This window comes from Melopsittacus undulatus, chromosome 4 (assembly GCF_012275295.1).
Source record: "Melopsittacus undulatus isolate bMelUnd1 chromosome 4, bMelUnd1.mat.Z, whole genome shotgun sequence".
Taxonomy (NCBI): domain Eukaryota; kingdom Metazoa; phylum Chordata; class Aves; order Psittaciformes; family Psittaculidae; genus Melopsittacus; species Melopsittacus undulatus.
Window position 1 is genome coordinate 38,674,307 of NC_047530.1, and position 105,864 is coordinate 38,780,170.

The 105,864-nt window shown below is 40.1% G+C and overlaps 4 protein-coding genes across 6 annotated transcripts; 1 reads left to right on the forward strand and 3 right to left on the reverse strand.

The window, feature by feature from the left end:
- Positions 1-8,272: 8,272 nt before the first annotated feature.
- Positions 8,273-20,742, reverse strand: PSMA6 (proteasome 20S subunit alpha 6). Its single transcript, XM_013129088.3, has 7 exons — positions 20,543-20,742; positions 16,491-16,585; positions 15,108-15,189; positions 14,705-14,860; positions 12,703-12,881; positions 10,156-10,250; positions 8,273-8,486 (listed from the first exon to the last, which is right to left on the reverse strand). Exons 1-7 carry the CDS (start codon positions 20,616-20,618, stop codon positions 8,429-8,431), a joined length of 741 nt encoding a protein of 246 aa, XP_012984542.1. The 5' UTR covers positions 20,619-20,742; the 3' UTR covers positions 8,273-8,428.
- Positions 20,743-24,658: 3,916 nt separating this feature from the next.
- PRORP (protein only RNase P catalytic subunit) lies at positions 24,659-70,629 on the reverse strand. Of its 3 annotated transcripts, none has more exons than XM_005149308.2 (8): positions 70,548-70,629; positions 68,635-70,032; positions 67,414-67,461; positions 63,914-64,046; positions 49,354-49,461; positions 28,396-28,544; positions 26,724-26,919; positions 24,659-25,070 (listed from the first exon to the last, which is right to left on the reverse strand). In XM_005149308.2, the coding sequence occupies exons 2-8, from the start codon at positions 69,630-69,632 to the stop codon at positions 24,942-24,944; spliced, it is 1,761 nt and encodes a 586-aa protein (XP_005149365.1). In that variant the 5' UTR covers positions 69,633-70,032; positions 70,548-70,629; the 3' UTR covers positions 24,659-24,941. The 3 variants fall into 3 exon arrangements, with proteins under 3 accessions (XP_005149365.1, XP_030904992.1, XP_030904993.1); XM_031049132.2 differs by lacking the exon at positions 70,548-70,629 and adding an exon at positions 70,122-70,195; XM_031049133.1 differs by lacking the exon at positions 49,354-49,461.
- A 98-nt stretch (positions 70,630-70,727) lies between these two features.
- On the forward strand, positions 70,728-86,687 carry PPP2R3C (protein phosphatase 2 regulatory subunit B''gamma). Its single transcript, XM_005149307.3, has 13 exons — positions 70,728-70,822; positions 71,580-71,707; positions 72,846-72,950; positions 73,522-73,634; positions 74,440-74,537; positions 77,292-77,362; positions 78,074-78,206; positions 79,362-79,417; positions 79,491-79,566; positions 80,190-80,326; positions 82,141-82,278; positions 85,541-85,600; positions 86,257-86,687. Exons 1-13 carry the CDS (start codon positions 70,774-70,776, stop codon positions 86,443-86,445), a joined length of 1,353 nt encoding a protein of 450 aa, XP_005149364.1. The 5' UTR covers positions 70,728-70,773; the 3' UTR covers positions 86,446-86,687.
- A 748-nt stretch (positions 86,688-87,435) lies between these two features.
- On the reverse strand, positions 87,436-103,637 carry FAM177A1 (family with sequence similarity 177 member A1). The gene is made up of 5 exons (XM_034061400.1): positions 103,483-103,637; positions 99,285-99,461; positions 92,146-92,212; positions 90,470-90,567; positions 87,436-89,643 (listed from the first exon to the last, which is right to left on the reverse strand). Exons 1-5 carry the CDS (start codon positions 103,567-103,569, stop codon positions 89,431-89,433), a joined length of 642 nt encoding a protein of 213 aa, XP_033917291.1. The 5' UTR covers positions 103,570-103,637; the 3' UTR covers positions 87,436-89,430.
- Between the last annotated feature and the right edge of the window lie 2,227 nt (positions 103,638-105,864).

Sequence of the window (105,864 nt, forward strand, 5' to 3'; positions counted from 1 at the left end):
CATAGCAAGAGATCTACATGGTGATGGAACATTTCCCTGCACCCATTTTCCCTCCCTTCCTTTTTTAACATGTGTTTTTGTTTGGCTGTTTGTCCTTTTTTCTTATTTTTCATCTGCTTGGTCATATGTGCCAACATCTGCTTTAGGAGGAAAGCATTGCTTTGGCCTCAGCATCCGTGGTTCGGCTTACTCAGCATCTCCTCAGGGGGATTTCTAGAGGAAGGTAATCGGCATTGTGGCTAAACTAGCTTCCCTTCAGCAGCCAGAAAATAATCCCTAACCTCCAGAAGAGGAGCAAATGCACTGGACTGGGGTGAACTATGTCACACAGCCCACGGTAATGCCTGGTCCCCACCCTGCTGATAGGAGGGGGAGGAAAACCAAGGCTTGCAGTGTTCATAGAGCCCCTCATTCTCCAGATCATGTAGCTGACTAATCAGGTTTGAGGGATTTGAAGGGATTTTCCTCTTTGTGAAAAAGCATAGATCTACTGAAGTTTACTGATTGTAAAGCACCTCTTCTCTGTTTGCACACTGGGTCTGGTTTTCCTTGCTTCGTATCTGCTTAAAATCAGGAACATTGGGGGGGGGGAAAAGAAAAAAAGAAAATTAGAATGCTTGTGGTTTTTAGAAGCTGCCTGTGCCTAGAGGCACTGTCTATTCTCCTGTCAAAATGGCTGAGGATGAAAGGAGCATCCCTCCCTCCTCCTCCTCCTCCTACCAGAAGGGTCTTCTGGGGAGACGGGTCTGCAGAGACTGTTATGAATGGAGCTGCACAGTGCTCACTCTGACTGGGATGTAGCATGCTCTCTCCTTTTGTTGCTAAGAGGACACTGTGTGGTTGTGTAATGACAAAGCCACTGCATTTTAGGAAGAAGAAAAGAGGAAGGAAACTGTGCAAGACAGGGGGTTCCCAAACTGCAACACTGTCTTTATACATGGTACTTTTGAATGGAGCACAAGTTTGGGAACCAGGAGGGGGTTTTGGTACCTTTACTTCTCCTTGCTGAGCCAGTACCTCAGATCCTGGCTGAAGCTGTGGCAGTTTCCCCACCCCACGAGAACTACCTTGCAGGCTCTGTAAGGTGCACACAAAGCACATAACTGACCTGCTGACACTACAAAACACTGCTGGCAGGGCTGGGCTTGATCATGAAGGTGGGACTGACCCACGAGCTCCATCCACCCGCAGCAGCCAGCATCACACCCACCAGCTCTCCCCAGCTCCTCCTGTGTCCCGCCATGCTGTAGGGCTGCTGGAAACACTCCCCTCACATCCCATGTCCTACATCCCTGCAGAGTGGTGCAGCGTGTCATGCTCCATGGCACAGAGAGGAGTGCAAGGTGGGATGCGTACGTGCCTGGGCACAGATAACTTGCATCATCTCCACACAGCCTGCAACACCTCCTCGCTCACACCCTCTGACTCTAACTTGTCTTTTAATTTTGTCCTAGCAGACCTTTTCAACAGACTTGCTGAGGAGACCAAACCCCAGGTTTAATCACCCACTTTGGCTGCACAGCTAACTCAGCAGGGATTTTGCTATGAAGCCATTGTCTGCATCACAGTATTTGAAACACATGTTTGACCTACAGCCCCTAAGTGGAAAGATGTCACTGTTTCTGTGACCACAAGAAATAAAAGCACAGACAAGACCACTTTAGTGTTGTCACACAAACCCTGCTATTCACCGTCAAATAAATAAACAAACCCACACTACCCCAGCTGCAAAGGCCTTGCTTTTTCTCTGCACTGACCAGATACAGCTTGCCACAGCTGCAGGATGTTCAAAGGCACTAGCACAGATAATCTTCAGAGGAGGAAGTACTCTGAAAAGGCCAGGCATGCTCACATGGACTTGTGCTTTATTTACAAGCTCTGCAGCCAGGTTGGGCCCTGGGCTTGCTGAGCCTTGGCAGTATTGATGCAGTGCAATTACCTACCAGTGTGGGAATTCCCTCCCGGGTGGAGCTCAGTGCTGTAGGTGTGGTACCAACAAAAACAAGCCCAGGTTCTCGCTGCTCCTTTCAGGGTGGGCCTTGGAGCAGCTGGGGGTGGGGAAACTTGCCTTGGAAAGCTTCTCCTGTTTATAGTTTAGTAGAGGAGTAATTAACTGCTAAGTGTATGGAGATCGGAGGGGTCAGGACTAGGACAAGTACCGATGTGACAAATACCAGACTATCCTTATCCTGCTCTTTTATAAATTACTTGTATCAGAACTTCTCATCTTTTTCGTCTCCAAAAAAGAAGCCTGATCCCTTCTCTCAGATCAGAGTATGCCCGTGAGCTGGGTGTAAGAGTTTTAAAAACACCTGAAAACAAGCGCAGTTATAGGAGTTGGTCAATTTGCATGAGACAACTCTCTGAACATGTTAAAAGAAGGTTGGAATAACTGTAATTTATGATGAAGAACGGGAAAGCAAGAAGGGTGGCAGTATATCTGTTAACAGTGGCAGAGAGCTCCTCAAGAGCCAGCCGCGGCATAGTCCAGGGGCAGCCTGGGGTGAGCTAACCACAGTGCCTGCGGGGTTAGCAGGCAGTGCTAACGACTGGTGGAGGCGTGTCCACCCTGTTGCTACCGTTGGCAAGACGGCAGGACGCGAGGATATTTTTAATGGAAACGTGAAGCACAGATCCAGCAGAAACAAGACAAGCAGGTTCTGCTGCGATTGTATTTAATGGCTGCTCTGAGCCCGCTCCCGCAGCCCAGAGCACAAGGCTCCCAAGAGCACAGCAGCCTACCGACTGGCTTCCTTTCTAGGCCAGTTATCCTCACATGACCCTACATACTGAGGACAACACTGATTTCTTTCCCAGCTCTAAAAGTCAACAGATGTGCAAAACCAAGTGCCCAAATTTTCTTACAGTTACTGCAAATACTCAAGTTGTGTTAAACGTGTCTCTTTCAGCATCGGTGCACTTTAAGATTATTACTTTATTTATTTTCAACTGACCTTCCAAAGGAAAAGCAGAGGCAGAACATTATGGAAGAGCAGGCAACAACATACTAGCCAGCACAACTAACCTGTCTCAGCAGCTCCACAGTATTTGGCAAGACCAGAGGGATGGAGCAGGAGCCTTTCACCAGCAAGAACTATTCCAGGTAGCAACCACAGCTCTTAAATCCGGCCCTTTCAAGCACCCGTTTTACACAGAGCTGAAAGGTGCATACACACGAAGAGCTTCACACACGTTGCATGGCTATGAATGAGTATGTACCTGCAGTGTGGGCTGAAGTACCATCTGGAGGATTGTACTTTCATTGCAGGAGAGTGCTGCGAGCTAGCCAGGTGAGTGAAGTTGGCCGAGAGCAACTGTTTATTCTCCTAGGTAACAGTTTAAAACACCAACATGACATAACTGTGGCAACCCGCAGTATGTGGCACAGCCAAACTGAGAGGTGTGCTTTTTGCACTCCACAGGATGGTAAAGCATCAGCCTGCACTAAACTGGGTCCTGCCCTCCCTGCTTTCACAAGATCTTACCCTCTCCCTTCTACAAGCACTGGAGCATCCAAACTGAGGAAATGATACTTCTCTGGATGGATTTTTTTTTTTCTTTAAACATAGCTATTTCCAAATCAGGTTCCCCTGTGAACTGCTGAGCTACACAATGGGTATAAAACTGGAGGAGTCAAGAGAGGAAATGCTGGAACAGCACTGTCCCAGAGACACATTCTTCAGACTAGAAGGGGGCAGTCCTGCTGCTGCTCAAGTGTAGGCTTGTGTCACCTGATGACACAGGCAAATGCCACTTTAGTGGACTAGGTGTCATCACATCGATTCAATTCAAAGAGTAGTCTAGGGGATAATGAGCTACAGATACTCAGTTCCTTTGGTGATGCTGGCTGTGGTTCCCACCACAGCCTGTGCCAGAGGCAGTACAATCCCATTTCCCTTTCCCCTCCTTTACACCAGCACTACAGCCACTTTCAGCCTGCAGTGAGCTGATTCAGGTCACTAATCCAACAGAGAACTGAACCAAACAAAACAGTGTTTTCCATCAATTCAGTAAACAGAACAGCTCATTACAAATGTAAATGAGCAGCAGTGCTGGTTGCAGGAAGAGGGCGGACATAGCTGGTATCAAAACAGGGAGAGCAGACGTACCTGCAAACATCACAACAACATCAGATGTCACTAAATGGCATCCTTAGTCCTGATCACGCATGCCATGTTCGGCCCACAACTACAAAGTTTTATTCTCTAACTTGAGAGAGGGTTGCTTTCTAAACTAAGAAATCGCATAAAGGATTAAATAGCTTATGTTCACAAGTCTCTTTGCCAGTGGGTGTCACAAGAGGCAGTTTCTGGGACAGAAACATACAATTTGCTGGTAAAAAAATCACAGCCTGGCTTGCGTCCCCTAATCTGTCCTGCACACCATGCTTAAGCTATAGCTTAGCTAGAAAACTTCATTCCACAGGCTCGTGGGTTCAATGTAGGGATCAGCTAAGCCACAATGAGATGTACAGCAAAGCCATGTAGTGCATCTGCTGCACTGGAAAGCTTAGCTAGGGCTGTCTGGTTCTAAAAAAAAGGACCAGGAGAAAAACATTAACCCAAAAAATGGAAAAGCACACTTCTTTGTGTATAACTCAATTCTATCAGGTGCAGTTAGCTGGATATTGACTCAGTGATCTGCTGGGTCTGTTTATTTAGCAGGTTTACTATGAAGTATATTACAGTTTACATATCTAACACTGTAGCACAGAATTTTCATAGCAAATGGTGACACAGGTAAGACTGCTCCTAGAGAAAAGGTTATTGTGCTCAAAAAAGCCTGGTGAACAGTAGTAAATACTGTTAATAGTTGGGGGTTTTATCAGTCATTTAAGAAATGCAAGTTTATCTGTACAGACATAGTATAAAGGACAGGATAAGGTGGTTTGGTGGTTGTTTTTCTTCTTTTTTTGGAGGGCTTGTTTTTGTTTTATGTGAAAATCATGATAAACAAAAAATATCCAGACACTATTTTCATCAGCTTTGCATAAGTGTAAGATGCTCCTTGGTTTAGTCTGGGCACGAGAGGTTTAAGTTCACCATTCCAACAAATCCTGAACTACAGGATGTCTTGCATTGTTTCCAAATTGTTTGGGTGATGGCAAAACAAGAGAACAGAACAAACTGTTACTAGCAAGAACTGGCTGGAACAAGCTATGACAATTTAAGAACTTCCCATCTGAAAAAACAAAAAAAATAATAATAAAAAAATCACTGTTTACAGAATGAAAAGCAGTGCCCCCATCATTATTACCCCAGAACAAAACATGAATACTGTCATGGAAACACTTCAAAGAACCTGATCTCATGAGCCAACAATGCTGCTAGGAAGAACTCAAAACAGCGGGTTTTGCATCTATGTCAGGGAAAAAATGGTAAAGTTGTTTTGTTTTCACAATCTAGTTCTTTCATCTTACTTCTCACAATGTGCACTGAACAAAAATACCTGGACATTGGCTCAATGAGAAACAAGACAGAGAAGGAAGAGAAAAATGCAGCATATTATTCAATGTGATTAAAATTGCTGTAATATAGCTACACATACTCAACTCCACCTGAACTCCCCATCTACCTCTCTGTGCTGCTCAGACTGTCACCACTGGAGGCTTTACAGTGAAAAAAGACAGGGTCTACCCTTGTGCATTACAAGTCAATTCAAAAGAAGTCGATTCAAAGCACATGTTGCACTTGAGAAGTACTGGAAATCCTGGAGCAGTTCATTACTGCCTACCTTAACATCTTTTGTTCCCAGGATGAATACACAGACAGCTCCTGTTGACCCACAGACAATTTATGTTAAGATTCTCTATTAAGCTGTTTCTGTCTATAATAGACTGCTGTTACTGCTTCTGGGACCCCCTTAGGGAGTGAGCAAGGCTGCTCAGAAGAAATACAGATGCTTTGCACATAATCCATCTGATTTACCTAAGCTAACAGCGTGTATGTGGCATTTGCATCCTTACACTCTACACCTCAAAGAGCACTGAGAACATAATGTGTACACAGTTACAAAGCTGTGCAGAGCCAGTCCAAGTTTAGTACGGATAACACTGAACTGGGTCTATATGCAAAAATGACTTACTCCTATTCCTGATTAATTACTTGTGCATTTACAACATAACTGCACCTACCAGTTTTCAGCACTGGCAAACAAACCATGAATACACGGAGTGAGCCCAAGTCTGGTATCACTCTTGACAAGCTCTACCCAAACCAGATGTGTGAGGATCACATCATGCATACTCTAGTTTCTCTGTCAGTGCCAGGTTTGGAACAGCAGGTGATACCAGGTACAGTTCAATACCAGTCATGGCTGCTACACAGTTGTACTGCAGGTGCTATCTGCTCCAGGGTGTGAGGAATGCGACCATGTGTATGTGTAATACACGGGGTTTTCCCATTAGGTCAGGTATCCGCATCTGTACAGCTGCCTTTATCTTAAATAACAAAAAGCTCTGACTGGAAAAGAAAAATCCCCATCATTAGTATGAAAAGAGAACTGTGAATTTCCACTACAGGACAATATACTAGCAAAAATGGCATTTCAGTTGCTGCAATTTTAACTTTGCTTATTCACACACGATGCAACATACCAAAGTAATATATTGTAGACAGGTTATTTCATCACCTCTGAACACAAGAGATGATGTTCTGTATTGCAAAAACGTAAGGTATGAACAAACACCCACTGCTCTCAGAACCACCACCCAAGTTATACAAATGACATGCAAGCTCCAGAATTTAGTATTAAAGGTATTGTAAGTTGTTTAGCTACTAAAATACCATACGAATGTGCACTAGTCATACAGCTCCCTGACTGTCATCTTCCTTTTCACTTGTGTTGTTCAAGAAGTCATTAGTGACGTTTCATACACTAAATTAAAGCTGATAGAGAACAAAGTATCATTGGATTATATTTTACGGCAGAGTAAGTGATGACTTAGATCTATTAAAATTTCAAGTTGTTATGAGTATTAGGAAGAAAGGTCCTAGGAAGTTTCAGAAACTAAGCTGTCACTGACAGATGGAAAGACAGACTTTTCCAAATGTGCCATTAGTCACACCAACTGTTGCACAAAAGCACACAGAATTCACAGATAACCAACCCAAAACCAGAAGCAAGGGTGGCTTAACCTAGTCACCTATACTACACTATCTGACATGAGGGAAGCTAAAATTTGGAGGCACTAATGGAAATTCAGGAAGCTTTGTAAAGTCAACAGTTCACAGTACATTTGAGTCTCCTCAACTCATTTATCACATGAAGTTAGCATTATCTTTTATTAAAGCCACCAAACACAGAATTACATCTCCTTTACGACAATGAACTTGAAAAATACACATTCAAGGGGCTTTAACTGTAAAGCAAGAATTTTGAAGTAATTAAAGCAAATATAGGACTAGCATGACAGAACTGAAGGTAAGGAGGTAGGTTGCATTAGCTTGGCGTTCTTCCAAGATGACTCCCAGCAGCTAAAAATGCCTAGTAATCTTCCCTTTCTCCTCAGTGTCTCCTTCCTCATAACTTCATATCCCTTTTAGCTGCTGAGACTGAAACCTCTTCAGTTTCAGCAAAACAAAAATGCATTTTTATTCACCTTGACTCTAATTTTGGCAGTGCTCTCTTTCCTCCTAACCCAGAACTTCGAAGGCGCAAGGGGAGTTGCTTCTCAGGCACATTCTTGTTAATGGACTTTGTCTATCGCCCCATCCAGCCCCAACATTGTTTTCAGTGCTGCTCAATGCCTCAAAACCAGGTAGGTGACAGGCAGCCAAAATCCCAAAGGATACTACATACACAATCTATTTCCCTAAATAAATGTTAGCTTCAAAGCTCTTAATAGCAGATGTCTGTTAAATTCACTACCTGCACCCCAAATAAACCAGTTTAAAGGAATGCACTGGGAATTGCAGCTCAAGTTTTTTCCTTTAACATTTGTCCTATATCCTCATACAAACCTGAGCAAATATTAATGATCATCTTAATTTCCCCACAGTTAAACCAGAAATGTTACAAGCCTTTCTGCATCAGGGCAAGTAGAAAATACATGTAAATATAAGAATTATCTCAAGACATACAAACCACATAATCCAGTATAAAACTTTTCATCAGGAGCCAAATAGCTCAGATGAAAAATATCACGCAGAGTATAAAATTTCTCTTAGAATACAACTAAAAAGCAAGAAAAAAACCAAAACATTAAAAGTCATGAAGTATTTTGATAATATCATAGAACTGAAAGTTAAAAAATTTACATTAAAAGGAGACATTAAGTATTTCAAAAACCTCTGTTTTATTTGTACAGAGTAAAATACATCATATAGTGAACACGGCTTTCCACCCATAATCTAAAGCCATTAATAAGTGTTTTTATTTCACCAAATATCCAGGCCAGAAGCACAGACAATGGAAATGGGAATACTAATTAGTCTCTCTCTGCCAGAGCTACAAGGTGCCCATCAATCTCTGCTTCTGTGAGGATCCTGAAAGAACAAAATGAAATCTTAAATAGCTTAAATGATTCTTCACCTTAAACTTCAACATTATAACCTAGTACCTACACAAGTAAGTTATACACAATGCATCTTTCAGCCCTTTAAAGCCCCGCTGTTAGGGCCACAGGCCTACTTTCCAATTCTTTCTGAAAAATAAAGGAAGAATCAAAGGCACTAGAAAGCAAAGAGGTAAGAAATGGTAAAACAACATTCCTCGTTTCTGATGACTAATATATTTGCAAGCTGGGACCTTGTGAGAAGAATGGCTATGGTAATTAGTATGATACTCCAAGGGGGACACAGGTTTTCATAGCCTTCTCCCTCTACTTGTTACCTATCCTTTCTGAAAAGGACACGGAATGGTAAGTGAAGGTTGCCAGAAAGCTAGCACTTGACCCTTGAGCAGCAGCAATAAAAAGGGGTAATGCAGCTCCTTGCATGCTTTTTCCAAAAATATCTATGCTATTCTGTTGTCCTCAACACACACCAAATGCAAAACCACCTGTCATCACCATGTCAGCTTTAAACACATTAGACCCAAAGCTTTGAAGCCTCTCTCCAGTCCCCACCTACCAAGTAGCTAAACTTAAAGCAGCAGAGGACCTTCCTTTCCTACTTAGCTGTCCCTCTCTTCTCAATTTTTTAAAAATAGTATATACTAAAATGTAAATAATAATAATAATAATAATAATAAAAACCCCAAACTGTACTCTTCTGCAGTAAGGCAGACTTACCTAAATTTCTGGTAACACATACCCAGAGGGTCTTTTTGCATTAACAAACAAGCCCCAAAACATATTGCCCCACATTTCATGCATACTTCCACAGATATACATTGTGTTGTGCAAAGACCATCAGGGACACTATATCTGATGTGAGGTATAGCCCTCAGCAGCAAGATTCCCAGGTGCTGTCTTAACAGACTGACCAGTTTGTTACACACAGTGCACTGCAGAATCAGGCAGTAACAGGGGTGGGAGAAAATAGCAGGCGTCTTGCTTTCATGCTAGGTGGGAATGCAGTGTACTCAGAAAGTAGAAGTTCAAGACAGTTTCATATCATTGCAGTTATTTTTAAACCCAGGATCTTTTAATCTTCTCAAATATATATAGCATTTCAAAGAATACAAATTCATATGTTAACTATATACTGGAGATGTTAAAAACTGCTGCAATTACAAGATGAGCAAGAATAATTTAAAGATCCCATTCAGAAAAAGATAAAAAAAACCTAAGTGACTTGCAAAATTTTCCCTAGTATAAAAACACACTTCATTGTGTTAGCTGTCCTGACTATGATCTGGAAGTGGACTTCATATACTAATACAAAGAGAAATCTTTAAAGTATGAAAACCCACCTATACCAGATGTAACTACATTTTAATCATCACATAAAGCAATATCCTTTTAAGAAACAAAAGATAACACTTTTGTTGACATCCTTTAACCAGGTGAAACATTTTAAAGATGTGTTTTGTGTTATGTGTTTTTTAACAATGTTTTATACCCCTATATATTTTGAAGAGTTACGAGAAAAAAACCACAAAACCTTCAACTTCTGACATTTTTTTTTCTTGACTTATCATTACAAAGAAGTTCAAACTAATTGCACATAACTAGAGAAACACACACCAAGTTTTATAACACTGATCACTTACCTGAATTTAGGATTTTCCACTGTAACTACACCAACTTCTATTTCTGAAGGTTTGAAATCAATGGATAGTACAGTAGACAGGCATGTTATTGCTGTCTGAAAGACAACAAAAACCCCTATCATTAAGCAGAAAGCACTAAGGTTTTGTTTTTTTTTTTAACAGACATAGCATTCACAACTACTCTTCCTTCTAGTTTTATTTCCCTCCACCTCAAAACCTTAGCTGAAAAGTTTCAGTTTCCCCTTGTTACAGAATACAGTCCCACCCCAGTCCTCTCCCTAAAAAGTCCAGTGTACAAAAAACAAAGGGATATGTTGTTTTCATAGCACAAAACCCCCACACAACAAAACCCAAACTTTGTCATGAGAAGATTAAAAAGCCCAGGTCCCAAAAAGAGAACATGTTTCATTAGTGGCAAATAATACAGACATCAGTATTACAGTCCAAAATTACTCAAAGCACATGTCACTTGTGTAGCTTCCATCTTGCCTTTTTCTTCTGGTAACTAAAATTATGTTGGCCATTTTTAAAAGCTGTATTTCATCATGGCTTAACTTAATTTTTGTTGCACCCTAGTCATCAACTGGTTTAAAAGGTGTTCTTTGTAACCTTGCTCACACTTACCCGGCAGTAGGGTCATAATAATGCTACAGATGTATCCTTAAAATGATGATTGAGCACAGAAAGAAGTTTCACAGAACAGCTGTACGGCTAGATGCTTATCAAATCAGTTATTTTGACATGCTGCCATTTAATTCTGATCAGCAAAGTGTTAGTAAGTATAGAACACCAGAGAAGATAAAGTTTATTTTCAGTATGATAATATATTGATTCTGACATAATCTTATAAGACTATATAAGATGTATTATCAGAAGACTGTTAAGTTGTAAAAAAACCCCACTAAACTAAGAAACCCCAGAGTTCTTACCCTTGGAGCAGTACCTCTACTGCACCACAAGCGTTAAAAAAAGAAAGGCAGCATGTTAGCATGTGTGCAAAGAGCACAACAAAAACACGATTCTTGTTTCTGCTCGAGACTTGCTCCTCTGTGCCACTGCCAGCTTTTAGAGTAACAGTGTCTGATCTACATTCACAATCTCAGCACTTTTAAAAAGACAACAAAAGGTATAGAAGTGCATCCAGGATTTGACTGCCAGATTAATTACCAAGTACATGTTTGCACCATACCATGGAGGTTTTATGAATTAAAAACAAGAAAATGACTGTTTCATCTACCTCTCAACAAGAGGCATGCACAATATAATCAAGCAGTGATAGAAAAATACATTTAATGTGAAAAATATTTAGCCAGAATAAGAAAAGCTCTCTGAAGTAATTGCAAATACATTCAATTTCAGTATGATATTATTATTTAACCCCCTCAGGATCAAAGAATTCATATACTAAGGAAATCAGTACTTACTAAGATATACACTTAAACCTTACGAATTTATGCTGAAGAACTTTCTGGTTAAATGGTACTTTCACAGCAATGTAGATTTCACAAGTAATTTAGCTGAAGGTCTAAATCTGCAAAGCAGTTACAATCTTACTTGCAATCTTACAGGGGCATCAGTTGTTAGGATGTTACTCGACATTTCAACTGCTCATCTTGTGATGCAGGAAACGTAACACAGAATCATAGATTAGTTAGGGTTGGAAAGGATCTTAAGATCGTTTAGTTCCAACCCCCCTGCCATGGAGAGGGACACCTCACACTAAACCATATCACCCAAGGCTTCATCCAACCTGGCCTTAAACACTGCCAGGGATGGAGCATTCACAACCTCCCTGGGCAACCCATTCCAGCACCTCACCACCCTCACAGTAAAGAATTTCTTCCTTATATCCAGTCTAAACTTCCCCTGTTTAAGTTTTAATTCGTTACCCCTTGTCCTGTCACTAGTCCCCAATGAATAGTCCCTCACCAGCATCCCTATAGGCCCCCTTCAGATACTGGAAAGCTGCTGTGATTATGAGAGAAGAACAAGGCCTAGCAGAGGAAGCAGGCATGCCACAAAAAAAGGCCTGTTTAGACACATCCCTATAGCGTAAGTGAAAAATTAAGGATGACTTATAAACTAAGTTCATTGGCCTATTTTATAAGTGGGATACATCTTTTTAAGGGGCCCTGAACACCAGCTGCTATGCTTACTGTGAGAACTGTTATGTTTACTAAACTGACAGACAAGCACTACCACCTCCTGTTTGAAACGCTTTCTAACACAATGGCTGTTTTAAGTGCCACTAAGTGGAAACTGCACTGGCATCCCCAGAAGCAAGCACTGTAGTAACCAAACACCCGCTACAGTGGAAGTGCTACAATTACAGATTCTGCTTCATCCACAGATTTGATGACCCTTCAAACATTTGCAATATACCTTCAAAGGATTCTCTGGTTAGAGGAGCTGTATTTGCTCTGGCAGCAATACAGAACTGTAAGAAAACAGGAAATGCCTAACTGCATTCCTCTGCATCAAAAGCCTACATACAGCGTGTTCATTAAAAATACTTTAACAGATCTTTAACTCCTTCTGCTGGCCTACCTCTACTGTTTGTTCATATGTCCAATCAAATTTCTTCTTTACTTTCTTTTCAAGGAAACTGGTTGACTCTGTCTGTTTAACTCCTGCAGCTGTGGCCTTGAATCCACAGTAGTAACCTGCTGGATCACACTTGTATACCTGAGGGCCGTGTTCTTCATCAATACCAATCAAAATCATACCTTGAAAAGAAAATTTGTTAATTTATTTCTTACCCCAATTTCATTAAGCTGAAGCACAGGCTAGATACTCCCCTCCTGTGAAAATCATGCATGCACAGCAGTACATTTTTGGGAACCAGTCCCATACCAAGAGCTGTGATTTCCTCTTTATCTCCAATTTGCCATTTGTTACCAACATCTTCTGAACAGTCATGCAACTCCATTTAGTGCAAACTAGACTTCTGTCATTACCAAAGAAGGCTCCTCATTAAACATAGAAACAGTTTTGCCATGTGTGTAGAGAACCACAGTCAGGAAAAAAAAGAATTCAACCCTAATACAAAGTTAACCCAGCCATAGTTCACATCCCGCTTACCACACGGCACTTTTAAAAAGTGTTAACAACAGTTCTATTAACAGGTGCCTTCCATCAGAAAGCAACTCTACAAATATATTGAAGCTAAGGGAAACATTAAAAGATCAACTTTAGATTTCTCTGCTGCAATCCTGAGAAGTGCTGTATTACATCCCTTTTCCTCTCCAAGGGAAAAGATAATAAAAAAAAAATCTGGAAAAATTGTGGAATGTGGAAATAACAGAACATTGAACTGAGTCTTGAAAGATCATCTGATTAAGTGCTTCAAGTTGGATGTGACAAACTGGTCACATCACTGAAATGTATCTACGTTCACCCACACTTCTATATTTGTATAGACTCGACAGGCATATTAAAAATAACTCAAAAGCAAAACAACAAAAAAATCCCAGAACAGGATCAAGGTTTTACATTATTTTTGCTTTACAGTTGTGAAACTTTTAACTAGTAGTTACAGCTGATAAGCTTCTGAGTCGCTATTACTACAACAATTTCCCAGCATCTTTTCAAAAAACCTTAAGGAAAGTTATTTTAATTCATTTATTAAAAAAAAACCCAAACAAACAAAAAACCCCAGCCAAACAAAAAATCCAGCACCAAAAATCACTTTCCAGTAGTATGAAAGCATGGGGAAATGCCAAGGGAAGAAAGAAACAATCTTTCCTGAACATTACAAACATAGGAAAATTGCTCCATCATGGAAACTGTGGGGCAACCATGACTGTTAACTTCTGTAGTGAAAAGTGCTGGTGCCTACTATGATAACGAGAAGTGATTCACCAATTATGAAACTATTCCACTTAGTGGAGAGAAGAGGAAAAAAAAAAAACCAAACAAAAACCCCAAACAAACCAACACCCCCCCCAAAGAAAAAAACCCAAAACAAAACCCACCAAGCAAGCAAAAAGAAACCCAGACAGTCTAACAGTACAGTTATAATTTGCCCACAGCCAAAATGTAAGAGAAAAAACAAGTCCGAACATCAGAATACACAGATGACCAGGAATACCTACAAAACTCTGCACGCATCTGTTTAATTTAAGCTGCATCTGCTGTTATTACACAAGACTGATGCAGAAATGCTTGCATGTGGAATATTTTTAAGCACTTCTCTACATTATATATGCCATGGTTAAGAGCAAAAATTATGCAGATTTTAATCCTTAATCTGCACGATTAAGATGCAGAAAATCTGCAAAAGCACAGCCCCAGAAGCCAAGGTGAAACAGGACTGTACATCTTAAAGATGCTAAATCATTTACTCCAATTCAAATGCTGACTCAACGGCAAAATCATGGCTCCAATTCAAGATTTCCAACACTGCTCCCTCATTTGGCTGTTCATCCCTCTTACTTATTCAGTTACATCTGTATCTTGCACAACTCAAAAATGGGTGAGAATTTCTTACACTTTACGTTGCAAGCTTAGACAAAAACCAGAAAAGATTAATTTCATACACTATACTTACAGCAACCAAGAGGCCTCATTTCAGCATTTTGCGTATAGACTTGAGAAATATCTGCAATCCTTTTACACAGCATATCCACAGGGATGTCATAGCCATACTTGTACTTCCAGTTAGCAGCCTCATAGCGAGCTCTCTGCACCTGAGATCTGCTGTCAGCTAGACAGGAAGAACCAATGTTAATGTCACTGAACACATATCACGTTTATTCTTCCTACCATCGCTTGAGAATGCAAATTCCAAGGTCAACTTTAAGTCACCTTTATATGCATACATCAGAACTAGACAAGTTTTTCAAAACCAGACTGAATGGAACAAATCTCCTAGAGCACTTATTTGTTTTATATGGCGCAGAGTTGGCAAACTACATGCTTCAGATACTTAAAAAAGATAGTGACATAAATACCTGTCATTCCTGTCATCACACAGCCAATGTTTTCAGTAATCCTGAATAAATGAGTCACTGTGTTAGAATCCAGTAACTTGTCCTAAAGATGAAATAGAAATAAACTAATAGAAAACACTGTTGAGTAAAAAAAAAAAACCCTAAACAAACCAACCCCCAAAACCAGACTTGGTATACTCCTGTATCTAAAACAGAAATCCCCAAAAGGATCAAATAACAGCTAAAAATTGGATTTTAGGCTCACCACTACTTACTGCTCTAGGCATGAAAAGAAGAAATGAGAGACTAGGGAAGGTAAAACTGCAGTATCTGGAAAAGGATGACAGCTAGAGCATGACCAACATCAAAGTCATTTTCCCTCTAAAAAACTTTGAAAGCACAGAATACGAAAGCTTGCACCTTCATTTTAGCTGAGATAATTTTCTTCCTAGTAGCTGGTGCAGTGCTGCATTTTGGCTTTAGTCTGAGAACAATGCTGATAACACAACAATGTTTTGGTTGTTGCTCAGCAGTGCTTACGCTGATCAAGGACTTTTCAGTGTCTCGTGCTCTGCCAGTGAGGAGGGACACAAGAAGACAGGAGAGAGCAGAGACAGGACACCTGACCCAAACTAGCCAAAGGGATATTCCTTACTACAGAGTATCATGCTCAGTATACGAAACTGGGGGAGCTGGCCAGGAGAGGCTGACTGCTGCCTGGGAACATGCTGGGCATCTTCCCTGGAGGGGGTGGGGTTTATTCCTTTCTCTATTTTCTATTATTATTGTATTATATTTTACTTTCATTTTTCAATTATTAAACTGTTCTTACCTCAACCCATGAGTTTTTACATTTTTTTACCAATTCTCATCCCCATCCCACCGGGGGCTGGGGAGGGAATGACAGTGAATGAGCAGCTGCATGGTACTTAGTTACTGGCTGGGCTTAAACCACAACACCTATTATTGCATACTGTCCTTCAAACACAAGGTTTTCCCACTTTGTCACCACCACTCTGCTGAAACACTCATGAAATAGTTTTACTTACTATTGGTACAACGTCATCTTGAGTGGGAATTAAAGAAATCATGAAACTGATTATGGACCTTACTGCCCTTACAAGCCAGAGAAATGTATGCATGCTAATGTACAGCAGGACCAACTTCGTGTTTTAGCTTCATCCCTCCCACAACTATAGAGAAAACCAGTACTACAGTACTTAGTGAAGAAATATACAACTGAGCACTAAATGGAGCTAGAACTTGTAATAAGCAGAATGAGAGTAAGATAATCAATCCAAGCAGCAATACAGGTCAGTGCTAATAAATATAATATCAAAGTCTCATCCCCCACACCTTTTTTCTCCTGTCTGTCCCCCCCACTCCCAAAACCAAACTACTTACAGGTACTTTCTTCTGTGTTACAATTACTGCAGAATCTTTCCCACGAACAGCGACAGATGTAAGTCCACCTTGGTTTATGGCCTTAAACGCATATTCTAGAAAAATATGTAAACGTTAATAAAAAACAGTGTTAGAGATATCAGAACAATTAAGTCTGACACCTTCCCCTAACACAGAAATCTCACCAAGTTCTGGCTTTTTTAATACTTCAATACTTCACAACACTTCGTGTCTTTAAGGTCTTTAGTAAAATGCATATAAGTTTCTGATGGGAACTGAAGTAATTCACTCTCTTCACAAAACTGCTACCACTGCTTCCTTCAAATATTTCTAATAACTTGCCTTTTTGTTCAGTTGCAATGCTTAAAAGCAACAGGATTTGTTTTAAAACAAAGAGGTTGCTTTGTGCTTGACCAAAGTAGTCCAACCTTCACCTACACTAAGTCTTCACAATTTTTTTAACATGCAGAAGCTTAGTATTTCAAGCATTGTTATCACTGCAAAGATGCAATTTTCTTTTGTAGATTTTAACTGATACAGATGAAAATAGAAATGATGGACCAGGCATAGAAGATGGGGTTTAACCTTACTATCACATTTTCTGACTTGACATTCAAACCCTGCAATGCTTTTGTTCACTTTTTAAAATGAAACCTATGCACATGCCAACTAAACAGCATTATTCAGATAAATATTACTTTATGGGATCCATGAAATAAATTTTCCTTGATTAATGGTTTCAAAAGCCTCAGGAAAACAACTTTATAAATTGTTTATCCAGCAATATATGATAAACATGCATAATTTCCTACTATCTGGTTAGGAGAGGCAAGTTTCAGGCTGCAGCTAAATACAGATGAATTCTCTCTTAGCTGTGTGAATGAAACTTGAATTTAGAATATGTCTAGCTGCTAAAACTATCTTCTAAAATAAGGGAGGCAAGAAACTTATCTGTTTTAAAAGCTGCATTCAGATCTATGGAAGAGACTGCACAACAGAAGAGGAAAATTATAACCAACTCTCACAATACCAGGGTCTTGATGTTCAATCTGCTGAGTCAGTGTTGTGGAACAGCTGACTGCCATGTATTCATGGCACTGTATTTATTACTTTCAGGCACCAGAGCATTTACTGGTTACCCAAACATGCCATAAGGAATGTTCTCCCTTTCTCTCTGCTAGATGCATAACTCCGCTCACCTGTTCATTTGCCTTTCCCAGGATGATCAGTGCTAGCCTGCAGCAAAGCACAGAACCCAGTGAGACATGAACTAGCACTGCCCACAGACTCATAATGTTTGAAGCCCCATGCCAGGGCTCTGCAACACTTTGTTATCTATGTGTACAAATACCTGAAGGGACAGTGTGAAGAAGGACAGAGCCAGGCTCTTTCCAGTGGTGCCCAGTGACATGACCAGAAACAATGTGCACAAACTGAAACATGGCAGAGTCCATCTGAACGTGAGGAAACGCTTTTTTACGTGAGGGTGACCAAACACTGGCACAGGTTGCTCAGGGAGGTTGTGGATTTTCCCTCCTTGGAGATACTTAAAAGCTGTCTGGAGGTGGTCCTGGGCAACCAGCTCTATGTGCCCCTACTTGAGCAGGGGTTTGGACCAGATGACCCCCAGAGTTCCCTTCCAACCTCAACCATTCTGTGGGAGCAGGAACAGGTGCCTCTCACAAACCGGTTTTGCTCACAAGTAGTGACAATCAGGGCTGTTGAGAGAACAGTACCCTCTTGCACCATTCTTAGTATAATCTGCATTGCTCAGTTTTCAGAGGCAAGCCAAAAAGTGAAGTGGCTCTTAAAGTATAACCAATGCAAATGGCTAGTGGTGTTCTGTTTTCTGCTACTTTAAGTATTTCAGTAGCACTGCACGTTTTCTGAGAAGAGCCATCCCCTTGCTGTTCCCTGAACATAACAACACTCATAAATTTGACCCATAATTATTTTCTTAACCTACCAAAATTCCACTTAGATGAAGCATCACATTTGAAGACAGGAACTAATAGGTGGCAAGATAACACTGATGCTCTGAGGGATTTGAACAACAGAAATGAGAAATATATATGAAATAACTTATACTTTTCTAATACATCTATGTAGCGATAGACATGGTATCAGTGTAGTGATAGGGGTAATGGGTTTAAACTTAAACAGGGGAAGTTTGGGTTAGATATAAAGAAGATGTTCTTTACTGTGAGAGTGGTGAGGCACTGGAACTGGTTGTGCAAAGAAGTGGTAAATGCTCCATTTCTGGAGGTGTTCAAAGCCAGGCTGGACAGAGCCTAGGGTGACATGGTCAGGGTGAGGCACTGCCCATGGCAGGGGGGTTGGAACTAGATGATCTTAAGGTCCTTTACAACCCTAACTACTCTATGATTCTATAATAAGAGATCACTTTAAAGGCACACCAGCTTCATAAGGGAAGGAAGAAAGGCGGGCACCTAGATTCTGATATTTGACCAAATGCAAATGTGAGCTTTCTGCCCATGCTGTGGGTAGATGCTGACCAACAGAGACACTAGTGTGGCACCACACCAGAGTTACCAGCCAGGCAGTGGGAAAAGAGAGCTCAACCTTGCTTGAAGTTAACTATGCACATCTATGTATTTTAATTCCCACAGCATATTAGTACTTAAAATATCTTTAAGACAGCTTCAGGCTGCGTAGGGAGGCTCTCAAATACACGTGCAGAGACTTGGTTCTACGAAGCCAGTAAAAGCTATGGAGATAATGCACGTCTTTCATATATTAACTTAATTGTCGAATATACCCAGGAGGTAGAAAACTAAGGTTCGGTTTCCTCTACTACAGGATGCAGAAACCATTCCCAACACAAAGTATGAAATAGAGAACAGCCAGAAAGGTGATGCAGACCAACCAGCCTGTTCTGATGGCAACAGAAGCTCAGAACCACTGACATCCTCTATGAGGAAGTACTGTCTCTACCATCTATATGTATAAGGCTTACTATGCAAGTCGCACACAAGCATTAGACAAACTTCAGGTATCTAGTACAGGTAACTTTCTACCTGTGTATAGACACCACAGGCACTTGTTGCTCCTTGGAAAAAAAAGTCTGCTCAAGATTGGGCTGCCAGCCCATGAAGCCCATTTCTCATAGCCTTCTTCCTGAGAAGAACTCAAGGGCAGATACAAAAGAAACTACTGACTACCATGGAGAATTCATGCAGCCTGGTTCTAACAACCTCCTTTGCTGGAGAACAGATGGCAGTATGGACATGCTGTGCAGCAAAGCCACTGCAGCGGGGGAAGAACCACTAGGTTCCAGGTGAAAAAAGCATCAGGATAATGCCACAAGAAAATTCATCTGGCCCTGTTACAAGGATCCTCCAGCTCCACCCTCAGTGAACTGTCCTGTGAGACTGCAAGTTGACTATGCTGGTATAAAGTATACTGCAGAAGGAGCACCATGAGGCTCTTCTAGAGAACCTGGTGCACTGTAAAAATAAGAATAAAAGGCTTAAGCCTACAGCAGCCACAAGAAAAAGAAAGATGAAGCTATGCTGCAGCTTAACTGCAGAATGCTCAAAGATGCCTGGAAATAAGGGATCCTTGCTGTTGTCTCACAGGCCATGATGCACAGAACACATGGCACTCAGGTGTAACAGAGCATGGGTTACCTCCAAAACCTGTCTCTGTTACTCAGGCATGCAGGATTTGAGGCAGCTCAAGTCCTGTTTCAAACAGTTATATAAGTTCATAGGTTCCAAAACATAATGCTTTTAAGTTTGGCAAGAGGAACTGTAAAAAAAAGAAATAAAGACACTTTAAGGAGAACAAACAGGCCGTTCCCCAGGCCCCCACGCCGGCAGCTGCTCCAGGCTCCCACCGAGCTTCTCCCCGCACACCGCGGGGCCAGGCAGAGCGGGAACCGAGACACCACGGCAGCGGGCAGCGCCACACTCCCACCTCCCGAAAGGCAGCCAGGCTCGGCAGAGGCAGGCTCTCCGGTCCGGTGCGGCCCCAACCCGTGACGGGGCAATTCAGCAACAGCAGCAGCATCCCCGTGTCCGGACACCCACCGACTTGGTAGAGGCGCCCCTCGGGCGAGAAGATGGTGATATGACGGTCGAACCCGGCGCTGGAGCCTCGGGACATGGCGGGCAGTGTGAGGAGGAGCGGCACGGCCAAGGGGCTTACACCATGCAGGGCCCCACCAACACTGCACACACGACACCCCACGGAGCGCTTCCGGGTCACGCGAGCCGCGCAAGCGCAGAGGCGCGCTCCACTCACGCACCGTCACTGTCCACCGCCGTCACTGCGCACGCACGAGCTCGGTAGCTCCTATTCCCCCTCCCCCACCCGCCGGAGCTTCCGGGCATGCGTGCGGCTGAGGGCTGTCCTATCGCGATATATCATCTGTGTCGTGAGAGTAACGCGGCAGGTGTAAGGAGTTTAACCAGAGAGGCTGTGGAGCTGGAGGTGTTGGGGGCTGATTGAGCTGTTTCTGGTTCATCGGAACCCCCAAACACGCTAGCTGTGCGCTAGAGAACACGCACGGGAACGGCAGAGGACGGAGAAAGCCGTCAGGAGCCAGGCAGGGAAGCACAACCGCACTTCGTTTTCTAAGCACAGTATTTCCACGTCTCCTCCTCAATTAGTGTAGTTCTAAAGCACAGGGCTACAGTAACCTCAAAACCCGTGTTTAAGATACTCGTAATGAGGAATTGTTGCTGCAGCTGCATTATGATGTGGTGTTTAAAAGATTCTTTTTAAGCGGTGTCCAGAACAAAGGGAAATCCCCCAAATTTAAACTAGTGAATATACGCTTTTTGCCTTTCAGCGTCTTGGATTTCCCCTGCTCCTTGTGGGAAGGCTGTTAAAGTCGATTATCAAAAGAGTTCGAAACTGTGTTTTGATATCCACACCTCTGTTTTAAAAGATGATAGTTAGATGAGCTTACTCTTGTTGGAACAGCAGATCACAGGTGCATTTTGTGTGTGCCTTACATCAAGAGTCTGCTTGAATATTTCAGTATATTTTACCTTGCTTTCTAATCTCCTTATGTATTACAGGACACAGAGTTTGTCCCCTTTGTTAGGGAAGCACTCTGTGGGCAGACATGAAGTGTTTAAAGCTGTGATGCTTCTCACTGGAACACAGGGAACATGAAAATGCAAGACGGTCTCTGCTGGGTCAGAGACAAAAGTCTCCATAGCCCCATGCTCCATGTCCAGATGTGAATACCCAAGAAGTATTAAGACTACAGAGAGCCTTTAATGAGACACTCCCTGTGTCTCCAACTGTCTGGAGGGACTTCCCAAGACACAGGTTGTGTGTAGTTATTTAACAAGCTATGCTAGATTGCTCTTTCATGAACTTGCCTGTCTCCCCTTGAACTCACATGAACTGCTTGTATCCATAACATGCTATGGCAAAGACTTGCTCAGCATAATGTTCTGTGTTGTCTGGTTTCATCTGAAGCCTCACCTTTTATCTGAAACTTCTATCTACCAGCACCATTTGGTGCAGTAATTAAACAATCCCCCTGCATCCCTTCCACAATACTCATGATTCTTATGGTCCCTCCATCTCTCGAAGACCTCTGTTTCTCCAAGCTGAGGATTTCTACCCTTACATGCACAAAGCTCTCCCATTCTATAACACTGGAGTTTAATGTCAGATTATTTTTTTTTTCACTTGAAAAAAAGGGGATAGAAAAATGGAAATAATTATCTAACAGCCTGATTCCCATAAAGTAACCAAGCAAGAAAATCCAGAGATTCAGTATTTGACTTGTACCAAGGAAAGACTAATAGCTGCTCAGTACCATGGACACGATGGAGTAGAAATCATGCTGCTCTCAGAATATAGCTTCCAGAAGTCCTCTCCATCTGTATAGCAATTCCATCAACTTACAAAGTACGGGTTTGTTTCAGCAGAGCAATTGTGTATATTTTGTTTAGTGTTGCTCAACTCCGATCCACCACAAGTCAAAGTCTATTTTGCAGGATCCTGAGGCAGACTGTTCTCACTGATGTTTTTTAACAGTAAACAAGTCTGTTCACAAAACAGCTACAGTGCAGGCTGAATCAGTTCAGTCTACCTCAGGGCTATCTTGCCAGTGAGTCTCCATCCTGGTAGCACATGGCAGGCTAAGCTGAGCATTCTTCCTTCTGATTTCTGTTATCCCAACTCAGAATACTTGCAAAGGGCCATCAGTGTCATTTGCCATAGTTTTGGGGATACCAGTTGCTGCCACATTGGAGGACCTGCCTTTCCAGCATTCAGCATGGACCATGAATCTAATAAACTACTAGACAGACATTAAAAATCCTTAGATTTTTACTGTACTACTGCATACAAAGTAACAGATACCAAGCAGATTCTGTTCTGTCTTCTAAATACACTAAGAATGTGTATTGAGGAAGTACTACTGTGTAGAAGGTATTATGGTAACTCTAAGAACAGTTTCTGAGATGAAGCCCAAATGATCAGTATGAGGCATGTTGTTGTCAGTCAAAAGGAAGCAGAGGATGCATTTATTCCAATTAGATGTTGATACTATGCATGTCTGTTAGTGACCAGGGTGAGGTAAAAACCAAACTTCAGTGGATGAACATGTCTGGCAATGAAGTAGACAAAATGCCAGTTTCTGGTCAGCTAAGCAGAGCTGCAGGGACCCATGTTCTGCAGCCTAACATTTCAGCCCCCCTCCTACACAGGTACTTGTGCAATGGTGCTAGTTCAGTGAAATAACACTAGTCTTGACCTACCCAAACCCAATTTTTCAAGGGGTTTGCATTCAGCAGACCCAGCTCTGAATTGCTTGGGACTGCGCAAGCACCAGAGCTGCTACCAAACTGTGACTATAACATCACTGATTCACATCAACTTATGATGTTAGGAGACTTCATACAGAGGGTAGGTAACCCTCTTACAGAACAACAGTTACTAATTAAGCAGTTCTGTAGAGGAGCAGATGCTTACTTTAACAAAGCTGAATTTGCACTTTCAAGGAGATGTGGCAGTTCTCCAACTTACAGAATTGCAAAACCCATCTTCTGACAAATTAGAATTAAATTAGTTTGATGAGTGAGGGACGTAGATCCAATCTCTCTGCTTTCCCTGGTGGACTCCAGAAAGCAGGTGATTTATAGGAGCTGGCATGTTCTGTCAGAAAAGGGGTCTATGACGAATGCTGCCAAGATGATGAATTTAAAACCAAGGTTCCGGACTACCCGAGGAGTTAACCAGCTCCTCTACACTTTCTGCACAGTACCTGAAGGGTATGAAAGTATGCAAATCACACCAGCTGGTTTACAAACTGATACCTGGAGTAGAACAAGTGACATGAAAAAATATCAGGGAACATGTTTGAATGCTAACAGTCCTGAGGAAGCTTGTCATGGGGGTACTGCAAAAGCTCAGAACTGCAAGTACTATACAAAAAGATCTGCATGGTTCAGCTCAAATAGAGGATTTTTCAGTGTACAAGATAAATGCAACAAACCCATGATATTTTATCTGAGATTAATGTGTAATCTATGTTTTTGGGGAAGCACTAAAATGGCAAGTGCAAGAAATGAACACATTTACTATATACTCACTTAGAAATAATGACTTGGAACACTTTTCCTGTAATATATACTTTTTTTCTTGCTTTATAACGGGGTAGGTTTTATAGAAATCTCTGTTAAAAGTTCAGTTTTATCCTGTTGTTGCCTGTAAGAATTTCTAGTTATCATCAATTTTTGTTCAAAAGATTTATGCATTTCTGTAAGCAAACTATTCCAGTGACATGAAATCCATCAGAAGCAGCAAATTTAAGAGTGTGAAAGACCCACACAATATCCCACTGGTCTTATTCTTCCAATCAAAATATTAATGTATGTTGCCATAACAAATCTCTTGCATTCTATGTGATCAAATTAATTATAATTAGCATTAGACCTATTAGGGTTATATGTGTCTGGCAAAGAGTATACATGTCATCCGGCCCCGTTAGTTTCCTCTACTGGTGGCAGACATTGCGTAACACTCGTGCAAGGTCAGCCCGACCGACTCTGAGGTATCTTGCAAGTCCTGCTTAATATCTTTGAAGTACAGAGTTTATGCATTTCAGTGTCGGTGAAAATCTTGAGGGAAAAAAAAAACTCAAAAGCCAACAATAAAACCCAAAACAAAACAAAAACTTACATTGCAAGAGGAAAAATCAAGTTTTAATTCAGATCACTTTGAGAAGCCACAGAAATTACCCATAAAGATGGAAATAATGGATGTAATTCATGCCTGCTGGACCACCATTGATCTTAACAGATTTACTGCAGGCATGATTTTGACAAAATGCAATTACTGATTTTTCTTCAGTCCTAGGCCTCACACGTTAATCCCATAATTGTACTGCTGAGTTCTCCTGGTCAGCAACAGTAATCAAAAAAAGAGAGGCAGCTTCAGCGTGTGCAGTTACATTGTGCGTCATTTCTGTTGGATGCAGAGCCATTTTCTTGGTACTTGATAAGAATATTTTTCCTCAAAAAAGTCTTTATAGGGGATATGCCATGTATCACCTGTAGTCTGTACCACACAGTCATAACGTAAAGCAGGCTGTTGAATAAAGACAGAGAAAAGCATTTTTTTAGACATTACCCAATATATTACTAAAATACCAGTTACAGGTAGTTATCCAGCATTTATCATATAAATCTTCATACATTTATCTCTTTAATAACTCTCATTTATTTCCTTAAAACAAACAAATCCTAAATTTTAGTACTGGAGGAAAAACTAAAATATCTTTTAGTATTCTGTGGTTTAAGAGTCATTATAAATGGTTAAAATTCTGTCTTCAATCTCCACCAGATAGTAACGATTTGAACATAATGCATTTAATTTCTAGAAACAGCAAAATTGTTGTTTTCCTGTTCAGTTAAATGAAATCACCTGGGAACTAATTCAGGATGTGGAGTTTATAGGCTTGAACTGATCGGATTTAATGACATCTTGTGTTCGTTGTTGCAGTGTACCTCTTTAGAGGCTGTCTTGCTCTGTGCTGAGGAGCATGTAACACTTTCAAGAGAGTCTAGCTGAACAAATATAATAACCTATTTTTCTAGTCTGTTATGTTACAGGTGTACTGACTCAACATATATGGCACAAATACAAAAGAAACATTACCGGTTGTCTGCTCTGGTTCTCAGAACATACTATATATGTATAGTTTTGGAAGTTTACTTTCCCATGACAATGTCCAGAATAACCTATGAGACAGCTGTGACTGGGAATGTCAATCATCTAAGTCATTTCCATGGGAATTAAGATGGAAAATTACCAGCCCTTTTCTACAAAAGAAAGGAACAAGGTGCAGCTAAAGCTGTGTTACTCAGGTAACCCTACATTCAGTATTTGGTTCCATAAAAGGAAAGGTATGTATGGCAACACAGAACAAAAGACTGTCATCCTTTAAGATTGTATCTCTATGGTCTGTTTGTAATGATTAATATTATTTTACAGTTTTAACCAGAGCAGCAAGAAAAAATAATCTGCATAGATGCAATATTCCTTTAAGCAGGCAATAACAATGCAGACAGATAACAAAAAAATGCATGATATGAAGTAGCACATGATGAGTTTTTCCCTAAAAAAAATCTTAAAGCAGCCTCACTCCTGTTAATGTACTGCTCATGGCTCACAAGCATACATATCTCCTAGACAATACCAGTGGTATTCTGCTGTAAGATGATACTATGCTTGGAAGACTGTAATTTCTGCCACCAAATACTGTCTATAAACCTGACTGTTCTGTGCTTTACCTCATGAAACTTCTATGTATGTTAGGCTGATATCACAGTGGGTACTGAAATAACTGTATTTTCCCCCTTCTTTAAAATAAAGGTGAAAGAAATTCAATTAGAGTTCTATTAGAATTTCTTTAGCATTAGAAGCACAATATTTAATAATAATACTACAACGGAGATATTTCAAAGTTTAAACTAAACGAAAACATACTGGCGCTTAGGTTTTACAGCAATAGAAATACACAAACTTGTATTTACATTGTAAACATTACGGCAGCATTTCCCGTCTTTTTAAGAGTTTTCATGCTTGTGGCATGCTTTGTGAACACAGTGAATTTTTGAGCCTATTGGTACAAATCCATTTCTTAGATAATTTCAAGAAGCTTTTTGCTTCCGGAGTTTGCAATTGTGTAGCTTTAATGAATGTCCTCTGTGTGCTTTCTGACTGCAGCAGAAAACTTACCAAAAAATGTATATGCTTTCCTTCTGCAGAAGGGGAAAACGCTATTTGGCATCCACGCTGCCACTTACGGAACAGATGACGTGTCGGGCTGTCGGAAAGGCAAGCCTTGTGATCCCGGAGGAAGTCTCTAGTGACAAACTTGCAATGCTTGCCTGATCGAAGAGTGGCATATAACAAGAAGGCATCATCTTCAGAGCTGAACAAGACAAATGGAAAAGAGAGACGTCATTCACAAGGCAGTGAGTGGTTGCAGGAAATTAATCAAATGCTAATCTGATATTTATTCATCAGCAACATTGATGAATATCTCATCACCATTCCAGTTCCTTGGTAAAATAAAGAACTGCTTACCAAAGGGCACCACAAGTTAGAGTGCAATAAATATTGACTACATGGTACACAGAGCATTCTTCCCTCTTACACAATCTGATAATACAACAGTATATTTTGCCACAAAACTTAATGCAGTGCTATGTGGAACAGAACTGCTAAAACTCATAAGCATATCCCCAAAGCTTTGCTGGAATACAATCTCCACAACTGATAATAAAGTGTCACATAGGCAACATCACAGATCTGAGTCTTTGTCTTTACATGGGTAAATATACTTCCAAAAAGTACTAAGGTTATTTCAAAAATATATTCAACACTAGCTGCTATTAAACTGGAACAGTTTTAGAGAAAAATCTCTAAAACTACATTGATAGGGGGCATGAGTTGTCCTATACCTGGAGAAGCTGAGCAGAACTTTGCTTGAAACCATTTTTGATTGCTGTGGGTTACTGTAATAGATGAGATTAGCAAGGGTCTCCATTGTGGGGTAAGTGTCCCCTTTGCTGGTGGGCAGAGAGCAGGAAAAGAAAGCAATGTAATTCAACAGCAAAGAGAATAAGAGCTAGAATTGGAGTCAGAGGGTATGAAGGAGAACAGATCTGGAACAAGGAGGCAGACACAAGAGACTTGGTCTGGATGTTGGGACAAGGAATTTGGTCAGAAGTGCTGGAAACTAGAATGACAAAAGAAATTGGCAAAGATAGGTTAAGGATTAACAGGGCCCAACTCAGATGGAAACTAGGTGAAGCTGAACCTGAAGGAAAACTGAGACTCATATATTATAGGAGGAAAGCAGGGCATGGAGAGGGAACATTGGACTAGATTCAATCACCTAGTTTAGAGACAAGGACAGCTTGACTGGACAAGAGCAAGGGGTCACGCTTCCTAAATTAGTGAGGCAGAGGGTCTATTTCCATCCACAGAAATAGTCTCCTCTAGGAAGAGCAAGGAAGTCAGCGCTTCAGACTCTTCATGCTCCTGGACTACCAAGCAATAGCAGCCAAGCATGAACTTAATCTCTTCTCCTTGCAGGGCTTACACAGCTAACCACAACTGTACACTGATGTTAGCAGGTATTCTCTGAGTTCAGGCCACTGTTTTTTTGGCAGTGGTTGTAATGGCTACACATCCTAATAAACCATACAGTTTACACAATTCCAAGCGATGACATTCTTCATAATGCAACTTTTAATCTGTGTTGATTTTTGAAGATAGTATAGTAAGGGATATTATGTTTCACACACACAGAGCTGGAGATACTGGTAATGGTACTAAAAACTACAGGAAAATCCACATAAATCAGGTGTTTATCTCTGTTACATCATTTTCTTCAACTTACATATTTTCAGCAAAGAAGAAGTGTGCCTTAGTCTGCATCTCCTCCATAATCTTTCTTTTCCAGTTTGAAGAGTTAATCAGCATGTGTTTGCGGCCCAGCACAAGCAACCGAGTATTCTTTTTTGCTAGGTAGTTGACAGCATTAAAGAGCTGCAGAAAACAAAGCAAACCCAAAGATTTTATTAGCCATAAAAACAGACTGACAGGAAACAATTTCACATCTGTGTCTCAGTTAGTGGGACTTTTACCATACCCCCATTTCCCACAGTTCTTAACTGCAATATGAATGGAGTAGATAACTAATTTAAATCCCTAATGACAAAGAAAAAAACCCAACAAACTAATTCATTGTAGGAAGCTGCTCTCAACCACACAGAAAATGCGTTGCTATTATAAACTTTTCCCAGCTCTTACAGCTTAAATGACGTGAATGAACTCAGGAAGAGTGTATGGAGATTTCAGAAATTCACAGTCAGCCAAAGGAACTGAATCACATTGGGATTTAGGTAATATCTACTTTTGGAAATGATTCAGCACTGAAACCTTTGTTGATATAAGAGGAAGACCAAGCTCTAAATCATCCTGCTTTTCGAGCCCCACCTGTTGTCGAAATTGGAGAACTACATGTGATCTGGGCTGCCCTGTGGGGAATAGGCAAGCAGTAGTGAGAGGAAATCTGCGGCCTCAGGATTGAGGGTTTATGAAAGCCACATCCACACCAGCCTCCCAGTTATGAACCAACATCCTGAGGTGGCAAATTCACTGCTGCGCCAGCTTCTCTTCAGAGGGACTTATCACAGACTCAGGGATACGCCTGTTTGGCAATAAATGCTTCTCAGGACCGGCACTTGTGCCTGCAGCATTCCCTCTTTGCTTCACCCAGTTCGGCTGGTATTCAGCTTCCAGGTTATTCCTGTGGACTGTTCACAAAGCAATGGCATCTCAATTCTGCCCAGAGAGAACTGTTTCTTGAGACTGAGGCATCATGCTTGAAGGCCAAGGACAATGCTCAACCGTCAGGGAATTTTCTCTAATCCCTCTTCCTGCTTTTTCTAGCTTGTTCCCTCTCCCCTATTTCCTTTCCCTATAGTACCTCCAATTGTCTTTCTCCTTCTCTTGCTCTTTTCCCTCCTTCCCTCCTATTTGTGATCTTGATCATTATTTGATATCATTATCTTTTGTCTCAGGGACTACAAAGAATTGTTCTTCTAGCTCTTGGGTCTAATTTACAATGCATTTAGTTTGATCTACCTGCGAGTATCAGTGGAGAAGGGTGGTCCCACTCAATCCTCTCTCCAGTTGCACATTCCCACTACTTCCGTTGTGTCACTAACAATGTCACAACTACCCATGAGCTCACTGATCCAATAAAAGAAATATTTTTGCAGTGTTGAGCCTGCAGCCACACAACTGATAGACCTGAGTCAAAGGCAATGACTGATGGGAACATGTTGCTGGAGGTGGTGAGGACAGGAAGCTTAGGTTTACCCCTCTCTGCAAAGGGCCTGAAGGTAGATCATATTAACTGTGAATCTGGATCTGAGAACAGGAGAGATTTTCTACATGACTTTTAAATGTTGACCTATACCCTGCTGTTGCCAGCATTGACTTTGATGGACTGAAGGCTCTGTTTTCATGGAAACACAGGGTCTCAGTGCTAATGCAAAGTGCAAGAACCTAACAGTACCTATCAGAATTGACTTCCTGCTTCCCGGAGATCGCACTGAACATCAGCTACGCATGCATACACTGTACTTTTCCCTGGTTAAAACAAACAGGACATAATGTGAGCAGGAAAAGGTCAAATGCAAAAATTTCTGCCTGTAAAATAGCACGTAAAAATAAAAACTGCATTGTCTCCAGTGCATGACCTGAATCTTTGGAGATACGTTTCAGAATTCTTACTGGAACACAGAATTGAAAGACACAAACAAAAGCCACCATTTTTATGTTACTGAAGAGCTTTCAAGGTATATTGTGTAATAACATATATCCTCATCTATGTCACATAATTTATTTGATTATTAAATGAGGTGTTTATTAAAAATTGAAAAACTGAATTTCAGTTTTTCAATATTGACATATATTTTTGTAACATCTTCCCTGGGCAGGGGATCATGAATTTTACTTGTTCACAGTCAATTTTATTTTCCAGTTCTCATGCACTGGCCCAGTCCTGCAAATAGTTGGGATATCAAAGGAGAATTTAGTCTGTTAAGCCAAATTCACTAAATTTAATAAAAGCTAGGAATGTACCTGCTGCATCCACACACATTTTCATGTAGAGAAGTCAACCACGAATAACTCAAGCAACCCCTTACAAATTCCAAATGAAAATACTTTCTCTTTTTGCCTAGTGTTTTGCTACATTAAGGGAAGGTTAGAATGTGAAAAAGAAAACAAAACACAAACTCGACAGCAAGAGCGTCCTAATGATACAACAGAAGAAACAAGTCCTAAAAGCACACTATGATTCAATTAGAGTCTCAGGAATGTAGCTGCATTAGTGGTATTGCAATGTCAACAACGAATTGCCAGGATTTGAACTCCTGGAGTTTACCCCCAGTAGAAAACATGGAAACACCTTTTAATTACATTATGGTTCAACACAAAGGCAGCTGGATTTCCAGATACAGATTGGTCAATTGGGGCTATTCCCAAGTTTATAAAAAACCTGACTGGCTTGCATCCAGATCCCTTAAGTCTTTCATTCTGAACGGTGTAACCAGTGGTACTTTGTACCTGTTACTTATATGGACTTTCTTCTCCTACGTATCATCATCTTATGAAGTCCTCTAGTATGAAGTGCTTCTGGGAGGCTGGCAGAATTTAGCTACAGTTTTGCAATGGAAAAACTCAAAAGAAGCTTAAATCATAGTAAAATTAATGGGAATCACATTAAAAAAAAATCAGAAACTCCTGCTAGCATACCAGCACACTGCCCTCCTCTGCTTACCACAGAGATGAACCTTTACTTACACAACTAAAACACAGAAGATAGAAATTATTTTTGCTTTCACAGGATAAACATAATTTTGTTCTGAACACTCCCTGGTCTGATGCAACTTTACTAAAGAGCATTTAACTTCATTTTAGGCTTAACAGGGGTGGTCTAAGGGAGTCACAGAAGTTACATGGGGGGTTTCCTAAGTATGTCTACTCCCACACCTTGGCTGCTTCTTAAGAAAGGAAGACATGAGACACACAGTAGCACTTGTTTTAGTCATAGAGGAAACTGAACATAATACTGCTAACAAAAATCCAGCAGTCGTGATCTCTCACTTAAAAAGGCACAAGTATTTTATTAATACGGTATTTCCAAAAGTTTCCTAAAAACTGTTGTCTGCCTCTACACAATGCAAACATGCTATATGCCGTACGCTCTGTGTAGATGCACCCTTTAAATGTCCCACATTATTTAGGCAGCAAACATCATCAGATGCTTAAAACACAAACTGTATAAAGCATTAAAAAATACACAACATATACAATATACACACATTCCCTATGCTATTCATCTTCCTGAGAAAGAGGATTACCAAATCAGTACAAAACTTCCACCTTTCCTCCCATTATGCAGACACAATCCATTTATTGGGCCATGTTGTCAACTAGATCATGGCACAATCACACACCAGGGCAGGAGCCTCTGGATCAGAGCAGCTGGAAATGAAAAGAGGTGGAGAGGCAGAGCAGTAGGGCAGAGAATGCTTATTCCACAGGATCATGCTGATGTTGAACTCATATCATGTAAAAAGCCCAAGTTTTGCAAATATGAAATAAAGCAACTGAAAATGCTGTAACTGGGAGCATTTTAAAAATACCTTAAAGAACCACTCTTCAGGTGAGAATAATATTAACAACTTCCCATCAGAAGGGAACTTCTCTATACAATTTCCTGGAAATTGTTTTGCAGTGACCCACATTCATAATTCTGCAGAATTTAGTGGAGATCAAACACTGGGAGAAGCTGGGAGAGCAGGGAATCCTGTTCACATTGCAAGATTAATCCTCATTCTTTAAATTTCACAACAGCCATATGAAGTAAATGCATTATTACATCTCCATTTTACATAAGTGCATAATGGAGCACATGGAAGACAGATTAATTATTCTACCTCATACAAGGAACTATGAGCAGAACACAATACAAATTTCCTAGGGCTTCACTGATCATCACCTGTTTGGATCACTAGATCATGCTGTGTCAACGTGTCCCAGTTTCAAAGGTTAGTACGTTGTAGGACAGCTTTCTCCTTGAACACTACTAGTGGTTTTCCACTTGTCAGATGGGAAACCCCTAAACGCTGCTGGGAGACACACCATTCAGTGATTCAGCAAAAAGTGGCTCACCTGTATACAGGTATAGCATGATGAAGTAATCACCCCCAGAGTTTAAATCAGATTTGTTATTAACAAATCATGTTTGCCATCCTCTAAGCATCTGGTTTCACTAACTGCCATTTAAAAGCAAAACATGCCTACAATCAGATTATCTGCTAATAACATCAACAAACTCCTCTATCATTGTTATTTTCATCTGTTGTTATTGCTGCCTCCCACCCAACACTGTAGCTGTGAAACTGCAGAGGAAACCCCAGTGCTGACCACACTGTCAGGTGGGGCTGAGCCTGAGCTCCAAAGGTTAGCCAGGAGTCAGTTCCCATCATCGCCACATTAATTTGACTTACAGTGTCATCATTTTTAGTTCCCATGTTACACGTTGCAGCCAAAGAAGCTCAAACCCAAGGGTGCTGCTTGCAAGAAAGGCTGTCCCTTCTCGCTGAGCCTGGTGATTTCACCAAAGTAGATTGAACACCATCATCACAGCACCAAACACAACAGAAACCGCTTCTTACATTCGCTACATTATTACTGATAACAGAGTGTAAATTAGTCTCAGAGTCCTTTTTACTCAACTGCAGGCACTGCATACACATTTCTTGACCTCCCTAAAAAGTATCTGCCCATGACTAGTACAGGCAGATAACTAGTACTAGTTAGAAGGGAAAGAAAAAAAAAGGGAAATGGATTAGTAAGTAATAGTGACTAAGCTTAATCAACCATGTTTACTTTATGCTTTTGAGACAGCCAACAGCTAACTCTTGGCCATTATCCCTTACTGCACTGGGTATCTTTCAATACTGCAGAAACAACATCTTTGAGAATGTTTGTATCCTGCGTCACTATAAAACTATTTAGATTAATGAACACACATTATCATGTAACTTCATACATCAATGACAGTAATCATGCAACGTTTAACATGTTTTAACCTGTCTACATTGACCCCACACCTAAAAATGACGCATTCACTAGAGATATTTCTTAACTCCTTATCACAAAGGCAGATTATTGATTGAGAAGGAAAACTAAACCACAGACGTAAAGACACCTGAGCTGATTTAATATAGATTGAGGATGGTATGGTAGCTTCATTTTGCTCAGATCAGGTGATGCCTAACTATAGCTCTGCTGCTTGCAAGCTAAGTTTGTATTCAGAGGCATCCTGAGGATGCTTTTGCAGACAGGTCCAAACTGACTGTGTACTAAGGCACCTGGTGCTTCTGCACAGCACAGTGTTCCCAATGACTGGAAGACCTGGCTCAGGTGTAGCACTGGGTAAATGTAGACATATTACTTCCAGGTCAAAATGGATTATGAGGATACTCCATGGGCTGAGCTAATGGACAAGCTAAGGAGTCCTCTTGAGTCCTGGATAGTGGGGAGAGTAAAGCAGAGTAACTGTAAACAGATTTAGGTCAGGTACAGGTAGGTTTGGAAAGACTCCTGTTACTTGTCTTCTTTCTTGCAACAAAAATACCATGATCTTGACAATACATATGGGCATCTTACATGGATTTTTTTTTCTTTTTTAATCCAGACCTCTCCTGTATGCTTACTGTTCTGTGACAAAACCTGGAGATCTGCAAAGTATTGAAAAGAGTTACCAGTATCAACACTCCACCCCACAGAGATGAGCTAGGGAAAAGTTTCTTCCTGTGTTTATACAGGAGTAGAAAAATAAACATGTAAAAGCTCAAAGAATGTGAAGTGTTAACTATGCATTTCCACATATCAATACCACCCTTTGTTCTTATCCTCAAATTCTTTCTGCCTGCACTGCTGTTTCTTCAATAGTATTTTCTTACTGATCACCAACATTGCTTCATTGCAACAAGTACTACATATACATTATCTTATTTTCTTGAGGAAGCAAGTTACATAAAAATGAAAAGGTATGAGGTTTTACTTATTTTTGTATAGGCTTCAGAAGTGAATTGTTACCTATCAGAGCCATTGATTAAATGTAAAAACTGTCCCAGCTGAAGTCACAGATTCAGGGATCTGCCTTCTCTAATTGTAAATGCACTCTGCCATTTTATTTGTACTCTTGCATTTCTACTATTATTGTAGCAGCTGCATACAACAAGTTAAGGCCGTAAGATAATTTCTTTTATCATTTCTCATTTCAGAAAGAATCACAGAATGGTTTGTGTTGGAAAAGACCTTAAAATCACCTAGTTCCAACATGCCTGCAATGGGCAGGACACCTTTCACTGGACCAGGTTGCTCAAGGCCCCCTCCAACCTGGCCTTGAACACTACCAGTGATGGGACATCCACAAATTCTCTGGGCAACCTGTTCCAGTGTCTTACCACCCTCACAGTAAAGAACTTCTTCCATATGTAAAAAGTTAGCTTTTAGAAGGGAACATTTGTGAGTTAAATGCAGCAGTGCCAGTCTTAGACTTTCCCTGTGTGGATCAGAAGTTATATTTAAGTACTGAAAATGCAAAATGTGAGCAGGATCGCTGAGTGGTGATGGCAATAATGATGATGGGATGTCATGAAAATGAAAGCACAAGCTTGACTGATCCTTTCCATAGATAGGAAATAACTTGGTGCAGGACTGAAATTGGCTTTGTAAGACTGAAACTGACAGTTTAAAAGATACCAATACTTCAGCTCTCACCACTGTCCTATGCACATGTCTGCACAGTGTCACTGACCTAAGTCTGATGTTAAGTGTTTTCCCCCCTCTCCAATCTGTGGTTGAAAAAGCCCCAAGTTGTACTTTCATTATTTGAGAAAAGTGCTGCAGCAGCTGGGGAGATCACTGTTATAGAAGGCACAGGCATGATGCTGTTCAAGGCACATTAAATCCATGCTTCTGCAGTGACATCGTGTGTTTTAATAAAAACTTGACAGCTCCACAAAAACTTTAAAATAAAGACTATTTCTATGCTCACAGGTCAACAGACATAACATCCAGGTAGAATGACATGATAACGAAGGAATCTCATCAGTAAATCTTTTGCTTGCAGTCGAAAAAATAACCCACATTAGACTACAACCTGCAGCAAACATTTATAACACAGTTTTCACACTGCTTTTCTTCTGTTTCTCAGTAGTACTATTTTTCAGGTGCCTGCTATGGATTACTGTTCAGAGATAAAGAAGCTACCTTCAAAAACAATTGTTCCAGTAAGAACAATTTTACATTTCTTAGCACAAATTAATACATTAATAAACACTACTTGAGTAGTGATTGCTCTTTGAAGGTCAGAAAGATTAAAAATTTGTTTAATATGAAAGATAAATAAGAAATACTAATAAAGATAAATATACATAAGAAATATAAAATGTTCTTCAACAGGACAAAAGTCAGCAGAAGCAAACTAAAGCACAAGGGTCTGCAGTGCAGAAGAAGCTGTGTGGTCAGGCCCACCCACCCCAGGTAGACCATGCACCAAGGCCTTCAGCAAGGAGGGACCAAGGAAGATTAATACTGGTAAGAGCATAACTGGTATTCATCAGGCTGGAGAAAACTTAGGGGACTTTCATATATCAGCAGTACACCTTCCCTGCCAGTCCCATGAGGCAGAGGTTTAACTGTCTTATTTGGACCAAGGCTTTATGCCCCGGTAAGCAACATGCTGTTCCTGCAAAACCAGCAAAAAACTGATGCAGACTGTACTTGTGATGTATCACAAGTGAATGCAAACTATGGGTCAGCATTATTTTTCCTAACACAATCATGATTGTACATTACTGTAGACTCATGGTGTTTTACTACTAATAACACTGCAGGCAGTATCTCAGCCTAGAGATCCTGGGCAGTGAAGGTCTGAAAGCCCCCCACAAGAGCTACAATCCACAAGACCTAATTTACTTCAATGCTTTTGATATAAGTTTATTGATAACATCCCACAATACTCAATAGCTGGATACTGGTCAAAACACTCTTTTATTCAAAGTACTCTTCTTTCACTCAGAAGATACATCAATTTGACAAACAGATAATATTGTCAGCTCCTATAAATTAATTATGGATGATATCTGGCATTTAGCTAAAGGGTGCACCTCCTGGGAACAAGCATTTATATGAAAATCTTTGTCTACTTAGTCATTTTTCGAGCCTGTAGTGAAGATGAATAAGCTTGAGAATATGAAAATATGAACATCAAAATGGCTTAGACAGCCAAAGCCAAATAAGAATGAACCATCCCCTATTTCATAAAAGGATCTATCTTTTTAAGGCAAATACTGGGTTGGGGACTCAGCACTGCGGTTTCCAGATATCTGTGTATGACTATACTGACAAACATATTGGAGGAATTCTTTTGCACGTTTCCCTCCTTTGTCCGTTTCCATGAAAAGGATGCAGATACTCGCCTAACAACTCTTGGGGCACCCGGGATCAAACAGCAGTGCTTAAGTGCAAGAGAGAGCTATAGTTTCAGGAGTATTTTGTTTAATGAATTTATCTGATAGCTAAGGGTTAAAACCCTGTGTTGTGTTACTGGCTATGTTAGCTAGGCTGCCAGAGTGAAAGAGCTTGTAGAAATGAGAGCAAGTGTGATGAGAAAAAAGAAATCCCTAATCTCTAGCATTATTATTTCTGAAAGCCTGTCTGGGGATATCCGTTCAATGGAAAGTCAGAGCTTTTCACTCTGCAAGGCATTAAAGTGTGAAGATATATATAAATAATTGAGAACTGAAAAAGTCAAAAGCCTCCAATTCTCTTTTTTAAGCCACTTCATGTAACTATTGAGGCTTAGAGCCATCATACATAAATGGACTTAAACAGCATAATGCAATGTTGTACAGATATCAGGTAAATGACCTCAGATGCTGAGAGCTGCATAGTGACATTAACATTAGAAAAGCCCAGGATAACTACTCCTAATAAGGAGCATGGTAAATCAACAGGATTAAGACTGGTTCAGCTCTGTAATTACCTCTTGCAACCCCCTTACTACTACTTCGTTTATTCACACATGTGGCAATTTAGGGCTGTGGTGGAATTCCAATCAATCAATCAATCAATCAATCAGGTAGTAGTGTAGGTAGTATTCAAGGAGTACCTATCCTTCACTGTGCTCTCCTCAAACTTGCACTGAATGTAGAAGCTCAAATTCGAATGAAACACAGCTCTAACAAACACCTGCATCATATTTCTACTTCTTTCTTTTTTTCAGCATACAGCATAAGCACTACCTCGTTTACCCAAACATCACAAAATCAGGAAACAAACAAGGAGAGAAGGTATCAGCAAGGTTCATCTTCCCACACTGGTATACCACATAAGTCAAGAACAACTCCACAGAACCAGTGGAGCTGAACAGGCTTTTAACTTCTGTTAGAGAGCTTATGGCACACTATATACACAGCTTGCTCATGGAGCCATGTCAACACAACTCCTTAAAAGCTCAAGACTCAAAATATTAGAGGCAGAAGAAGTACTACTGCCAACTCACTGTCTCCTTTTTGGCAGTCACAGAAGTGAGTGGGTAAATGAATGAATGCTGGATAATGATGAGGACAGACATAAGCATCACTAATATTTTCTGAGTTACATAAAAGGTAAGTTGTCATCATTAGTACGACAGAAATACAGGTCCAGTTTTAACAGTCATTACAGGAAACACCGTGCAAGCATAGGACAATGCAGCAGCTGGAAATGGTAGAAATTATTTGGAAATATTAGTCAGAAGTATCAGTTAATACTTCTCAAAATTGGTTGGAAAATATAGCATATTATGTTTATATAATTTTGACAACCTCTTCAGCTTCTGACTCACCTGACTCATTGTAACTTCAACATGTTTCCCGCTAGAACTGTGAAACGAACTACTTGGATCATAAAAGGACTGGTGAATAAGAAATCAGTAACAAACAGCACCACAAGCTAGTATCTCTGTGTGTAAAGGAAAAACCAGCAGATAGTTGTAAGGATTAGTATGAAACATGTAAATAATCTGAAGTAGAGAATTTCTCAGGAAGAAGGTTCCCTAACAATAAGACAGGCAGCAAGCACAATGCCAGAGATTAACATTCAAACTTATTTTAAATCTATTTTTGGGACCATATTTAGAAAAGAATACTTATAGAGGATATAAATGTTTATTTGATAAATGCATATAAAAAGGAGAACATAAATGATGCTTTTTCAATGACTAATTTTAAAGATCTTTAGGTAGGCATATTTCATGGAGGATGGGGAATGGAAATTTCTACTGTATTACAGTTAGGACCATGGCTACTAAGAAGTAAATACATAGAGTTTTAAGTGTTTAGTTCATTATCATTTAGAAAATACAAGCCAGGAGATCTAAAAAGCTGTAAAACCATGAAGCAACAGGGAAGATCAGGTGGGAAAGCAAATAAGGAAGTGTTCAGAGAGTTTCTGCAACTGAAAGGAAATTATCTTGCCTTACAAATGAAGATAGGGATGACCTTATACACAAGATCAACCTCTGTAGCCACTGACCTGCTACATTAGCATGACATGCATATGAGATGACCCAGCAGATACGAGGCTCATTTTCAGGGAATCCTGCAACTCAGGACTTCCTCTGCAGTTTGTTTCAGCTTGGGTCATGTTATTATGACTTTACTCCTAGAAGCATCCTCCAGATCCCCATATTTCCCAGAGTTCATTCTATATGACAGAAGAAGAACCCATGTAGATTAGCATTGCCTGTGCCAGAAATCAGCCTGTGGGTTGTAGTTTTTTTTTTTCTTCTGAAAATTGGAAGGACTGCAGCAGCAAAGGTAGCCATAGCTTGTTTAGTATGTTCTTGGTACTCACATTCTTACTGCATCACTCCTGTTCCTCATATGGCAACAAGCAACAAAATAATTTACAAGTCCCAGCATGTATGATAATAGCTTAATTACATTTTGCATGGATAGATCAGGTCTGATTGCAACCATTAACAGACATGCTTGCAAGGCTTCTAGGTGTTTCACATCTTGTACTATGCCAGACCACATTTCGATTGCATTGGTGGTGGGGAGTTACAGTAGATGATGCCAAATCACTGTTCCCTGCTCCTGCTCTCTCTGTTACAATATTGTAATTTAACCACGGCAGGGGCCCACCACACATCATCCATGTAAGACTGCAATGGATTACTGCAGTGGCACACATGGCCTTTAGGAGGTGCAGTTAATTTTTTATCTTATTTAAAATCTATTTTTGATTTAAAGTCTATTTATCATTCCATCTCTGACAGTTAAATAAGGAAAAAAGAGTAAATTTATTAGGAATTTTCATTCTATGACAAATAAGTGAAAAATCCACAGGAAACTTTGTCTTGTTATATTAAATACAGGTAACCTGCAAGACAAAGATACCTCAAACTGAGTTGCTCACAGTCAAACAGAAGATGAAGCATAGAATTTTAATTCTGGTGAAACCAGTCTCCTAGATTCAAACAGGAGTTCCTATTTCCTTGTTCCAGACAACACAAACAATCAGTTTATGAGGAAATTTAGATTAAAAGCTGTGGACAATTGTACTTGACCTTCTATAAGTGTAAGATTACAAAAAACAAAATTACTTAACTTTGGTTTTAAACTTCACTGCAGGTTACAATAATCTTATAACCTCAATTTAAATATGTTTAATTACCTATATATAAATGTCTTTTTCACTCTTGCTCTACAAAGCAGAATGCGTCTAGAGGAAAAAAAAACAAATGCAGACTAATAGACTGCTGAATAATTAATCAGCATGTCAATATACTGAAATCCCTGGGAATAACCTAATGTTCAACAAATCTAGGCTTTCATAACTTCATAAATAAATCCAAATGCAGTTTAGGCTCCTTCAGATAACACAACTTCCAAATACGTTTTCTTTCCTACTTTTACTAAAAATCAGCTTATCAAATGTAAAAGCAAAGTGTGAACCAAAAATTAACTGCTTTTCAAAACACATAAATAAATTCAGAGGTACACAAATGAATGCAGACGTTGTTCTGAGGATCTTATCTATATTACCTTCAAGACAGGACTAAACCCCAGCATTTCTCAGGCTCAAATAAAATATCTATTCTTACACAGAATTGGCCTTCACATTTTCTGGCCTGCTTCCCACACCTTGATAGCACTATAGTCTCTCACAGTTACGGAGACCTTTCATACGAGAATCACTCCTAAAGAAGCAGTTCAGTTCCCTAAGATCAGGTTTCCATTTTGGAAGCCCTGTACACCTCTTAGTGCCACACTGATAACAGTTCCATGATTAGGTGAATCAGTTGGGCTGCCCATAGAAAACTCATCTTGTGGTTTCGAAGGGAGAAGTGAAAGAGCAAGACTGAAACTCATCCAGTTCAGAAGCTACCTTAATTTGACTTTATCATCCTGAGTTTAGGAGGTCTTCTGTACAACACACAACAAACAACCTGTTGCTACAGTTACCAAGTTCATTGGGACATGAATCATCAAGGCATGTTGAAACACGGAAAGTTCAGGTTAGATATAAGGAAGAAATTCCTTAGGGTGAGGGTGGTGAGGCACTGGAATGGGTTGCCCAAGGAAGCAGTAAATGTTCCATCGTGGCAGTGTTCAAGGCTGGGTGGGACAGAGCTTTGCGCGACATGGTCTAGGGTGAGGTGTCCCTACCCATGGCAGGGGGGTCGGAACTAGATGATGTTAAGGTCCTTTACTACCCAAACCATTCTGTGATTCTCTGATTCTGCTCTGCTGAGTTTCAAGTTTATATTCCCAGAGATTAGAAGAATTCTTGTTATGAAACATACGATGCAATCCCTCTCAGGAAAAAGGAGCACTTTGGTGCTCCTGTCCTTACCTTTTGATTTGTTGCTATTGCCAAATACAAAGGTAGAAATTAAAAATACCAGACAGAAACTGATAGGGACAGTCAACTGAATCACACTGGGTTTCTTCAGTTTTATAGCCAAATCCAGAGGTTACAAAGAGTAATTAAGGGGAGGCAACCCCAGGAAGTGTCTGACTTTGGAAGAAAACAACAGGGAGTTGTCAAAATGCCTGATAGTCAGATTTTTTTAACCTGCTTAGTTACTGCAGCTCTATTCTCCTTACTAGGAAATGCAAAATCAGACTGGAAACCACTGAAAGGAAAAATAGTAGCTTAGAGTCAACCATTGAGGCATTTAGTCAGGGACTCCTGCCAGCTTTCCCCTCCCCTATATCAAAATGTTGGAGGTTAAAAGTTTTGAGAACGTTTCCCTGCTGTATTCACAGGTAGCCAGCCTGACTTCGTATTTCCTTTCTTAAGAAGTCCTATCTACCTCTGACTCTCTCCTCCCAGTGCTGCAGAAGCAGCAAACAATGCTAGAGCATACCCCTATGGGAAGAGCCAAACTTGGTGGCTCAAGGTATGTAGTCAACAAGTGTGTTTCTTCAATGGAAGCATACATGCCAACCACTTGCAGGAGTACTTCTAGAACACTTCATTTGTATTGGTATACAAATCTGAACATATTACATGACCTTTTATTTTTCTTTTAGCCACAAATGGAAGCTGTCAGTTTTCAGAAGAGAGCAGGCCGGGGCTTTTCCCTAGGTTTCACAGGCAAGTGAGTCTAGTCTCCTTCACCTGCCCTCAGAAGCTTAACAACCTTGCTTTTATGGATCTAGTCACCAAAATTTTGGAGCTTCATCTATTCTGTTTTAGGATGGCCCTATACAGGAAAGGAGGAGGAAGATTTCAGAATATCACTCTCTTAGATGTGGCTTCGCAGAAGAACGTGTTTCAGTCCACCTGCTGAAATATTCAAGGAACCTCAGATATTAACTGATGAGAGATGAATACAATGCTGAATGTTCCAGTAACACATCTCTAAAACACTAAAAATAGGTGAGGTTTCTAGGGTACCCCTTAGTGCTTGAGCATCTTTCTCTCCTAAAATCATATTACACAGAGAGTGAAGGTGATACTCAGTGAAAACAACAAAAATCTTCGTATTTATGGTTTGTGCAATACTTAAAGGAAATGAAAGAATAGATCTAAAGAATTAAACACATGTTGCAAAGATAGAATCTTGAGCAATAGGGCAAATGTTTCATTACTGTGGAAATGCAAACTTGGACTACCATTAGAAAACAGAGGAATAAAAAAAAACAAAGATAAAAAAAGGCTAAGAGCAAATGAACAAACACGCCTGACTGCTTTGTTGAGTGGTAGGACAAGAATTGGTAGGAGGAAGAATTGATGAACTGTCACAGTATGACAAATAAGACCTCTGGTGGATGTATTGATTCTGAACAGAGAATGACTCATGGATCTACTTAATTCTTGCTTCATTTACAGACAGCAAAGTACTTGAACAAATCACAGATGCTGCCAAATGAGTCAAAGAAGAAAAAAATTATTTTCCAAGCATGACTTTTTTTGGGGTCAAATGTATTGATATCTGCTTGTTTTTGCAGAACAACTCATACAGTAGAGCTCATATTTTGTATTGCTGAATGTGCAGTTGGTCTCTCATAGGCATGGGCATGTTGCACAGTTAAGACAGACTTGAAGACTTGAAAAAAATTACCACATGAAAACCTGAGCATGTTATTACATGTATTTGTCAACTATATACATATGAACAGGTGCTAATTTCTTTGTTTCATTACCTCAAAATAATTTTCAATATGCAGGGGAGAAAGTTTTATGTTTAATACTTTTTGTCCCCTTTTTCATCACAGAGGATTTATAGGCACAGAGAAGAAATTTCAAAGAAACAAAATTATGCTTCAAGACTGATTTGGGTTACTAACCCAAGAGAATGATGGGTCCATAGGTGCCTTCTTTGCTTGGAGTCTTTTGTTTGTTTCTCCTCTTTTTTAACTTTAACCTTATCTGAAGAGTTATTATTTCTGTCCTGATATTTGGAAAATCACCCTTGAAAATGTGAATAAAGTACATACCACAGCAATGGTTCTGAGCTGAATTTACAAAGCATAAGTCATATAATCATAGAATGGTTTGGTTTGGAAGGGACCTTAAAGATCATCTAGTTCCAACCCCCCTGCCATGGGCAGGGACACCTCCCACTAGCCCAGGTTGCTCAAAGCTCTGTCCAACCTGGCCTTGGATACTTCCAGGGATATAATTCATCAAGGTTGTTCAATTCTGTGGCCACAGCTGGGCTTTTAAAAAAAAAATTAACAAGACCATCTACCATTTCCTGTAGATTGGTATCCCACATCCTGGTTTTCCCCTCTATTCTGATGAAACCTTTTTCTCACTCCCAGCTTTCCCTTCAAGGCAGCAACCTCTTTCTACCCACTCTTCCATACTGCTAAAGTAGGCAGGGAGTCCAGGAATAATTACTACAGAACCACTAGAATAACTAAAACTGTAACATTAGTTTGAAACTTTAAATCACCTTGACAAATATTTTTAAAATAATTAATATGTGGAAAACCAAAAGGCAATAACGTGTGCACATTATTACTATGCTAGTTGGGACCACATAATTTCTTTAGTCAACTTCCCCAATTCAGAGCAGCCTTCACTCAACAGGTCTGCTGCTGTTTCCCTGGAAAAGAAAAGGAATAGTTGCAAGGCAAGTCCCGTTCCCCCTGCCTGTAATAGAGCATCCCAACTACAACAGGCACAGCCTGGCTTTTTGTGGCAGCCTGTGAGAGGTGTGGGAAGGCAAGCCTGGTGGCTTTGCTGGCAGGGCTGGCTGCTGCTGCATGCAGGAGGTGTGGTAGTGGTGGCATGCCAGATGCTGCCACCAGACTGGGATGGAATGGGAGGGGAACAGCAAGGATCTGGCTCTGTCAGCTGTTGTACAGGCATACTGCAATTTACGTGGGAATTATATGAACTTATGCAGTCCATTTATAAAAATGCTGATTAAGTTTGGGAGCAACCACTTTGAACAATCCGCCAAGAGCAAAAACTACTCCTTTTGTCAGCCTTATGAAACTCAATCTGGAACTATTTCACCAATCTTTCAGATGTCTGAGTTTAATATAGAGATCAGAGAGGGTAAAGTTAGGGCAAAGCTGACCCCAACTGCCAAACTATTTGATGAAAGGAATTGTGAGTTAGCTTTGATCCAACACACATTTGAAATACATATTCAGTTACGTCTAGCACCAGATGGGTGCCAGCTAAAAAAGGAGCTGACTGATACCTCATTTGTAATGTACCAATCTCAGTATAAATTAAAAACAGCTAAATATTTTTAAATGGGACTTGCTGATTGTGCTCTCTTACCCTTCCCTCATCCCCTATCTCAGCCCTTCAAAGTGTAGGGGTAGCTGGGGCACAGCTCCTCGCAGTCCCTTCACTCCTCTCCCGCAACCAAAGGGAAATGCTCAGAGCCTGGATATCCTGCTTACGCTTGGACTCCCCCTCACTTCCAAGGAATACTTCTACAGAAAATTGTGATATACAGGAAAAAATGCACTTAATAATTATGTAACAGTTTGTGTATAGTAAGAGAACTGAACTATTGGTGTGTGGAAATTCCCCCTCTTGACCTTTGCAAGGTGAAAGGTGGGGGCACTACAGGGAGTTATGGCAGCAGAGGACAGGGAATTCCAAATGCCATTGTGCTGGCTAGGGATTTATGTAACTAGATACGTCTGGAGGAAAGGATTAAGTCAGCATCATGATACAGCCTGAATCAACTCTGCTTAGTTAAACTGCAAGAATCCCTCAGTTTATAAACTACCATTTCTGCAGTACAGTGACTAACTCGTCAAGGCAAACATACATCAGGTACAGTTTTGGACAGCACCAGAATGCAAAATACCTCAAAACTGAAGAAAGACAATACTTAATGACTTTAGACTTGATGGGAGTTTGTTTCTATTGTCTGGATTATATAGCAAAACCAATTTCCAGTCTATACTACTTTTAATTGGTAGTCAACTTTCATGTCAAATTTAAAATGCTGAAGTAAGGAGGCAAAGGGCTGCTGATACAAGGTGCTGGCTAATACCCAGTGCTACAGTTTTACAGTGTGCAGTGCTTCAAATCAGATGATCTCACCATTTCCTAGCTCTCAAAAATCTTTGTTCCCACCCTCATGCTACCTCCTCTTTTTGTCAGTAATTGATGCTGCCACATGGTGATTTGTACCAGGAAGCAGACCTAGTATAAAACCAACCTGGAAAAAAAGGGACTGTAATTACAAACGGACAGTTTCATATACCAGAGAAACTACCACAGGATGTTCCTGTAAATCTGCCAAGTCAATAATATTCGTGATGATCTGCTACGTAAGTGCTGGCTGTGAGGACTGAAGTTGCCTGGGGCTACTGGGAGTCACATATCTAGTTTTCCAGAATGTCAGAATACTTTGGGAATTCAATGAGTAAAAATCATTCCTTCAACTTCTGCTTTTTTAACTTCTCCTCATCCCTCAAGGTACTTGTGCCTTGTCCACACAACCCAGCCCATCTCCAAGATGCCTAAGGAATGCCTAAATGGAATTACAAATGCTAGGATGTTTGCGAACAGAAAGGAATATTTTATCATTTTTTCTTGTCTTAATCATATGACTAAGAGTTAGCTAGAATTGGTCTTCAGCAAAACAGTTACAGCTCTTAAAGCTAAATCACAAAGTGGAACAGTACTTTTTGTTAAATTTAAGTGAAGACCAGAATGTATTTAAATTACCATATTATTGTCACATAATCTTAGGCCTACTTCTGTGTTTACAATGCCCCTTATTTTGCTGTTCACTCCAAATCATATAAGGGACACAGTCAATAAAAGCCCTACCAATTTGCAAATAGTAATGCTTACAGTGTGTTATAAATGGAGAACAGTCTCGTTTTTTTTTTTTTACTCTTTCAACCATTGCTCTATATTAATTATACACTGGAGCAGAAAAGTACAAAACAATATCTAACTGGGTCCAACAGCTGCAGTAATGAAGCCTTGGAAAGAGCACAGACTGACTCCCACTTGGAGACTTAATTTAGCTTTTAGACAAGTAAAACATGGCTTGGGCAGCTTTTAACACAGGTTCTGCTCCTTTATTATCTCTCAAGTCGAACAGAAGAGGTCACTAAAGAGTCACAGCGTGCCCCCCCTTCAAAATGGGGCAGTCATGCTGTCCTAGACCACAAGCTTGACTGCAGCAGCCTTCACTCTTGGCTTTTTCCATCCTTCGTGCTCTTTCGCCAGATTCTCTTGCATTTACTTCCCCTCTCCATCCTCTCAGTTCTGCACTATTTCCCTGTGTACCTTGATGAGTTTTATGAAAGGCTGTGAATGTCCCAGACCTCCTACTCCACATTTTCCATTCAGCTGCCTCTGGTGTGAAGGCAGCAGCCTCCAAAAGAGGATGTTTTGTGGCAGTCAGCCCCCAAAGGACATACTACAGCATTCAGCCAGGTCAACAGTGGCATATAGGAGATTACTTGGCAGCAACACCAGTAACCAGGGAAGGCAACACACGCAGAGGTTCCTGTAGCCTTCCTTCCCTCATCTGGAAGGAAAATTTAGAGACAGAAGAAAGGATTGCTCTGCTTTGTGGGTTTAGTTGTTTTTTTTTTTTTCCTTTCTGTTTTTAGCAGTCTTGAAAAAAAGAATGCATGCTTCTTGTCAAATGTATCCAAAATAAGAACAAAGACACAGTCCTTTCCTGACATGTTACAACACAGGAGTTCAGCCATGAAGAAATAAAACCAGATTCCTTAGCATCCGGCAAGAGCTTATGCTTAAACAATGTTTCCAGTTGGAATAAACTGTTAACTCCATAGTTAACACTGTAATTGTGTCTCAAAACTTCCACTATGAAAACAAAAAGTTATTTCAAGTAATAGAAAGGCTCAATACATGAAAAAATCTTTAGTAGTTCATGTGCCTAGAAGAGTATTACTTTTGGGCAGTGAAGGAACTCATTTGTTGCTCACAGTGCAAATACACATCTCCCATGCCAAAAAAGGTACTATCAGCCAGTGAATATCTACAGGCATAAGGCAGGAGTAATGAGCATGTCCGTCCTATCTCAAGTAATGACTTCACACTCTCAAAGAGAAAATCCAGATAACTGGAGCAGCAAAAGATCCAGTGGCAGAAACTTCAATAATTAACATATTTTGTGCATGACAAAATGCAGTAATAATTAACAGCAACACAGCTCATAAAACAAATAAACATTAGCTAAGAGAATCTTATTCTGGAGGTAAGATGAGGTGAGGCCAAGTTCCTGTTCTGTTGTGCAGGAAGGAAAGGCAGATTTTCCTAAAAAAACCCTCTTCATCTGTAAACACCTGGGATTCAAGAGAGATCTGACCTGTATCTGTATGGAACAATCTAAATGGAAAGTTGATGTCTCCATACAGTCCTTCTGGAGCTCCCTGGCACCATGGATGCCAGAGTCCTTCCAATATAGCATAAACTAAGGAGGAACTCAAAGGCAGATTATGCTGCTCAGCATACTAATACCTCCTAGCAAGAGTTCTGATCAGAAATCAGCTGTAATTATCTATCAAAACCAGGCTGTCTCTTTGTCCCACTGCATACAGCTGTTACAGACCATTCAGGATCCTGTTCAGAATCCCACACTGGGAACAGGCATGCACTGAGGAAGGACATTCATTTCTCCTCCCCTTCTTTGGCAGCACAGATCTATCTTTCTAGATCTTAAAACTCTGTGCCACTACGTGCTGCCTGGGATTAGTCTCAGATAATCAACATTTCCTCCCTGATCCCATCCAAACAACTTGTAAACTTCCTTTTCTACTTTCATAGTAAGGAAAGTACCCTTTTCATGAGCCAGTATCTCGTGAAACTCCTCTGCCTCTCTCAAACATCTTTCAGCAAGTTTATCTAACCTCCCTAGCTCAGCTGCTTTTATCTATGTATATAAAAGCACATCCTGCTTAAGATCAGTTTTAAAGTAGTACTTGGAACAAAAACTTATTTCTTGTCATTTACTAAGAGTAAATTACTTCCTTTGTTATCAAGTTCATTTGTAACTTAGTTTGAATTTCAAGAGAATGAAAATTTAAATTCTGGCTTTGGAATGTGAGCAGCTACTTTGTTGCTCCTAATTTAAAGTAAATATTTGATTGACCAAAAAAAAACCCCACCCTTAAGCCACTTCTTAGTGAAATACCAATATGGAGTACCAAGAATTCTCAAAAACAGGTATTGGTAAAAAAGCAGGATTATTCTTCTACAGATCACCAAGCGGAAACAATTGAAGCCAGCCTGAGCTGCCCTTCTAAGCACAGAACTCCAGTGCTTAAGGCAACAGGAAATAAAATAAGTTTAAACTTGTACAGGATGTGGTTTGAACTCAGAAAGGTGTTATTTTAAGAACTCTTACCAGCATAATTATTAAAACTAAATTTTCTATATGGTAGATGAAGTCTATTCCCTAAAATCCTTATTACTTTGAAAACACACATAGAGTGTATGTCTTACTAACGCTGTTACCAGTATCTTAGCTCCAACTGTGAGCACTGGATACATGAGGAAATTTAGGTATGATTTTTTTTATGGCTAACGCAGTCAAATATGTAAGAAAAACCATCTTCCCACAGATCATTTTTAATGTATGAAATCTAGATAACTTTGAATTTTGTTGTAACATGTGCTACAAAATTGCCTGATCAGTTCCTCAAGAGGATAAGTAATAATGAGGCACTCACTGGTTTACAGTACAATCAGCATACATGAAACTCTTGGTGAATATTTAACCAGCACTTACATTTTCACACTGCATCTTTTTGGCATTTATGTGGGAAACATTGAGTCCATCAATAACAATATCAAATGGAAGTCGATTTTCCACAAATTTTTGAAAGGCTTCAAATTCCTGAAACAAACAAACGAACACATACAGGGGAAGACTATGTTAACAGAAGGAGAATTCATTCATTTTGTAGTAAAAGAAAAGAAACGAAGCCTAAATCTCTCACTTTCCTTTTGCTGGTTACACCTCACATCTTTACTTGCATATTTGGTAAACCAACCACATACACAAATCCTTAAAAGCCGTGTTACATTAGATACTTTAAAATATCATTTTAAATTACATTACAACTAAGACTCAAAAGTTTACAGTCATCCAGATTTTCAGAATTACAATCCAAACTGTACACTTTTATAAAGATACATGCTATAGTTATTGTTACACACAGCTGCAAAACAAAACAACTTTACAAACCAGTAGTGTGAGGCTATTAATCTTAACATTTCCAAGTGTAAAATAAGCATCATAGTTAGTTTCTCTGTAGGAATTCTGAGATCTCTGAATGCCATCCAATATTTACATACGCATACATTTAGAAACACAGCATTTCACTTGTGAGAAACACGCAGCTTTAAGGCTAGCAAACCAATGGACTTTCTTACTAGGTCAGAAACATAATGCAGCGATTGAGCAAACCAACAGCATCCATCTACTCCTTTCAATGGCAGGAAAACCACAATTGCTTAGGCTTGAGACCCCCACAGGAAGAGTACAGAATACAAAGTTTTAATAAAATCTTCAGGAATTTCTCCCTTGATTTTTGAGGAAAGATTTAGTGTTTTTAGCAGACCCTTGCGTAAAATTCCTACTTCCTGCTTCTGACTGGTTTTAATAGGCACAGGAACCCTAAGCCATCCTGGTGGGCAGTGACCTGATTTCATAAATGACCTTTTTACTAACAAAAAAGACTTATTTATTGGTAACAGAGGTCTCACAGCCCCAGGCTATAAATGAATTTTTATAGGAACTCAAAACAACTGCAATTTCATGCCTTCTGCTCTAAATTCAAGAAAACTCTTCTAATCCTGTTTTCTCTCATTTAGCCATATGGCAACATGTAAGTCTAAATAAAAAACATCCCCTCAGCATCCAAACAATATATTTCATTCTTCCTCAGAGAAACAAATGAAAGAAAGAATTTATTTGTCCAGAAAATACATTGCTGTTAGGCAGTTACAAATGATCACTGACTTCAAATTTAGTCAGAATGCTTAAGACAAATTATACCAGGAAGAGGGTTACTTGTATTAAAAGCACAAACCATCAAGTAAGATAAGGATGCCTCACTCAGATGTTAAAATTCCAGGCATAATTTCCAAGTGAACAGAGATGTACTGGTCAAAAGCACACCGATGAGAACACAGACAACACAGGGCTCAGTCTAGCACCATCAGAATCAGAATTTTATGTTATCTTTCATTTCTTCATGGCTTAAATGTTATTATTGAGAAAGCATAAAAAGCTGGGCAAGAAAATTATCATCTCAAACAAATTGTTGGCACTTGTGAAGTGTTTCCCCCTACCCCCCAGCCCCAATCTTAATGTATTTTATATAGATGAATATTATTGCCACCTGACAGGGACACCAAGACACAGAAAATCACTAGCAAAGGCAGTGGCAGGGAGGGGGAGTATAAATAAATGCAAACCCAAACAACAAGGATTCCTGACTTCAGACTTGTGCCATGCAGTAGACTTCCCCATGGCTCAAAATCAGAATACTGAGTGGCTATCTGAAACATGGGAAAAATAAAAGGATGGAAAATATGCAGAGACTGAATGAAGTTAAAACAGGAGAGCTTTGAGACAAAGATGAGTGAAGATAGAAAAGACAAAAGGAAGTAGAACCAGGTGAAAACACTCCAATAGAGCATTGTTTTCCTAATGTCAACAAATGCCAGTATTATTTGAAGTAACATAGCTACAGTCAAGTAGCCATTTTTATAAAGTATAGTGTACATGTAATCTTGTTTTTAAGGGCTTGGTTCAATACAAAACAAACACTTTGTGGAGAACTTTTAAAGTGGTATTTTATTTCAAGTGACAATAGTTCTAAAGCAGTTCCTGAAGGGGTGAGTTTTCCCTGATGGGCAGAGTGGAGTGCTTTGTTGAGGGAACACTACAGTATGAGTTGGGGAAGCAGCAGAGGAGCTTGGTGGGTCAGTACTCCCCTCTGCGTACTCTGCTTGGCTCCCTCTCTCCCAGCAAGGCAGATGGAGCAGGAACTGCCAGGAGGGTCCTGCTGAGAGGGACCAGGATAGTCTCTGCACCTCTGAGAAGCCAGCTCTGAGTTCTCTGTGGTTTACTTTTGGAGGTGGGGAGGTGCTGCAGCTTTTTCAGCATTGTAACCTTGGCCACCCCACCTTTCTCTGCCCTCTCCTCCATTCTCAACAGGTGCCTGGCAGTGTGTTTCTGCCAGCTTCCCAGATATGCTCAATTGTTTTGCCTCATTACCAGTAAATTGTGCAATACACAGGGAGAGATGGTTTGCTGGTACAGGAGATGCTTATCCACACAAGGAAATGAGGAGTTAACAGCAGAGTAAGTGCAGAAGACAAATAGCCAAGTTTAATTTATGTCACCATATACAGAAGGCTCCAGTGAAAAGCCTTAGATGGACTAAAAATCCCAAAGGATCGGTTCATTTACTCTTCACTATCCATATTTCCACAGCAACACACAAGAATGCTCCTTTCCAGAAAAAAAAAACTACACCAAAACATGAAGAATGACAGAGAAGATCCAGGCTGCTCCCCTGAGAGACAATTTTCAAGTGGCCATATTTCCCATCCTCTCTAGATACAGTGAAAGAAAAGTGCAAAGCCTGGGAAGAAGCAGCAGGCTACATCATCCAGGTGCAGCAGAAAAGGTTATTCAAACACACACTATAAGAGTGTATTTTATCTGCTGAGACAGAGTTAAATTTATCCCATAGCAGCCCTCACAGTGCTGTGCTTTGTATTGATAGCTAGAAAGGTGGTAGCTGCCTCTCCAACATTCCCGCCTCAGCAGCAGGCTGGGGATGGGCAAGATCTTGGAGGGGACATAGTCAGGACAGCTGACCCAGAGAGACCAAAGGGATATTCTATATCATACGGCATCTGCTGATCTATGAAAGCTAAGAGAAAGTGGGTGGGGGGCATTCATTATGATGCTTGTCTTCCAGAATAACCACTGCACATACTGAACCCCTGCTTCCTGGGAAGTGGCCAGACATCGCCTGTTGATGGGAAGTAGAGAATAAATCTGCATTCTTTTGCTTCCGCACACTAGCCTTTACTTTTGCTTCATTAAACTGCCTTTATCTTGACAAGTTTTTCAACTTCTTTTTTTCTCTCACTCCCTCCCTCCCCCCCCAGACCCCTGTCCTGCTGAAGAGGGGACTGAGGCTTGATGGGCAGCTAGCATCCAGCCAGGGTCAACCCACCACAAAGAGAGAAAGTAAACAATGTGAAGGATGCTTATCATTCAAAGATCACGATTTGTCTGGATTTTATGCAGATCTTACAGCCACAGTAATATAGAGTTGATTCACTCACAATTCTCTAAAGATATTTCCCTCACTAACCAACTGTAAGATGTTTATAAGCAGTAAATGAAGTAGAGCACAGATGCAGCTAGGGTACAGCTGATCAAGAGAAACTAGACACAGTAATTGTAAATGCAGTACAACGGTGACATTAAGGTTGTCATTATTTAGGCAAAAAGAAGTGAGCTATTCATACAGGCTTCCCCTTCCAAATGGACCATTTACATACATACATATCTACAGGGAAATGTTCTGAGAAACACAACAAGGGGCTCTTCTGATGAATCCCTTCAACACGCCAACAAGTAATAAAACGTTTCTGTTGAACACAGCAAACCTTACACTGATTTCTAGCCTGATATGACTGCGTACATGTCATACAAGTTTCAGAGGAAAAGTCCATTCTCCCAGCCTTAGAAATGCTACTCAAAGTTGCTTCAACAGAGTTCACAACTGAAGGGCCAAGCCATAAAAAACACATGCATCATTGCTTATTGACATGATCCTCTTAGTGCTCGGGAGCCACAGGGAACTGTTGCAATGCATCCAGGCTGTTACTTCAGGAACATGCATCCCTGCAGCAGGAATATGTGCAATGCAGCAGGGTGCTCATGGGAGGCTCCAGTGATGTCCAGTTTCACACCATGTACAGAAGAAAAGGGAATTTTAAAAAATCCCACCTGATTTCATTCATTGCCTAGCTGGGAAAATAGGGGAATGCCAACTACGCAACCATTAGAAATGATTCATCACACCTTCTGCTAAGAAAACATCTCTTAGCAAATCAATTTGGAACTAAGAGTGAACCGTAACAAACCCATGATGGAATTTATCTTGATGTGAAGAATCAAGGACATTTGAACCAACTTTTTGTTTAACCGCTGGCATGTGGGTGGCTCAGATCTACTCCCATCTCAGCAAGTGCCCAAAAGAGTCTCACATTTCTTTGGTATTCCACACCAGCTGGATGACTTGTGCTATTTCACCATCATTTTATATTGGTACATACTGGTGCTGCCACAGAAAGAGGTGTTGCTATCTTCTCCTTTCTCTCAGCCATTCATTACTAGCCTTGTCCCCTTCTCTATCTACACATACACATTTGTTGGCACATGGATAAAGACTGAAATGGATGAACTGAGCCAATATAACAGTCTTTAGCCTGTAACAGCTCTTCTATTCAGGTCAAAGCATAGAGGTCTGTCCTGGCAAGAAAATCAAGCCAGGACATGGAATAAGAATGAGCCTTGTGAGACTATGGGGATCACCTTTTAGCATAGCCAGGGCTACCTATGGGAACTGACCGGACTGTGAAACTACAACACCTTATGACATTTATCTCTCAACTGGGGGTATTGCAGCAAAACAACAGATAGAGGTTGGTTTTTTAAAAAAAACAGAAGTTAGGAATTACCGTTTGAGAAGGAAAGGAAGAAGAGGAGAGGGAGAAGGAGAGGGAGAGGGAGAGGGAGAGGGAGAAGGAGAGGGAGAAAGGAAAGAAGATTGGCTTTGCCATTTTAAAAAGTTCACTGAAAAATTCAAAAAAGTGTGACCTCAGACTTCAAAAGTCTGGCTTACAGGGCCTGTAATATTGGCTGTGTGACAGCAGTAGCAATAAATCTGAAGACAGGACTTTTCTGTAAGAGTATTAATAGTATTTCAACTTCTGTAATACCTTTATAAACAGAAATGTGTTTTTCTTGCAATACCAGTGCACACACACAGTACAAGCCTCAAAAGCACAACAAAAATGAGGAGTGGAATTCATTATTAGTATTCACAGATTTACTATGTTAAATATGGTTAACACAGAAATAAACATTACAATGAAGACAAAACAAAGAAAACATAGCCAAACACAAGCATGTACTTTGATAAGAGCAATGACAGTAATTCAAATGAGTATTCTGAAATAATTTTAATGTCTGTAACAGATGTAAGAGTATGACATGTTTCAGATCACAGAAAAGTTAGGTCACTTGAGCACTTTTCTCCTCAAGTCTGAATATGAAATATGTTGGCAACTGGAAATAAAAATCATGGTATTGCTCAAATTCTTCAAGTATCCAAAACATCTCCTGATCTACATGCCAAAACCCAAAGCAAATAACATACAAAGGAGATACATGAGGAAATCATAGAGGACTTTTAAATACAAGAAAGGCTATTATGCTCATGCCAACACATGGTATTTGAAAAAGAAAAAAAAAGGGGGGGGGGTAGAAAAAAAACATAATAAAACTTACTCAAATCACTGCAGAAAAGGCTGCTTGTCACTTTTTCTAAACAATAATGTTTATGCTCACTTATCAGGAATGGTGGAGACATTGAAGTCAAACTAAGTGCAAAACTACAGTATTCAACATATATTGTTGCCAGAAGCATTCACAATAGTTTAAGCTTTGTACAACAGAAAAAGCTGTGTTTCCCCTCTCCATATTAAATAACAATATATTCAAGTGCAGGGAAAGAGCAAATTCTAATTAACAGAATATTATACTGCTCTTAAGTACTGTGTAACTCTACCCTCATTATCAAACAGGGTGTTTTTCAATACCGTAAAAGCAGCTTTTAGAGAAGTGAAAACATTCACTTTTTAACAGTTGTATAAAACACAAAGCGAGGGGGGTTGCTTTGTTTTCAGCACTGTTTCTTGGTATCAGAAGAAAAACAGGAATGAGCATTAGAGTGTGAGAAACAAAATTCAGCTGTCAAACTGAAATCCAGCCAATTTTCTTTTACAGGCGCCTTGTTGGAGTACTTTTAAATCTGTTTGTTGCTATGCCTGAAGGGTTTGAATATTTCCCTCAGTTTCAAAGCCTGGAAATCCCCTTCGAACCCTTATATGCAGGAAGGCTTTTCTCAGTATTGTGTATAGTAACACTATGTACTCTGGATTGCATACTGTTTGTTTGCCCTCTGTTACATGCTCTTAGAGCTAACAAATACTCCAGGAGTCACGAACTCCTGTGGCTGCAGCCTTCAGAGACACTGTCACAAACAGGAAAGTATTCACAGGCACACCGACATGGCTGAGATATGCTCTGTGTTGCCTGCAGACAGTGCTGCCGCAGGACTTGTTCTTGCCTGCCTACATCAGATGGCAGAGGGTCAGTCACAAGGCCAGCACAAAACCTGTCCACCAACAATTCAGGCAATGCACTTCTGAAATGTCCTTCCTAAGCACACTTAACATGGAGGAACAAGCAGTTTCTGCTGCTGTCCTTAGGGGAAAAATGCCCTCATCTTTGCGAGGCTGCCATCGTTAAGTACAAGAGTATAGAAATGCACCATGCCAAGCTTTCTTTTAAAACAAACAAACAGAAAAAACCTTTCAAAGGCAGAAATATTCTGAATTCACAGTGCTTTCAAAATTAAAAACATTATTGTACTTGCAGCCCAGAAAGCCAACCATGTGCTGGGCTGCATTCAAAGGAGTGTGGCCAGCAGATTAAGGGAAGTGATTCTTCCCCTCTACTCTACTAAGACCCCACCTGTAGTACTGAATTCAGCTCTGGGGCCCCCAATACAAGATGAACGTGGACCTGTTAGAGTGGGTCCAGAGGAGAGCCATGAGGATGATCAGAGGGCTGGAGCATCTTTCCTATGAAGACAGGCTGAGAGAGCTGGGGTTGTTCAGCCTGCAGGAAAGAAGGCTCTGCAGAGACCTTATAGCAGACTTCCAGTACCTAAAGGGGCCTACAAGAAATCTGGAGAAAGACTTTTTTCAAGGCCATGTAGTAATAGGACAAGAGAGGATCACTTTAAACTGAAAGAAGGCAGAGTTAGATTAGACATTAGGGAGAATTCTTTACTGTGAGGGTGGTGAGGCACTGGCACAGGCTGTCCACAGAAGCTGTGGATGCCCCATCCTTGGCAGTGTTTAAGGCCAGGTTGGACAGGACTTTGAGCAACCTTATCTAGTGTGAGGCGTCCCTGCCCATGGCAGGGGGGTTGGAACTAGATCATCTTTCAGGTTCCTTCAACCCAAACCATTCTACGATTCTATTCTGAAAACTTTTTGTCTCAGGGCAAGCAACCTAACAGGATGCTAAACCAGGAAAAAATTGACTTGAATGCTTAAACACAATGTAAGAGGCATTATAGAAAGACAGTGGAATAATATAAAAGCAATGCATGATAAACTTCATAGAAATGACACCATTTGAAGTTAAGTTAGTCAGACTAGCATTTAATTACAGACAGTCCATAATATCCATGTGGAAAAATGCTATCAGGCAGTCAGGTATACCTCCATGCTGCTTACTCTGCTATGCTGGTACAAATATTTGAAGCGAACCTGAACAAGGAACTGATCTAGCTGAAAAAACACCCACAAGAACACAAAACAGTATACTGCCACCTAGGTTTGTACCGTTTTCCATGGGGCTGTGCTCACTTGTTTCCTGACGGGGCAAGAGGAGGCAGGAATGAAGAGCTGGCAGGGTGGTAAGGCTAGTTACAGTAGTTTCAAAATCACATTGCTACCAAATGCATATGCTAATATTTTCAATCTCACGCAACTGTTCTGGGGAGCTGAATAGCACCACATGTTGTACCCCTATTTTAATTTCTAGAAACAATCCAGAAAAATAAACCCATGCACCCAGCAGAGTACACTGCAATAGGGTTGAACTGATCACTAAAAATTGCACCAGCCCTCTGGAATAATATGATCTGTCAGAGTTTATTGTGCTCAGCTTTTGCAGAAGACTACCTAAAAATTCTTTCCTTGTGTCAATGAAGAAGCAGGTAAAATAGAACCAGATAGCATTAATTAGATTAAAAAACACACCAACCCTGACACAAGACTCCATTAACAAGCTGCTAAACCACTGAACTAAATATAGCATTAAAAAAGGACAGAAAAAAAAACAAATGGTCATGCTAAAAAACTAGCAACATCTTTCAAAGTTCTATACTACTTCCCATATATATGAAACATTTTACAGATATTTAGGAAAGGGGATGGCACAGAAGCAAAGCCAGTCATGAAGAGCCAATTAAATTTAGCATCAGAAAGATGAAACAATGCATGATACAGGAAAAAAGTGCACTTATTTTTACAGATTTCTGAAGAAACTTTAAAACTTAAATAACACAGTGTAATGAAAACATCTGCTGAAATTGCTTATGTTCTAAAACAAATCCAATCAAATCCTAAGACATAAAGCATTGGCTAGATAACCTAAAACTGTTATAAACTTGTTAAGCTGTTCTAATTATCATATAGTATAGTGAAGCCTTATATTAGACAATTCCACATAGGCCTCTGCAGCATCAGAAGAATCTGTCTTTGACCACAGCTGGAGACCAGCTCCCCAGCTTAGAAGGACCTTTGGTAACAGACCAAATGCTCAAGTTCCACAAGGTAACATATTTCAAAGTGTCTTAAATCAACATTTGCTCACACTGATTTTACTTTAGAAGTATTATCACATAACTTAGCAATCTTTGGAGACATTGAACACTTAACCAGAGGATGGTGGTATATGAAGCCTGCATTATGTAAACATGTCTCAAGAATCTCCTTAGTGGAATGAATGAGCTGCAAGTATGTGACTGGGTGTGCAAGAGGTTCTTGATAAAGTAATCTCAAAAATCAGCTATTCAGATAACTCAGATTAGTTTAATTCTTTATTTAAAAGTTACTGTTCTGACTTCAAGGTTATAGCCCTGTCTGCCCCTGTAATCAGCTAACGAACAGGAAAAAAGAAATACTTTATCAAGGTATGCCACTCTTAAACCTTTGCAAAAGTCTTCAGGTTTTTCTATTTCTCTCAATTTCTTTTTACATTCTAGTTAATGTAAGGAAGATACAGATCTGATAAAAAAACCCTGCATCAGCAACCCATGTTTGTATTTCCCTTAGCAAGATCTTCAGGTGATATACAGTGGGAACATGCTAAGGTTAGCAACTGCATTTTAACCAAGCAACTGGTGTTCAAAAACAAAAAAAGGACTAGAACCAGATTTTTCTTACTTGCTTGCACTAACTGGAATATGAAGAATTCATCACATTAGAAGAATTCCAAATACAGATTTGACAAAGTAGTAGCTTAAAAAGACTGCAGAGAACAATGAAACAGGTTTAGACAGTGGATTGGAAGAAAAGAACATTCTTGTGTTGCATAGTGGCCTAATTTTGATGGCAGAGGAGACCAAGTGACCTGAACAAAATCCCAGCTCGTTCTTTGCTATGTGAATTGAGAAAAGAGGACTGTGGACCACCCCACCAGATTTGACCCATCCCCAAGAAAGATTCTCTAACACTGAGGTAACTGAGGGAAAGAAATATGTGTTGAATTTATAATGTTTTAATCTAGATCTATTTCTTGCTGTTAAGGAAGCAGCTAAGTCTTTTATCCTCCTGCCAAATGACTGTGCTTCTGTATGCTTCCAATATCGGGAGCCTCTGGGTTAAGGGAATACACAAGAGAAACCTTAGAAAAATTACAACTGCCTTTGTCTCTCACCACCCATTTCCCATTTGGTTTCCTCTCTTCCCCTCTCTTTGCTTCCTCAGAGTTCCTTCTCCACTGGTAGATCATATCACAAGAAAAGTGTAATATCCACCCTGAACTAAATGGAGGCAAGAGGACAGAAAGTAAGCAGGATGAAAGTTGCAGCTTGGCCTGCAGTGCTCTCAAACTCTGAGCACTCTGCTACTGCAATTGTCTCAACACTGGCCATAACCCATTGCCTGTCTTTATTCTGTGCTTACTAGACCTACAAGACTGAACAGTGGATCAAGCTCTGAGGCTAGTGTTCTCTCTTGCCCTCAAACTAACTTCAGTTGTAGGCAAACTAAAACTGAAATGAACCCACAGCTCACCCTGATCCCCACTGAGACCAGCTCTCCTCCATCCTTGTGGATATTACAAGATGTAGCAGCAAGCTTTGCTCTAAAGGCAATGCAGGATCCTGCCCTACCAAATACCAAACCTCTCCTGACTAAGTCCAGTGGCCCATACTAACAGAGAACTGGGCAGGGGGGAGGGGGAAAAGCAGCAGCTGTTCAACCCTATCTGCAAATGTCTCATCTTTACAGGTTCCCCTAGACTCCTATGACATCTTCATGATCCAGGACCCTGCAGGCTTGATATCAATACATTAAATTGCAGTTGCAATACTAACCCTACCCATATCTCCGTACCTAGACCATATTCTTCCCGTAACTAAAAAACAGCAACAAGGCAGCAATAGACTTGGTCATCAATCTTCTATTCTGCAAAACCTGAGGAACTAATGTGTTCCTGCCCAAAATGACTCCAATTCCAGTGCAAGAGGCTTTGCAGCATTCAGCAACATGCCAAGTTTCTGCACTCCTACTCTAGAGGAAAAACACTTATCCAAGGAATCTGATCCCTTTACTGCAGTGTGGCACACACGTGGGAGGTAAGGGGGCACATGAACCCACAGGAGAAATTCCATCTCGCCTTCCCCTTCCTTCCATGCTTCCTCCCCACAGAAAGTTGTTTCCTAGCAGTGACCAGGAGCAGCTAACATATGTGGGAATAAAGAAAGAGAAGGTAAAGGGCACACATAGCCTGGGCTGTGGCACACACTGTGCACACAGTATCAGCTGTTTGCTGGGAAAGTGTTTTCAGGCCCTACCTTCTTAGTATACTCCCCAGGCCTAACTAAATTGACTAGCCTTCTTCTCCCTGAGCAAAGCAGCTATGACATCCAGGTGCAAGACTGACAGCCATCATCACTCAGGCATCGCAGGGTAGCTCACTTTGGAAATTTGTTCAAGTGCAGGCAATTTAGCTGACTGACCACCAAGGCAGGCAGAAGAATAAGTTCACACTAGAAGCTGGGAATGAAGACTCTGCCAGGTGAAGTTACGGCAGACTGTGTCAGACATGGTCTTAAGGGTTCATAGTACCTAGGGGTTTTGGAAGTAATAAACTAATCCATTCTGAACAGGACTGATACATACTACACAGGGCTTTGGGGCAAATCATGGAGCTGGGAAATATTCATATGTGGAAGGAGAACCAAAGCATTACAGAAAAGGCATCAATCTAAAAGTAAGAGAGCTTCTTTTAAGGCTCCTTGGAAATAGCACAATCTCATTCAGTTGCAAAGTAACACTGACATGAATGGGTCACTTTCTCTTCTCGCTCCAGTCTCTTATGTTCTAGAAGAACATGTAAAACCCCCTTATACATTTAGTCCAGATCTAATGTGGGGAATTTACATGCCCACAAACCCATCTCTTCCTGCTTTCTTGACAGTACATACACATCCCCCCCATTACCTTCCCCTTGCATAGCAGTCATTTCAGCTTTATCATGGGTATGAGGTAGTCATAACAGGAAAGAAATCACTGTGGGTATTTGAGAGAAACACCTGGGAGCAGCTGCGACATGAAAGTCATCCCAGTAAAAGTTGATTCTGTCTCTCAGTACACCAATTATATCATCTCAGGCTCAGTGGCATAGCTCCCTATTAAATACAGTCAGAGTAAACAGGCACCTAACTGAAAATATCATATTGACACTTGTACAAAAGGCAATAGTCTTATAATTGTTCTCTTTCTACAGCAGCCTGCAAGGTGGCAACTTGCTGTATTAGATCATCGTATGACATCCTAATAGGCCTTTCAGTAGCTGTGTATAAAGATCTGAATTTTTAATGGGTAACCAACATTTCCTTATAATTCAGGCAAGCCATATTTCCAATGTATTTGTAAATCGTGTTCACTACCATTCTGATGTACAAATCTAAGTTGTTTAATTTTCCTTCCTAAAACTAATTAGAAAAAAAGATTAGGTTGTGGGTTTTTTTAAATCACAGCACAACAGACCCAACAAACCTAATCTTTCTTCTTGATTTCCTACTGATTGCACTTACTCTTAAGTGAGAGAAATAAAATCAAATAAACCCAAAATCAAAAAGATTCCAATGCATTACATATTCCATTTTAAACAGTGGAATAAAATTTTTACAGCTCAAACAACTCAAACTGTTTCCCTGAGTAATAATTTAATTGCAAGGAACACAGGCGCACTAAATAGAACTAGTTAGGAGTAAAGGAATAGAAAGCTAAAAGTCTTTTCTATTTGAATTGTGGCTACTACAAAAAGTGACTGGAAAATGGAAACCCCCCTCTCCGATGTACTTGCTTACATGCTATTTTCAGCCTTTTCACCTAGTTTCCCCTCTGGAAAACCCTGGCTAGAGGAGAAGTCACACTGTCTGGCATACCTAAAATGGGCAGCATCATTTTCATCACCACACATCTGCTTTCAGAGCACGAAGACAACTAAAAAGTCCCAGATTTATTTCTGGAAAAATCTGACACATGACAACACTGTTTTGCCTCTACCCACACATCCATGCTCAAAATTCACTGAGGGAGCAGACTTTAAGCTGTACAGAGTTCAACTCCATTCAGCTGCTGGGTGACTGCCTGCTGATACAGAACTAGCAAGTGGGTGGCACCAGAGTGGTAAAAGACAGGATTTCAGCTATCACATGGACTAACAAAATCTACTGACATCAAAACTTAAGAGTGTATTGAGTCTTTGTTTTATTAGATTGCATTCATTTGATCTATCAGGTTCTCAAACAGGGGGAACATAATTTCCCCTACTGCGCAGCAGGATGTGAATATCCTGATAGCCAGAGCTCCCTTTCTAAATCTCCTGCTTTCAACAGGTATTCCTAATCTAACCCTGTGTACCTTACAGATTTGAAACTTTCAAGCCAGCGGTCTCCACAGGAACAGAAATGAAACTTCACAGACTAAGACTGTTAACTGGTTACGGAAGTAAAAGTTTTATTGTTGTTCCTTTTTTTAATAAACCAACTGTAATTTTCACAAAGGCATTTAGAGAACAGATATTGTTGCACACTGTGCAATAAAACACATCCTTTTGTTTAATATTATAGAACAGCAGTACCCATTAAATACTTAAAATTATTGCTGTATTTTGAAGGATAATTTTACGCCCTTGTACAGCTCACAGCTAAATCAGCTAAAAGTCCTGAACTGAGAAGAAAACCTGTGTGGATATTAGATTTCTGAATAATAGGCTACATGTACAAGCACCCCACACTGTTTCAAGTTTTTTTCTGTAACTGTTATACAATGTCTGTGTCTGCAGAAAGCCTGAAGAATTAAACCTGGTGTCTTCCGTATTTCCAGAAGCCATGCAGAACTGAGGTGCCAGCTACAGCAAAATTACATCAATACTTAAGTAAAGCAAAACCACGCTGAGATGTGGCGTGTGCTCCATCTAGCGGAGCTCAGCTTCATTCCATATAGCTAAGGCTGAATCACTAATCCCCATGCAAAAAGAACTGCAGTATATTATAGTGTCTGGGAGCTATGCCCTCTCATATGTTTCAAATGACCCTCGAAAAGCTTCATATTCCTGATGTATACTGTAATTATAAATATGAAATTGTGTATTTAAAATTATGGGGCAGTTGGTTTGTCAGTGGTTGTGAAAGTTGACTAAAATGATGATTTGTTCATAATTGTTTCTGGCAAACAGCTTCCCAATTAAAAAAGTCTAATATTCAGCACATGAACTTAAGCTTCAGGTATGATACTGAACTTCAGAAACACTAGGACTCCTCCTTTTTTGCAAACTCCAAGTACAAAATGTTTAATTTTTGTTCTTGTTACTGGGGTTTATTCTGTATTTAAAATTTAGCTTTTGAAGGGTTAAAAGATTTCTATACCTTTTATTGTTTTTTAATGTAAAAGAAAAAATTACATTTTAATTGTTTCAGTATCCATTAACAGATGACTGAAAATGTAAGAGTGAAGGCAACATGAATGAGGTCAAGATTTAGACCCATTTTATTAAAATAACTAAAAAGATACACAGATACTTCAGTATCTAACAGCTTATTAATGTTTAAAGCAAAAAAAAAAAAAAGATTTGTGGTTTCAAAGTACTTAAACATTAACTGTATGTATATACCCCCTCTAGCCAATGAACCTGACAGTGTGCAAACACCTACCTGTGGGCTTGTCTTTCTGAAAGTGTCAGTTCCATGTATCACATCCCTTATTATTTTTTCTCTGAGATTATTATACTCCTCTTCAGTGAGACTGCTGTCCTCCAGCTGATGGTTGCACACTGGGCACTGTCCACTGTAATAATAGTGAAACAAATAAAAGGATAAAGACTTTTAAAGAAGAGATACCTTAAATTTTACTAACTTACTGAATGTCTGTGTATGAGGATAATTCTTCACAAGAATGCCACAACAATACAATCATCAGAAAATTATTGTACTCTTTCTCGCATGCATCCAAAACCTACTAAAGTCACTAGAAATCTTTTTATGTGATTTAGTTGGATCAGTCTAATGACAAATGGATATATACACAGGCTTCATGGATACACTTCTTGACTTGTAACTCTGACTGTGAGTTAAACCTAGAAATTTTTCCAAGCTTAATTCTTTAATAACTACGTGAAAAGGAAATGGCCAGATAGGACATCGACATACATTAAGGAAACTCATAGTCAGTCATGTCCGTTCTCAAGCACTTCTGCCAAGAATATTACATGTGAGATACAGCCTGCATCTTCATCACCAGACTGGACACTCCAGCCACAGTACCAACAATATAAACAGAATAGCTTCTCCAACAGGCAGTAGGACAACATTTAGTCTGAATGGGTCTTTGGCTCTTACTGGCTGATGAACAATGACTTTTTTACCACTTGCTCCCACTTAAAGCTTATCTTATATGCAGGATATGTTGTTGATGTTTCACGTTTTTCCTTTCTATCGTGCTCTGTTCAGAAGCCTGTATTCACCCAGTGGGGAGTAGTCTGAACTGAAGAAGTAACCATTTATTTTCTAAATCCATCCAAATATCTTATTTTCACAAGCACAATTTTGAAAAAAAAAAAAAGCTTAAATCCTACTATTCAGTTCTAAGCTTTAGAACAAATTATTCTCCCCTGGCTGTCTCCAGAGAGATAGCCCAGAGACGCTGATGCTAAGTCACTGTAATTTTCTAAACCCATGGCAATCAGAAAGGTTAAATTCCCCCAACAACTGATGTCTAGTATACATTAACGCACACACCATAAGACAAGACTGCGTTAATTGCAATGTTGACAGAGCACTTACTGAATCAAAAACTGTTACACATGGAATCCCAACAAGGGACTGTCACTACTACAGCTGGTGAAGCCACTGTGACCACTGCAGCCTTAGCCTACATATTAATATAAGCAGTGAGACTTATATGGCTCATTGCTTATATTATGAGGCCACTCATATAGATGTAAAGTTACCATTAAATACATCTAATTGCACTAAGGAACTCCACAGTTTGGCAGCAGAAAGGCCTAACAAACTGCTATAAGACTATTCCAAAATTAGTAAGCCTAAATTTCAGGTCCAGTCTGATAGTTAATCTGGATTCTTTCGCAACTACCACTTTCAGATTACTTAAAAAACCCTAACCTTCCCATACCCCAACAAATCATCCCCCCCAACCACCCACCAACAACCAAAGCTCCTGAAGAAAGCTTCTTCTTGTGAATTCTCAATGTGGATTCACAAAGGGAGCAGAAGTGAAACAAGCACAGGAAACACTCAGCATCTTGCAAGAGTGGATCCTTTGTCTAACTGCTGCTTTTCCACAACCGTAGCTTTAAAATGACTTGCCATTTTTGTAACTTCTCATTGATTATTTTATGATTGCATGCCAAGAGATTCCTGTAAAGGCAGCTTTCGCCTCTGTAGGATAAACAGCTGTCCTTACATCTAATCGACCATTTAACTACTTTTTTGAGGGTCCACTTTTTTGAGATAAAGTATCAAGACACCTACATATCAAACATAAAGTCTGACATGCTACATTAATTTTAATGCAGATTTAAAAACCTGGAGCTGCAGCTTTCTAAGCTGACCTTGGAAATGTAAAGCTTCTGTAAGTCCTAAAGAAAAAATGGTCAGCAAACGTCAAGGTTTGTCTGCAGGGGGTTAAAGCTTCTAACTGTCACAGGTCAAAGAAACTAGGAGCTCAATGATAGAGGAAGACGATGTCATTAATACAAGCATCTTAGCTACAACTGCCAGCATTTATACAAAATCAGAATAACCTATGAATAAGACTATTAAATTGTCAAACTCAATTTAGGAAAAAAACAGTTCTTCTGGATTTTTTAACTCAAGACTCATGTCTTAAGACATCAGTTATGCTGGCTGCAGAGACGAGTCTATTAACAATCACATGAGTTTCAGAGATACCTTAAGGGCTTCAACCTTTATGATTAGGACCAAAATAAACCCCAACAACCAACAAACTTCTTTTTTTCTTTCTTAAGTCCTAAGGATCTTTTCTGTCAGCAGCCATTTAACTTAAACACAACAAAATTCCGATACTCTTTTTCTTTTCTGGACACTATTTTGATTTTATTCAAATACTTATCCAAGTAGACTACCTAAAACTTGTTTATTTCAAAACAAAAAGTGTTCATACACTTACCAGAAAATAACTTGCACCTTGTCACCACTTTGTTCACATATTCTTAGTCCAGGATAAAATATGAGGTGACCTAACTCAGTTTAACTCTCAAAGTCTAGCAGAGTTCACAGACAGTAAGATTATCTTTTAACCAAGATAATAAGCTTCAGAATTTTAAATGTCTAAAGGCTGAAAAAGGTTGTTTAAAACGTGGTGACTTATCGTAATACAGTATAGTAACACACACTATAAATAATAATCCATTTTACAGTGAACAACCCCTACTCTTAGGACAGTAAGTTATGCTGTTCAAAAGCAGCAGATTGCATTTGCTTTTACTTCAGAGCAAGCAATGCAGCATATTTTTGTAAACAACCATAAAAAATCATAATCCATTGGAGACGCTTATAATTAATACATTTATAGTTGCCCAATTGCTACAAAAACACAGAACTAGGTTTCAAACAATAAACATTTAAAATAGGAATATAGTGTCATTAACAAAACTGCTGTAATAGAAATGAATATCCAAGCTATTCCTGTGAAAACCTAAAATCATTCTGTCTTCTCTGAAAATCAGGTGGAAAGGGAGAGCCGTTCCATTAACTGCAGTGTGTGAACAGTATCAGTTTTCAAGACATCCATTGATATCCATCAACACTGCTCTGGTGAATATTGTGTTAAACAATGGATATTAAAAAGCCAACCAAAAAAATCTTTAATTCCTAAGCAGTAAATCAATAAGCCACCCAGGAAAATGGCAGCTCTTATTTTTATCTGTGTTTTTCTGTCTTATCTCTGCTTAGCATAACTCCTTTCCAAATGTGCATGTTGGGTCTTGTTTAATGCACAAAAATGAGCTGGAAACTGGAGTCTGGGAATCCTATGTACACAAAAAGGTTCGTATTCTCAAGGATTAAAATATTTTTTTTTATATAACAAAAGATATTTTTATACTTATAAAAAAAGAGTTCAAGATAGAATAATCAAGACAATATCTCACTTTGAAATAGAATGTTGCGTTTACCTTTCTTTAATGTTGGTTAGATGTCCTCTCCAGTTCCCTTCTGGTATACTAACACATACAGAGGGAAAGATAAAATAATTAGATTCTTATTTAACAATATCTGAATTACAGATAAAGAGTAATTTTATTTTGGTCAACATTTAGAAATAAAAGACCTATCGATCATCTACTCTGTAAAGAAATCATACAAAGATTCATATAAAATTGAGCAACAGCTGAAAATATTATATAAAGAACCAACATTTAACAGCATGCAGAGAACCAACACCAACCTCCCCAGTTTGTTGCTCCCCAGTTTGCCTAACTTTCTAACTTCAGCTTGCACTACTGGTTTGCCACCATATACAGGTAATATATAGCTTTTCAATGTACTCATTGCCCATGCAGTGTCCTTGTCAAGGTCTTTTTATTATACTGAGTTTCCTGTGCACGTAGCACACAGCTACAGGTAAGTTCTTCTCTACTCATCTTGACTGAGACCTACTGTCTGCTCACTAGCTATGAATGAAAATAGCTAGGAGACAGCAGTATAAACCATTCTAATAATGGCAGTGCATTCCACAGGCGTATTTCCCATCCAGGAAGAGTAACTTTAAAAATGGCTCTTTAGCTCACATAAACCAAAGCCAAAAGTCAAAAAAATGCACAGCGTAACTAGTTGTCATCTGTGGAGTCTGACCATCACTACTTATGAAAAGAAACTCCATGGTCTGCTAAATATTGTGCTAAAACAAAGCGTCTCCTATTAAGATTATTTCTCTTCTATTATTCTATACAAAGTTAATATTTAAACTTCACTTAATCTACATTTGCTGCCTCTTTCCTTTAAAGAAAGAAATTATCTAATTTTCAAATAACTTACTACTTCTACCCTCCAATAGATTATAGGGAAACTCCTCTTAGGTGTCAATATTCCTTATGTACCAGCCCCAGAAAGACACTGTGGACAATCATGACCCATCACAGTGTCCTACTTTCTATACCAAGAAATAACATTTAATGGATAAAATCTTTGAAGAAAAAGTGAAATCAATAAGAAATTTACATTTTTATACTAATTTATGAATAAAAATAAAAAACAAAAATAAAATGCATCTTTTCATGACAATGTATCTGTCATGGAGAAGCAATAACCAAAATGAGATGTTGAGGGATCTATTAGAGTTGATCTGTATAATTTAAAACCCATACTCATGAGCTTGCTGTTGAAACATTATTTACCTTTCAAACCATAGCTTTATACTCTGCATAAATGTTTTGTGAGGGTATAACTGGTTGTCTCTCAAATATAAAAGGACACCAAACAGCTCTTTTTGTAACTCAGCACCTTTCATACCCCTGCTGAAATCAAAAAATGCCTGCAGGACATCCAAGGTTGGGACCAAATTGTTAGCCAGCATTTCATGGTAAAGTTCAAATGCGAGGTTCATTTCTTGGTGACGGCTGGCTGCTTTGATACAGGACTCATAGTGTGTTCGCGAGGGAATCGTAATCTTTTTTACTTCTTCCAAAATAGTCAATGCCATCCTCCATTGATCTGAATTACTCAGCCCCCTGATAATAAGGCTGTAAGCCCCACTTTCAAGTATCTTAAACCTGCCTTTCATTATATCATGCACATCTAGAATTTCTGAAGCCTGCCTCTGCTGGACACACAATACCAGATACTTGACCAATAATTTATATTCAATGTCACCATAACTCTTTGCCACATAGGTCAGCAAGGACTTAGCCACATCAATGGGGCTGTTGTGTTTGACCATACTGTTAAGCATCACTTCTTCAAATACTTCAGGTGATTGAAAGCCTTCCCTCAGTCTGTTCCATTCCTCAGCCTGCAAAGGCTTTTCTGGAGGCTGTACGCTGGTAAACTGATGCTTTAACAAAGCATGAGTCAATAACTCTTTCTTTGGAGCTGTCACAGAGGAAGAAGAGTGGGGTTTCCCTTCAGATACTTCTTTGGCTTTTTTATCCCATGCTTTTTCTTCATAATCAATTTCGGACCTTTTCTTGGAAGGAACGACACCAGCTCCTTTGGGACCCACTGGTAATGCAGCACTGGAAGATGTCATAAAACTGAAACAGTTAAACTTCTCCCTACTGGGGATGCTAAAAGAAACAGCGAACAGTTGTGGACATCCTGAAATAGGTGAGAGCATACGGCACTTCCATAGCAAAGCTTGAAAACCATGCAGGCTGGTTTGAGAAAACAGTGCCATCACAAGAAGAAATTCTCTCACTATTAGCTCACTGCACCTAATGAAGTTATAAAAGAGAAAATGCAGTTTGCATGGGGATGTCCACTATAAAAGCCCAAAGACTGTCCCACTGTATAAGCCTCAGGTTCAAAATGCTTGCTGTTGGAGTCCCTTCTGCCTGTTACGAAAACAAAAAATGGTAAAGTCTTTTTGCATAAAAATCAGTCTCTTACACTGTGAGAACATTAATTCAAAATCAAGGCATCTTTCTTCTAGAGATGTTTTGCAAGTTTGCAGCTTATCATTTCTGCTTGTTGGTTACAGCAAAGCTGAGTACTCAGGCAGGCAACTCTGATGCAGCTAGGCAAAAAGCACAGATCTTTTTCTTCCTGACTTTATCCACGTCGAGTCAGAAGGCTTCCTAAAAATAACATGGCAACATTAGAATTCGTCCTGTGCTTTCCTGTCATGTTTACATTTGCATACTAGCAAACACAAAGGTCAAGGTACCCTGACGACTTCAGGGGAGGAATCCCAATCCTGACCCCTCAGGCAGTCCCAGCACGGGACCCCTTAACTTGGCTCCCTCACGTCTTTCAACCTGAGACAGACATTGGTTGAACTGCCTTCCCCCGTCGCAGATCCTTGGTTACACCGCTGCCGAAGAGGAAAACCGGCACCACCAGCAGTAACTACGGCGAAGCCTCACGTAAGTGTTAGGCTATAGAAACAAATGCCGAAGGTTTACCGGCGATAGGGCACGCCGCCGCGGCTCAGGAGGAGGGCCCCACCTCCCTCCCTCAGTGACCGCGCGCGCGGCCCGTACACTACAACTCCCAGAGAGCACAGCGGCAAGGCCCGCAGAGCCTCCCCACTCTACCCCACCAGAGTGTAAAGTAACGCGAGCTGCGCCCTTGCTCCCCGGGACCGGCTTACCCCGGCCGGTGCGCGGCGGCCATAGCCGCCAGAGAGCCGCTTACTGCAGAGGTAGCCACTTCCCGCCAGCCCGGAAGCGCCACCGAGCCCGCCCCTGCGTTTGGAGCCAATCGCGCCTCACTGGGCTGGCTGCCACGTGATCTCTCGCGCCCTGTCAGGGCGGATGGGGTTTTTCCGCCATATTGGTTGTGGGTACAGCAGTTTGAGCGCCGGGCGCGGGCCGGCCATGGACTGGCAGCGGAGCCTGAGGGGCCGGCTGGCCGCCCGCTGCGGCCGTGAGTGCCCCGGGGCGTCGGGGGGCGGGCAGGGAGAGAGGAAGGGAGGAGGCATGCATGGGTGAGCGAGAGAGCGCGGTCGGCGGTGCCCGCAGTGAGGAGGGGTTAAGGCTGGCGGAGTGGTGGAGCGAGAGCAGAATTATGTTGCTGTGGTGCTTCAGTTCTCCGTGTGTAGGCTGCCGCGGGGGTCGGGCACGACTGGATTCCTTCTGCCGAGAAAGAAACCCCTTTATGTTAGGGGTTAGTGACAGCAGGGGCGGCTGAGGAGCCGTGTGGAGGCCGGCGCTGTGAAGGCCGGCTGGGCTGCAGCGTGTACCCCTGTGACAGTGCGGCTGGTGGCTCTTTGTTCGTAAGTGAGCCATCAGAGAGCCTGTGCAGGAGTGCCGCAGTATCCTTGGTGTTACAGAGCGAAAGGTGGAGTTCATACTGTTGCTTGCAGTGTGCAGTATCGCACAGTGCTACTTCTGCAAGAGTACGTCTGCTTTGTCAGTCATAATTGTGTGCCTGCTACAGTCACGTACCCTACAGAGCATCGGGTAGCACTATGCGGCTGCTGAAAGAGGTGCTCTGTAGATACTCAAACAGAATATATGTGACACATTCAGTGTATCTGCTATATAATTTACATAATAGGCCTGTGCTCCATTCATTATTTACGTTACTTAACAGCATAGCTGTGCCATGAACTCTTATTTTCAAGGTTCTTGTTACATTAAAACTGTGGAGTACAACACAAATTCTTTTCTGTATTTACCAGCCAAAAAAAGTGAACAAGAGCTAAAAGATGAAGAAATGGAATTGTTCACAAAATATTACATGGAATGGAAAGGAGAGAGAAAAAGTGGCAATACGTCATATGTGAACATACCACGATTTTACTACAGGGTAAGTGAGGCATCCGCATAAACTTCCAAAAGAGGCTGTTCTGCGTTATACAGAAAGATATGCTTACTGAAAGAGACACTTCAGCTTCAGAAGCTTAAGTTGATTGAAATCTGAATTATGTGGATTGCTAAGCATAACGTTTTGTACAGGTATGGACTTAAGCAGTTTCAAACAATTACTGAGCATCTCATTAGAAGCTATAAAATAGTTTGCTCATCAGGCAGTAAGTTTGGCTGCTTATGAAAGACGGGAAGTCCTCCTTTTTCAGAGAAACTTCCTGCTTTAACTGAATTTTGACATATCAGCATTATAAATACATATCTTCCCCATTCTGTTTAGGCACAATGGGATACTGTTTCATTAAAATAGTCAGCCATTGGTCTTGCAGACTAAAGTTATGTTTGTTGCCTGCATAATCCAGCAGAAATGCTTAGTTTGGCAATTTATGTGTGAAATGAATCAGATTGGGACAGGAGAATATGGGAGCACAAGTTCAACATCTTTTTATTCCTGGAACTTGTCAGCTTGACCCCTCAGCTGCTGTCTTACCTCAAGTGGTCCTGTATTCCTTAGTATTATGAGTATCTGCCAATTAAGTTCTTAAGGACCTGTGTTTCAGCTGATGAATACATATGCAATCATCAAGTTCTGGTAGTGCTGTGCAGTTTTGCATGTAAACATCATCAGAGCTTTAATACCAAGTGTTGTTCTGTCTGTTTTGTTGGTTAAAACAAGTCTAGTAGATACTCTTGAGAGTCAAGCATACAACAAAATAGAAAGTACTGCACTCTCCTGAGTAAAAACACAGTAATAAATGTCTTTTATGTATGAGCCTTCCTATCTTGCTAATGTGGGAAAGTGCTTATTGGGTGAGTTATCGGGTATGGTCTTTGTCTCTCAAGTTAAAGATGTCCTGCTTTAACTAATATTCCTGAAGTAATGTAAGACAGTATGCAAGTGATGTCCCTCTAGAAGAAGCAGGTGCCGTACAGCATTCTGGTAGATAGGTTGTTATTTTTTGTCAAGTAAAGAGCTTCGTCAAAGTGTGTGAGGCAGGACTACCCAAGAGTACTTGCTAAATGTGTAGGTTTTTAATGGTACCACTGAACAGAACACTAAAACACCACAATGTTTCTAGCTGCCAGCTGAAGATGAAATCTTGCTTCAGAAATTAAGAGAAGAATCTAGAGCAGTCTTTCTGCAAAGAAAAAGCAGAGAGCTGTTGGATAATGAAGAGCTGCAGGTAAGAAAATATTTTCTGTATGTCTCAGAATGGCTTCTGATGAGACTTCTTTCTGCAGAGTTTTATTATCTCCTGTCTGCACAGAATATTACAGTGAGGTGCTTTGCATTTGGGCATGTTGGCTGTCTGTGAAGTACTAGCAAAGCTGAAGCGCTTAATATAGTTTTGGGCTGGTAATGTTAGTGTAAAACTTCCTTGTTATAATGTATATGAGGATTAAGTCAATGGCTTCTGGTTTTCCAGAGCATTCCAGCAATTTCATTAGTGTGCTCAGAAGAAGAAATAAGTTCTGTTTACATATCAAGTGAGAGAGACTTCAAAGGTGATTGCATTTACTGCAGCGTAAAAGCAGAAGGGGTGTGAGTAAGAGAGAGTGTGTGTGTTAAACACCAGTTTAGAGCAGTGGAAGTATCAGTTCTTTGCTTTTCTGGCAGAACTGATGATGTGTACCGATTAAGAGGTAACCTTGCAGCAAAACCACTTTTTTGCTGCTTTTCTTTGATGCTCTGTCTTAAGCACACTGACATCTCTAGAGAAATACCTTCTTAACCAAATATAAATGTCTTTTAAGAATCTGTGGTTTCTACTGGACAAACATCAGACATCACCGATGATTGGGGAAGAAGCAATGATTAACTATGAGAGCTTTTTGAAAGTTGGTGAAAAAGCTGGACCTAAATGCAAGTAAGGCTTTCTTCTCTTGTGTGTGCTTACTTTGGCTCAGCCTAAGTGCTGCTGTAACTTGCAGTTGCTAAAATAAATGGAAACATTTTAATGGCAAGATAAAATCATGCCTGTGTAGTTATTGATGAACTAGTTGCTTTGCATCTTTGTAAAGGTGTATTGCCCTACACCTCTGAGGGAACTTTTGAGTCTGCAAGAGGGATGCTTCATCTTTTTAAAGAAATTCTTGCCAGCACAGGTTTTTTTGATGTTAGTGGCCACTAAACAGCACACTTTGTATCTGAAGAGGAAATCATGTCTCCAGTGATACTGCCCAACCTTCCCTAATATCTACTAATAAAAAAACGTTTTCCTAGATTTTCTGTGTGCAGCATATATTGAATGCTTCTTCTTTATGCTCCTGTTGGAGACTGCTGTTGTGCCCATAACTTTGTAATTGAGTTTTAGGCAGATTAGTTGTCAGTACTGGCGATCCCTTCTATGTGCATATTGTAGAAGAATGTAAGTTACTAAGTCTATTGCAGTAAAGAGAAAATAAATTGAACGAAAATTCTGTCAACCCCCATGTCACTGAAGTCTCATGAGAAGCAAAAGCAGCTGCTTTTTATAGAGTTTACCATTGTTACTTAGTGGGATCCCAGTTGATGGTTGTAGTGTAGCAAATTAATCTTTTTGAATACACCGAACACATTCTGTGTTGTTAAAATAGTGTTTTAAAGTGTCTAAGTTTTTGGATACCGTAAGTTGATCAGTCAGTGAAGTGTAATTGGGTGCATAGAAGCAGCTTTGTGTTTATGTTTTACAGGCAGTTCTTCACAGCTAAGATCTTTGCTAAATTACTCCATAATGATCCTTATGGGAGAATATCTATCATGCAGTTTTTCAATTATGTCATGCGAAAAGGTTAGTTGGTACTTTTTTCTGTCTTATTTTCAAGACTAATTTAAGCTTTATTAATTGCTGTTCTTTTCAACAGCAGTGAGATCTAGCATTTGATTGCTAATGCTGTTTTCCTGGAGGCTTGGGACTTTTCACTGTTTACTAGGAAGTGGGAATTCACCCTGTCTCTAAAATCCACCTTTCAGCCAGAGATATCCTTGATCTGTTTGTTAAATATATTGTTATTATAATTTTCTTTATTCAGGCAGTACTGTGAAGAGCAAAAAACTAAAGTTAAATGATGAATATGGTCCTAACCATTGTGATCAGATTAATCTGCAAATAGCTTTGTTTACTCTTTCCATCTATAGGGTCGTGTTACCTATTTTTTTGAACCATGCTTGTCACTATAGACTCATATTGTGACAAGTATTTTCAGCTATATTTTTATTACAAATAACCACTTGGGCTGAAAAATGCAGTTTTATTTGTTTTTTAAAAAGAAAAAATAAAATAAGTATGTACTAGATTGTATTTAAAAAAATGAGACTGACAAGCAGGAAGGAAGGCTGCCTCATTGCCCTGTCCCCTGGCTACTGTGTTCTTAGGTTTGGTAGGGCCTTCAGTCAGGGAGAATGGCACCTTTCCCCAGAGCAGCTCAGCTTGTCTAACTTAAAATCTTGTGGTGCAAGAGATGAGAGATGTGTTGAGCAGGAAACTTGGTGAGTTGCCATGCAGAGTATGCAAGAAAGGTGTAATAGGACCATTTGCAATAAACAGTAAACCCAAAAGCTGCAGGATAGGAGACTCCTGAATAAGTCTATGAAAATTGTGTGCATTTCAGAAAGGCCTATTCAGATGCAAACAACCAAGATTCTTTCAGAGCTCTTAATTTGTTTCACCCAGAAGTTTTAAGTCTTGTATTTATTGTGATGCCTTTCTTCTAACACCATAACAAACAAAGAAGCAGCACCTGATTTAGAGACAGAAAGCCTTGTGGCATGTACCATCTCAATCAGATTTCATTTGCAGAATCTGGCCAACATAAAGTCCCATCACAGTGTTCGTTTGCAAGTCCCTCTTGGGTCAGTTGTATAAGGATCCTTGTTTTTTCTGTCTTACAGCATTGACATTGCCTAATAAAGTTAGCCTCATGATATGTCTGTGCATTAGTAGAGACAATTTCTATTGTCTGCTGTACAGTGTTCCTTATGAGGATTAAAGACCAGGCCAGGTATTAAAGGAAGAAAAGACTTCAATTCCTGTAGAAACTTCCAGTTAATACTTGGGATTAGTGGGTTGGATTGGGATTGGTTGGTTCAAATTTTTGATTTCCATCTGTATTTACTGCTATGTGTCCTTCAGTGTGGTACTGAAAAGAGAGGGAAGTAACAGATGAAGAAGGGAATTACTCTTCAGCAACTTAAGCTGATCCAAGTTGGATCTGTTTTGATGAAGCTCATGGAGCGGAGAGGTCAGCCTCCAAAACATGCTGCAGCAGGGAAGAGACCCTATCAACCTGAGCTTAAAACATCTTAAACAGCTGTGCCTTGGGTGTGTGGTGGTATTCTCTAACCAGCTTAACTCATTAATGAACTTTGGGGTTGTTTTTTTTGTTTGTTTGGGGGTTTTTTTTAATATGCTTGTTGAAGTTTTAGGAATAGCTAAATAAGAAGAATCATGTACTTGTGCTGAACATGTAGCATTCTGTCTTTCTCCTTCCTACCTCCAGCTGGAGGATTTTGTACAGTCCATGGATTACAGCCTTTCTTCCCCCTTTTTAACAATCTGCACAGTCCTTCTGTGAGGGAATGAGAAAAATGGTAGCTGATAATTGAATAATGGTGAAGGATTTCTTCTGCCTCCAGTAAAGCTTCGCCTTCAGGAGAAAAGGGTCAAGGCTGTTGACGTTTTCCAGATAAGTCAAGTTTAGTAAAAGTGTCTTGAATCGCTTCAGGGTACATCACTTACTTTTAAGCTTCAGCCAGCAAAGAAACAGCCTCACTATATAACCTCTGTCATCTCTAAGTGATACTTAGTCCACCCTGACAAACACCTCGAACAGATGAATGTTGATATGAAGGACAGCTCATATTTTGTAAGAGGAGCTTTTAAACTGTTTCTTCATAAAATGGAAATTAAATTTAACATGGAGTGTATGAATAGTTTTTATGCCTATTCTGTACTCCATCTCTATTACTGTACTTTAACAATGGCATCAAGCACATTGTCCTATAGTTTGTTTGATTAATATGCCTTCTTATTGCAGAAGTAGATACTTGTGCTCTTCTAATTCTCCTGTTGTAACTCGGAAGTGAAGGCAGGACCTTTGTCAGTAGCTGCAGTGCCTCATGGCGCACAAGGGGCTGTAGCAATTTGACAGGCACTCAGTGTATGACATCGTACAGCTGTTTTTAATGCAGTGAAAATACACTGCTTCATATATCTTTAGGTCAGCAAGAACAAATGAATCCATATGATTCCATGTACCAGATAAAATGTGTTTGCTCAGCCATTTCTCACACCTAGTTATTATAAGGCAGCATTGGCTACAGTGTACTATATATCACCAGTTACTCTTACGAAGAGACTGAAATGGCATTTCTAATCAGGACTGGTACATACCATGGCTTCATTTAAATCTCAGAAAAATGGAAACCAGAGAGGTACTTAACATTCAGCAGTGCCCTGTGCCCTTTAGAATAACTTCAAGTTTTGGTGATGACTCAAAAGCCCCCCTAGATTTCTTGCATTATAATTACATTTTTTGTTTTGCAGTGTGGCTTCATCAGACAAGAATAGGTCTCAGTTTATATGATGTGGCAGGACAGGGTTACCTCAGAGAATCAGTAAGTAAATTCTTGAGTAACTTAATGTCTGTCTGTACCAAATGATAGAGCATCAAAAAGGTTTGAATTTTCTTCCAGTCTTATGTCATAAAATCTTATCATCTAGATTTGGGATGAGCACATTGTTTAGATAGATAGCAGTCTCTGTATTCTAGAGATTTGGTGGCTACAGTGCTGCTAGCCTTTTTATCATACAGGTAATTATTTGAAAAAGATTGTAGCTACCAAGATTTTACGTCATTAGCTCTTTACTAGATTTACTAGATTTAGTACGATAGAGTAGAAATCACAAAAAGGGATGGCTAGAGTGGGCCTCAATGAAATGTTCTGTTTTAGCAGGAGTTGATCCTACAAAGTAAATGAGTTTTACTTACCACTAAAAAGATATATTGAAGAATATATAGCAATAGGAGAATCCAATTAGGGATCATGCACTGGTAATTGAAAAAGGTACAGTTGAATGCATTTATATTTACATGTACATATCTACTTTGTTAACATTCTGGGTTTTTTTGTGGACTGTTTCAGTCATGGCATCACATGTGCATGTATGTGACTTAGGCTTTTTTGCCTGCTTTCATGTGCCTTTCTGTATCATTTCAGGATTGTGTTTTTAACAAAACATACTTGAAAGCCAGGGTGTGGAGTATAGCAAACATGCAGTGATAGTAGTGTTTAAAGCTTGTTTCTTTTTCTTTCTTAATTCTGCAGGATTTAGAAAACTACATTCTGGAACTCATCCCTACTTTGCCACAGCTGGATGGTTTAGAAAAATCTTTTTATTCCTTCTATGTCTGCACAGCAGTTAGAAAGTTTTTCTTCTTTCTGGATCCTCTCAGAACAGGTAGGTCCATGTTTTCAGATGCTAGATATGTGAGACTTTTCACTTTTAAAATGTTTCCACTGAAGCTACTTGTGTTTTTGAAGTATAATGTAGTTGTCTTTGTAGTTTGGTTTGGGTTGTTTTGTTTTTTTTCAGCAATCTCGTGTTTGAAGATTAATCCCCATTGAGGACCAGGAGCCTTTATGTGGGTCCAGTAATTTACAGCTAATGAATTTCTATGATATAACCATCAGTTGTGATACTGTAGAATTATGTCATAGAAACTGACAAATAAGATATTGTTTCATCAAAATGCATTATTAGTGGTAGCTAATTTTAAGTGTTTAGTTTCAATAGAAAGCACAGCAACTAACAACAGAGCTGCTTGGCAGAACATCCACAGAAGTGCCAAAATGCTTAAGAATGCTTATTGTGCTGTGCTTCTCCTGTTATTAAATTTGTGTGCACCATGTAAACTTATTACAAAAGGTTTTCAGCTATGGCTGCTAATCCTTGTTACAGCTGTAGCTCCCTTGGACAACAGCTTGCTTTTTCACAGGCCCTTGATTGAAGTCACAAACTGTATGCGTTTTCAAGCTCTAGCTGTGCCACTCAACAACATCAGAGTTGTGTGGGCAGTAGACTCCAGTGGAGGTAATTACAAACATTTAGGGTGTGTGTGAAGTTACAATGCCATTATTTTGCACAGCTCTTTCCACAGTATCTGTGCACCAGTCAAACCTACACCAGCAGAAGTGCATTCTGCCACCTTAGCTTTGTGTCACATCCGCTGTTTCTGAACATGTAAAAATATCACATCACCTAAGAGACTATTATTCCAACCAATGTTTTAAGCATGATTTCTTTGTATTTTACTTTTTGAGTTTATGCTGAATCTAATAATTCTTTTTAGGCTTCAGGAGTAATCTTTCTAGCAATATCAAGTGAGTTTTATTCAGTCATTTTAAAAGCTAGTTTTATTTTGTCTCTTGAATTACAGCTTTACCCTTGATGTTAGAAGTGATTTTGTTTAGCTTTGCCTTTTTTAAAAAGGTAACTACTTTCCTGCTCAGGATACTTCTTTTGTAAAGGGAACCACCTAAATGAGAACAATCAAATGGATATATTGTTTGGGTGACTGTTAAAATATGTTGGTTTTTTTTTTCCTTACTGCAGGGAAGATAAAGATACAGGATATTTTAGCTTGCAGCTTCCTGGATGACTTACTAGAGGTAAAGATCTCTCAGCATACACTATTGTATTTCAGTTTAATCTTTCTAAATTCTAACTTCATGTTTCACTTAGTTAAGGGATGAAGAACTTTCTAAAGAAAGTCAGGAGACAAACTGGTTTTCTGCTCCTTCTGCATTAAGAGTCTATGGTAGGTTTTTTTATTTGTGAACCCTTTTTTTTTCCCCCATCTCCTCTCTGCCCTGTATGATTTGGTCACATTCTTGGTGTTACTTCTGTTTTTGTCTCTAAATCCTGATAACTTTTCTTTTCAACTCCTGTAGCTATGTTTTCAGTATATCTTCCTGACTTTTATGGTTTCAGTTCTCCACTGTTACTCTTTATCATGGTTTTATCCTCTGTCATTTTGTGCTTGTTGAGCAAGGTACAAGGTTCCTCTGTAACCTTCTCTTTTGACTGCTCCGTTCATGCTTTTGCATGCTCTTTTTTTCATGCTTATAGTAGAGCTGTGTGAAATAAACTGGTCTTATCCTTCAGCTCCTCTCACTATACACACAGCCTTTACTTTTGAGCCATTACTTTAGAATTATTAGCAGTTTGTTGTGGGATTCCTCCTTTCTCTAACCCCATGTTCTGTGTTCATTTATGATGCTCTGTGAATATTATTGTGGATCTAGCATATTCCCACTTAACTGCATTAGCTTTATGATGATTAAATAAATGTTAAACAAGTGTTAAATTTTCTTCCTCTGCTGAAACAGTTCTTTGCTGACACAGGTATATTATGTTTTGCCCTCTCTGTTTCCACCCTAGGCCAGTACTTAAACCTCGATAAAGATCACAATGGCATGCTCAGCAAAGAAGAACTGTCCCGGTATGGAACAGGGACTCTGACCAACATTTTTTTGGATCGTGTCTTTCAGGAATGCTTAACTTATGATGGTGAAATGGTAATCACATATTTTCACTTTGTTCATGATATAAAAGCTTTGGCTTGCAGAGATGTGAAATGTCTCATAATCAGTATTTTTAAAATAAAAAGTAGCCAAAAGAGGTGAAGTAACTTCATTTATCAGTTTGCACATAGATGACCATGCAGCAGATGAAGAAATGAATTTTCTTAACAGCAAGGTGGTTGCAGCCTGGCTTAAAGAGAAGTTGCTTGTTCTGGAAAGCAGAGGTGATATGAAATCCAGACAGCCTAGGATAAAGCTTTTTGTAGATTCAATAACATAAAGCACATTTTGAAAAAATGTATAAATGTAGCAATGCTTTTTCGTTGGATGGAATCATTGAATAGTTAGGGTTGGAAAGGACCTTAAGATCATGAAGTTCCAAACCTCCTTCCATGGGCAGGGACAGCTCACACTAAACCATGTCACCCAAGGTTCTGTCCAACCCGGTCTTGAACACTGCCAGGGATGGAGCATTCACAACTTCCTTGGGCAACCCCATTCCAGTGCCTCACCAATTCCTTAAAGAGAACTAAAAACAAGTGGCACAGAGACTACAGCAAGTTAGCTAACCTGTCCACTTCTTCGTGGAGACAGCAGTGGTTTTGTTGTGAGCTTTCCATAGTGAAAAATGGGAAGTCTAAGTTAGAGTTAAAATTATATTTTGAAAGTTTTTCTTAATGATTTGTTAACTCTCATTGTTTGCATTCAGATGACTGAATTCTGAAAGTGATAAATTACAAATTCACTGTGTAGTCCTTCTGCCACCTTAGCAGTTTTTTGTAGAATCACAGAATCTTCAAGGTCATGAAGGATCTTCCTGGTTGCCCTTTGCTGGACTTGATACAGTAGGTCCACCTTTCTCTTTTATTGGGGAGACTAGAACAGGACCCAGCACTCAGATGTGGTCTAAGCACTGCTGAGGAGAGGAGAACGATCACCTTCCTCAGGTTGCCAGCAGAGCTCTTCCTCATGCAGCTCAGAATGCTGTCAGCAGCCTTTGCTACGAGGGCATGTTGCTGGCGTGTGTTCAGTTTTGTTGCCTGTCAGGACTCATAGGTCTGGCTATGCAAAACTGCTTTCTTACCAGTTAGCCCCCAGCATGTACTGGTGCATGGAGTTATTCCTCCCCAAATGCAGGATTTTGCATTTCCTCTATTGATGAGGCTCCTGTCATCCCACTTTTCCAGCCTGTCAAGCTCCCACTGAACAGCAGCACAACTCTCTGTTTAAGATAGACAGGATTATTATATACATAGGACTGAAGGATTTCTATCCTTGTCACTGCTATATCTTGATCAGGAAACCAAGAATCAGTCCTAACGAAAAAGTGTGATACATGTTTTTGATATCTACTAATGCTTCTACCATGTTTTTTGCCAAACTACCCACTCTGATCTATAAGGAATTTGGCTATATAGTACTGTTTGGTAGCGGTAGGCTTTTTGCCACTGGATGTTTAATTTGTGGTAATAAAAACCTTTTATACAACTCTCCTTCACTAGTTGTGTATGTTCAGCAGTTTAAAGATATATTAAACATTGTTTAAAATATATATAGCATGCTTAATTTCGATATATGCTTGGAATCCCAATTTATTTCTAAAATGGCAGGATTTCCTATTATTAGCAGTCATTAAAAACTAACTTTTCTGTTCATGTTGGTAGTAGCAGCCATTTTCTATTTCATGTTGTCTTTTTCAGAAAATAGACTGATCCCCTACAATGAAATAGCTGCCAATTATAGAGTTCCTGCTTGCAAAATCAATTTAGAAAGAAGACTGTAATAAACATAATTGTATCTACTTTTAGGACTACAAAACCTACCTGGACTTTGTGCTTGCATTAGAAAACAGGAAGGAGCCTGCAGCTCTGCAATATATTTTCAAACTGCTTGATATAGAGAACAAAGGATACCTGAATGTCTTTTCCCTTAATTATTTCTTTAGGGTAAGTCTCTTTATACAGGTAGGCCATTTTCTGTGTTTATAGTGTTACAGCCTGTGTGCTTCTGCATGCAGAACTGCAGGAAATCACTTTAAATTACCAGTAGCCACCAGGAGACCGGTAACTACTTCTAAGAAGATTTAAAATATTAAGAAAAGAAAATAAAAATCCCAAACCTGGAAAGAACTCAAAAGGTATTTTCAGCATTTCATCTCCAGTTGAAATGAACTGGTTTGATTTTGTTTAGCAAAAATATTTTCTGTTGAATTTTTTTAAAGAACTTGAAATTGTCCTAAAATTGCCTAATGATTACCTATTGAATCTCTTATGATGGTCCTCACTGGCTCTTGCCCATGGGTTTAATTTCCACTGTAATCCTAAAATTCAGTAGAAATTAAAAGAATGAAATGCAGTGATGGGTATGAACAGCTGTGGGATTCTTCATCCAGTCTATTGATTGCAAAGAGCTTCTTGCATTTCTCACTTTCTGTATTGTTACCTGTTGCTTCCAAATAAGGTAATTGTAATAGCAACTAAAGAAAAAAAAAAGCTTATTTTCCATCTGAGGCTTGGGAAGTCTTCCTCCAAATTGTGGTTTGTGTGAGTGGGTTTTTTTTTTCTTCTGGCTTGTGGTGGTTTTGTGTTTGGGTTTGTTTTCAATTTGTGGGAGGAGGAAAGGGGAGCAATGTTGTTTTGTCTTTTATTGTAATAGAAACCTGAGGTATCTTGGAAAAAGAAATGTTCTGCACTAAAGTATTATTTTTGTTGTAAATGATTTGGGCAAAGTTGTGAGTGTGATGCTTTTTTCATGTACAAGATTCCTTCAATGATTATCTATTCAGACAGAGGGACAGGTACTTCAGTTTTCTTTATGTGGCTCTTTGTATTATAACTGTAAAAATAAACAATAGCGTTGTAGTTAGCCATATGTGCAAAGTGTGACAAGCAAGGTACATGATTCAGCTCATTAAGTAAAGCTTTCAAGCCTGTTTAAGGCATGATCTTGCATCCACGTTGTTTCTGTATTGTAGTAAGTCTCTAGTTGAATGTGAACTTTGATAGTGACCCAGCCATACCATTCTGTAAAAATAAGACAACTTATCTCAAAGATCTGTAGATCTTTTCTAAAAAGGAAAGGCTTTTTTTAAAACAAACACCTCCCCTTAGAAACAACCCAAAAAAAAACCCCTAAAGCACCCCCCCACTCCATGCCCCCCAAAAATACCCCCAAAACACACCACACACCCACCTCTATTTTCTTTTAGTGCCTTTGAGCCATTTTTGGGTGAAATGGACCTTTGGAGGTCACCTGCTCCCACCACCTGCTCAGAGCAGGGCCAGCTTCATGGTTAGGTTGAGTTGATCTGGGCCTTGTGCAGGTGAGTTTTGAGTATTGCCAAGGAGGGAGACTACAACCTCTTTGGGCAATGTGTTCCAATGTCTGCATACCCTGAATGGGAAGACTTTTCTCCCTTCAGCTTTTCTGCCACCTCTAATTGGAATGCCTCTTGCCCTTTCACTGTGTGTCTCCAAGCAGTCTTGTGTTGTCTCTAGCCACATGCTGGTAGTTGAAGATGGTAATAATATTCCCCCCACCACCCCAGCCTTCTATTATTCAGGTGAATTAATCCCCATCTCAACCCTTTCCTCTCAGCTGTGCTGTGCATTAGCTTCCAAAGCATGTTGGTAACCCTCCAGTAGGCTCCAACTGGTTTGTCAAGGTCTTGTAAAAAGGTGAGCCCAAAATTGCGAGGCTGTATCTGAAGTACTGTGCCCAAATGTTGAGTCAGGAGGCATAGTCAGCTGCCTAAACCTGCAGCCCAGGATTTATCTTCCTTCATTGCTACAAGGTCATCCTGCAGGTTCTTAGGCAGTGCCAATACCTCCAGCATCTCTTCTGTCAAACTGCTTCTAGCCAGCTGGCTGCTAGAGCATACTGGGATATTCTGCTGCAGGTGCAGACAGGGTTATTGCATGTGGTTTTTGAACTTCATTATGAGCTTTGTTCAGCTGTTGTAGCTATGTTGGATGCTTGGTGGACAGCTGTCAGGCTGGGATTTGGCAATACTAAGGATCCTGGAGAAATCGGGCGATGCTTGTCTTACCTCCAAGCTTTTGCAGCTCACTGTTCCCATCACTCTCTCCACTTTTGTTCATATGGCACTAGGATGCAGGGACGACCAGGGGCCATGTCCGCTGTCTCTGATTTTAATAAAGGGTGTTAATTTGCAGGTTTATATTTTACAAAACGTGAATTTTAGTGTTGTCATAGTACATAAGTGATTCTAATACAAAAGCAAATTTAACAAGGTAATTCTGCATAAGCTACTGTGGCATAGCTATTTTTGTGCATGTCTCCAGTTACATACTTAACTCTATTGGCTTTGTTATTGAAAAGATTCCTCAACTGCAGCAGATGCTTGATCATATTCCAAAGTGTGTCCTTCCTTTAATCTTTTGGAAATAGAATGTTCTAAGTTCTCCTTGAAATCAGAACAGTTCTTTTGACTCTGTGAGTAACCACTTTTCTGTAGTGCAAGCAAGGATAGGTCTGCACCTACAGAGGCCACACTGATACAGACAAGGCTGCACAGCCTGTGTTTGTGAGACGGTTTTGTTCATAGTTGTTACAGTTATGCAGGCAGAGGTTTGGTGATGCAGCTGTTTAAATAGTACCACATGGAAGGAACTAATAGTAGGGAATACTATTCTGCTCAAAATGAGAAATGCCCAGTTACAGCATGAACTGGGAGAACTCATCCATGTGTGGACAAATGCTCAAATAGACAAACACGTAGTCTCCCTCACATTCTTCTTTGATCAACTTGAATACAGGTTCCATTTTCAAAGAAATAGAAAGTGTGAGTAGCTGTACTGCTTTGCCTGTCTGCTGGCTGATCTTTCCCCTTCTGTCTTTCCCTAGTGTGTATTTTACACTTCGTCAGAAACACTCAAACCAAAAGGTTCAGTTAAGTGATAATATTCAAATGTCTGCATATCTCATTTGCCGAGTGCTCAAACACTGGTCATAATGACAGTTAGATTCTTATCACAGTGACTAAGAACTGTGAACCCACACATCATTTGTAATACCTTAATTCACCTCAGCCTCCCATTTCACTTGTGGAAGAGAACTGATTGCAGGCTGTAGCATTGAATGCTTTGTCACAGGGCAATATGGCTTAAGATGCAGAAGCATTAAAAAGTTTCATACAGTGTCAGTATAATACTGCACTACCTATTTCTAACTTTTTTTTTCCCCTAGGCTATTCAGGAGCAAATGAAAATCCATGGACAAGAGCCTGTTTCTTTTCAGGATGTCAAGGTTAGTTTTACAGAAAAGAGTACTCTGTGAAATACTTAAATAAGCATTTAATAATTTACTTATGTTACAGTGTCTAGGTTGTTATATATTTGCAGACTAGTAGAGATGATATGGTAAGTCCTACTTGTAGGTTGGAAAACGTTTTTATACTGGCAATTGCTCTGTAAGAAATCTGGTGTGTAACTGTTCTAGTAGTTTCCTTACTAATAGACAAATTACCTGTAAAATACATGTTGCTGTGTCTTACACTTGGGTCAGGATCATCTATTGGAGCTTGGAGCAGACTGGTGACTAAAAAAACCATGTCTTACAAATGTCTTACAAAGCTCTTTATTACAGCCTACTTTACATTTAGCAGTTTTAGTGCTTTACAGAAGCTCTTACACTTTTCAACTTTGCTCATAAAAGCTGAGTTTCATATTGCCATTCTGAGGCCAGAGCCTCCCCAGAAAAGCGAATTCTTCTTTGAGAAGTGGGAGCTCAGTACACTGCTCCTATTATTGTGCTCTGTGTGGGACTTAACAGCTTTTATTTGTAAATTGGTGAGGGTGGCACTATTTACCCAGAGATCACTCTGTATTATGGTATAAAGTAATCATTATTCTGCTCATTAATGTGTGGGGGTTTTTTCCCCAATTTTGACTTTTCTTTCATAGGATGAAATCTTTGATATGGTGAAGCCTAAGGATCCTTACAAAATCTCCCTTCAGGACTTAATCAATAGCAGTCAAGGAGACACTGTTACCAGCATTCTAATTGATCTGAATGGATTCTGGACATATGAGAACAGAGAGGTCCTTGTGGCAAGTGATAATGACAACACTGCTGATGTTGATGATACATGAGTTTAAACAGGGGCAGACTGTGGCCATAGAGATACCTCAATCTGATGCACTAACTGTTGAAAGCTAGAAACATTCATTATCTGCATCAATGCCTCTTCCATTTTATTTCCCTCCCAATATAAAATGTGGTACATACGGGAATTGCAGGACTAATTTCTGAAACCAGAAATGCAACTGCTTAAGAGATAAAAATTACCTGTTGGTTTTTTGTATTATTATTTAATAAATATTTTTGGACTTTCTGCCTGTGTACAAAGCCCTATTCTTATTTGAATACTCTGTAACCTCAAAGTAAGGATGTGATTCTTACTATCATCTTCAGCACTGGCCTGTATCCACTCCACAATCCCAAGCCCCCCACTGCATTCTGTGTTGCTTCCTTTACTGATAGCACTGTTGAGCATTCTGTTGTAAAGGCAGAAGTCTTCAGTATGAGGTGAAGTTTAGACCTCTTTCTTCCATGTATGTCGAGCTTTAAGTGTCTAACAGAAAGGATAAATAAGTAACTATTGAACTGACTGAATGGTTGTCCAGTTCTCAAGAGGTTCATAAACAAAACTGCACTAGCTTTATATATAGTTAATCCGAGCACCTGTCTAAAGGCTTTCACCAATATAACCTGTGCAAGTATGTTATGTAATTAAACTTAATTGCACAGCTGAGCTACAGCAGTAGTTAAAGTAGTGAATTTAACAAAGATGTAGAAATGTTTCAACTTTCAGATAAAATTACAATAGTACAATAGGTTGAAATCCTGCATTATTTATTAGTGTGAGGTAGTGCTGAGCATACCTCACACTACTGATGAATGTGCTGAACATACATCAAGTATGTTACCAAGTACTACATGAGATTGTAAGGCAGGGATGTGGGTGCTTACTATGTTATTTGAATTTCAGCAGGATGTGCGACTCTGTGAAGATGAAAACACTGAACAGGCACATGCACCTGCAAAGACCGCACAGTTTTTAAAGAAAACCCATAGCCAACTTCCAGTTCAAAAATTATATTAAATATAAAATAACCAATTAATGCATTTACAGGAAAATTAAAACATTATGAAAGTAAACACTTTCATACAGTTTGCAAAAAAAAAGGAAGGATTAAGGCACAGTGAGTAATACAGTATTTTATACAGTTTAAACCCAAGGCAGTGACAGCATTTCTGAGACAAAAGAGTGTGTGGTGGGGGAGGACAGCCAATGCTACTGATACAAATTTCTTGGCAGAAAAGCAAAGCATCCTTCAGCTTTATTCTTGAGCTGTATGAGGCTTTCTGCCTGTAATGGTGTAAGAACTCCTAACACGTCGTTGTTCTGTGTATTCCCCAGGTGTGGAACTAAGCTCTCCCCTGCAGCTGTTCAGGTTAAGGAATTATTTCATACAGCTGTCAGCACCCTCGGTCTTACAATTAAAGGAGGATGCAAAGAAGAGTGTATCAAAACAGATGTCATGGAGCTGATGACTGAATACTCTTCAGAAGATTTTCTGGTAGTGTTGGAATGCTATGGGCAGATGAGAGGAGACGGGATTTGTGCTTCAGAGGACACTAGTTGCAGGAGAGGTTGTCCGAAATACATAACCAAACCCTGGAAACTAACAGCCAAGTTACATGGCCTCTGATGTTACATCAGGTGTCTCAGTTAGTGGAACCAGGGACATACAGCAATACCCAACACTGTCAGTGGAGACTGGTTTTTTCTTTTAGAAGTACTGTTTCACATGGTAACCGGTGCAGGTTTTCTGCCCCTTGAAATGGCTATAGAATAAAAGTGACTGGGGCACTGACATCTGATTGTCGCAAAGTTAACCATTTTCCTTTCACAGGCTGCATGTAGAATGAGGGTGACTGGAGTAAAAGAGACTTCATTGGCATCTGGGCTACTTAAAAGCTCTGGAGCCATCTGTGTTTCACTTAGCTAACAATCTCTATTGTTGCAGTATTGCAACAAGTGTTTTGTTTATTTATGAAAAAGGAGGAATCGTAAGTTTGGTTTTGGGATTTCTAGTTATTTATGTATTCTGGGGAGTGGAACATCTGCAATGGCATGTCCCTTACTGGTAATTCAACATTAAACAAATAGTCCAGGTTAATTAAGTACAATGACTCTGGTAATCTATGTCTGAAAAGTTCTTGATCGGTTCCATATACAGTGTCCAGGGGATTCAGTATCATTTAGCAAGATGTTAGTTTACTTCTCTGGATCATTCAGAGCATGGGAGGTATTAAAGCAGGTGGATCTCTTAATTCTTGGACTTTGAGTGAAAACATCCTACACAGATGTTAGTTCTGTACTTTGCTAGAGCACTGTGTGGAACAGCTGAACACTATGGGCCTCCAAGAATGCTGGTACTTGTTAGTAAGTCCTTAAAGATAATTACACCCTCATTTAAAGTTGTTTTTTAGAATAAAAATTAAAATTCAGTGGACCTTAAATCTAATTAACATTAAATGTAACATTGTCTCTTGTGTGAAACAACAGGAAAAAGAAACCAAACAACATGCATATAACAGTGACAATAAATAGGGGAAAACAGACACTATTATAATGACTTGTGAGTTACAGAATATTGATTCCTATTAATCTGTTCATAGAGAGCTGAGTTGCAAACAATGTGCAAATCAGAAGCAGGTGTTTAGAAGTAGGAAACAGCCTGCATTTACAGTCCACAGGTGTAAGAGACACAGCAATTCAAAGGAAAGACATTTTTACTTGCTTTACACAGAAATTAGCTTACACATTCAATTGTAGACCAAATGTTTCTAGTGCAATTTTCATTTTATGTGAAGTGCCAGTTCAGCAGGATGCCTCAGCCTTCCTTAGGCAAACAGACTGAACAGACATCGCTAAGCTCTCTCCTGATCAATAAGAATGCTAGAAGTTGTATTTCACTGAACTAGTACATTCCTATTTTTCCTGCTTCTTATAGTCAGAGTGTGACACCTGACACTTCCTACTTCCTACATCATACAGGACTTTACAGTTACGGAGGGACAGGAACCACATCCTGTTTATCTTCCCCAATGGACTGGCAATCTCCCTCATGTTCAAAGTTTACATTCACGAATGAAGTGCATGCCGTTGCTTCAGGCTGGTCTGTCTGGACAGGAGCTTCAGCTTGTGGCTTGTTCTGCTGTTCCTGGTGCCGTCTTTCTGCTTCTTCTGACAGCTTGTTTTCCTGTTCCTCCTCTTCCTCCTAAAAATGGATAACCAGATTCATAACCTACTATTTACCTCCTGCACTCACTGTAAGGCTTTTCCACGACAGCGTAGCAGTTCCTGTTACAAGGCAAGGACATTTGTTCCATTGGTCATCAGCACATGATAAGGTATATTCCAGAATTCCCATTACAAAAAAAAAAAAACAACAAAAAAACATGGGAAAAAGTGAGGATTAAGCTATGTTAAACACAAAAAAGTCACAAATCCAGATAAACAGTTTTTAAGTCAATAGCAGTAATGATATTTCACTACCTTCTCTAAAGCTTTTTTGACTCTTACTACTAAAGAGCTATCAAAAATAAAAACTAAGCAGTAAAGCCATTTCCCATCTCTTGCAAATTAAGATTATTAATTGTTGGATTAGGTTTGTTTTTTTTTTTCATAAAGCACTGGCTACCTGTCAGTCATTTCCAGTTATGCTTTAGAACAAATGGTAACAGCATGTTCAATTTACCCTTGACACTTCATTGAAGAAGTTTGAGAGTTGGAAGGTACGTTCCTGGCAGCTGCATCTTTACAGTGTCCAGCAACTGCTCTGTCCCAACTTCCTCACACTGTTGACTTGAAAATGCATTGTGCAAGAGGAACAAATGGAGCAGTGGTCAGGACCCAACCAGTTCTGAAACTTGAGGAGCTTGTGGGAAAAGGCTGACGATAAGCAAGCATTAATCATATGTCAAATGGAAACTGATGATAAGCAGAAACAGAGGTTCTAGAATTTAATTTTAATGCTGGGATACAAATGTTTTAAAATACCAGGGAAGGCAAGTTGGGAGGAGTGCAAGAACCCCATCACATACCTCTCTCTTCATTCGGTAATACTCATCAATGGCATATTGGTATTTTGGTGTGCTTATCCCCAAAACAGATGCAATCTTTTCCCCAAGGAAATCACACACTAAAAAACAGTGAGGTTTACATATGATTAGTATCTAGAAGAAAATTCTTAAATACAGTGTTATTTTAAAAGGTGTAGTCATTTTTTCTGAATGGTTTTCCATTGTCCTACTTCACTCAAAAGACAAAACCACTATCTGCTAGGCTGATCTACTTACATGTAATTAGTAGCTTAATAGATGAGTAATAGTTCTTTAAGATAAAGAATGAACAAAAGGAGAATATGGAAATCAGTGAATGGTGGTGATGTTTGTTTGAATTTTACTAGTTTCAGCTTTGGATCTAGGTTTCTTTTGCTAAAGGACAATTTTAACTGAATTTGAACGGAGTATTTTTCAGTTTAAAAAGACATCACTACCAACCATAATTTATTTCACTCAAGTCTAATGGTATCAGCAAACTAGAGAGTTATTTATTGAAACATGCATACACTATCAGTTTTAACAATGTTCTATGTTGCATATTAATGGATTAATGAAATACTTAGGTTTCAGCTGTCTCCATTTCCAAGCTGCAGGCTACATGCAGTGCTACTTTGCTGAAGCATGTAGCTCATAGGAGTATGGAACAGGAGAGCTTGTGACAGTCTCTTTACCACAATGATAGCTACAGCACTGGTTCTTGAGTAAAGGCAAGCAAGCAGTCAAATATATTGTACTTCAAATTGCAAATCTGCCCTGAGAATGCAAATGAGTTAGTCATCTTTAGGGAAAACAAGTTAGAAGTTAGCAATTGACTGCTTCAGTGAATGTTCACAATAACTCATTTTATAGTTTTTCTGGCATTCAGAGCTCTGTGCAAAAGACCAGTTCAAATTACAAATGTAAGAGGCAAAACTGAAGTGGGAAGAAGGAAGTGCTAATCTTCATAACAGACTTTTGACAGGAAGGAAAGCCGTATCTACCTCTGTGTATGAAGAACAGGTATGACAAAGAATAGAATTACACTGTATATAAGATAAAAAGTGTTTCTAAAAGTAAGGGTATGTTAATTAAGAGAACAGACTGCCAGTAGTTTTTAAGAATACTCAAAATTAGGTGTACAATGACAGAAACTCCACATTTGTCAAAGAAAACCCAGCAATAAATATACTTTACACCTTGGGAAGAACACAAACTAGGGCAAGGATTTTATAAATGTCACAACATTTTATGAGGTCCACAGGTCAAATAAACAGTGAGTTTAAGATGCCTGACAATAGCCTTATTTTTGTTTATTTTGTAACCTCAGAAGCCTGTGTAAAGCACCATAACTAGATGTGTTCTTGGGGTAATTGGTAGTTGCCTTCATAAAAATGGTCACTTTAATTACTCCAAGCAGCATTCTTTTCAGGTAACATCACACAAAACAATTCCATACAAGACCTAATAGAAACCACCACCACCACCCTATCTACATATGGAGAAAAAGGGGAAAAACAGTGTTCAGCAAAAGGGTATTTTCTGTTTGTTGTTCCATTCAAGAGTTGTTGATTCAAAGCAAAATACAGGGTCATAACTCACAAAGATGATTTGCAGTCTGTCAATGCAACTTTCAATATTCCATTACTAGTTTACCTGAGAATTAAATAAAGCAATACCTGATAAGGTTGATGTGGCAACTCGCAGCATGTGAAACCACAAGTACGGTCCCCATGTGAGTGTTGTCTGTAAGAACAAGAGTAGTATGAATACATGATCACTATATGTTCATGGCACATGGTAATACATGCAAAAGCTCAAACAGATTGAGAAGAAAAATCTGCAATGTTTCCTGTTTGCCAGCTACCACAGTATTTTTTATTTAAAATAAATCTAGACCAGACACACATGAAGCAAAGTGTCAACATAAGATATAAATATAACCACAGTTTACATCAGGGAAAATCTGTTTCACTGGTTTTTGTTTTCCAGTCGTAGACTAGGAAATGACAAACATCCAACTCAATCCCAAGGTAATTCCTATAACTAGAAAGACCTTTCCATAATGTTCTGAATTTTATCAGGCCAAAAAGAAAAGTGAGTTAATCAAATAGCCACTTACTACAGTAATAAGAGAACTGCAAAAGACTGTTTACAACCAAACCTTCAAAGTGGTCCCTGAGCAAGAGGCCGCTTCCAAGTATTTACAAGCAGATATGAATTACCAATTGGAATTACCATTCAGAATTGTTTGAAGGATAAGACCAGGAAGCATGAGGAAGGGAGACAGCTACAGCATCCTTCTGAGGGAGCAATGGACAGGCTGACAGGCAAAGCACCTGCAGTGATGTGAACAAGAGGAACACAAAATGCACAAAACGGGGCTTCAGTGGTGTCACCTCAATTATTTGCATGTAAGCAAGGAAGTCTCTCTGAAGTGCCTGCACACTGAAGCACACAGCATGGGGCTAAATTGTGTGCAGTAGTATGTAGAGCTGCAGCAGTAGGATCTTGTTGAGACCCCAGAGATGCAGTGGATGGCTCACATAACTGGAGTGCTGTGCAGTGGAGGGATACAGACTCTTTAGGAAAGACAGGCTGGAAGACAAGGAGGGGGAGCTGCCCTTAGCACAACTGTGGTGAACTCACAGAGAGGAAGTGCTGCAGCCTCCAGACAGACTGGGGTACTTACACATAGGAACTTAAAGAAGATTTAGACATTAATGGCCATACATAGACTATCCTCTTCACTAAGGAAAGAGGCTATGTATCTTAAATAAAAATAAAACAAGCCACGTAATAAAAAGGAGAAGGGGCAAAACAGATTCAAAACTATCAGGGAAAAAGCTGTGGATCTTCACTTTTGTGAAAATGCAAACTTGTATTTCACAGTGAACTTAGAACATGTTTATAGCTAACAGTCTTCAAAGAGATTCAGGAAAGCTCTTTATTCTGTATTTCCCCTCAATAAACATCTCTCTAGAGGTACTTTGCTTGTGGAAAGTAGCAATTCAAAGTGTCAGCTTTTATTAAATGAAACCCATTAGCTCCACTCAGTTGCATATGTATTTATAACTTGTTGCTAAAAACCATCTGATAGTAACCATTTTCAGTAATCTTATTTGATAGATACCTGTACAGGACACCAATACTACTGTAAATAATACAGCTTCAGTACACACATACACAAGCTACTAGGCTTCAGTGCTTTCCAAGCATAGCTCTAAAATCAGCAGCAAGAAATGGTCTGTCAAGCCAGAAACTCGAGTTGGCCAAGGCTGAAAAACGCCAGATGTTACATAGTTTTGGCAGTGGAAATGGAAAATGTCCTGCCAAGGTGAAAGTAAGCAAACTCAGCTGCTATCCTGCCTGCACAAAAGCACCTCCAGCTTCTGGATTACGCGCTCAGTTGGTAGATAGGCTAACAACAATCATTTTGGAGTTTGCTCAGTTGAAGAAGTCAAGGAAAGTGCTGTAAAAGCTTGTTGCCACAGGTGCAAATAATGACACTAAGGAGGCTCTGTACAATCCTTCCTAACAAGGTGAACAAGGTTAAAAACCATTCACACAGTAAACAGGACAAATAGGGGCTTGCTGTGCCACTGTGAGCAAGAAGCTACAAGACATTTAAGAGCGACAAAGCAAGCGAACTTCAACGTGACAGAAGTAGCTCAGAATATTCTAGGGTGTTTGTGGTATAACACAAATGCAGAGAACACCGGAGGCTCAGCAGACAGAGAGGCTCCATCTATTTCTGCTCTTCCACCCCCCCCCCCCCAACAATTAAATAACACTCTGGTTATGTTAGGAACACTTCTAAGTTTAGCTTCAGGGAAACCTCTGCTTTTTGACAAAGCCCAACCAGAGACTTGAAATTTTCACCCCCACCATGAAAGGCTTTGCCAGTCCTCTCAGTTTAAAAAAGGAGCATACTTTTGGGGGTCTCGAAAGGCAATACGAAACCATGAGAGAACAACCAGGAACAAAGGAACACATCCAAGAAGTATTTCCCTCCTTCCTGCTTACTTCCTCAGCGCAAGCTTGAGTGGTTTCCCAGAGCACCTTGGGGATCAAAGCAGGAATGGTGAATGTGGGGCAAGGAGAGGTACTAGAGAAAAACAGAACTGTTTAGGTGATATGAACAGGCCTGTCAGGCAATGGCTCAGTATGAAGTAGCTTTAATACACTGGGTGATACTGGAAAACAGTACCCAAGTCAGACAGCATTAGTGTTCAGTAAGAACCACATACCCAGATTCTGTATGTTACACTCCTTTGGCCAGAGAAGCCTTAACATTCAGTCTTTAATCAATTCAAGGACACTGTAATACTGTATTTCTTGGCTGGAAACAAGGAACAGCAGTATGGAACACAGGACACTGGTTTATTGTAAGGGCACAGTATTTCTCCTTCCATCAGTCTCTTCAGTATACACTGCTACAATGACTGATTATACTATTGAGCTATCCTGACTTTACCTTGTTGTCTAAAATTGAAAACACAATGGTTATGACAACTTTTTTTTGAACTGCAAAAATTCTCAACATACAATTTTAATCCAACTACTGCATTTTAAGTAGGAATGAACAGAGTGGATTTGACCATTGATAAAACCAAGAGGCCTCTGGTTCAACAACTAAACATGATTTTGTTTCCTAGTATGGGGCTGCCGAAGGGAGCAAACACCCACTTCCTTGAACTTCCAAGCACTCCATGCTCCCAAACAATCCACATCTATATTTATTTCTGCCAGATTTCAGTCCCTAATAACACTTGAACTTTCCAAAGAACATAGGGTTTCTTTTTGCCAGAGAAATGACAAAATGAGAAGAATAATTTTCCAAGTCAAGAAAAATCAAATCCCATATTTATGAGTTAATATGTGCTACCAAATAAATACTTTTCCATCATTTACTGTGCCAAGATGCTTTTAAAATTAGTTTAGTTATTGAGTGATCACTGCTGTAATAGGTCCTTCAGTGTACGCACCGTGTAAAACTGTGGCATCTAACACAAGCCAATGAAACCAAGATCTGAAACACACACCATCCTCCATCAAAAAGCTCCTACTGTATCACGAGTTGCTATTACTTGGCCAGTGACTATGTTTCTCTCTCATCCACAAATTCTTAAAAGAAAATTGGAGTTCGACAGTCCTCAAGAGAAGACCTTTTGCTATTGGAAGTTAAGCTCCTTTTAACTACAGGACGTCAAAATAATCTTCCTTCAAGAACATGATTCAATCTTTCTGAGCACTGAAGGTCAATAAAATTAAATCTCTTCTGGAGCTCTGTTGCAGAGGTGTATGCAGGATGAATTCTAAGGTTATCACCAACAGCTACATTGCTTCCAGTCGCTCTGCAAAGACTTACTCCATTTTCTGCCTACTCATGTAATAAGTGAATGGAACAAAGGGTTTATAGCAAGTTGCACTCCAGAGATGAACAGAAAGAATATCTTCTAGAACCGGTTAGAGAAATTTAATTACTACAAAATAAAGTTTCGGTGGACAGAAGCAAAAAGATTTGTGTATAATGTGTAAGCATTTAAATTTTAGAACAGAAGACTCAGCTAAAATGAAAGCATTTATGTTATTAAAGCATTTAAACTTTGAGAACACTCAGATAATACTGAGTGCTATTATCTAAAAAACCCAGGTAAAAATGTATTAAGCATACCACGTGTTCTAGATTCAACTCACTCTTGAAAAAAAAAAAAAAAAGATAAACTGAAACAACAGAATGGCCACTCCAGTCCAAGAATCTTCCTGAACTCAGTTCTCACCTATACAACAAGCGCCAGAATCATTGTTTCAAAGCAAAACTTAACACCTACTACTTTCTGAGTACTTGCTTTGTTCTGAGTAGCAGCAGTCCATCACACTGCTTTGGTTATCATATTACCAGGATACATACATGTTACTTTGCTTACAAAGAAAGGCATCATCATTGTCTGCTTAGCCCTGAGACACAATTAAACCAAGGTACTTACTGAAGTCATTCTTTACAATGTGGCAACATATTTGTTTCCCTGAAAGTCATTAGAAGCTGCCAGGATGCCAATACAAGCTAAGCTCTGAAATTTCATGATGCAAAGTTTCTATTCAAAATATTAAATGAGCATTTTCTAAAAACAAATTGGACCAAAAAGAACTATTACTTGCATCATACTTTTTTGTGTCCCAACTGAGATAACAAGTTTTAGACATGCTGGTCTCAGCAAACTGACTGTTTAATTGCTTTTATAGAAATCCTACAATAAGAACATTTTTAAGGCAGCAGTTGGCTAAAACGTCAAAGCTCAGCTTGGATTAACATTTCTTCATTGAGTGGCTCAGCTGGGATACATGAAGCAGGCAGCAGATACGGTAAACTTCACTTAATGGCAACCCTTGGTCTAATCAAGTTTATTTTGTCAGGATACAAAGCAATACATATAAGGCATACTGTGCTCCACAATAAACTATTCTGGGTTTGGGGGTCCTTTTATTAAGAAGCATAAGAAAATTAAGGATTTCATAAACTGTAAAAGGAGAATAAAGCAATTTTAACTGTGCCATACAATGTACTCTTTAGTATTCTGAATAAAGAAACAAAAAACCTTATGAGGTAAGCAGGAGAAGGGTCACAGAGCATTCCTGGCTACTGTGAATGTTTGAGGGCTCTTCAGTTAAGCATCCATTTGTACAGCACGTCTCTTGCCTCACAACATGTAAGTTGAGGCTTGTGAGCCTCCCACCACTGCACCACAGTGGAACTCTTCTACTGAGAGGAAATTGGACCAAAAATTATACAGATCTGGTCCCCTGCTAATCATAGTTGGGGAAAAAAAACCTCGTACATATCCATGGATATCTGACATGACCTGCATAGTGGGGAACAGATCTGACCTTGAAGATGCCTGGACATAACCATGATATTCAGTAAGCTTCACAGTTCTTGCACTTCTTAGAGTAGGTCCTTAGGGAGGAAAAGAAACACAAATCCAACACCCAGCAAGGCAGCTTAACAGTCACTGGTTTTGAGTATTTATTTTCAGACTATAACTAAAGTATTTCTTGAACATTTATTTTCAGACTATAAACTTCAGGTATACTTTATACTGACAATATCCTACCTGCTCCCAGGCTAATATTACTCTTTGTCGTACACCAGAAATGCCTAGCAAGAAACAGACAGTCCATCAGTCCATCCAAGATGAAATGCACAGCTTCACCCATTAATCACTAGCAACCCCAATCCCAGCTGAATTCCCAGTCTCACTGCAGCTCAGCTCTCAAACTACTTTTTGGGCTTTTTTTCCCCCCTGTCTTTAGGATAAATTAATTCTACAGAGGGGAAAAACAGAGGAACTGATTGACAGTTCTTCCTAAAGCAAACTCCTTACTGTTCCCCACTTCTTCAGAAGAGAATGAGCAGAAAGTTATACTCTTCACTGCAGTCCCTTCAACAAAGCCAAGCTCTCCCAGGATGGATATACATATAAATAAATACAGGACCTACTACTGTACAGTAAACAGAGAGTTTCAACCACATTTCTTAATTATGGATTCTAAACCGATGGTGCAGAAGTCACTTCAACAGCAATATCAAGTAGACAGCAGGGTACTGGTTTTGGTGCATGCAAAGACTCTTATCAGAAGCATCGAAACAAGCAGCTCCATACTGGTATCTGCTTCCAGTATGCAAGCAGGCAGGACTAGCCACTGCACAAAGCAATGACTCCCAGCTGCCTGACCACACTCCAGCACATCCAAAAGGATCCAGACTCTATCTCAATACAGGCAACCAAACCCAGAGAGGGACAGAAAGGGAGCCCCACCGGCAGGCAAGGAGCAGGACTGCAAACCCAGCTCATTGCGGTAAGAATTGTAGGAGGGTAAAGAAGTTTGTAAACTTAAGTGGTTTGGACACCAGTTCATGGGGGTGTCATAAAAGAAACATGAGACTAGGGATATGCAGAGATGAAGAGAAGGATGCAGATCATCTCGGAGACAGGCTGCCAGAGAGCAGGGAACTGCTGCTGCCAATCCTGGCACACATGGCTGAGAGCTTTGCAGATAAAACATCATCACAGAATCGATTGTCAGACACATAAGCAGAATAAAACATTATATATTTCATTTTACCTCTAAGCATAGATCCAGAATCACTGACAAAAAGGAAAACATATTTCAGCAGCTGTAATACACACTACTGGAGACAGCTTCACCTGTCAAAACCTCACCTGAATTCAGACCAATAAATGAAGACTCCTCCATTCACAGGTTGAGCAACACCTTAAGAGCTTAGAAGGCAGATGAGAATTACATACACAGACTAGGCAGATGTTCTAAAAGCTGTTCTTAATATATCATTAATTATATCAGTTTTCCTTTATTTCTGCAAGTCATCTGTTTCTTTCACTTCTAACATTTTTAGTTATATCAAATTCCCAGTATGGTAACACCATATTAGAGGTTCAGCTCTCCACTGTCACCGAACATAACGAAACAAGCGCCTTCCCTGCCCATTTTCAGACGACAGTACAAATCAAGGAGACACCACACAAATATCATTACAGAAGACATGCTGCAGAGGATAGATTAGAACGGTGAAGAAATTAAACCCACTTCTAAGTAACAGGGCTACTTTAGTGGAGGACAGCTCCAAGACAAAACTTCTCAGGAATACTTCTCATAGCCTTCTCAGTGCCTAGAGCCAATCAAATTGAGGGAATGTTCAACACTACACCAGATTTGTGTCACAAAAATTAATGTATGAAATGTGGGCTGTTACCCAGTAAACCAGAAGTAGCAATTTATCAAGTAAAATACCTACAGGATCTACAGGTGGCAACAGGTCTTTTTTCTCTTGTTCATCTTCCTCTTCATCTGTGCTATATTCTTCCATTGTTTCTCCACTTGCAAAATGAATAACCCTCCTTGGAATTTTTTTCTTCTTTCCTATGACACCCAGCTCCACATTTTCAAAGCCTCTATCTCCATTTGTAATTTGCTATAATGAAGAAAAAAAGAATCATTATATCAGGTACATGCTTCTGGAACTGGAAAAGTTCCTCCTTAAAAAACTTGTGAGATATTTACATTATTTTAGAATGATTAGTGTATACAGTGGACATTTGCAAGAGCTTGGCTGCAGATAAAAGATGGAAACATTACTGTTTGCAGATACATAAAAACTGATCTCATCATTAAAAATAACCAGGAGGTAAAGTGCTTTCACTTCAGCATAGACAGGGGTATCAAAAACAACTGTTCTGGAAGAGCACTGTGTTATGCGGGAGTTTCTTAGCAGGACACTAAATATTTTACTGAGCACCTAAGTGTTACATTTACACTTCTACTTGGCTTCAGAATACCTAGTGAAATTAATCAAGAAATTTATAGGCTGTAGCCATCTTTTTGCAAGCTTAGACAGACACCTCTAGCAGTAGAATTGAAGGAGGACCATGAAGCAGCCAGGCTCAAGCTTTAAAAAGATGCATCAGGGAATCTGCTTCTTCGGGCTTTCATCGGCAATCACAATTGGTACACAGGACCATGCTAAAACAACAACATACAGTTTTCTGGCTGAGGACATATAAAAAGAGAAGTACAATGTCTGGTTTTATTCTTCCAGCCACTGAATACTACAATGCAGTCTTTGGGCCACAAGCATTAAAAAATATACTTGTAGTTCAAAGGCAAATCAATAATTCTTTATGCTAGTAACTCCTGCAGCCAGAAATGTAACTAAGGTTTTGTGCTGTAGCTATCAAAACAGAGCCTTCATCTTATAGACACTACTGCATCAAATGCATAAAACCCCCCTGAAAACACTTCTGTCATGCAGAGAAGGACAGAGAGGCCAGGAAATGCCAACCACATGTTTTTAATATACCATGAAGGTTTTTAAATATGCACAAGCTCCTGTAATTGGAAACCATATCATAAGGAGTGAGATGTGTGTGTGTACATAGAATTCAGGTTGCACAAAAGGGGCACATTCCAATTTTCGAATGGCAATTGCCTATGCAAACTTCACAGTCTCCACAGATTACGATTCAAAATTATTAATGAAAATATGTATTTTATCACATTAAGACACCCCTTAATTGTTGCAAGTGCAGCGTCACCATTCCCATGTATTACACTAGATTACATGAATCAGCTGTGCAACACAAACAGGCTTGGTTAGCTGAGAAAGCCAGTGGGCACTCTAGGGCAGGAGGGAGCTGTGGGAAGCAGAACGGCTTCCTTCATTCCAGGCACAGATTTTTCCCATGCCCATAGAGAAGAGGGAGGGAAGGTAAAAATCACGTGCCGAGCTCTACACAGTGGAGAGGGAGTGCACACATTCATCATCCTTAGCCCTTGTACCATTGCTTCTCAAAACTGCAAGTCATTTCAGCTTCCCTTAGCATTTCTGTAGCTACTGTGGCACATTTTGGACATTTTCCTGGAAGAGCAGAGTGGAATGAAGCAGCAAGTTCTCAATGGGGTAGTTCAGCTGAAACAGCATTACATTTTCATGCAGAATTACATTTTCACGTAGAAAGACAGAACTGACTATATGGGGCTCAGTGTACTCTCTCTGCTACATACCAGTCTTGGGAACATAGCAGGAGCAGAAGAGCAAAGCTGCAAAAATATGAATGCTAAAAACAGCGAGGCAACCTCAGCACAAGGAGCATGCCTTGCTGCTCCTATAAAAGCAGGCACCACTTACTGTGACTCAGTTCTGTATTTTTTGGAGCAAAGAGCACCACAGAATAAGCCTTTTATGAACATTTCATGCTCCTTTCTTGGCATCATACAATGATGCCATTTTTCATGTTTAGTCACACTGCTGAAGAGCACTGGATCTTGCAGCATGGCATCACAAATATTACTGCAATTAACAACAGCAAGCAACATGAGCCTCTCCTTAGAGCTCCTGTAAAGGCACAGTCCGATTTTGGCTCGTTTAACCCAAATGCTTCAACTATTTTAACTTAGAAAAAAACTGTAGATAACATTTAAAGTTGAAAAGGCAGGCTTCAATTCCCTGCACACCCATCCCACACTCCATTTACTCTACCTACAGTAAACAGCTCCATATAGCTGGTACTGGTACAAAGTTTCAGGCAAATGCAGTTGCTCAAGACAGTAAGGATTCATCAAGGAATGATGAACCTCGTTTCCTTAGTAATCCGGTTCAGAGTCCTAAATTATCCAATAAAAGTAACACATATCAGCTGTTGTTTCGGTTGTTATCTAATCAACAAACCTGGATGTGGGTTTTAGTCATCACTGTAGCATTTGTCCTTTTAATTTCTACATGCATAACCAATAAAGGCCAGCTCTCCCAGCTGCAGGCAGAAAGTTCAGCAATGGCAAATTCTGTTTATCTTTCCAAAACTGTGGCAACACAGATCTATTCTAGAATTGCCAGCTAGGCTCACTTGATAGCTCAAATGATAATAGTATCTCCTGTCTGAAGCTTTACACTTTATCTTCCTTTACAAACTTAATCTTCTTTCTGATTCAGTAAGTTATTACAAAGATCATCCTTCCAGTGCACACTTTGGTCAGGTTGCCACCTCATTTCTTCCACACATTTCTTCCCTTTCCAACACATCACATGGGTGTTGAAACAGCCTTGTCTTAAACTCATGCTGCAGAAGTATTTACTTTGGCTTCTATTCTGGCAACTATTAGACACAAAGGCCAGTCACCCTTGCGCTTTTGCCACACCAGGTTATGCTCTTAAGGTGCTTGGTGAATGCTGTAAAACAACTTCCTTTTATATTTCCTTGTGGAATTTTTCTTGACTTTACAGCACCCATACAAACCTTGCCCGTCAGGAAGTCAGCATCTGAAACTGCTGCTCCTTTTTTACCCTCTTTACACCCCTCTCTTATCTCACTCTTTGGACAGAGACTGCGAGAGAGCATGGCATGCTTCAACAGTAAGTTCAACACCAAGCACAACAGAATGTCAGTCCACATCCCAAATGCCAAGATAAATAAATGACAATTAAGGATGGGGTGTGTCAGTACACCTCCAGGTAAGCTAGCAAGAGCTCACACAACCAGTATTAGGTGATGCAATAACATAAACCTTCATCTACAAGAGGAAAAAGAAAGGCAAAAAATAACACGGAAAGCAGACTATTCACTTCAGCATCTTTTAATCTGTCAGACTGGGGTATCCTTACAAGAGCCCATGACCCGAAATGCCCAAGTCTGTGATGCCCGCTCTCCCTCAGAAAGATGAGTAATTCAATTTGCAAAGATCTACTGACCTGACAGTGCTACTTACTAGAAGGCTGGTAATAGCTAATGAGAAACATCTCCACCCATGCATGCCGTCTTGACTGCCTTATTGATTTCATGTGGGTTAATTCTGGGGCTTGGGGGTTTTTGGAGATATGGTTTTGGGGTGTTTTCTTTTCATGCAGCTTGACTTTCCACCCGTGTTTCAACTGACATTAAACAGCATAAGTGTCTATGAAGGAAGGTAACAGAATAACAGAGCCACAGGAGGACTGTAAGAAAAGACAATCCTTTCACAGGCACCACGATCGGTGAAGGTGCCGTGCACAGAGCAGGCTGTGGCAGAGCAGAGCAGCTCGCCAGGTTACACTTAATTAAGAACTAGTGTCCCTGACCATCTCCAGCGCCTTCTTCACCTTGGCAGCGCGGAGGGAAGCTGAAACCTGTCTCAATTTAATATTCACCAGGCTCGTTTGTAAGAGGCATTATGTGCCGGTGAACAAGAGACACCGGAGACACGCGTGCCGGCTGTAATTACCCAGCGCTGGAGAACAGGCTGACAGACCTACCTAACCCCCCGCGGCCAGGCCCCACCCGCCACAGCGGACAACCGGCCGGCGCCGGCTCCTGCACCCCCGCGGGTGTCAGGCCGTGGCCGGGCCCCAGCGCCCCCGCCAGCCCGCCGCGGCCAGAGGCCTCTCCCGCTCCCGGAAGCGGCCTTCACCCGGGCGGCCCGGTCAGAAGGGTCCGGGGAGAGGCCGCCCCACCGGCCCCGCTCACCTGCTCAGGCTCCATGGCGCAGGCAGCAGCCGCAGGGCCGGCGGCGGGGGTGCAGTAGAGGGTGATGGCGGACAGCCCCTGCTCCATCCTCCCGCCCGCCACGGCGCCGGGGGAGGGCGGCAGCGGGCCCGCCGCGGCCCAAGAAGGCGAGCAGCCGGGCGGCACCACCCATCACCACCGCCCGCCGGGGCGGCGCTTCGAGGCGCCCAGCTCCGCTCTGCACCCCCAAGGACCCGCTCTCCTCCCAGCCCGGCACCAGCTGGAGACGGTGGGGAGCTAGAGGCAACCGGGCTGCCGGGCACAGCCCCATCTACACACAGCAAGAAGCTTACCCCCTCTGTGAAGAAACGATGGGGAAATACACACGTCACCCTCCTCCAATATTATAAAAATGTGCAAAATAACAGAACAATGGCCCGAGAAACACATAAAGGTATTTGACAGGATGTAGTTCTTCTGTTCAAAAGCCAAGCTGCTACCTAAGCCTGAAGTACGTGGTCATTTTACGCATTTTACAGGCCAAACCACAGAACAAGAAAGAGAAACCAAAGGTGCCTTGGCCGTGGGGTTGTGCCCATGTAAGAAAATACCATTTATTCGCAGCAGGCAAGAACAACTGTTGGCCAGGTAATTGGTTTACTTAGCTACTCTAGCACAGACCTGGAGTCCTTTTGTGCTGAGGCCTCCTTGCCACTGGTGATGGCCACTAAACCTGCCAGATGGTTCTGGGGTAGTTGTTACTCATGTCACTTGCTGGCTGTTCTACATTGTTTCTCCTGGGTTTGTGCAGACAGGGCGCCAGAGCAGAATAACAACTCGAGAACAGAGACCATGATAGCTTCTGTTCTCCTGCAACGCCAGGATTTTCTTCTACATAGTGTGCTCTGCAGGGTCCATAAGCATGAAAGAAATTATGGCCATGCTCCCATTTTACAGGTGCTCCTATACAGCAGAATTCTTCCTTTTAAATGCCTCTGACATGAATCTGCATGTATATATACCTAGACACACACATACACACACACATATATATATTAAACTTGGTAACTTTATGCAGTCATACCAAGTAGGTGCCAAAGTTGTTTGTACCTGGCACACTAAGGTAAGAGCAATATACTGCTGTTTATTCCAGTGTATACTTTAGACATTATAATTGTCATATATAACACTTTAAAGTAAATGCCCTTGCTAGTGCCAGTTTGCTTCCTGTCAGGTAGCAGCAGTAAGTTTGGAAATGCTGAAACTAAAGACTAAATGTATACAATGAATTGAAAATAGAAATTAACTGTTGGTAACTGGACAGTCTGACTGAGCCAGTCCAGAAGCATAGACCTTCACCATTCATCCTCAATATACCTATTCATGTTTAATCTCCATCAAGAGCATTCAACTTTCGTTTCTCCTATAGACTGCATTCCTAACCAAGATTTATTTACTACTCTTTGCTGCACAGCTTTCTGTTACATTGGTTCATACTGCTCAAGAACTGAAATTAAAAGAACTATTAAAAAAACTGAACAGTTTTAGTAAACACCACTTAAGTAGCTGAGGACAGCTGTCCAAGCTGGTGACACAAAAGGCTTCATTCTTTTGTTATATTTAAAATATTAAGACCCAACTTTGCTAGTCCTTTTACAGACTCATGCTATGCATAAAATGATGCACTGGAGGTAAATGGCACAGCTGAAGATTTTTCAGCATCCCATGCATTGAACATACATATGACTAATTGCACACAAGATACTTCCACATTATAAACTAAGTTACTGCACATCTTATTTTATTAGGACAGGAACATAATTACCAATAGAATCTATCCACTCACTGTCAGCTGTGTTAGCTACCACCTCAAAGAACTGGCTGATGGAGAGACACACCTGTTCTAACCACTGCATTTGAACACCCCTTAATTACTGCATTTGATTTTTATCTCAACAACAGGGATGGGTGTCCATTTACAACCCAAGCCCTCTCCAGTATATTAAAAGAAATTCTTAATATATTTCCTTGCCTTAAGATGGGGCTGAAAGATCTTACCATATTTGCCAAGATGTATGTTGGATTTCTAGGTTCACCTGGTCTACCTAGTTTCTCAAGTGTGCCTGCAGATTCCACCCTTTTGAGATCAACACAGTAAACTGGAATATTAAAAGAAAAAAATGCTGTAGGAAACAAAAATCAGACTGTAGCTGAGTTGGGGTAATACGCTCAGTCAGATACAACTAGCTGGGTCTGTTTTAAGTTCTGTACCAGCACAGATTTGCTACATACTAAGTAGGTATTAGAACTTATCTCCATGATGAAAGAACTGCTTAATTGGAAGGCTGGTATGAAGACTAATCTTCAGTATGAGACAGCTTGAGAACTGCATACCCATATGGC

Bases quoted from the DNA above. Each gene is read 5' to 3' on its own strand.
- PSMA6 (XM_013129088.3), bottom strand. From the start codon at position 20,618: ATGTCCCGAGGCTCCAGCGCCGGGTTCGACCGTCATATCACCATCTTC. The intron at 14,861-15,107 runs GTATTTATGTCA...CTTCCTGTCTAG, and splicing joins TGTGATGACAGGAATGACAG to CTGACAGCAGATCTCAGGTG. The intron at 8,487-10,155 runs GTAAGTGATCAG...TTGTTCTTTCAG, and splicing joins GTGGAAAATCCTAAATTCAG to GATCCTCACAGAAGCAGAGA.
- PRORP (XM_005149308.2), bottom strand. From the start codon at position 69,632: ATGGCACTGTTTTCTCAAACCAGCCTGCATGGTTTTCAAGCTTTGCTA. The intron at 64,047-67,413 runs GTAAACGCAACA...CTATTATTACAG, and splicing joins CTAACCAACATTAAAGAAAG to TGGACAGTGCCCAGTGTGCA. The intron at 28,545-49,353 runs GTAAGTGCTGGT...TGTTTTCTGCAG, and splicing joins AAAAGATGCAGTGTGAAAAT to CTCTTTAATGCTGTCAACTA.
- PPP2R3C (XM_005149307.3), top strand. From the start codon at position 70,774: ATGGACTGGCAGCGGAGCCTGAGGGGCCGGCTGGCCGCCCGCTGCGGC. The intron at 78,207-79,361 runs GTAGGTCCATGT...TCCTTACTGCAG, and splicing joins TCTGGATCCTCTCAGAACAG to GGAAGATAAAGATACAGGAT. The intron at 82,279-85,540 runs GTAAGTCTCTTT...TTTTTCCCCTAG, and splicing joins CCCTTAATTATTTCTTTAGG to GCTATTCAGGAGCAAATGAA.
- FAM177A1 (XM_034061400.1), bottom strand. From the start codon at position 103,569: ATGGAGCAGGGGCTGTCCGCCATCACCCTCTACTGCACCCCCGCCGCC. The intron at 99,462-103,482 runs GTGAGCGGGGCC...TCTTCATTATAG, and splicing joins GCGCCATGGAGCCTGAGCAG to CAAATTACAAATGGAGATAG. The intron at 89,644-90,469 runs GTATGTGATGGG...ATCCATTTTTAG, and splicing joins ATTACCGAATGAAGAGAGAG to GAGGAAGAGGAGGAACAGGA.